This window comes from Oncorhynchus mykiss, chromosome 21 (assembly GCF_057628025.1).
Source record: "Oncorhynchus mykiss isolate SJ-2025 chromosome 21, ASM5762802v1, whole genome shotgun sequence".
NCBI lineage: Eukaryota > Metazoa > Chordata > Actinopteri > Salmoniformes > Salmonidae > Oncorhynchus > Oncorhynchus mykiss.
This window is the reverse complement of record NC_143042.1, coordinates 6,297,167-6,441,345: the sequence shown is the minus strand read 5'-3', so window position 1 is coordinate 6,441,345 and position 144,179 is coordinate 6,297,167. Positions and strand designations below refer to the sequence as shown.

At 45.2% G+C, this 144,179-nt stretch overlaps 2 protein-coding genes across 5 annotated transcripts in view; one reads left to right on the top strand and one right to left on the bottom strand.

Moving 5' to 3' along the window:
- Positions 1-24,210, bottom strand: part of LOC110499821 (exocyst complex component 4) — a 224,903-nt gene extending 200,693 nt beyond the window's left edge. Inside the window, exons 1-4 of the mRNA XM_090213619.1 lie at positions 23,900-24,210; positions 20,064-20,253; positions 15,742-15,936; positions 6,534-6,727 (exon numbers count right to left, since the gene is read on the bottom strand). Coding sequence (XP_090069745.1) covers positions 6,534-6,727; positions 15,742-15,936; positions 20,064-20,253; positions 23,900-23,979 — 659 coding nt within the window. The 5' untranslated portion in view covers positions 23,980-24,210. The remainder of the gene's footprint in view (positions 1-6,533; positions 6,728-15,741; positions 15,937-20,063; positions 20,254-23,899) is intronic.
- A 6,593-nt stretch (positions 24,211-30,803) lies between these two features.
- Positions 30,804-141,306, top strand: LOC110500993 (MICOS complex subunit MIC19). Of its 4 annotated transcripts, none has more exons than XM_036957069.2 (9): positions 30,820-31,070; positions 32,205-32,543; positions 33,243-33,366; positions 41,278-41,371; positions 61,168-61,348; positions 85,297-85,380; positions 107,596-107,666; positions 132,354-132,489; positions 138,578-141,306. In XM_036957069.2, the coding sequence occupies exons 1-9, from the start codon at positions 30,990-30,992 to the stop codon at positions 138,599-138,601; spliced, it is 1,134 nt and encodes a 377-aa protein (XP_036812964.2). In that variant the 5' UTR covers positions 30,820-30,989; the 3' UTR covers positions 138,602-141,306. The 4 variants fall into 4 exon arrangements, with proteins under 4 accessions (XP_090069743.1, XP_036812964.2, XP_090069742.1 ...); XM_090213616.1 differs by having other exon boundaries at positions 30,823-31,070; positions 32,205-32,444; XM_090213617.1 differs by lacking the exons at positions 61,168-61,348; positions 85,297-85,380; positions 107,596-107,666; positions 132,354-132,489; positions 138,578-141,306 and adding an exon at positions 51,562-54,237 and having other exon boundaries at positions 30,804-31,070.
- The last annotated feature ends 2,873 nt before the right edge of the window (positions 141,307-144,179 follow it).

Genomic DNA, 144,179 nt, shown 5'->3' with positions numbered 1-144,179 from the left:
TAGCCCTGTACCTCCACACAGTGTTGAGTGTAGCCCTGTACCTCCACACAGTGTTGAGTGTAGCCCTGTTCCTCCACACAGTGTTGAGTGTAGCCCTGTTCCTCCACAGTGTTGAGTGTAGCCCTGTACCTCCACACAGTGTTGAGTGTAGCCCTGTACCTCCACACAGTGTTGAGTGTAGCCCTGTTCCTCCACACAGTGTTGAGTGTAGCCCTGCTTAGTGAGTGTTGAGTGTAGCCCTGTTCCTCCACACAGTGTTGAGTGTAGCCCTGCTTAGTGAGTGTTGAGTGTAGCCCTGTTCCTCCACACAGTGTTGAGTGTAGCCCTGTACCTCCACACAGTGTTGAGTGTAGCCCTGCTTAGTGAGTGTTGAGTGTAGCCCTGCTTAGTGAGTGTTGAGTGTAGCATTGTTCCTCCACACAGTGTTGAGTGTAGCCCTGCTTAGTGAGTGTTGAGTGTAGCCCTGCTTAGTGAGTGTTGAGTGTAGCCCTGTTCCTCCACACAGTGTTGAGTGTAGCCCTGTACCTCCACACAGTGTTGAGTGTAGCCCTGTAACTCCAGTGTTGAGTGTAGCCCTGTACCTCCACACAGTGTTGAGTGTAGCCCTGTTCCTCCACACAGTGTTGAGTGTAGCCCTGCTTAGTGAGTGTTGAGTGTAGCCCTGCTTAGTGAGTGTTGAGTGTAGCCCTGCTTAGTGAGTGTTGAGTGTAGCCCTGTTCCTCCACACAGTGTTGAGTGTAGCCCTGTTCCTCCACACAGTGTTGAGTGTAGCCCTGCTTAGTGAGTGTTGAGTGTAGCCCTGCTTAGTGAGTGTTGAGTGTAGCCCTGTTCCTCCACACAGTGTTGAGTGTAGCCCTGTTCCTCCACACAGTGTTGAGTGTAGCCCTGTTCCTCCACACAGTGTTGAGTGTAGCCCTGTACCTCCAATCAGTGTTGAGTGTAGCCCTGTACCTCCACACAGTGTTGAGTGTAGCCCTGTTCCTCCACACAGTGTTGAGTGTAGCCCTGTACCTCCACACAGTGTTGAGTGTAGCCCTGTTCCTCCACACAGTGTTGAGTGTAGCCCTGTACCTCCAATCAGTGTTGAGTGTAGCCCTGTACCTCCACACAGTGTTGAGTGTAGCCCTGTACCTCCACACAGTGTTGAGTGTAGCCCTGTTCCTCCACACAGTGTTGAGTGTAGCCCTGTACCTCCAATCAGTGTTGAGTGTAGCCCTGTACCTCCACACAGTGTTGAGTGTAGCCCTGTACCTCCACAGTGTTGAGTGTAGCCCTGTACCTCCAATCAGTGTTGAGTGTAGCCCTGTACCTCCACAGTGTTGAGTGTAGCCCTGTACCTCCACACAGTGTTGAGTGTAGCCCTGTACCTCCAATCAGTGTTGAGTGTAGCCCTGTTCCTCCACACAGTGTTGAGTGTTGCCCTGTTCCTCCACACAGTGTTGAGTGTAGCCCTGTACCTCCAATCAGTGTTGAGTGTAGCCCTGTACCTCCACACAGTGTTGAGTGTAGCCCTGTACCTCCACAGTGTTGAGTGTAGCCCTGTACCTCCACACAGTGTTGAGTGTAGCCCTGTTCCTCCACACAGTGTTGAGTGTAGCCCTGTACCTCCAATCAGTGTTGAGTGTAGCCCTGTACCTCCACACAGTGTTGAGTGTAGCCCTGTACCTCCACAGTGTTGAGTGTAGCCCTGTACCTCCAATCAGTGTTGAGTGTAGCCCTGTACCTCCACAGTGTTGAGTGTAGCCCTGTACCTCCACACAGTGTTGAGTGTAGCCCTGTACCTCCAATCAGTGTTGAGTGTAGCCCTGTTCCTCCACACAGTGTTGAGTGTAGCCCTGTACCTCCACACAGTGTTGAGTGTAGCCCTGTACCTCCAATCAGTGTTGAGTGTAGCCCTGTTCCTCCACACAGTGTTGAGTGTAGCCCTGTACCTCCACACAGTGTTGAGTGTAGCCCTGTTCCTCCACACAGTGTTGAGTGTAGCCCTGCTTAGTGAGTGTTGAGTGTAGCCCTGCTTAGTGAGTGTTGAGTGTAGCCCTGTAACTCCAGTGTTGAGTGTAGCCCTGTAACTCCAGTGTTGAGTGTAGCCCTGCTTAGTGGGTGTTGAGTGTAGCCCTGCTTAGTGAGTGTTGAGTGTAGCCCTGTAACTCCAGTGTTGAGTGTAGCCCTGTACCTCCACACAGTGTTGAGTGTAGCCCTGTACCTCCACACAGTGTTGAGTGTAGCCCTGCTTAGTGAGTGTTGAGTGTAGCCCTGTACCTCCACACAGTGTTGAGTGTTGCCCTGTACCTCCACACAGTGTTGAGTGTAGCCCTGCTTAGTGAGTGTTGAGTGTAGCCCTGCTTAGTGAGTGTTGAGTGTAGCCCTGTACCTCCACACAGTGTTGAGTGTTGCCCTGTACCTCCACACAGTGTTGAGTGTAGCCCTGCTTAGTGAGTGTTGAGTGTAGCCCTGCTTAGTGAGTGTTGAGTGTAGCCCTGCTTAGTGAGTGTTGAGTGTTGCCCTGTACCTCCACAGTGTTGAGTGTAGCCCTGTACCTCCACACAGTGTTGAGTGTAGCCCTGTACCTCCACACAGTGTTGAGTGTAGCCCTGTACCTCCACAGTGTTGAGAGTAGCCCTGTACCTCCACACAGTGTTGAGTGTAGCCCTGTACCTCCACAGTGTTGAGAGTAGCCCTGTTCCTCCACACAGTGTTGAGAGTAGCCCTGTACCTCCACACAGTGTTGAGTGTAGCCCTGTACCTCCACAGTGTTGAGAGTAGCCCTGTACCTCCACACAGTGTTGAGTGTAGCCCTGTACCTCCACAGTGTTGAGAGTAGCCCTGTTCCTCCACACAGTGTTGAGAGTAGCCCTGTTCCTCCACACAGTGTTGAGTGTAGCCCTGTACCTCCACACAGTGTTGAGTGTTGCCCTGTACCTCCACACAGTGTTGAGTGTAGCCCTGTACCTCCACACAGTGTTGAGTGTTGCCCTGTACCTCCACAGTGTTGAGTGTTGCCCTGTACCTCCACACAGTGTTGAGTGTAGCCCTGTACCTCCACAGTGTTGAGAGTAGCCCTGTTCCTCCACACAATTTTGAGTGTTGCCCTGTACCTCCACACAGTGTTGAGTGTTGCCCTGTACCTCCACAGTGTTGAGTGTAGCCCTGTACCTCCACACAGTGTTGAGTGTAGCCCTGTACCTCCACACAGTGTTGAGTGTAGCCCTGTACCTCCACACAGTGTTGAGTGTAGCCCTGTACCTCCACACAGTGTTGAGTGTAGCCCTGTACCTCCACACAGTGTTGAGTGTAGCCCTGCTTAGTGAGTGTTGAGTGTTGCCCTGTACCTCCACAGTGTTGAGTGTAGCCCTGCTTAGTGAGTGTTGAGTGTTGCCCTGTACCTCCACACAGTGTTGAGTGTAGCCCTGTACCTCCACACAGTGTTGAGTGTAGCCCTGTACCTCCACAGTGTTGAGAGTAGCCCTGTTCCTCCACACAGTGTTGAGTGTTGCCCTGTACCTCCACACAGTGTTGAGTGTTGCCCTGTACCTCCACAGTGTTGAGTGTAGCCCTGTACCTCCACACAGTGTTGAGTGTAGCCCTGCTTAGTGAGTGTTGAGTGTTGCCCTGTACCTCCACAGTGTTGAGTGTAGCCCTGCTTAGTGAGTGTTGAGTGTTGCCCTGTACCTCCACACAGTGTTGAGTGTAGCCCTGTACCTCCACACAGTGTTGAGTGTAGCCCTGTACCTCCACACAGTGTTGAGTGTAGCCCTGTACCTCCACACAGTGTTGAGTGTAGCCCTGCTTAGTGAGTGTTGAGTGTTGCCCTGTACCTCCACAGTGTTGAGTGTAGCCCTGTACCTCCACACAGTGTTGAGTGTAGCCCTGTACCTCCACACAGTGTTGAGTGTAGCCCTGTACCTCCACACAGTGTTGAGTGTAGCCCTGTACCTCCACACAGTGTTGAGTGTAGCCCTGTACCTCCACACAGTGTTGAGTGTAGCCCTGTACCTCCACACAGTGTTGAGTGTAGCCCTGTACCTCCACACAGTGTTGAGTGTAGCCCTGTACCTCCACACAGTGTTGAGTGTAGCCCTGCTTAGTGAGTGTTGAGTGTTGCCCTGTACCTCCACACAGTGTTGAGTGTAGCCCTGTACCTCCACACAGTGTTGAGTGTAGCCCTGCTTAGTGAGTGTTGAGTGTAGCCCTGTTCCTCCACACAGTGTTGAGTGTTGCCCTGTACCTCCACACAGTGTTGAGTGTAGCCCTGTACCTCCACAGTGTTGAGTGTAGCCCTGTACCTCCACAGTGTTGAGTGTAGCCCTGTACCTCCACACAGTGTTGAGCGTAGCCCTGTACCTCCACACAGTGTTGAGAGTAGCCCTGTTCCTCCACACAGTGTTGAGAGTAGCCCTGTACCTCCACACAGTGTTGAGTGTTGCCCTGTACCTCCACACAGTGTTGAGTGTTGCCCTGTACCTACACAGTGTTGAGTGTAGCCCTGTACCTCCACAGTGTTGAGTGTAGCCCTGTACCTCCACACAGTGTTGAGTGTTGCCCTATACCTCCACACAGTGTTGAGAGTAGCCCTGTACCTCCACACAGTGTTGAGTGTAGCCCTGTACCTCCACACAGTGTTGAGTGTAGCCCTGTACCTCCACAGTGTTGAGAGTAGCCCTGTACCTCCACACAGTGTTGAGTGTTGCCCTGTACCTCCACACAGTGTTGAGTGTTGCCCTGTACCTCCACAGTGTTGAGTGTAGCCCTGTACCTCCACAGTGTTGAGTGTAGCCCTGCTTAGTGAGTGTTGAGTGGAGGTGGGTTGTTCTTACCAAACCTCCATTATACAGGAGCTTTAACCTGTCACTCTAAGACCCCAACTAATACATCACTCTACAGTACGTCACAGCCTAGACACCACACTGCTGTACACACAACAATCACACACACGCCAATGAAGATACACACACACACACACACCTAGCACGAATTAAACAAACATCAAAACAACAAGCTTCATTGCTGGAGAGGGTGGGTGACCTGCATCAGTCTAATGTGTTGTGATGCTGCATCTTGGTTTAGGAATTATCATGCAGGTGGCAGCCGTCGCCCCACACAGCATTCTAACATGTGTCCCAAATGGCAACTTATTCCCTGCATAGAGCACTACACAGTGTATTACTTTTTAAAGTAGTGCACTAAGTAGGGAATAGGGTGCCGTTTGGGACACGGCCGTTGGTGTTGGTATGATAATCCTCCCGATGCTAATGTAGGTTGTGACGCGGTCGTCGGCTAACCAAAACCCACATCATCATTCTACAGAGCGTCATCTTTGGTCTCCCATGAATGAATCAGATGTGTTTGCACTAAGTGGTGAGACAGGGGCGTTGTCTTGTCACTAGAAGTTTAGACTAGCTAATGTAAACACTGAGGGACAACACATGTAGTGTGGAACTGTACTGTGTGGGATTAGAGGAGGAGGTTGAACACTGTCTCATGTTATGGTATTTCATTTAATGATTTCAACTAGTTTCCCCCCAATTATACATTTACTTCCAACGCACAGTGAACACCCATACACTTCAGACTCCCAAAGCTTTTATTCTGAAGTGAAAACAACTACTTCCAACGCACAGTGAACACCCATACACTTCAGACTCCCAAAGCTTTTATTCTGAAGTGAAAACAACTACTTCCAACGCACAGTGAACACCCATACACTTCAGACTCCCAAAGCTTTTATTCTGAAGTGAAAACAACTACTTCCAACGCACAGTGAACACCCATACACTTCAGACTCCCAAAGCTTTTATTCTGAAGTGAAAACAACTACTTCCAACGCACAGTGAACACCCATACACTTCAGACTCCCAAAGCTACTACTTCCAATCTCTACTGAGATCTGGTGTTTGAGTCCTTGCCCTACTAGAATACTGCAAATTATAAACATTACATTCCCTCTGTTGACTGCACTTGAAGTGGGATTGACCCCCACTCTGATCTCCCTGACCAAACGTCACAGCATGTTCCTAACAACTCACACCTCTGCCCCACTCCCAGTCCCCCCCCCCCCTCTCTCCAGGCCACTCACCCCCCTCTCCCTCCCCTGCTCCAGGCCACTCACCCCCCCCTCTCCCTCCCCTTTTCCAGGCCACTCACCCCCCCTCTCCCTCCCCTTCTCCAGGCCACTCACCCCCTCTCCCTCCCCTTCTCCAGGCCACTCACCCCCTCTCCCTCCCCTTCTCCAGGCCACTCACCCCCTCTCCCTCCCCTTCTCCAGGCCACTCACACCCTCTCCCCCCCTTCTCAAGGCCACTCACCCCCCCCCTCTCCCTCCCCTTCTCCAGGCCACTCACCCCCCCTCTCCAGGCCACTCACCCCCCCCTCTCCCTTCCCTTCTCCAGGCCACTCCCCCCCCCTCTCCCTCCCCAGGCCACTCCCCCCCCCCCCCCCCCCTCCCTCCCCTTCTCCAGGCCACTCACCCCCTCTCCCTCCCCTTCACCAGGCCACTCACCCCCCCCCCTCACCCTCCCCTTCTCCAGGCCACTCACCCCCCGTGGCGTCCCTGGTTCTTGTCCTTGTTCTTGGTCCCCAGGCGGCTGGTAGACTTGATGTAGAGGTGCCGGTGCAGCTCGTCGATGAGGACCACGTGGATGTTGAGCTTCTTACTGTGGAGCTCCAGACGCAGGTCCCCCAGACCCTCCACCTGCAGCAGGGGGCCCTCCAGAGACTCCACCGCTGACACCTGCACAAGGGGGACCACAGGAGACACACCTGAATAGATCTAGACACCTTGGAATGTAGGGGAGACCTGAACACAGCTCCAGGTACCTGGTGTGTTATCCACTAGTACTCACTGTATATCTGAATACACCTGGCAACACTTCAGAAGACAGTATTTTGATGGGGACCACAGGGACATGTTTATTAGGACACGCAATGGAAAACTGTTTAAAATGTCATCAATAATGAATCTAAATCTTCACAGTCATAAACAAGATGTGGATATAATTGGCTAGTTTAATTGGTACCGAAGACTTGAGTATTTAGAGAAAGCTGTTTATTTGAACTGTAAATCTGAAGCATGGGTGTCTGTCCATACATTACACCTCACAGGTTGTTAGACAGGTTGTCAGACCGGTTACTAGACAGACAAATAATGCAACACCAACAACACTGCTGCTGTATGTAGAACGTTCTAAATGCTTTACATTGTAGTCATTTAACAGACACTCTTATTCAGACAGACTTACAGGAGCATTTAGGGTTCAGTGTCTGGCTCAAGGACACAGACAGATTCTTCACCTAGTCGGCTCTGTGTTTCAAACCAGCGACCTTTCAGTGACTGGCCCAACACAAGGCTACCAGCCACCCCAAGTGCCCACTGCCCAGCCCCCACTGCCCAGCCCCCACTGCCCAGCCCCCACTGCCCAGCCCTCACTGCCCAGCCCTCACTGCCCAGCCCTCACTGCCCAGCCCTCACTGCCCAGCCCTCACTGCCCAGCCCTCACTGCCCAGCCCTCACTGCCCAGTCCCCACTGCCCAGTCCCCACTGCCCAGTCCCCACTGCCCAGCCCTCACTGCCCAGCCCTCACTGCCCAGCCCCCACTGCCCAGCCCCCACTGCCCAGCCCCCACTGCCCAGCCCTCACTGCCCAGCCCCCACTGCCCAGCCCTCACTGCCCAGTCCCCACTGCCCAGTCCCCACTGCCCAGTCCCCACTGCCCAGTCCCCACTGCCCAACATAACAGCATTTTAGGGGAAAACTTAAGGAATGCAGACTATGCACCCAACACCAAACTACATCCAGGCTCTCCTCTCTCAAAGTTCCTGGCTTTCTCTCTCTCTCCACCCGTCTGTCCCTCTCTCTCCGTCCGTCCCCCTCTCTCCTCCCGTCTCATTTTTCATTAGCATTGTGGTTATGGCGTGTTTATATTGAATAAATCTTCATGGTGGTTAATGAGTGGTTTTTATTAGAGTGGGCTAATGGCTGGATGACAGCACTCCAGAGAGCCATCACAGACTGTGTGTGTATCACCGGGCAGGACGGACAGGAGGAAAGGAAGTGAGGGCCATAGGTCAAGTATGTGTTGATGCAAATCAGTGCAGCATTAGCCAAAAGATGTGCTAATGCTGTGCATGATCAGCCCCCGTCAGCTTAATAGAATAACTCTGCATGCCTCTGTGTTCCTCACTGTGTGGTGAAGGTATACGTTGGTGTGTGTGTCAGTATGCATATGCTGTAACTAACTGTGAGTGGGTGTGACCAATGTGTATGCGTCTGTGTGTATGTCTATAAGTACGTGTGTGTCAACAGTCCACAAGTGCATACGTGCGTGCATGTGTGTATGCCTTGTGTGTGTGTCCTTGAGTGTGTGTGACTCATTACCAGTGGTCCGGGATGACAGAAGAAGGCTGGTTAACATCGTTAGGGAGCCCAGGCTGTCAAGATAATCAACTATAAGAGGCTTCCTGAGAGTTAGCAGGATGGGGAGAGAGGGAGACTCACAGGAGGGGGAGGAGAGAAGGAGTACATGTGACAGCCCGTCACTGGCCTCTCTGGTGCACACTGGGCTCAGACGGGGTGTGTGTGTGTGTGTGTGTGTGTAGGATAGGAGTGGAGAAGAGAGACTTTTTTTGGAAAGTGAACCAGTCCTGTCCCTCACTAACCCCATGGGGTCTTGTAACACTGCCATTCAGCTGAGGCAGAAAGAGAGCAGTGGGAATACTAATAGTCAAGCAGAGAAAGAGAGACAGAGAGAGAGAGAGAGAGAGAGAGGAGAGAGAGAGAGAGAGAGAGAGGAGAGAGAGAGAGAGAGGAGAGAGAGAGAGAGAGGAGAGAGAGAGAGAGGAGAGAGAGAGAGAGGAGAGAGAGAGAGAGAGAAAGCTGAGGGAGGGCTAGAGGAGGAGGGGATGGAGAGAGAGAGACTGAGGAGAGAGGAGAGAGAAAGACAGAGAAAGAGAGAGAAAGCTGAGGGAGGGCTAGAGGAGGAGGGGATGGAGAGAGAGTGTGAAAGTGAGGGAGACGTTAATCTGACAGATGAGCGGGGTAATGAGTGACAGCATGTCTGGAATGAACACATCAGGGAGTCTCACAGGATTGACAGAGACAGTATGGACTTTCAACAGACCGGAGAGAGAGAGAGCGAAAGGGTGATGAGCAGAGAGAGCTGAGAGAGCTGAGAGAGAGAGAGAGCTGAGAGAGGGGGGAGAGAGCTGAGAGAGGGGGGAGAGAGCTGAGAGAGAGAGAAGAGAGCGGAGAGAGAGAGAAGAGAGCGGAGAGAGAGAGAAGAGAGCAGAGAGAGGGAGAGAGCAGAGAGAGGAGAGAGCTGAGAGAGGGGGGAGAGAGCGGAGAGAGGGGAGAGTGATGGGAAGAGAGGGAGATCTGAGACGGTGGAAAGGGAGAGCAAAACAAAAAGTTAACCAATAAAAAGGTAGAGAGACAGAGAGATAACTGTTGCAGCCGCTCTCCTACTGAGAGGCAAATTGAAACACCTAGCTTAAAATGGACACTGACAGTCTTCTGTGAAAGCAATGTAATGAGGCACAGACCTGACTCACTGAGTTTCCTTAGATTAGCCTCCGTCAGACTGTTCCAGGGACAGCTTCAACTTGAGTTAGGGTCAACATCAGCTCTTGTCTAGCACCTATCAAACAAGATAGGATCCTTCTTGCATAGAGTACAGTGGCCCAGTTCCAATACTGTTATAAATCCATCCTTCTTTCCTGGAGGTCACTGATCTAACACAGTTGGATATGTGAGAGCAAGGACTCCACACCATTACATAGGCTTGGGCCAGTGGAGGCTGGTGGGAAGAGCTATAGAAGGACGGGCTCCATAAATTTGATACCGTTCCATTTTTATTCCATTCCAGCCATTACAATGAGCCTGTCCTTCTATAGCTCCTCCCACCAGCGTAGATGTTCACGCAGGGATTTCTGGTATAACCGGAGTAGCACACAAGTGGCCGCTAAAAAACTAAAAACATTGCTTTCCCAGAATACTAAAAAGAAATTGCACAAGTAATAGCGAAATCATATAGAAGATGTTAGCTAAATGCTAACAAGCGAAAACTAACATAAAATAATTGTAGACAGGCAAATCCAGCTCATGAAGTTATACAAGCATGGCTCATTTTCGGTGAGTGTGGACATTTACAAGTGAAAGTCAATGAGAGCAAGTGCAAATAAAAAAAGTAGTGATGCATGTTGGAAGAGCAGCATGTGAACACGGAGCAGAGGGGAGAGAAAACGCTAGTCGGAAGCACAGGGACAAAATGGCAGCTGTACAGACAACCCATACAGAGCTCTGACTTACTCCTCAAACACGGCAGAAAGACGTTATAAGATATCTGATAGCAAATATTTAGCAGTGAATTACACACAAGTGGAACTTCCTCACCTCACATGCGCCACACAACAGACACTCAGTGACAGATATAGAACGCTCTGGACTGACCAGCTCCTGTTGTTTTCTCCTGTCGTGGACTGACCGGCTCCTGTTGTTTTCTCCTGTCGTGGACTGACCGGCTCCTGTTGTGGACTGACCGGCTCCTGTTGTGGACTGACCGGCTCCTGTTGTGGACTGACCGGCTCCTGTTGTGGACTGACCGGCTCCTGTTGTGGACTGACCGGCTCCTGTTGTGGACTGACCGGCTCCTGTTGTGGACTGACCGGCTCCCGTTGTGGACTGACCGGCTGCCGTTGTGGACTGACCGGCTCCCGTTGTGGACTGACCGGCTCCCGTTGTGCTGTTAGGGACTGACCGGCTCCCGTTGTGCTGTTAGGGACTGACCGGCTCCCGTTGTGCTGTTAGGGACTGACCGGCTCCCGTTGTGCTGTTAGGGACTGACCGGCTCCCGTTGTGCTGTTAGGGACTGACCGGCTCCCGTTGTGCTGTTAGGGACTGACCGGCTCCCGTTGTGCTGTTAGGGACTGACCGGCTCACGTTGTGCTGTTAGGGACTGACCGGCTCACGTTGTGCTGTTAGGGACTGACCGGCTCCCGTTGTGCTGTTAGGGACTGACCGGCTCCCGTTGTGCTGTTAGGGACTGACCGGCTCCCGTTGTGCTGTTAGGGACTGACCGGCTCCCGTTGTGCTGTTAGGGACTGACCGGCTCCCGTTGTGCTGTTAGGGACTGACCGGCTCCCGTTGTGCTGTTAGGGACTGACCGGCTCCCGTTGTGCTGTTAGGGACTGACCGGCTCCCGTTGTGCTGTTAGGGACTGACCGGCTCCCGTTGTGCTGTTAGGGACTGACCGGCTCACGTTGTGCTGTTAGGGACTGACCGGCTCACGTTGTGCTGTTAGGGACTGACCGGCTCACGTTGTGCTGTTAGGGACTGACCGGCTCACGTTGTGCTGTTAGGGACTGACCGGCTCACGTTGTGCTGTTAGGGACTGACCAGCTCCCGTTGTGCTGTTAGGGACTGACCAGCTCCCGTTGTGCTGTTAGGGACTGACCAGCTCCCGTTGTGCTGTTAGGGACTGACCAGCTCCCGTTGTGCTGTTAGGGACTTACTTTTTGGCATAAGCCATCCATGTCTAAATACAGTCAAGCATTTTAGATATAAAATTAAATAAAGGGTGCCTTGAATAATGAAACAATAAATAAACCACAACATGTCAGCTAATGTGATTCAATTCATAAATGGGAAAGGGGGAGTCCCTAGTCCGTTGTCCAATTGAATGTATTCAACTGAAATGTGTCTTCTGCATTTAACCCAACCCCTCAGAATCAGAAAGGTGCGGGGGGGCTGCCATAATCAAAACATCTTCAGCACCCGGGGAACAGTGGGTTAACTGCCTTGCTCAGGGGCAGAATGACAGATTTTTACCTTGTCAGCTCCATTCGATTACTGGCCCAACGCTATAACCACTAGGCTACCTACTGCCCCTATGCATTTGACTGTTTTTAATATTGGCTGTACTAGAGACTTAATGTTTTTTTAATAGAACAGACTATATGGGATTGATTATAATTATATTTTTAAATTATAGCACTTATTGTGCAGTTTATACTTTTAGAAATGTTATTAAATTGATTAATATTATGGTGTTTCTATTCCAAGAAAAAAGAAAATGCATTTTACAGTAGCCTCAGGGTTTCTGTTAGGAAAATATGGCGCTGTACAACGTGACAAGTTGGGAGTAGGCCTAGGCTACTAAGTCATTGCGAGTTGAGAGAAAAATAATCCTAACATTTCCTCACCCTAATTGTAGGCTGACCAATATCCAAACGGAAATTCAGTGAAAATAAAAATCTGATTGATTTATCAAGACCAGTCCCCATAGTTGTCTCAAAGCATCGCAAAACGGTGCTGAATAGTTAACCACACGCGGGTAGGCTATTGCTTCAAATCCTATTATAACAATTGGATGACTTTGGGTGTTTCAGTAAGCAACAATATGTTGCCTTCATTAGCCTACTTTATTCTAATATTTATGTCATTCAGTGATATTTATTCTCACAGTAACTCGTTATGGGTCCATCCAGAAGTGGTTAGAAAACAGTGCATTTGGTGGGCTATGCAAAGATATGGGAGTAGTGACATGCCTCGCAAACATTATAAGTCTCTAAACTCGGCAAGAGTCTATTGTCCTGTCTGATAGCCCATCAAGGGTGGCTGGCTTCTTTTGTATTCTTTAATCTCCAGCTCAGAGAAGTGTGTTTCTATTCCAACAAAAAAAACAGACTTGAATAATTAAACAGTAAATAAACTGGAAAATGTCAGCTGAAGCAACTGAATTCAGGAATTCATTCAAAATATGTTAAAGCTTTCTTTTGTTGAGAAACTGACGATACAACAATACATTGATTTTCTCAGCAAGGTTTTACCCATGGTTCTGGAGCTGGGGGGGAAGAGCAACTGTAGCTGAGATGTAGTTGAAATAAACATCCTTATTTTGAAAGTCTTTTTATCATTATTTTATTAACGAAAGTATAAAGATGTTGATGAACAAATCATATATGTGTGTCTATGTGCGCGTTACATTGTCTTCTTCTGACAAACTAGAAACAAAATGGTGTCTTTTTTTAGTGTGCACACGAGACAGAGGAAGAGCAATTCTTACACTATTGTTTTAAATTCAAATCACTCTCTTCTTCATCCTCATCATTCAGTTAATTTAAATTCAATTGTAATACATTTTGTCACTCCCACAGCAAAGTTTAAAAACAGACGGATTTGTGAAATTGTTTTATCCGTCATTTTTCGGTTGCATGAGGTTTGGTGATGACTGAATCCGTAGGATATTAAATAAACACTCAAATAGGCAAAATAAGCAGGAACAGCATTGGGCTGAGTGACTCACTCATTCCTGGCTTTCGTTCAAAATAAGTTATATTATAATGCAGGGTGAAAGACACATTATTTCATATTCTTTGATATTGAGTTAGAAATGTACAATTTAAGAGCAGTTAAACATCAAATAAATTGCAAGTTTGCCCCTTTTTGGCCATTAGGTTACACTTTACAATAGGACTCAACTCTGAATGACAACAGCAACTATCAGTAATTAAAACTGTGGCACAAATTTGGGGATTTTTCACACATAGCCGAGCTATTAGACTATCCTTTTGTAAATTAATGGAGGTGTGAATGTTTCAGTCAGTCTCTCTCCGGGACTAGAGTCCTGAATAAGGCAAAAAATTATTATAATAATCAGCTGCCAGCATTTGTGAAAGAATACTTTCGGATCTTGTTGATTTCTTCTGTCACTTCAAGAGGCCTACTGTCCACCTGGTCATTGTGTGGTTCCAAAGGATAAAGACTCACCTTCAGATGGATGTGTGGTTTCAGAGAGAAGTCAGCTGTTAGCCTGGGACCAGGCACGGTGGATAGACTCACCTTCAGATGGAGGTGTGGTTTCAGAGAGAAGTCAGCTGTTAGCCTGGGACCAGGCACGGTGGATAGACTCACCTTCAGATGGATGTGTGGTTTCAGAGAGAAGTCAGCTGTTAGCCTGCGACCAGGCACGGTGGATAGACTCACCTTCAGATGGAGGTGTGGTTTCAGAGAGAAGTCAGCTGTTAGCCTGGGACCAGGCACGGTGGATAGACTCACCTTCAGATGGAGGTGTGGTTTCAGAGAGAAGTCAGCTGTTAGCCTGGGACCAGGCACGGTGGATAGACTCACCTTCAGATGGATGTGTGGTTTCAGAGAGAAGTCAGCTGTTAGCCTGGGACCAGGCACGGTGGATAGACTCACCTTCAGATGGAGGTGTGGTTTCAGAGAGAAGCCAGCTGTTAGCCTGGGACCAGGCACGGTGGATAGACTCACCTTCAGATGGATGTGTGGTTTCAGAGAGAAGTCAGCTGTTAGCCTGGGACCAGGCACGGTGGATAGACTCACCTTCAGATGGATGTGTGGTTTCAGAGAGAAGTCAGCTGTTAGCCTGGGACCAGGCACAGTGGAAGACATCCTTTTCCTGCATAGCAATTTGAAGAAATCCTACTAAATAGGCCAAGTCTAAACTAATACATTAAATAAACAAGTATATTTCATAAATAAATGAAGGAGCTCAAGTCTTGAAAATATGGGCAACTCCCTATCCTCGCTGGACTCTCTTTCATTCAGTTTCTTCTTCGCATTAGCAAAGAAGGACTCCGTGTTTCACGAACGCACATTCTATAGAGGGGCTATCACTCTTTCATTCTGTGTTAAAAGACCATTTGTTATTTAGAATGATTTATTTCTGTTTTTAGAGGGAGAGAAACCAAAAGCCTACTGTGCCAATTTGAGAAAATCGTCAGTCCAGTAATTGTGCCATTGCATTTACCCAAGTTGTCTTCCAACTCCAGGACCACCCACCTGATGTAGGACTCTAGAGCCAGACCCTCTCGGACTAAAACATTCACACCTCCATTCATTTAGGAAAAGATAGTCAATTTGTGCCACAGTTTAGACTTAACTCCCTCTTGTGATATTGTGGTGCAATGACAGAATGACGCAATTTACCACAATCTGCCATGTTTAAAAGAAGAATGTTTAAAGGAAGAACCACTACATACATAACAGTTAATATATTTAGCTCAGATGTGAGTGATTTTCCTAAATAGTGTCACCAACTTCCATCAACCTGACCACACCATTTAAAAAGTGCTTTAATGTAGATTTTAGGTTTGCAGCCCCCACGAAGGACTGAGAGTGGGAGACAAAGAGACAGAAGGTCTTCAGGGTCCTCAGGGGGCCAGACATCCCTCGTCCTCCCTCTCAAATCTGCCTGTTCTGGAGCAGAGATGAACTGACTAGGCCCTAATTACCTGAGTTTGGAAGAAGAGTGTGTGAGTGGAGGAAGAAGGGAAAGGAGAGACCACAGAGTCGTACCAGCCATTTCGTGCTTTGGCCCCCGCTGAGCGCGCCACAAAACCCACATCAAAGTCAACCCACACACCTGTGGTGGCCCCTGGGCCGCTTTGATGAAGCTTACCAGCTGTAAGGGAGATGTACAATTGGGTCGTGTTCATTAGGCACCAAATGGAAGAAAACTGAGAGTCCAGCCAATTAGCTGAAATGCCAGTCCATTTCTGTAGCCAAGGAGGACAGCAATCACGTAATATGATAGTCAAGTGTCAGGTCAACGTCGGGTATTCAAAATCTAACTGGATGTCTGGATTGCCATATCCCAGTGATAATCATACGAATCCCATTCTCTCGCACGCACGCCCCACCATGGCCCCAAACTTAACACACTTTCATACAAACCTTACCACATCCTCACCTACCACCCCACCTCCACACGAAATCTCACTTACTCACCAGCATGTCGGTGGCGTGCAGGTAGTGCTTGCTGGCCATGCAGGCCTCCAGTCTCTGTGGGACCTGCTTGATACTCTCGATCTCGTCCAGCAGGTTGAGGACGTGTTTGTGCTCGATGCCTTCGATCCACAGCTTCCTCAGTTCATCCCTCTTGCAGTGGAGCAGCATCTTACAGGACAGCAGGTTCTCCTTCACCTGGGATACAATGGGATATCACACAAGTCAGACACCAGGGTGTTCATCAGGCGATAAAGGGAAAAAGACGAACTGAAACAGGGACAGAGTAGTTGGACTGTTGTAAAACATTTTGCTTCGGTGTGCATTAATGAATCAACCCCACCCCCAGGGTCAGACAGGTGAGGCTCCAGGGTTGTGTTCATTAGGCACCAAACTAAAGAAAGTTGACTGAAACAGGGCGGGACTACTAATCAATAAGAAACAATCCTTTTCATCTCTGCTGTAAAGCGTTATTTTCTGTTGTGTGCCCTAATGAACGTGACCCATGGGTCCGTTCAGAGACAAGAGAGGCAAGCGTTTAGAAAGTTCAGATAGAAATGTATTGCGCAGAACAGACGTGATTATTTGTCAGGTAGAAAAGGGAGTTATGTCAGCTCTATTCATTACATTTCTATCTGGAACGTTCTGAATAGTTTCAGGGACACATGAACACTCTCCTTTCAGTTTCAAAGCTCAGTATCCCGCCTGAATCATTGGGCACTTAACGTGGCACAAAAGCACCATCACACACAAGTCTTTGGAAACCTTTCTAGGTTCTCTTTGTAACAGTCTCATATACAGTTGAAGTCAGAAGTTTACATGCAGCTTAGCCAAATACAGTTAAACTCAGTTTTTCACAATTCCTGACATTTAATCCTAGTAAAAATTCCCTGTTTTAGGTCAGTTAAGATCACCACTTTATTTTAAGATTGTGAAATGTCAGAATAATAGCAGAGAGAATTATTTATTTCAGCTTTTATTTCTTTCATCACATTCCCAGTGGGTCAGAAGTTTACATACAGTACACTCAATTAGGCATTGCCTTTAAATGGTTTAACTTGGGTCAAACGTTTTGGGAGGCCTTCCACAACCTTTTTGGCCCATTCCTCCTGACAGAGCGGGTGTAACTGAGTCAGGCCTTTTCAGTTCTGCCCACACATTTTCTATAGGATTGAGGTCAGGGCTTTGTGATGGCCACTCCAATACCTTGACTTTGTTGTCCTTAAGCCATTTTGTCACAACTTTGGAAGTATGCTTGGGGTCATTGACCATTTGGAAGACCCATTTGCGACCAAGCATTAACTTCCTGACTGATGTCTTGAGATGTTGCTTCAATATATCCACATAATTTTCCTCCCTCATGATACCATCTCCTTTGTGAAGTGCACCAGTCCCTCCTGCAGCAAAGCACCCCCACAACATGATGCTGCCACCCATGTACTTCACGGTTGGGATGGTGTTCTTCAGCTTGCAAGCATCCCCCTTTTTCCTCCAAACATAACAATGGTCATTATGGCCAAACAGTTCTATTTTTGTTTCATCAGACCAGAGGACATTTCTCCAAAAAGTACAATCTTTGTCTCCATGCACAGTTGCAAACCGCAGTCTGGATTTTTTATGGTGGATTTGGAGCAGTGGCTTCTTCTTTGCCGAGCGGCCTTTCAGGTTATGTCGATATAGGGCTCGTTTTACTGTGGATATGGATACTTTTGTACCGGTTTCCTCCAGCATCTTCACAAGGTCCTTTGCTGCTGTTCTGGGATTGATTTGCACTTTTCGCACCAAAGTACGTTCATCTCTAGGAGACAGAACGTTTGTCCTTCCTGAGCGGTATGACGGCTAAGTGGTCCCATGGTGTTTATACTTTCATACTATCGTTTGTACAGATGAAAGTGGTACTTTCAGGCATTTGGAAATTGCTGCCAAGGATGAACCAGACTTGAGGTCTACAATTTATTTTAGACCCGTGTTCCTGAGGGTCTTGGCTGATTTCTTTTGATTTTCCCATGATGTCAAGCAACGAGGCACTGAGTTTGAAGTAAAGGCCTTGAAATATATCCACAGGTACAACTCCAATTGACTCAAATTATGTCAATTAGCCTATCGGACGCTTCTAAAGCCATGACATAATTTTCTGGAATTTTCCAAGCTGTTTAAAGGTACAGTCAACTTAGTGTATGTAAACTTCTGACCCACTGGAATTGTGATACAGTGAATTATAAGTGAAATAATATGTCTGTAAAAAATTGTTGGAAAAATGACTTGTGTCATGAACAAAGTAGATGTCTTAACAGACTTGCCAAAACTATAGTTTGTTAACAAGAAATGTGTGGAGTGATTGAAAAACTAGTTTTAATGACTCCAACCTAAGTGTATGTAAACTAGGGTGCACCTCAGCCACGCACAAGGTACTAAACGATATCATAATCGCCATCGATAAAAGACAGTATTGTGCAGTCATCTTCATCAACCTGGCCAAGGCTTTCAACTCTGTCAATCACCGTATCCTTATCGGTAGACTCAACAACCTTGGTTTCTCAAATGACTGCCTCGCCTGGTTCACCAGCTACTTCTCAAACAGAGTTCAGTGAGTCAAATTCGAGGTCTTGTTGTCCAGACCTCTGACAGTCTCTATGGGGGTACCACAGGGTTCAATTCTCGGGCCGACTCTTTTCTCTGTATATATCAACGATGTCGCTCTAGCGGATGATTCCCTGATCCACCTCTATGCAGACGACACCATTCTGTATACATCTGGCCCTTCTTTGGACACTGTGTTAACTAACCTCCAAACGAGCTTCAATGCCATTCAATACTGCTTCCGTAGCCTCCAACTGCTCTTAAACACTAGTAAAAACACAAATGCATGCTTTTCAACCGTTTGCTGCCCGCTCCCGCCCGCCTGACTAGCATCACTACTGGACGGTTCTGACCTAGAATATATGGACAACTACAAATACCTAGGTGGCTGGCTAGACTGTAAACTCTCCTTCCAGACTCACGTTAAGCATCTCCAATCCAAAATTAAATCTAGAATCAGCTTCCTATTTCGCAACAAATCCTCCATCACTCATGCTGCCAAACATACCCTTGTAAAACTGACCATCCTACCGATCCTCGACTTCGGCGATGTCATTTACAAAATAGCTTCCAATACTCTACTCAGCAAACTAGATGCAGTCCATCACAGTGCCATCCGTTTTGTCACCAAAGCCCCTTTTTCAACCCACCACTGCGACCTGTATGCTCTAGTCGGCTGGCTCTCGCTACATATTCGTCGCCAGACCCAGCTCCTCCTCATCTCAGCTCACTGGTCACGATAACAACACCCACCCGAAGCACGCGCTCCAGCAGGTAAATCTCACTGGTTGTCCCCAAAGCCAACACCTCCTTTAGCCGCCTTTCCTTCCAGTTCTCTGCTGCCAATGACTGGAACGAATTGCAAAAATCGCTGAAGCTGGAGACTTATATTTGCGTCACTAACTTTAAACATCAGCTATCTGAGCAGCTAACCAAAACGCTGCAGCTGTACATAAATAGCCCACACAACCTACCTACCTCAGCCCCATATTGTTTTTATTTACTTTTCCACACCAGTATTTCTACTTGCACATCATCATCTGCTCATCTATCACTCCAGTGTTCATTTGCTAAACTGTCATTACTTCGCTACTAAGGCCTATTCATTGCCTTACCTCCTCACGCCATTTGCACACACTGTATATAGACTTTCTTTTTTTCTATTGTGTTATTGACTGCACGCTTGTTAATTCCATGTGTAAATCTGTGTTGTTGTTTGTGTCGCACTGCTTTGCTTTATCTTGGCCAGGTCGCAGTTGTAATTGAGACCTTGTTCTAAACTAGCTTACCTGGTTAAATAAAAAAATAAAAACTGTACATCCAGACACACAGCCTGGAGAGATGGGAATGACATCACGCTGTTGTGGTACACTAGCGGGCTATCCCAGAGGCTCTAACAGTGACGCAGGTGTCAGAGCGAGCACGCACGCACATGCACACACACACACACACACACACACACACACACACACACACACACACACACACACACACACAAGAAATCAGCCAGGCCCTTACACTGCCTGCTGCTAATGTCCTTGATGTACAACTCCCTGGGACCATCACCTTCACACTGTTATTCACAGACCATGCACATGTTCTGAATGTTTTGTTGCAAATATTTTTGCGGGAAAGGGCTTGTAAAGTAAGCATTTCACAGTAAAGTCTACAATTGATGTATTTGGCACATCAGGTGACAAATTCAATTGGATTTGATTTGAAACATTGTGCGTGTTCCCTCTCACCCCTTTGATCTTGTTACGGGAGCTGGTGATTCTCTCAGTGATGCTCTGGTAGGTGCGGATGGCGGTGGTCAGCTCAGCGTAGTGTTGGACGATCTGCTCATCCAGGTCCCGGTCGCACTTCTCAAACGCCTCCTCCAGGCGGCCCTTCTCCGTCTCTCTGTCCTGCTTGTCATCGCTGCTGGACAGGGTCCTACACAGACACAGGCCAATGCTCATCAATTGTCTGTCAAGGTGTCACCTTGTGGTCCTTTTCGTAATCTTGTGTAGGCCTAACTTCTAGTTAATCATTTTTTCCTCATTACTAGATCTGGGTAAAATACAGGCAGCTAGTAGCCAAGCGGTTAGAGTGTTGGGTCAGTAAGCGAGAGGTCACTAGTTCAAATTCCTGAGCTGACAAGATGAAAAATATGATGATGTGCCTTTGAACAAGGCACTTAACCCTAATTTCTCCAGGGTCGCCGTTGATGTTCCTGAGATTCGTAGTGTACGTGTTCCTGAGAGTCGTAGTGTAGTTTACGTGTTCCTGAGAGTCGTAGTGTAGTGTACGTGTTTCTGAGAGTCGTAGTGTAGTTTACGTGTTCCTGAGAGTCGTAGTGTAGTGTACGTGTTCCTGAGAGTCGTAGTGTAGTGTACGTGTTCCTGAGATTCGTAGTGTACGTGTTCCTGAGAGTCGTAGTGTAGTGTACGTGTTCCTGAGAGTCGTAGTGTAGTGTACGTGTTCCTGAGAGTCGTAGTGTAGTGTACGTGTTCCTGAGAGTCGTAGTGTAGTGTACGTGTTCCTGAGAGTTGTAGTGTACGTGTTCCTGAGAGTCGTAGTGTAGTGTACGTGTTCCTGAGAGTCGTAGTGTAGTGTACGTGTTCCTGAGAGTCGTAGTGTAGTGTACGTGTTCCTGAGAGTCGTAGTGTAGTGTACGTGTTCCTGAGAGTTGTAGTGTACGTGTTCCTGAGAGTCGTAGTGTAGTGTACGTGTTCCTGAGAGTCGTAGTGTAGTGTACGTGTTCCTGAGAGTCGTAGTGTAGTGTACGTGTTCCTGAGAGTCGTAGTGTAGTGTACGTGTTCCTGAGAGTCGTAGTGTAGTGTACGTGTTCCTGAGAGTCGTAGTGTAGTGTACGTGTTCCTGAGAGTCGTAGTGTAGTGTACGTGTTCCTGAGAGTCGTAGTGTAGTGTACGTGTTCCTGAGAGTTGTAGTGTACGTGTTCCTGAGAGTCGTAGTGTAGTGTACGTGTTCCTGAGAGTCGTAGTGTAGTGTACGTGTTCCTGAGAGTCGTAGTGTACGCGTTCCTGAGAGTCGTAGTGTAGTGTACGTGTTCCTGAGAGTCGTAGTGTACGTGTTCCTGAGAGTCGTAGTGTAGTGTACGTGTTCCTGAGAGTCGTAGTGTACGCGTTCCTGAGAGTCGTAGTGTAGTGTACGTGTTCCTGAGAGTCGTAGTGTACGTGTTTCTGAGAGTCGTAGTGTAGTGTACGTGTTTCTGAGAGTCGTAGTGTACGTGTTCCTGAGAGTCGTAGTGTAGTGTACGTGTTCCTGAGAGTCGTAGTGTAGTGTACGTGTTCCTGAGAGTCGTAGTGTACGTGTTCCTGACAGTCGTAGTGTAGGTGTTCCTGAAGGTCATAGTGTACGTGTTCCTGAGAGTTGTAGTGTACGTGCTCCTGACAGTCGTAGTGTAGTGTACGTGTTCCTGAGAGTCGTAGTGTACGTGTTCCTGACAGTCGTAGTGTAGTGTACGTGTTCCTGAGAGTCGTAGTGTACGTGTTCCTGACAGTCGTAGTGTAGTGTATGTGTTCCTGAGAGTCGTAGTGTACGCGTTCCTGAGAGTCGTAGTGTACGTGTTCCTGAGAGTCGTAGTGTAGTGTATGTGTTCCTGAGAGTCGTAGTGTACGCGTTCCTGAGAGTTGTAGTGTACGCGTTCCTGAGAGTCGTAGTGTACGTGTTCCTGAGAGTCGTAGTGTAGTGTACGTGTTCCTGACAGTCGTAGTGTAGGTGTTCCTGAAGGTCATAGTGTACGTGTTCCTGAGAGTTGTAGTGTACGTGCTCCTGACAGTCGTAGTGTAGTGTATGTGTTCCTGAGAGTCGTAGTGTACGCGTTCCTGAGAGTCGTAGTGTACGTGTTCCTGAGAGTCGTAGTGTAGTGTATGTGTTCCTGAGAGTCGTAGTGTACGTGTTCCTGAGAGTCGTAGTGTACGTGTTCCTGAGAGTCATATGAATTACGGGTTCATAATATTTTGCAGCGTAAAACACTCAAACGTTGGAGTCAAATTAATATGAAGAAAAAAATGTAATAAAATCAACATCCCAAACAGGCTCAAGAAACCACACTAGACAACCACAATAGTGTTGGTCATTTTGGCTCTGAATGTTGGATTTTGGCAGAGATTTTGTTGCAGATATTTGATTAATGTTTAGGAATTGATGAAAGGGCCAGTCTTACATAATAAACGGGCTGGATCTGGCTGATGGGCGACCAGTTGAATAGCCCTGTCCTAAAGTAAAGAATGATCATACAAAATTGGCGTAACATAAAAGTGCCAGGTTTTATATCCTGAAAACCATGCCAGTTTTGTATGTCACAGACCCAGGGGATGGGACAATGTTGAGTAACAGACTTGACAACACTTGTTTTTGCCCTGTATTTCATCAAACTCCAAACCACATATAAAATAAGGGGAGAGGTAAAAGTCTCCCTCAAGAGCTCATTAAAGCCTCTTCGCTCTTCACACACAGCTGAAAGCTGGAAGGGGGAGAAGATTCTCAACGGCATCCCCCTAGAGTGTCTTGAGATGCCTACCTGACACAAGTCAGAGCTGAAACACAAAGCAAGTGATCTTATTCATTCTCTGTTAATGTAATATAACTAGTTATTTCCCTTTAACTAGTTATTTCCCATGCCGTCATGTCCAACCTAACTAGTTTACATACTTCATATAACCTCACCTAAACTTAGCGAACCTGAATCCTTAGCTCTGACATGCACCATCACCCTTGACTAATTCAAACACTAGACTGACAGTAGCCTAGTCCCTTTTAGAATCCGAAAGTGGCATGGGGTAACCATGGTAACAGTCTGGCGTTTTAGGCAAGCAGTAGCCATAAGTAAAGGTACATAAGAAAGCGCGTGCAGAATAGGATTTTGCCTCAAAGTGCTGCACCCTCGCCCCATGCACACTGACATCTGTCAAACCCAGTAGACGGCAGCTCCGTTTAATCTAGAGAAAAAAGGGGTAAAGAGAGCTACTCTACTAAGTTACGGCAATGGCTACTTTAAACGGCGTGGAAACACACAGTAAACGACATGTCATGACATAAACGACACTGTTCAAGCTAAGGCCAACCCATGATGATCAATGCACCCTGGCAGCAAAGCAGGCAATAAATGGGTGCTGATGCTGAATAACAAGTATGCATTGGATATTTCGTTTTAGTTAGCTAATAAGTTATCTTGTCTCTGTACCAAGTCGCGAGATTGTTGTATGAGCAGGGGAGGTCAGCTGTCAAAAGCGTGACAGCTAGCTAACTTTCAGCTAGCTAGCAAGTGGCTTCTTCCTCACGCTTTCCTTGTGACTATTGAAGAAGAGTGTTATTTGACTCACAATGATGATAAACACTGCTAAATTATGCGAACAGGTCGCGATGACAAACATTAGCTAGCGTAGCTGACTAACATTTCCTCAAAACTCGCTTGACATAAAACTAGCTAGCTAACAGATAGGAAGCTAACAACAGGAAGGATGTTTCTCCTTGTCCAGGACCTGAAATGACAGGCCTAGTTAATGAAAACAGTAGTGCCCACTGGCGTATTATGTCGATAGGATAATTCAACCGTCAATTTGAGTGAGCTTACCTTATAACGGAGATAAGTAAGCCTGAAGGGTCTTTGCTTTTGCTAACAGCACTCCGGTATCTCCCTGTATCAGCTGCCATTTTTTCAGCTACTGCACCCAAACAGAATGACAACCTACCAATGAGAGACGAGGAAAATTGTTCCAACTTCGGTAGTGTGGCTGAGAAAGCTGGGAGTTGTAGTCCAAAATCTGTCTAGACTTGTTGATATTGTTCTTAGTAGTTTTTTTTCATTCAAATCCTGTGTGCTTACAAAACGCCCATTGGCGATTTTAGCATGTAAATCTTGGTGGGGCAAACAAAAAACAAAAATGTTAGATGCATGCCATGAAAGCCACATTACTACATTAATTGCACTATAACTGTGACAAACTGTTAGGGCCTACATAAAGCTGTCCCAACAGCAGAGCGTTCTTTTCAGCACCACGGAGTGAATCCTGACCACTGATACACCTGGCTATCAGCGTAGCCTTGTCTGGCAGCGGAAAAATTTATTCAGCCTCATTTACTGCCTTTAAAAAAAACGTTGCTGACATGGCTGAGTTGCTTAAACAAATGTGGTTTCTAATGACAATTGAGATGTACAAACTATGGCATAAGGGGATGGCAAGCGGATAAGAGGCAATCTGTAATTTCGATTGAGACATTAATGAGAGAGCTAGGACGGATGTAGTCAACATAACAATTTGTTTAGCACTTTTGAAATTGAAATGTACAGTGACAGAATCCAGAACATGAGCAGTGTTCTCCCTGTACACCAAGACAAAATCGTAGGATAAATAAACAGGGCATATTAGCAGACAATGAAAGCTCTTAAAATATTCAATGATTACATTTCTCTAAAACCGGCTATAGGCTTCATGTGCACCACCAAGTCAGAACAGTAGGCTCAGTTATGAGGGGCAAAGGGACCAAATTATTAGGGTGAGGCACATGGGCTTACTTTCTTAGCTACAGTATACATATCTCCCTGGAATATTACATAATTTATGCAGCAGCATACAAGACATTTTTGGACTCACCTTGTTCTGCTGTACTCACTTGAACAGGAAGGTGGTGCGGTGGCCTTTCTTGTGGGAACATTTTGTCATCAAGCTTTGTCATCAAAGTATGGCATTCTCTGGATTTTTTGGTGCTTTCAAGGCAAGTGGGAACTCGGAAAAAAACGAGTTCGAATCATGACGTGAGTGATCTTCAGGTTGGAGCTCTAGAAAGAGGCCAAGTTCCTGACATGGAATTCTGAGTTGGATGATCGTTCAAATCGTATTTTCCCAGTCGGAGATCGTTTTATTCCGAGTTCCCAGTTGTCTTGATGTCACTGAAGTCTGAGATTTCCCAGTTCCGAATTCTCAGTTGTATAGAACGCGGCAGAAGTCATGCTGGATGGACAGCATGGCCAATGTATTCAACCTTTTCTGGCCCATGGAGTTGAATGTTAATCCTTTTAAGCTTGGAAAAGAGACCCTTAAACCCAGACTTGGACCACATACCCACTCCACTCAATAGCAGGCTAGTTATGGCTTTGCAACACTTGCAGTTAGTCACTGATTCCTTCCAAATCACTCATTGTTGAATTTGCGATTTCCAACTTGTTGTGTAATGTTTATGTCCAATGGCAAAGGATCACCGATACATTTTATCGATCATTTCTCTTCATATGACAAGGATTGAGAAGGATTTGCCAGTACATTGTCAACGTGATTCATGATGATGACTGCTTGTCTAGCTTTCTAGCTAAGATTTTGAAACTATGATGTTGACAAGATATAACGTCATTTTATCTGTGGCCAATGACCTTGAGGCTTCTTGGATGGGCACTTCTAATGTAACTCTATGGCAGCACCCAAGGGACTTGAATTTTCTAGCTCTCCCAGTAGATTTTGTGGTGATGTAGTGTCCCCATGAGTGACAGAACACTGAGCCAATCACGGCGCAACTAGAGAACATGACCAACTCCTATGCTCTGTATTTTCCGCTGGCTGCCCCACCACCACAGAAAGCACTGAGCTCGGCTGAAACACCTGCATTTTGGAGCCGCCTTCCTCAAGAAAGCAAAAAAGAGACCATGTTTGTATGCAGCTTTATTTTTTACATTGTTTGCAAACTGATATGTGACACATATTAATGCCAAAATATCATGCAAAACAGGCAACAATTATTACTTTTTTTTTGTTAAACATGTGGGGCTCAAATGACGGGTCGCCCCTGAAAACACCACTTCCATAGTAACCATTGTATGTTGCATTTATCATACTACTGTTCTATTGCAAATGTCTTTCATTGGTGTGCTTGTTTCTGCAAGAACACTTCTGATATCCCACAAGAACCCTTCTGTTGTGTTGCATACTGCTTGCTTCAGCAAGAACACTACTGATATCTTGCAAAATATCTTGAAGAAAATATAAATGCAATTACATTAAAAGTACTGAAGCACACCCTTTGATTTCCAGTCTAGCCCTCACGGTAGGCTACAGTGAACGAGAGAGCCAGGGGGACAGAAAAAGGAAGAGAGAGATAACGTGCGCATGCATGCGTGAGCACGTGCGCGAGCGTGAGAGAGAGATTGTGTGAGTGTGTATTAATGGCTTTCTGTTTTTAGGACATATAGCTCCGCGTTTTCCAGAACTGCTCCTCTGTATCTCTGACAATCTCGAAACAAACCGAATGGGAGAAGGCATTGATTTTGGTGGGGAAGGGGTCGATCCAACAGGCCCAGTGCTGATTGATGTGCCTGTGGACAGCAGAGATAACATTGTGGGAGATCTTGGCGTTCCCTCCAAAATAGAAACAATCACTGTGTCATGCAGGGCCACTTTCTCTTTGATGGGCGCATGCTTCTAACTTCCTTGGGCCAAGTTCAATTTCAAGTTCTTATCACCCTCCCCTCCCTGCAGCCAATGTCCCATTTTACGTGTCTCGGGCTAATCTACTGCCCTCTCTCCAATGACATGGCACCAAGGTCATTTGTCAGCAGATTCTGTAGATGTACACTAAATGATTGCTGTGTGACTGACATCTGTAGTTGTAAAGGACAACAGCAGTGAGCCTGGCTCCTGTTATTTCTGTATATTAACGTCTCACTGCTGTTAAAACTGGTGCATTTTTGGACAGTTCAGGGTTTAAGAATAATCTTTTTGTGTGATATTGCATTTAATATTTTAAACCAGTTTTCAGTTCTGAGTCCCCTCATTTCAGATTAAGGAGGAGGCACAGTAGCTGCAAATTGTATTTAAACTCACTAATACAGGACAGGTGAAACAGGTGAAAGGCGTGAAAAAATAGTTTTGTAATATCTCAATTCAATGTTTTCCCACACCATCTACAACTATCACTTCTGGAGATAATGTGTGAGATGTAGGTGTAGGATCACCCTGTTGCAGGATAACTTGTAGTGTATTTAAAAGGCTTCTGAAGTTTGTAATTTCCACTTTGAAATTTCTGTCTTGATTCTCCCTAATGAAAAATGTCAGTTAATTATAATCTGGTTAGGCGAGGTGCTGGCTAGTGGAGTATAGACAGCCAAGCTGTCTACTGTCTATACCCTGATGAAGACACCTTGGCTGTCAAAACGTTAGTATTACATTATTGCATCTGAACTCCAAGAGTGTGTGGCTCTCCTTTTGTTTTTCATTAATCATAATTCACATTTCCTGTTCCTGCTGTAGCACACTGGCTCAAATGAAGATCCTCCATCTGTATCTGTTTGTATAGAGGAGTAAACTGTTGTTTCCAAGGTAACAGCGTATGTGTGCGTATTACATAGCTGACCGTAGAATAGACCATGGGACTGTTTTTCTTTCTGTCACATCATTTCAATGTAAATCTGGTTATGTTCATTTTTAAATTAGGTTTAATCATCCACACACACAGCAAATAGGCCAGTGATACCTACAGTAGTGTAGATTTTTCAGTGTACCATTTCTAGTGTTGATTCAGGAGTTAAATTAGCTCTGTAAGTGTTCAATTGACACTCATTGGTGTAAATAAAGAACCCTAATATTGGTGTTAATAACCGCTGGCACGTTCAGCAGGATGCAACATTTTGTAACTTTCAGATAGAAATATGCTATGTAGAACAAACATGCCTCTCTTGACATGTAGGATAGGAAATCACGTCAGCTCTATTTATGGCATTTCTATCTGCAACGTTCAACAATATTTGGCAACTGACCATGGACCTGAGTTGAACCAAAACCACACCCATCAATGTAATATTTCCCAGCATGCTCTATTGCAGGTTGATTTTTTTGAATTGTTTGTTTCAATATGTATGTTTTTTGCATGTACATTGATTGACATGTGTTTTTCTAAACGAATCCAATCTGTTACTTGGATTTATTGCACCTGTTATTTAAATGGTTGTTCCAGTTTAGATTCTTTAGGTAGTCTCATCCCAAACTCTGGCAGGATTCCAATAGGAATTACAAATATGACTTGCAGGCCTGATGTGGCCTGTAAAACCATGAGTTTCAGCCCACTGTATTAGGGTAAAACTAGGCCCTGAAAATAAAGTGTATTGTCTTTGAGAATTGTATTTCAATGATAACATATTCTCTTAGGATCTCACTTGGTGAATACCATAGGACATAAAATGCAACAACCATGTCTCTGTCACTTACAAATTCAGTCTTGGGTGGTAACTCTATAATTCACTCGAAAGGCAAGGCGCACTGGGAAATATGCAAATAAGGCTTTACACTAAGAAGAGTGTTAATTTAACACTTAAAATTGTGGACCCGTATATACACTGGAACCGTGTTAAATTGAACACCCTCAGTGTTGATTTAACACTGGAGAATTTGCTGTGCACCAACCCCCCAACTGTACAACATTCCAGAAGAAAATCCCCACTTTCACCACAAGGACTGTAAGTAACCCAACCATGTATATCATTGCATCAGCAATACAGATAACTATACTGTTCATCCTCTTTATAATGAAGTTCTCACAAGGCCTATAGGATCATAGTTGCAGTCAGTTGTTCAATCCCATCTGCATACAATATGTCTCTTGGATGTCTAACCATGTGCCCCCAAGGGCATTGCTGCCCAGGGTAAATGTTTATTATGTTTATTATGTAATATGTTCACACAAAGCCACTGTCTGGAGATAATATAAATATAAACAGGGGAAATGTTTCTCCCACTGTTGGCTTCATTAAAAACATTTAAAAATGTATTATCCAGAGAAATAGAAACACATGGGTTGCTCTGTGTGTGTTTGGTTGTACCATCTTTGTGGAGACCAGAAGTCCTCACAAGGATAATAAAAACAAGGGATGTTCAGACAAGTGGGGATATTTCACTGGTCCACACAAGGAAAAATACTATTTTAGTGGTTAGGGTTCCAATTAGGGTTAGAATTAGAGTTAGGGGGTAAGTTTAGGGTTAGGCATGAAGGGTCAGGGTTAGGGGTGACTGGTTAGGGTTAGAATTAGAGTTAGGGGGTAGGTTTAGGTTAAAAATATATATTTGACCTTTATTTAGCTAGGCAAGTCAGTTAAGAACACATTTTTATTTTCAATGATGGCCTAGGAACAGTGGGTTAACTGCCTTGTTCAGGGGCAGAATGACAGATTTTTACCTTGTCAGCTCTGGGATTCAATCTTGCAACCTTTCGGTTACTTGTCCAACACTCTAACCACTAGGCTACCTGCCCGCGGCAGGTAGGTTTCGAATTAGAGTTAGGGGTTAGGTTTAGGGTGACGGGGTGACGGGTTAGGGTTAAAATAAGAGTTAGGGGTTAGGTTTAGGGTGATGGGTTAGGGTTAGAATAAGAGTTAGGGGTTAGGTTTAGGGTTAGGTATGAAGGGTTAGGGTTAGGTGTGAAGGGTTAGGGTCAGGGTTAGGGGTGACTGGTTAGGGTTAGAATCAGAGTTAGGGGTTAGGTTTAGGGTTAGGGTTAGGAGTGACGGGTTAAGGCTAGAATCAGAGTTAGGGGTTAGGTTTGGGGTTAAGTGTGAAGGGTTAGGGTTAGGGGTTAGGGAAAATAGGATTTTGAATGGGAATCAATTGTTTTGTCCCCACAGGAACAGTAAAACAAATGTGTGTGAGTGTGTGTGTGTCTGCCTCTAGATCACACAGCTGTGAAAGGTTGTGCTTTGCTTCTGTCTCCTTAACAAACAAAAAAAACGGATTTAATAAACAAAAAGTCCTGTGGAAATGTTATCCCCTATTGTTTCACTATCGGTTTAATACCCGACAAAACCACACGCTCCCAAGATTCTAAAAACGTTACTACGAACCCACATATGCACCGATTGCCTTGCTGCGCTCTCATTGAAAGCTATATGCATAGGCCTAGTAGTCTATATGGAATTCACCTCTGTGTTTTGCTAGGAAGCTGAGGGATGGAGAAATGTTACCAGTGTCAAATTCAAAGATGGACCTAGATTATAGGTGCAAGGACTGATTGTCCATGCATCATTGACAGTTTTCAACATATTTTAAATTTGTACATTGTTTGTTTACAAAGATTGAAATGACAACAAAAACATAGACCATTTAATAAAAGAACCTTAGCTTAGGTTTGATGGGGTTTGATAGAGTTTTAGCTGATGAACCTATTTATGCCTTTATTTTTCCCAAAATCACTAGGCCAATTGAAATTACCATTGAACAGCAGGGAATATGACAGATAGTCCAAACTCCTCTGTCTTTTGAAAGTATAATCCAAACTGATTAACAATTGTATGGTTTTAAAGACCTAATATGTATATATAGCTAACTATAAAGTGTTGTGTTTATTTTGAGTGGTTTACATCATGTCTTCTTTCTTCTCCCCACCAATTATCTATTTATTTGTTGGTTAATGTGTATGCATACACAATTGAAAGTGCACTATAATGATCCTTTTGGCTCTTAAAATATTCCCCAACCAATGGACACCTCTGTTGCACAAGACGTATTCTCACCTCCAATAAACGCAGCCTTTACTGGACAGCTGGCATGCTACGGAAGTGTTTCTGTGCGTGCGGCCCTGTAGCTCCCTGTCCCCGGTGTGCGACTTGACAATTTTGGCTAAAAACAGGTGGATGACAACAATTTCCATTGCATGCAGTTAGGTATTACTTTCGCTGATTGTAGTCAGAGATGGGAGCGAACAATAGCAGGCGCCGCGTCTCCTTTGAGTCGGATGAAAATGACAACATCACAGTTGTGAAGGGCATAAGGGTGAGTACTGAAAGGATGACAACAATGAGGTACTGCATAACCAAATGCTGCTCGGAAGTATTGAAGCGCGTTAAAAATGATAGGAACGACTGACTGCATTATTAAATCCTTATTACCAAACAAATAGGCAATGCTATGCCAGAGTAACGTTTGTTATGGTAGCTAGGCTAGCTAACTTGCTGTCAGTTTGACACCTGCTTATGCAATGGCCTCGCGTTGTCTAAATTATGAATGACTGGATACAGCTAGACCTAGTTCTTAGTAATGACGACATTTAGTTTATAATAGATAATACTTGTATTTTATGACCTTGTAATTAACATTAGTTTAGTCCATGTTGCACCATTAAATCCATGTCATGCAAAACACGTGTCGTGAATTTTCTGTCTGACGTGTAAGCTGATAAGTGTTTAACTGTTGTAATGGACCCTGCGTGCCAATTGAAGTTAAATATAGGTTGAGAGGCTTTAGTTTAGTTTCAAGTAAAGACTAGTTGGCACGAAAATGCCTATTGTGAAGCACCTTGTTGCTAGAAGACTCAGGACGATGTTTACATGGAATAATCTGCTGGTTGGTGTGTGGGGGTGTTTTCCTTCTGCATTCTTGCCACACGTGCTTGTACACATCAATAAACAAAACATACCTTACGGTTGTAGATTGTAACCCTATCAAGGTGTGTATCTATTGAACCTTTTTTGTTTTTTGAAATGATTTCAAAACTTCCAATACTTCCAAAACCATACCTCAAGCAACTCCTGTTCAGACCGATGCCTTCCTCTAGCAATCGTATGTGTTATGTAATGGAACAGGGGGTCATGATCAAGGCTAGCCTAGGCCTAACTAATTGGGGGGGGGGTGGACACATTTTAGCAGCGGTGTGTGCCACTGCTAAATGCATATTGGGATAACACTGCTCAGGCTGATGTACTAGAGCTAGTGCACCTAGAGTTGTAGCCTTGTGTGATTAAGTTGGCTGAGGCTTGGCAAGTAAATTGTGAGAACTTGCCTTTTAGACTTTGGAGTGTGGTGCAGTTGAAGTGTTTAGTGTTGCTCAGATCTGGTATCCTTGTTAGTTGTGCTTTTTTCTCTCCTGTTGGTATTCACTCACATATAGCTCTTCTCTCTCTTCTGCAGCTCTCTGAGAATGTCATCAACCGAATGAGGGAGCCCATAGCTCCCCTTCTTCCCCCCTCCCTTCCACAGGTCCCACCCCCTGTTGCTGCTCCCTCCTCCCTCCTCATTCCAGTGCCTCCCCTCAGACCCCCCTTCGATCCCATCACCTCGCTTCCACCCATAGAACCCATCGCACTACCACCTCAACCTCCTGCACCTGTCACTGAAGTAGTGGCTCCACCTCCACCCCCCATGGAACAGGTAGCAGCTCCGACCATCATTGACATGGTGATCCCGCCTCCTCCCCTAGCTGCTGTAAAGCCTGTGGCATCCCCTCCACCACCTGCATCTGTTGAGCAGGTAACCCTCCCACCGCAGGTTGAACCCCTGGCACCCATCCCTGTTCCCGCTCCTGTTGCTGTTGAACTCAATACCATCCCTGCACCTCCTCCTGTAATCAAACCTGTTGCTGATCCTCCTGTAATCAAACCTGTTGCTGATCCTCCTGTAATCAAACCTGTTGCTCTTCCTCCTGTAATCGAACCCGTTGCTCTTCCTCCTGTAATCGAACCCGTTGTTCATCCTCCTGTAATCGAACCCGTTGTTCATCCTCCTGTAATCGAATCCGTTGCTTCTCCTCCTGTAATTGAACCTGTTGCTTCTCCTCCTGTAATCAAACCCGTTGCTCTTCCCCCTTTAATCAAACCCGTTGCTCTTCCTCCTGTAATCAAACCTGTTGCTTCTCCTCCTGTAATCAAACCTGTTGCTGATCCTCCTGTAATCAAACCTGTTGCTGATCCTCCTGTAATCGAACCTGTTGCTTCTGCTCCTCCCATAGTTGAGCTTATTGCACCTCCTCCCCCTCCCGTAATTGAACCCATTGCTCCTCCTCCCCTTTCCTCTTCATTGGCATCAATCTCCTCCCCTGCTGTTGAGTCTGCTGCTCCTCCAATGGAAGCTTTCTCCCTGCAGCCTGCAGTCAAACCCATCACTCCGCCTCCTCCCCCAGCTGAATTCATTGCTCCTCCCCCTTGTGAACCCATTGCCCCTCCTCCTCAGCCCCCAGTGGAAGCTTTTGCTCCTCCTCCTGCCCCAGAACCAGTGGAAGTTGTTGGCACCCCTCTTCCTCCTCCCACCCCAGAGCCAGAACCAGTGGCTGCAGCTCCGCCAGCAGCACATGCAGGTGAGTTCTACTACGGCGTACAGACATAAGGGTCTCCTTTCTGTGTTTACAAACATTGCCGCACACAAGTTGGTGGCAGAACAAGGGGGGAGTTGTTAAAGAACGGCAGCAAAATAACTCAATACATGTTGCTTGAGTGCATTTCACACTACTTTTGGATTATAATTGGATTTTAAGGCTTATATGAATGTCCTGCTTACTATGTTTGTCATCATCACAAATCAACTGCATTATACTTAAAAAAACACTTCAACCAGTAAAATGGCTCCTTGGCTAGCTTTTGCTACATCCTATATCAATGAGTGTTAGCATTCTAGCTAACAACCGCTGCATCCAAAATAATTATTTTGTAAAGATCACAACCAAATATAATCTTAGTGACAGTTCAAGCAATAATCAAAACATCTTTGCTATTTCTTTTGGTTTAGAAGTAATAAAAATGTAAATCTAGGCTATGTTGAATGTGCGCAGATGTCGATGCTTTCTTACTGCTGCCAAGAGTTTCCACAAAACAGTGTGACGTCAGTGTGTCGTGTCTGATAAAGGGTCTATAGTGTACAGCCATAAGGCTCTCGGTGGAACCATGCTTATATGACATGCATGCATTCATTCACACCACTCAAACTGTCAATGAGACTGTCAGTTAATTTACTGGTTCAGTTGGATTATTGCACTGTGTGCTGGTATTTGACCACCTCGTAACTAATTCAGAGGTGGTCAATCGTACTGCTGCCTCCACTTCCTCTGAAATGAGCTAAAGCAATTTGGCTTAAATTGACATGTTCACACAGCAGGTCACAGTCATGACCCCAGGCATCACACTGTTCAGTGGGTTAGAAGTGCAGCTTTTGGGATCTGTACTCAGTGATCATTTGGGAATCTTGACCTTACTTTTAAGTCAGCCCACGCATACAGCACAAATGTTCTCTCCCCTCTGATTGTAATTAGTCTTCGTTCTCAGGATTCCGCTCACAGTGGCCTCTGGTATTATGATTCATTGGCATCGCCAAAGCGCTAATGAAACGATTAATTCTTACTTGTAATAAAGTTAATGAATTGATGCCGCTCTTAAGCCCATTTCCTATATTTTAGCCCACTAGGCAGCTGAAACCATTGCCCTTTTTTCCTCCTCTGTTTTGTGGAAATCCTCAAATTGTTGACTGTTTTTCACTGTTAAATATGATGCATTCTTTCCCTCCACTAGCCCATTTGCTTAGGGCTGCTTTGCATCTTGCGTGTCAAGGGTTTTCTTACACTGGTATCGTAGTGTATCAGGTTTTCACCATAGGGAAAGGACTGTTGAAGGTAAGGCAGGAAACGATGGGGACATGGGAGGTTCCATCACAGATGATGACAACGGTGGGCGAAGAGGTTTCCCCATCCTTGACGGCACACAATGGGTGTGATAATTAAAAAGTGGCCATCTTAAAGGCACGGCGCGCTGCCTCTGGTGATTAAAACGACACCTCCTCAGTTTCACACAACAAACCAGCCGGGCATCATTATGAAAAGGCTGTGGGCGTGCGTTTTCTGCTTAAGTGTTAATCTGGAATAGAAATCTCCCTAGGAAAACTCCCAAGCCACTTATCAACTGTCAGACATGCTGTACTGTAAGTTAACGCTATCAGGTCTTTCTTAATATGCTGTTTGGGCTCTCTACTTGAGGACATTGTTAATACAATTGGTCTTGTATTATGCTACTCACACGTTCTTAACAAAAACACTTTTGTATAAATCTGTTTTCATTAGCGCCCGGGCCATTCACGCAATCGCTCTCCGTTTTTCTGTCTGTCTAAAAATCACTCCCTATTGTACACGTTAATTGCTTTGCAGATTAAAAGATAAACACGGCAATGTCTCACTACATTTTTTTTATCAGGGATTTGTATGAACTGTTTTTTGGGGGATTGTGTATTATTGAAGGAAAAAATGTCAGCTAGTTCCACTTAAAAAGCAACATTTTAAGAATTGTCTTTAGTGTCTTCAAAAGGTAATACTTTATTTTTTTTTCTATTTAAATGTTTGCTCCTTTTCGGTTAGTAAAGGACCCTTGTTTATAGTACTAACAGATGAGGTCTATTATGCCTTGCGTGTCTTTTTCACCCTATTCATCATCATCATTAAGATCACTTTATTGGTTAATTGCACAGAAATCTGACTTCTGCTTTTTAAGACACACGCATGCATACCAATGCAGGTTTTGGAGAGGTGCGGTAGGATGCAACACTGGACACGCAGGGAGCTCTTGTTATGGGGGGTAAAGTGCCTTGCTCAAGGGCACAATGGCAGGAATGTAGGATTTGATACCAGCAACCCTCAGGTTGCCAGCTCAGTTCCTGCCAGATTTTTCCAGTTGGACCCGGGATTCTAATTTTCAAACTTTTGGTTGCTGGCTCGCCACCCTAACCACTAGACTACCTGCTGCCCCAGTACAGTATGTATACAGTATGTCCAGACTTGACATTTGAGATGAGGCAAAGGTCACTAAGGAGCTCTAGCGAAGCTAGCCTAATTGCAGCTCGTGTTTTTGTCAGTGTAGTTTTGTTTTTAACCGTTGATTGAGCTCCACATCATTCGATACGGGTCACGGCTGGACCGCGTGTCTTTTTGAATTTAGGTGAAAGTAACAGACCCCAGACGCATCAATAAGTCACTGTAACCAAGTACAAATCAAGTTGTACGTTTTGGTGCATGAGTGAGTCAGCTTCTCTCCTAACTTAGGTAATGCAGAGCTGCATATTCATTTCCACACAGGTGACCATTGCAATCAGAGTAAGCGTTGTGTTCTGTTCCTGCCCACGTCACCAGACAGTAATAACACTCACATCTGACTAATGAGCTTTGAGTTGGAGGAGAAAGATTTCTCTCTCTCCTCTTCCTTCCCTCAGTATGTGTGGTAGAAAGTTCTATATCTTTTTTTTGTCAGGTGCATGGTGGTTTGGTTACTAGATGACTGCAGGACACGTGGAGCTTTTCTATGGTGCTATAACCTTCATTCGTTGTGTTCTTGTGACGGCTTCAAATTCTTCTCTCAACATGGGTGGCCTACAAGCACAGTGATGTAAGTCGGCATTGAAAGAAAGGATACGTGTTTTCAAGGTTGTCCCATGTTCATTATACACTTAGTGCACAAAGCATTAGGAACACCTTCCTAATATTGATTTTGCCCTCAAATCTTTAGTCTTGACTATTCACCCACTGAATGGCACACATACACAATCCATGTTCTTTAACTTGTCTCCCCCCCTTTATCTACACTGATTGAAGTGGATTTAACAGGTGACATCAATAAGGTATCATAGCTTTCAACCGGTCTGTCATGGAAAGAGGTGTTCCTAATGTTTTATACTGTTTAAATGCACTCAACAGGAAAAAGTCAACTTGGCGTATCGATCGCGTCTTATCTTTTTGGAAAAACTCTGCTGTCTTGCAATTCTGCTGTCTTGTTAAACAGTCACCAAGGCTCGAGCCCAATACCACATTTTCATAAAGGTTGCAATTTAATGAGGGGAGGGTGGAGGGGTGTTGATTGTGTGCCCACGAGTGGTGGTATGGAGTTAGACCTCTTGCAGTCTCTAAATCTCGGCCTCGTCGCGTGCGTATGCTGATTACAGTATGGTCAAGGTTGAGCCTCCTACACTGCTCTATGCAGGTTATAAATATTCATACTCCTGCACCCACACACTGGCTAGCACGGCCTAATAGCCTGCTTAAAGATGACTAGAGAGAGAGAGAGGTAAGATGAGTGGAGTAGTATAAAACGCCTGCCATCGCATAATCCTCCCTCTAAAATGGCTTCCCTGGTCTTCATCATCAAATGGGAAGTGATAAGTTATTCTTGTGATTAAATTACAGGCGTAGGTGGAGGAGCGAGTCGGTGAAATGAATAGATGGACGTTTTGGCACGAGACAGCGGTTACGAGGGTAGTTTTGCCTTTTGAAGGTGTTGGAAACGTCTGCATCGTGGTGGTGAGTGTGAGGCGTGCAGAAGTGGTAATGTTGCAGATTACGCCCTCTACGCAGGTCACGGGGTTAATGAAACGACTGATGAGAAACACAATTTGCCTCCCGTCCATCTCCCTTCGTCTAGAAAGAGCTCCTTTCTAGTTGTGTTTTTCTCACCGGGGTGACGGGGGGAAAACATCTCAAAGATGAGTTTTTAATCTCTTTAACATTTCCATGTCCTACTCAGGAGTGACACGGGGGCTCTGTTGATCTGGAATTGTCTATGACCCCTGCCACGCCGATGGAGTGCCCGAAGGACCCGTGACATGTTTATCCTATCAGAACCCATTTTACGGCTGCCTCCCTTTTCCTCAGAGTAGGGAAGTACGGGAGGAACATGGAGTATAATGATGATGAGGAGGGTTGTAATTGCAGACCTACACAGTTTGGTCCATAGTCTTCACAAAATTGTGTCAGACCACCAGAACTGTTGAGTCAGGCCAAACGCTACATAACATCCAATGATAATGTAAGTGTAGTCTGGGGAGGCTGTAAAATGGATTCCAGTCTAGACCGATTACACAGGTTTATTTCTCTGTAGTCTTCCAACACTCTCTCAGCCTGCTTCAGATAATGTGTTTGTTGCTGTCAGCAGTTTGCTCGCAGGTAGTGTTTCTGATGTGTTCTTGGTGACAGGTGTGCTGGGCCTACTCTCTTTCAGGATCAATCGAAGTGATTGCAGACATTTGTTTACCATGTTATCAAACATTCTCGACTGATTACCGTCATCACAATCAAATTCTATTTTATTGGTCAGTAACATATTTAGCAGATGTTATTGCTGGTGTAGCGAAATGCTTGTGTTCCAAGCTACAACAATGCAGTAATATCTAACAATACACACATTTGAAAGAATGGAATTAAGAAATATATGAATATCAGATTGCGCAATGTCGGAGTGGCATTGACTAACATACAGTAGAATAGAATACAGTATATGCATATGAGATGATTAAAGCGGTATGTAAACAAGAGACCAGTGTTCCATTATTAAGTGACCAGTGATTCTATCTACATCGGGCAGCAGCCTCTAAGGTGCAGGGTTGAGTAACCGGGTGGTAGCTGGCTAGTGATGGCTATTTTGCAGTCTGAAGGCCTTGAGATTGGGAGACAGTTTCTGTCTCCCAGTCCCAGCTATGATGCACCTGTACTGACCTCGCCTTCTGGATGATAGCGGGGTGAACAGGCCATGGCTCGGGTGGTTGATGTCCTTGATGATCTTTTTTGCCTTCCTGTGACATTGGGTGCTGTAGGTGACCTGGAGGGCAGGTAGTTTGTCCCGGTGATGTGTTGGGAAGGTCACACCACCCTCTAGAGAGCCCTGCAGTTGACCATTTCAGATGGTCAGTGATGTGTTGGCCAGGTCACACCACCCTCTAGAGAGACCATTTCCGATTGTCAGTGATGTGTTGGGAAGGTCACACCACCCTCTAGAGAGACCATTTCAGATGGTCAGTGACGTGTTGGCCAGGTCACACCACCCTCTAGAGAGCCCTGAACACTGAGGAATACACTCTTTGCCGCATGTTTTTTGCACAACATGACAACATTCCCTTTGCATTCTCTCTCCAAGTTTCTACAGACGGTTCTCTGTCCACCCGCCTTTACACTCTCATTCTGTTCTCTGAAATTAGGTTGGAGGGAGAGGAAGGAAAAGAGATGGGAGGAGAGACAGAAAAGGGAAGGAGATGCAAAGAGAGGCAGGTGGTTAGACAGAGCGGGAGAAATAGGATTGACTTTACTTTCAGCAGGCTGGGACTTCAGAGGACCTGTGGAGCCCTTTTCTGTTTTAACATCCGTATCTTTAATTCACTTATCAAATATCAGCGTCCCGGAGAGATGATACATGGAGGGGCTCCTAACCCCGGCATCCATTACCCTCAACCCACTGTTTGATTAATGCCTTGCCCGCAGAGAAATATGGTATTGAGCCCGGGCATCGTCACGGTAACAAGAAGCTCTTCTTGGCCTTGATGAGAAGTGGCAGTATAAGGTACTTAGACCCTCCTTTTGACACTTTCTTTTGGGAGGATTCTAGCCGCTGTTTTTATGCATGTGACAATCAGCAGAGGGCACAGGAAAGACCGGAGGTGAGGCAGTAGACACCTCCGTTGATACTCAAAGGGAACATACAAGTTCCCATTGACTTAAGGCCCCGTTAGAATTATTGTAACAGAGCTGCAATAACATGCTCGTCTATTTTAATGTGTGGTCTGAGATAATGACTCACCTGAAGCAAGGAGGGGTCTTAGTGCATAATAGTCAACCTGACTCATTACTATTTAGCTAACACAGGGAAGGAGACCTGCTTGTGCCTGGGCTCTGTTAGCCTGAGAGTTTAATTAACTCAGTAGAGACTGAGGGGGGTACTCCGCATGCACACACACACACACACTGAAGCGCCATGCCAAGGACATCTCTCAAGTGAAGCTGACTGAACCACAGATCAGGGAATTGGAGAGAGGCTTCATGCCTCATTTTCCTCCCTCCTACACTCATCCTTCTATCCCTGTCTGTTCCTCTCCCTCTCTTTCCTCTATCCCCCCATTAGAGGGGATTTTTATTTGAGGTCCTATCCTTCTCAGGACCAAAGGGAGGGGTACCCAGCAGACGAGAAGCTGGGCGGTAACAAGCTCCAGTCACAAACAGTCTCCAAGGGCTTTTCCTGCTCTGCTCTACAGTGTGTTAGAGATTATAGGTGTTCCACTTGTTCAGCAAATGAGAGTTAGCCAGCCAGCCAATTTCGGTGTGTGTCCTTCACCGTTACACTGCGACCGGGTCTACCTGGTAATAACAGGCTCTCTGACGATGGCGATTATCCCATCTCTCTGTAATGCGCCAGTCTCACTTGAGTCATCTGTAAGCACACACCCCTCTCTCTCACTCTCTCTCTCCCAGCACTGCAGTGTTGCTGCTGCACCGGCACACTGCATGGCACTTCTGCCTTCAGAGCACGTCTTGGCCTCTTAGCTCGCCCCACGTCTCACTTTCATGCTTAATTACCTGCCAAGATAGGACCAAGAAGACACACGGTCAAACACGCCATGACGCCAGTAACATAAATACAAGGAGATTGGGGGAAAAGTAAAGCTATAAAAAAATGTGTGAGGAGGTTGTGTGATGAGGTTTTAATAGCGCAGGTGATTGGTGGTGCGTGGCAAATCTAACCCTCCCTTCTCTCTTCTGGCTGTATAGGCCTCCTCTCTTCTGGCTGTATAGCACTCCTCTCTTCTGGCTGTATAGCACTCCTCTCTTCTGGCTGTATAGCACTCCTCTCTTCTGGCTGTATAGCCCTCCTCTCTTCTGGCTGTATAGCCCTCCTCTCTTCTGGCTGTATAGCCCTCCTCTCTTCTGGCTGTATAGCCGTCCTCTCTTCTGGCTGTACTGGCCTCCTCTCTTCTGGCTGTACTGGCCTCCTCTCTTCTGGCTGTACTGGCCTCCTCTCTTCTGGCTGTACTGGCCTCCTCTCTTCTGGCTGTACTGGCCTCCTCTCTTCTGGCTGTACTGGCCTCCTCTCTTCTGGCTGTACTGGCCTCCTCTCTTCTGGCTGTACTGGCCTTTTCTCTTCTGGCTGTATTGGCCTCCTCTCTTCTGGCTGTATTGGCACTATATACTGCACTCAATACCATCTACTGTATCTTGCCTATGCCGCTCTGTACCATCACTCATTCATATATCTTTATGTACATATTCTTTATCCCCTTACACTTGTGTCTAAGGTAGTAGTTTTGGAATTGTTAGCTAGATTACTTGTTGGTTATTACTGCATTGTCGGAACTAGAAGCACAAGCATTTCGATACACTCGCATTAACATCTGCTAACCATGTGTATGTGACAAATAAAATACAATTTGAATTTGATTTGAGTGCCTCACCCTGGCCTATCTGTCTGTCCCTCTCCTATAGTTGATGAAGAGGAGCTGAGGAAGAAGATCACAGAGGATCTGCAGAAAGGCCTGTTGAAGGAGAGGGCGAAGGCTGAGCACGAGCTGCAAGCATGGTGAGACACACACACGTCCCTATGAACCACCATGGTTAAACACCACCACATCAGCCTTACCTGTCCACTGTAGTACAGTAACTGTCCTCGAACAGCCTCATTGAAAACAATGCAGTAGGTGTTGGAATGTATCCTGTCTAAGCCCCACCCCTGACCATAGCCCTTCCATTAACCTCTATGGGACTGAGCCACACCCTCTACTTCTCTGATTTGTCCTTTGATTTGTTGCTTTCTTTGAAGGGTTGTGAAGCCAATGGTATCGTAAATTACCAAAGTTACTGGAATCTTCAGTAATAGTGGTCATTAACAGAAAATCTATGGCAATCGCATCATCTTTTTGCTCATTTATACTTGAATAATACTTTAATTACAACTGCAACTCTTCCAACTATTGACGTTTTTCACAACTGCCACCAGTTTGACGCCAAAACATTGTCATTGAATACATATTGACTTAGTAAAATAAATGTGTAAAAATATACCAAGGGTATTTCATGCTTTATTCACAGTGCCTTCAGAAAGTATTCACACCCCCTGACTTTTTCCACATTTTGTTGTTAGAGCCTGAATTTAAAATTGATTAAATTGAGATTTGTTGTCACTGGCCTACACCCAATACCCCATTTCAAATTGGAATGATGTTTTTCGAGAATTTTACAAATGGAATAAGAAATGAAAAGCTGACATGTCTTGTGTCAATAAGTATTCAATACCTTTGTTATGGCAGGCCTAAATACGTTCAGTAGGAAACATTTGCTTAACAATTCACCTCATAAGTTGCATGGACTCACTCTGTGTGCAATAATATATATTGAATACATGATTTCTAATAGACTACCTCATCTCTGTACCCCACACATACAATTATCTCCAAGGTCCCTCAGTCGAGCAGTGAATTTCAAACACACATTCAGCCACAAAGACCAGGGAGGTTTTCCAATGACTTGCAAAGAAGGGCACCTGTTGGTAGAGGGGTAAAAATAAGCAAATTAGACATTGAATATCCCTTTGAGCATGGTGAAGTTATTAATTACACTTTGGATGGTGTATCAATACACACAGTCACTACAAAGATAGACTCCTTCCTAACTCAGAAAGGAAACCGCTCCGGGATTTTACCATGACGCCAATGGTGACTTTAAAACATTTGCAAAGTTTAATGGTTGTGATTAAAACTGGGGTTGGATCAACAACATTGTAGTTACTCCACAAGACAAACCTTATTGACAGAGTGAAAAGAAGGAAGCCTGTACAGAATAAAAATATTCCAAAACATGCATCTGAAGTAATACTGCAAAAACTGTGGCAAAGCAATTCAGTTTTCCTGAATAGAAAGTGTAATGTTTGAGGCAAATCTAATATAGCACATTACTGAGTACCACTCTCCATATTTTCAAGCATAGTGGTGGCTGCATCATGTTATGGGTATTATTTTTTAATCTTTTAGGACTGGAGAGTTTTTCAGGATAAAAAAAAAACGTAACTTAGTTCAGTCTGTTTTCCACCAGACACTGGGAGATTAATTCACCTTTCAGCAGGACAATAACCTGAAACACAAGGCCAAATCTGCACTGACGTTGCTTACCAAGAAGACAGTGAATGTTCCTGATTGGCTGAGTTTGTTTTTTACTTTTTTTTCCCAATTTGACAGAGCTTGAAGAATTTAGAAAATTATAATGGGAAAATGTTGCACATTCCAAGTGTGTAATGCTCTTAGACTTGCCCAGAAAGACTCACAGCTGTAATCGCTGCCAAAGGTGATTTGAACATGGTTGAGTACTTATATAATCAAGATGCAGTACATTAGTGTTTTACTTTTCATATAATTATTATTATTTTATACAAATGTGAGAATTTTTCTTTGACGACAAATGGCAATTAAATCCATTTTAATCTCACTTTGGAACACAACACACTGTGGAAAAAGTCATTGGGTGTGAATACTTTCTGAATGTACTATATAGTTTCCTGATTCCAGAAGAATGGGAGAGAAAGCACACTTCTGCAGAAACTCCCTGCCAGTTCTGTGTCCCATTAATAGTAAAAAAGGTCAGATTCATCCCTTCTCCCACATGTTCAATCTATTTATCTTCCGAAGCACATCAGCGTTTATTTCGTCCCCCTTAACTCCTTTTTTGGGGCTCAATTAATCATGCCTGGGAGAGGGCGCCATCGAGATGTAATTTCCTGGGTGCTGAGTGGGTGATCTATTAGCCAGCCTTGATGAGGCATCGTGACTTCCTTCCCAGTGCCTTCCCCACTTCTCGCCTGCATCCCAAATGGCTCCCTATTCACTATATAGTGCACTACTTTTGACCAGGGCCCACAGGTGTAGCTATTGCACTCTGGTCAAAAGTAGTGCACTATGTAGGAAATAGGGTGCCATTTGGGGTGTGAAACTCCCTTTTCCTCCCCTCTTCGCCACAATAGAGCAGGTGCATGTCCCATCAAGTCTGATAAACACATCATTCTCCTCTAATGGTACTGGATGGGCTCCAAAGACTTACCAGTGAATGACTAAGTCGTTTAGCCTAGCGCTTAATGTAGCTGCTATTACAGTATGGATGGGAAATGCCCCAAAAGAGTGAATGGGAGGCGCTAGCATTAGACTATGGCTATTAAGGTTTTTTGAGGTATGTTTAAGGGAGGCTATTCACAGGAACAAAGTTCATTGTTTAGTGTTTGAGTTGTTTTGTCTTTTATTGACCTAAATGTGTGTTGCGTATGGACCTCTATTCAGAGAAGTAAACCTACTGTACCAATTTGAGTGTAAATTGTGGCCTGCAATGAATTCTGTTCATGATGATGGTGATGTCGCTGTGGGCTCAGACTGCCTCAAGTCCTCCACTTATTTGGTTGACCTCTTCACTGTTTCAGGTGCTTTTTGTTACGTTTTATGAACAACAGTCATTCAAAATTAAAAAGCAATCATCTGGAAGCTGTTTGCCAGCATGCATGCTCTCCAATTGTGTGTGTGTGTGTGTGTGTGTGTGTGTCCCTCTTAATACCGTGGTGTAATCATTAGTAAAACAGCTTTACGGGTCATCGTTGTTGATCTGGCTGGTCTTTCCAGTCGGGCCCAGGCACTAACCTGGACAAATTGCTATTGATAAAGAAATGTATTTCCTGTCAGCCATCATAAAATAGAATTTAGAACGAGCATCTGTCTTGGTTTATATGGCATTGTTGGCTGAAGCAACAGGGTTTGGAAGAGGTAGTGCCTGTCGCATCTCCCAGGCCTGAGTCCCAAATGGCACCCTATTCCGTATATAGTGCACTACTTTTGACCAGTGCCCATAGGGTTCTGGTAACATTTAGTGCACTATATAGAGAATAGGGTGCCATTTGGGAAGCAACACCATTAAAGGAAAGTACGGGGCTTTATTGACCATGATGCTGTGCTGCTTGGATGGACAGAATCAATATTTCCCTTAATGTCTTGTCCCCACCAAGTTCTCTCCTCTCTGATGTTTTTTATGATGTTTGTGTTTTCATTTGGCTTTAGTAGAGCCAACGAGTCTTGGGAGTGAGACTTGGAGAAGATAATCCACTATAAGATGTTTAACTCCCTTTGCCGTGTGACTCACTCATGTTTAGGCCTGAAGACATTGTGTGAATGTTCACTTTTCAAAATGGTGGAGGGGGAAGAGGTGGTTGACACACATGGCCAGCATACAGTTTGGAACAGAGTGTCTCCAGGATGTTGGATGTGGATTTTCAGCAACTGTAGCTGTTAACAGATGGGCCTAACATGCTGACCACACCGCCTGCATTGCAAAATACATTTACACGTTACTCAATCATTTCATCCTAATTGTCTGCGAGTGCCAACGAGCGCCTGCGTAGCCAGGCACTAAAATAGAACTATTTTGGACGTGTGACACGCTGCAAGTCCCGCCTCTCCCATCTCCTCATTGGTTTTTAGGAGCATATATACATGAAAGATGGAGGTCCACACTCAGTCCATTTGGCGGTGGTAATGCACCTTAAAGTTGGTTGCCAAACACCATATAAAATCCATATAAGAAGAATTAATGAGGAGATTAACTAGGTTTCCCCTTTTTATCTGTGGATAATTGTCAGAGTAGAGAACACATGATTGTGTGACTCAACATGGGTCAGACTTCTTCAAAGATCCAGCAAAAACACAAAAGCACCATGTGCATTTTGGATAAAATAACAAGCCAATGTTTATCTCCCAGGACACATTATCTAGCAACAGCAACCTAGCTAAATGTCCATGAATGTTTCATGTGTGTTTCGACCTCTCCCCGAATTGATATTGTTGGTTTCTTAACTTGCGTATCCTGAAGGTGTCTGGTGGGGATAGACAAAATTAACACATGCGCGGTGGCACACGCAGACGCACGCGCAGAGCTGGTTTGGTCTGCATTTAAGGTCTTTGAGTTGGTAGGTGAATGGTACAGTAGACTGACTCTACTCTGAGGCATTGGCCTTCTCTCCTCTCCAGGATATCTTCCTTCTCTGCTAATTTTTCATCTTTAATATGTCATGTCTGTCTTTTTTTCTTCTGTTTTCTATTCATTTGAATTTTTTGGGGACAAGGTCCACCATTATCTTTTAATTGAAAGATGTCGGCACAGAAGGCTCTTTTGCAGCTTCGCCATCAAAGGTAATGGAACTACGATGGTGTTTAGCAGATGACTTGTGATCAGGAACCTGTGCTGGAATAGAGGTGTCATGACCAGCTAGCCTAAGATTGGATTGTTTTAAACTTAACTGGTAGTGTTGACTGTAGTAAAAACTGACAGAGTCAAGGTGTGGAGTTATGAATGAAACCCATAGTGTGAAGCTGTCACAGGCATTTAGTGACTTGTGAATTTACCTGGGTCTCACTTTGTAGTAGTTCACTCATTCCGTCCTCGATCATTCCTGGTGTGTGTGTTATCCAGATGTTCATACCATACCAGGGTATACAGTATTACCGGACGTGCACAAAACAATTTAGGCAACAAGGATCTTGATCCAGAAGGGGATTGAATGTCTGCTGTAACCAAGAAGCTTGATGTTGACATCTAGCCACTTAGCTAGCAAGTTAGCAAACTAAATCCATAGCTGGAGTCCTGAGCTGGACACCATTTATTTGACACCTCTAAGATATCTTATAGTTAGACCGCTGCACCACTAAATTAAGTATAAGGAACTGTGTCTCAGTGCAAGAGGCGTCACTACAGTCCCTGGTTCGAATCCAGGCTGTATCACATCCGTCTGTGATTGGGAGTCCCATAGGGCGGCACACAATTGGCCCAGCGCTGTTCAGGTTTAGCCGGGGTAGGCCGTCATAAGTCGTTGTTCTTAACTGACTTGTCTAGTTCATTTTTTAAATTGAACCTGAATTTAAATAAGCAGCGTAGCACGCACCCCCACAGCCCCTGTGAGTCGCCTCAACAACAACCAAAATATACTGTATTGAAGATCATGCCGTCATTATTTAGAAAGAAATACCACTGTATACGGTATATCGCCCAAGCCTAGTGTGTGTTTGGTGTTACAACTAAGCTGGCCAGTTGGTGCCATGCTTCATTACATTTAGAGATCTGCAGTGAAACTGCTGTTACTGCTTACAACCTCTGTTAGAACACACAACCAATACAGGATAACCCCCAAAATGGGCTTCAGGAATATCTCTCTCACACACACACACACACACACTCTCAGTCCCTCTCTCATTCTCACACGCAAATACACACACAGAATATGTGTGGAGTGTTAATTTGTGGGCGGCCCTCTCTTATTTAAGGCGGGGTGGCTGCAGGGAGCAGATTTTCTGAAGACTCCTCTGAGAGGCGTCAGAGCAGAAAGGCACCAGAGTGAAAGAAAAATGCAGTACTCTTCTCGCTCTCGACCTCATATTCTCTTTCTCTCTCTTGACTTTTATCCTCTATATTTACCTCTTCTATTCTCTCTTGACCTCTCTATATTTACCTCTCCTCTTCTCTCTCCCTCTTGACCTCTATCCTCTATATTTACCTCTTCTCTCTCTCGACCTCCTAGCCTCTCTATTTACCTCTACTCTCCTCTTCCTTTCAAATACCACACAGCTCTTCTCTCTGTCCCTCACTGCTTACTGCTGTGCCCTCTGATTGGGGTTGACCTGTGGTGGCCCCTAAGCACTGTGGGAGAAAAAAAGAGGCTCAGCATGGATGCCACTCAGACTGATACTCAGACAGGGACAGACAGACACAGGTCTCACTTCTCAGGTTGTTCCTGTCACCACCGGGCATGCCTGCGTTGAATTAAGTGGGACACAGTGGTGAGTCCAGGTGTCACTGTGATGTGTGGTGAATGTGGCAGTAGGTGTCTCTGAGTGCCACTGTGTTTAACACCAGAACCACTAGAGCAGTCATTTGGACTGCTTAATCAATGGCATTATAGTGAATATAAGTGTCGATATGACAGCAATCAAATAGTCAATTATTGTCAGCTCGTGCTTACATGGTATGAGTCTCCAGGCATTGGCATCAGTTGGGGCATGTCCATGTTACATAAACAATGAAAGCTGGTGAGTGGGTTGCAGATGTAAGGTCATCAAAAAAAGAAACGTCCCTTTTTCAGGACCCTGTCTTTTTAAAGATAATAAGTAAAAATCCAAATAACTTCACAGATCTTCATTGTAAAGATTTTAAACACTGTTTCCCATGCTTGTTCAATGAACCATAACCAATTAATGAACATGCACCTGTGGAACAGTCTTTAAGGCACTAACAGCTTACAGACGGTAGGCAATTAAGGTCACAGTTATGAAAACTTAGGACACTAAAGAGACCTTTCTACTCACTCTGAAGAACACCAAAAGAAAGATGCCCAGGGTCCCTGCTCATCTGCATGAACTTGCTTTAGGCATGCTGCAAGGAGGCATGAGGACTGCAGATATGTCCAGGGCAATAAATTGTAATGTCCATACTGTGATAACACCTAATACCGCGCTACAGGGAGACAGGACGGACAGCTGTAACAAAACCTGAACAGGATCGGTACATCCGAACATCACCCCTGCGGGACAGGTACAGGATGGCAACAACAACTGCCCGAGTTACACCAGGAACGCACAATCCCTCCATCAGTGCTCAGACTGTCCGCAATAGGCTGAGAGAGGCTGGATTGAGGGCTTGTAGGCCTGTTGTAAGGCAGGTCCTCACCAGACATCACCGGCAACAATGTTGCCTATGGGCACAAACCCACCGTCGCTGGACCAGACAGGACTGGCAAAAAGTGCTCTTCACTGACGAGTCGCAGTTTTGTCTTACATGGGGTGATGGTTGGATTTGCGTTTATCGTCGAAGGAATGAACGTTACACCGAGGCCTGTACTCTGAAGGGGGATCGAGGTGGAGGGTCCGTCATGGTCTTGGGCGGTGTGTCACAGCATCATCGGACTGAGCTTGTTGTCATTGCAGGAAATCTCAATGCTGTGCGTTACTGGGAAGACATCCTCCTCCCTCATGTGGTACCCTTCCTGCAGATTCATCCTGACATGGCCTCCAGCATGACAATGCCACCAGCCATACTGCTCGTTCTGTGTGGGATTTCCTGCAAGAAAGGAATGTCAGTGTTCTGCCATGGCCAGCGAAGAGCTCAGATCAATCCCATTGAGCACGTCTGGGACCTGTCCCCCCCCCCAGAAATAAATGTCCGTGAACTTGCAGGTGCCTTGGTGGAAGAGTGGGGTAACATCTAACAGCAAGAACGGGTAAATCTGGTGCAGTCCATGAGGAGGAGATGCACTGCAGTACTTAATGCAGCTGGTGGCCACACCAGATACTGACCGTTAGTTTTGATGTTCACCCCCCCTTTGTTCAAGGACACATTATTCAATTTCTGTTAGTCACATGTCTGTGGAACTTGTTCAGTTTATGTCTGTTGAATTTTATGTTCATAGAAATATTTACACATGTTAAGTTTGCTGAAAATAAATGCAGTTGACAGTGAGAGGACGTTTCTTTTGTTGCTGAGTTTATTATTCTGCCATTTTTAACGTCCTGACCCCCTCCGTCTTGACTTTTCCTAAATAAGTCTATCACACAGTCATTCTTAGAATGTTAATATTAATCAGTTTTAGGAGGGAATGTCATCCGTTGCCCCTCACGACAGTTGAATTGAAGGTGCTGTGGTCCGTTGATAATCATGCTGATTTCCACGAAACTGAACCGGTTAAACTATACCCACACTAATTTCACAGATACAACAACAGATGAAATAAATGAAGGAGAAGTATGATGAGGGAGAAAGGTTGAGTTGATGAGGAAGAGGATGCATCATTAGGCCTAGGTCATCACCCGTTAAGAATGAAGAACAGGGCGGGCCATTGTATTGATCTATTCTAATTATAATCTCTATATGGTATGTACTCTATCAGTCCACTGAATCCAAGCAGTTTTATCAGTCTACTTGTAGTACACAGTGTGAGCATCCATAACTTACAATGGCAAGAAGACCAAGACGAATGGGATGTACATGCTGCGTTAGCTCTGCTACGAGATCTGAATGAAAACGACTCGGATGGTGGGGAAGAAATGCATATCCTGGCATCTCTGCTGATTATTCTGATCCTCAGCCGTAACGGTACGCGCTGAGCAGGTGCCTGCGCCTCCACCAAATGAAACGGTGAGACAGGAGAGAGGAAATGATAGAACAAGCTAGTGACAATGCTACGGGCCGATTAGCAGCATAAAATGTCATCACTGAGAGAGCAGGCCCTACATCTCAGCAACACACACTTACCAGCGTTCCTTCTTTGTGACATGGACACGCTCCAACTGATGCCGTTACGTGAAGATGCACACCATGTAAGCACAAGCTGACAATAATTTACTGTTTTTGACTGCTGTCAAATCGACCCTTCTATTCATTGTAATATCAAATCCAATTTATTTATATAGCTCTTCGTACATCAGCTAATATCTCAAAGTATTGTACAAAAACCCAGCCTAAAACCCCAAACAGCAAGCAATGCAGGTGTAGAAGCACGGTGGCTAGGAAAAACTCCCTAGAAAGGCCAAAACCTAGGAAGAAACCTAGAGAGGAACCAGGCTATGTGGGGTGGCCAGTCCTCTTCTGGCTGTGCCGGGTGGAGATTATAACAGAACATGGCCAAGATGTTCAAATTGTCGAATTGTCGAATTTGTGCAGAATTTGTGCTTTATAATGTGGCTACTGATGTTTTCATCATTTGACCGTTGGTCTTGTTGACTGTGCATCTTGGTAGTTGGGGTATTTTTCTTTTGCCCTTGTAAAAATGATCTGTTAGGGTGTTCCAGCACTAGGGTTGCAAAGGTTCGGCAACTTTCCGGTACATTTCTAGAATTTTTCCCAAAATTTTCCATGGGAAGTTAAGCCTGGGAATTTGGGGAATTTTTTGCTTAAATTCATCAAAAAAAGTTAGCTTATAACAGTGAACCTTTTTTTGTGGGATACACAAGGCAATTCTAGGTCTTGTGGCATATTTTGGTAAAACTATTCCCAATTCAATGGAATTGAAACCCTCTGCATGCACAATGCATTCTTCCATCACATGTGCAGCTGATTCTCAAGATCTTGCACACTAATGAGATGCTATTGAACCCACAGTACTACACTGTCTGAGTCAAGGACTACATGCTTTCTGGTAAGTTTTGATTACAATACTGGGTGGGGTGAATATATTTTATGACATCATTTTTTGTTAACTAGTAAATAGTAGCCTACAGCGAAGTGTGTTTAAATAATTTCTAACTTGTTAACAGTTTCTGCTAGTTAGTTTTTGCTACCAGGTGGGTTTTAGCTTGCTTGAGCCTGCTGAGTGTTTTATTCACCTGTTTCCATACGTTTCATTTGAAAAACATTTCTTACAAAGGAGTTTGTTTTAATTTGACATTTTATTTAACTAGGCAAGTCAACTAAGAACAAATTCTTATTTATAATGACGGCCGAGGAACAGTGCCTTGTTCAGGGGCAGAACGACATCTTTTTACCATGTCAGCTCGGGGATTCGATCCAGCATCCTTTCAGTGACTGGCCCAACGCTCTAACCTCTTGGCCACCTGCCCGCGGCAGGTAGGGTTAGAATTAGAGTTAGGGGTTAGGTTTAGGGTTAGGTGTAATGTTTAATCTAACTGCTTAACTATTTATCTGTACATGGACTTATATTATTATTTATTTTTTTACAAATGTTTTTCCTTCTAATCTTTACAGGGAAACGCCACGGGCACTATCTGATGTGTGGAGACGTTTCACTGCAGCTAATGTAGAAGGAAAAGCTGTGTACATTTGCAAGTACTGTGCCAAATCATATGTGAAGAATGCAACAAAGATGCAGAATCATCTGGCCAAGTGCATAAAGTTCCCTCTGCGCTCACAACAAGCAACCTCTGACAAAAGTCCCTCTACTTCTATTAGAGGTGAAAATGATGAATCGGACACCTTATTGATAGCAACAGCTCATGGTCCTCCTGGAATCAGACACCTTATTGATAGCAACAGCTCGTGGTCCTCCTGGAATCAGACACCTTATTGATAGCAACAGCTCGTGGTCCTCCTGGAATCAGACACCTTATTGATAGCAACAGCTCGTGGTCTTCCTGGAATCAGACACCTTATCGATAGCAACAGCTCATGGTCCTCCTGGAATCAGACACCTTATCGACAGCAACAGCTCATGGTCCTCCTGGAATCAGACACCTTATCGACAGCAACAGCTCATGGTCCTCCTGGAATCAGACGTTTTTTTGACTCAATGGAGGAACGTAGATAGAGAGATGCTGATGAATGTCTTGCTCGAGCTGTGTATGGAACTGGTTCACCTCTGATTCTCACAGGAAATGTGTATTGGAAGAGATTGCTGAATGTTCTTCGCCCAGCATACACCCCTCCAACCAGACATGCTTCTACTCATTTGCTGGGTGCAGAGTTCAACAGAGTTCAAGTAAATCATAGAGAAAGCAGACTGTATTGCAATCATCTCTGATGGGTGGTCGAATGTTCGTGGGAAAGGAATAATTAACTACATCATCTCCACCCCTCAAACCAGTATTCTACAAGAGCACAGACACAAGGGACAATGGACACACCGGTCTCTACATTGTAGATGAGCTGAAGGCAGTCATCAATGACCTCGGACCACAGTCGGTATTTGCACTGGTGAGAGACAATGCTGCGAACATGAAGGCTGCTTGGTCTAAAGTGGAGGAGTCCAACCCTCACATCACACCCATTGGCTGTGCTGCTCATGCATTGAATCTGCTCCTCAAGGACATCATGGCACTGAAAACAATGTATACACTCGACAAGAGAGCCAAGGAAATGGTAATTATAGCAGCAATCTACCTCACCAAGCAAAGTGAGAAGAATAAGAGCACCACATTGGATCTGCCCAGCAACACCCAATGGGGTGGTGTTGTCATCATGTTTGACAGTCTCCTGGAGGGGAAGGCGTGTCTCCAAGAAATAGCCATATCACAGTCTGCTGACATGGACAAGCCCCATCAAGAGGATCTTCCTGCACAATGTATTTTGGGAGAGTGTGTTAAACAGCCTGAAACCTATTGCAGTAGCCATTGCACTGATTGAGGGAGACAATGCCATCCTGTCTGATGTTCAGACTCTGCTTGCAGATGTCAGAGAAGAAATCCGTAGTGCCCTGCCCACTTCGCTGTTGCTCCAAGCAGAGGAAACTGCTGTTCTGAAATACATCAAAAAGTGTGAAGACTTCTGCCTGAAACCCATACACGCCACAGTGTACATGTTGGACTCCAAGTATACTGGTAAGAGCATCCTGTCTGGTGCAGAGATCAACAACGCCTATGGTGTCATCACTACCGTGTTCGCCACCTAGGCCTGGATGAGGGCAAGGTTCTTGGCAGTCTGGCGAAGTACACTTCCAAGCAAGGGCTTTATGTCTACTTATGATAAGGTTAAAGGTTTGTGTTTCTGTCTCCATATGATATGGTAAATATATACAATGCATTTTAAATGATATTAATATTAATTTGCATATATTCCCGTTAATTCCCACGGAAAGTTTCCACCTCCTGATTATTCCCCAAAATGTGAAACCCAATCCAGCACACATGCTTTCTGTTTAATAGTTGTAACACAGCCTCCAAAAATACAATTGATTGAACCCTTGATTCATTATTTTTTGTTTTATTATTGACATGTTTTACATATAGTCTACAGCAACATAAACTAATGAAAATGCTTTTGTTCTCATGTTACCTGAGACCATCATAAACACAACCAAATTAACATTTTTGTGATCGCCTATATGAAATGTATTAATTAGTGTTAGAATGTTGCAGTCAGAATGACTACTCACTAGCTGGAAGAGGAGGCCCAGCGGTTCTAGTGTTAGTACATACACACTTCACTATCACAGACGCCACATGAGGAACTTCAGAAAGCAGAACTTCCCCTCAAATAAAAACACACCTTATGGAACAGCGGAGACTGTGAAGCAACACAAACATAGACACATGCATGTGTACACACACACACGCACGATAACAAGGCAAGTCAGTTAAGAGCCAATGACAATGACGGCCTTCCGGGGAACAGTGTGTAAACTGCCTTGTCAGGGGCAGAACGACAGATTTTTACCTTGTCAGCTCTGGGATTCGATCCAGCAGCCTTTCGGTTACTGGCACAGTGCTCTAACCACTAGGCTACCTGCCGCACTATGTACACATTTTGTACTGTAGATATGTGGTAGTGGTGAAGAAGGGTCCTGAGGGCACACAGTGTGTTGTGAAATCTGTGAATGTATTGTTTTCAAATAGTGTAAACTGCCTTAATGTTGCTGGACCCCAGGAAGAGTAGCTGCTGGCACAGCTAATGGGGATCCATAATAAATACAAATAATTGTTCTACCATGACCCTGTTGGCTAGGCTCCCTCTCCTTGTTTGGCTAGTAATTGGTGCGTGTTGCTACGGCAGAGGTTCATATTTCTACTGTTCCTTGATAATACAGCGATAGCATTAACCTTCTCCCAGCATCTGTCTCTCCTCTTTAACCAGTCTGACATTTGGACTTCTTTCTCTATTTTAGATCACTCTTAATGACTGAGGACATATCTGTTTTGTTCGCTTACTCCTCTCTCTCTCCATTTACATTTTAGTCATTTAGCTTATGCTCTTATCCGACTGACAGCAGTGAGTGCCTACATTTTTCATGCTGTTTCGCTGTGGGAATCGAACCCACAACCCTGGCGTTGCAAGCGCCATGTTCTACCAACTGAGCCTCTCACTCACTCTCTCACACCTCCTTCTATTAATTTCCTTTGCTCCCTCCCACAAAAACGGGAAAATAAACCTAATTTTCCACCACCATGCTAGAGTGGCTACTGCTACTTCCTGATGTTGTGCCTGTGCTCAGCCAGGGGTAAACAAGAGACTGCTACAGTGTGCGTCTTCCGGAATATATCTGAACATTTTGTTTTATTAAGGAAGACAGTACGCATACCCCCCCCCCCCCCCCCCCCCCCCCCCCCCCTCCAGCAGCACGCTATTAAAACTACTTAAGGAGGAAACGGATGCCTTTGCAGTCTGAATGGAGGATGTTTTATGTACGAACCGGTCCCAGAGGGATACCAGTGTTTTACCGGCTGGGTACATTACGCCAAGACGAAAGTGAAGATGTATCACACACTAGCAGCTGTCTAGGCCTTTTCTCTCCCTTCTTTTCAGTACTACCCTTTTATCAGAGGTGAGATGCATTCACGCCATTAACTTAGTAGCCTTATCAACATGTGGATGACTTGACACATGGCTGGTTGTGTGATTAAATGTCTTGCACTTATGGAGTGCGTCACCCTAGAAATGGAATCCATTCATCATAGAATGTTGACTTTGAATGGGTATGTCCACTCTAGTAAATATATTTCTTTACTTACACATAATCTCTAGAGCAGCTCACCATTAGGATGAGGCAGCACAGGTCCTATATGCCCTCACACCTGATACATTTCCTCATGTTGTCTGCCTCTCTCTGGGGAGTGTGTTTTCCCCTCAAGTTAATTGTCATTTCTGTAAACAACAATACAAATGAGTTAAGATTTCCCTCTCCCGCTAACACAGTCCATTAATAGCATTTTCTGCTTGTACCTTGTGTTTGCTTCTTTAGCGGAAAACAAAGGTATAATTAGAATTCACATTTGCTTTTTTCCTGTCTGCATAGTGAGAGAAGCAGCTTAGCTTTAGTACAGTGCAGGTCACACCAGGCGGCCTCATTGGCCAGGTGTAAGAGGGGCTCAACTCCTATAGAAAGGTGTTACTACTTCACTGACTTAGTACAGTGCAGGTCACACCAGGCGGCCTCATTGGCCAGGTGTAAGAGGGGCTCAACTCCTATAGAAAGGTGTTACTACTTCACTGACTTAGTACAGTGCAGGTCACACCAGGCGTTCTCATTGGCCAGGTGTAAGAGGGGCTCCACTCCTATAGAAAGGTGTTACTACTTCACTGACTTAGTACAGTGCAGGTCACACCAGGCATCCTCATTGGCCAGGTGTAAGAGGGGCTCAACTCCTATAGACAGGTGGTACTACTTCACTGACTTAGTACAGTACAGGTCACACCAGGCGTCCTCATTGGCCAGGTGTAAGAGGGGCTCAACTCCTATAGAAAGGTGGTACTACTTCACTGACTGACTGAAAGGTATAAGGTATCTGGAGCCACCCTCCATCACCTGGTTATACCAGCCTCTACCCTCCCCCCTCCATCACCTGATTATACCAGCCTCTACCCTCCCCCCTCCATCACCTGGTTATACCAGCCTCTACCCTCCCCCTCCATCACCTGGTTATACCAGCCTCTACCCTCCCCCCTCCATCACCTGGTTATACCAGCCTCTACCCTCCCCCCTCCATCACCTGATTATACCAGCCTCTACCCTCCCCCTCCATCACCTGGTTATACCAGCCTCTACCCTCCACCCTCCATCACCTGGTTATACCAGCCTCTACCCTCCCCCTTCCATCACCTGGTTATACCAGCCTCCACCCTCCATCACCTGGTTATACCAGCCTCCACCCTCCATCACCTGGTTATACCAGTCTCCACCCTCCATCACCTGGTTATACCAGCCTCTACCCTCCATCACCTGGTTATACCAGCCTCTACCCTCCATCACCTGGTTATACCAGCCTCTACCCTCCATCACCTGGTTATACCAGCCTCTACCCTCCATCACCTGGTTATACCCCACCCCATAGCCTCCTTTACCCCTAGGAGTTGGGGTGGGGGGGGCTAACCCATCAATGATTCATCCCCAGCATTCAACAACATTATTCCCACATTAAAATTGCATGGTGCCTTTAAACCTCTTTGTTCAGAGGCGTTTGGTTTGGGCCCTGGGCACACCTCAGCACCGTTACACAAGACTGCCACAATCCATATCTACAACTCTGCGAGCGGGGAGACTTTGAGATTTTAAGGGGGAGGGGTCTTTGAGTAGATCTGACGTACAGTATTTTGGAATTCAACAGTTTGTTGACCCATATGTTATTTGATAGAGGTGTGTGTCTTTAACCAGAGAAGTGGGTTAATATGGGTGGGTTAATTGACCTTACCATATAGTGGTGACCTTAGTACATGTTGACCTAACATGATCACTGTTTGCCTGGCCTTAACCTCAACACCTACTGTATGTTCATGCCCTCAACCTTCAGACTGACTGAACATCTGTCAATTGTTTTTTTTAAGGACTCGTTAAGGACTCGCCATAACATTTGTGACGACAATTTATTTTTCCTACTTTTTACTCTGTCACCAAAAGTGAAGTACTTCTTATTCAAGGTCACTTTCATCGTGCTGAAAGCAGAGTGTTGTGTTTTGGGTGCCTCTCTGGAGTGGCTGAGGAGCACATGCAGTCCTCTCCAAAGTGATGATACCCCTCAATAACCTTCTTTTACACACCCTCGCCCTATTTCAAGTATCAAACCACTGAGCCATCAAAAAACACATCCAGCCCCAAACAGCCAATCTCCCAGTTCTTTAACCAAAGATTATAGTCTCTCTATCTCCACATGTGGAGGGGGGAAGGCATCCACCTATTCCCGGGAAGATGATTCCTTCCCCCTGGTAGGTACACACACGCACACACTTTCTCTCTTGCCAGTCTTCCACAGCGAATGAAAAATGTGTCCAATATCCCTAGACGGACAATAATGATCAGAAAGCAATAGAGGTGAGGTGGATAGATGCAGCACCTTGCCCTGCGATAGCCGTTTTGCTTGGGTTTGCACTTGTTAAGGGTATGTGCGTGGGTTTTAAAGGTTTTGCTTTGATGCTGTTTCTCAGCAAGGCCCTCCCATTACTTCTCATTGTTACGGTGTGGACTTTTTGTCTTTTGTCTGAGTTGCTCTGTTGTTGGCCAGGGCTAATGGCCGCTCCTTTAGCTGCTTTCAACCCGATCTCCTCTGACTCCCTGGGCTCCTTCAGTGTCTTCAAAGGTCTGTAGGACCCGGTGGAGGGAAGGGGCCATTATAGATGATCTCAGAGCACACACACACCTGACACTAACACGCGGGCAGACAGGCATGTAAACACACACACAGAAGACCTGCACGCTCACTCACTATTCCACTGGAGAGATGGAATACAGAATGTTTTTATCTTTTGAAAAGGAATGTTATTCTACTGTGTGTGTGTGTGTGTGTGTGTGAGAGAGAGAGCCCATGATGGATGGAGAGTGCTGACGTGCAGCTCAGTGGACTGCGAGACTGGACATGGCTAGACTCTCTCTTCTTCCCCCTCTCGCTCTGCTTCACTCTGAAAAACATTGCACGTCACCCCTGCTCCCCTCTGCTCTCTGACATCAGAGGTAGCAGACCAAACATCAGCTGTATATTGGGCCATTTCACCCAGGGCCAGTCAACCTATAGAAGGTCTTAGTGGTGGATGATGAACTGTTTGATTCGTCTATCAGTTTAATGATGGGTTGTTGTGGACTGGTGGTCATAGGAATGTTATTTTAATTTTGGTTGATCACTATCGGACCACCCATCTAGCTGTGATTTCTAGCCTTCCTGTTACTGTTTCAGCCATAGAATAGTTTAAGTTCTATTTTAGAGCGTAGGTTAACGTAGTTGATTTGATATATTTCCTCAGACAGTATTGTAGGCTAATTACACCCACATTTCTCCTCAGTGGTTCAGTGTGTCTTTACTTCACTTCCAGTGCCTTCGGAAGTATTCAGACCCTTTGTTCCACATTTTGTTACGTTACAGCCTTATTCTAAAATTGATGAGAAAAAATTATGTAATCAATCTACACACAATCCCCCATAATGACAAAGTGAAAACCGTATTAACATTTTTTTGCAAATGTATTGGAACAGAAATACCTTATTTATATAAGTATTCAGACCCTTTGGTATGAGACTTGAAATTGAGCTCAGGTGCATCCTGTTTCCATTGAGCATCCTTGATGTTTCTACAACTTGATTGGAGTCTGTGGTAAATTAACTTGATTTGGAAAGGCACACACCTGTCTATATAAGGTCCCACAGTTGACTGTACATGTCAGAGCAAAGACCATGCCATGAGGTCAAAGGAATTGTCCGTAGAGCTCCGAGACAGGATTGTGTTGAGGAACAGATCTGGGGAAGGGTACTGCATTATTGAAGGTCACCAAGAACACAGGGGCCTCCATCATTCGTAAGTGGAAGAAGTTTGGAACCACCAAGACTCTTCCTAGATCTGTCCGCCCGGCCAAACTGAGCAATCAGGGGAGAAGGGCCTTGGTCAGGGAGGAGACCAACAACCCAATGGTCACTCTGACCGAGCTCCAGAGTTCCTCTGTGGAGATGGCAGAACCTTCCAGAAAGACAACCATCTCTGCAGCACTCCATCAATCAGGCCTTTATGGTAGAGTTGCCAGACGGACGCCCCTCCTCAGTAAAAGGAACATGACAGCCCACTCCAGAGTGCTCAGGACCTTAGACTTGGGCAAAGGTTCACCTTCCAACCGGACAATGACCTTAAGCACACAGCCAACACAACTCAGGAGTGGCTTTAGGACAAGTCTCTGAATGTCCTTGAGTGGCCCAGCCAGAACCCGGACTTGAACACGATCGAACATCTCTGGAGAGACCTGAAAATATCTGTGCAGCAACACTCCCCATCCAATCTGACAGAGCTTGAGAGGATCTGCAGAGAAGAATGGGAGAAACTCCCCAAATACAGATGTCCCAAGCTTGTAGCGTCATACCCAAGAAGACTCGGGCTGTAATCGCTGCCAAAGGTGCTTCAAAAAGTACTGACTAAAGGGTCTGAATACTTGTGTAAATTATTTATTTTTGAATACATTTGCATAAATGTCCCCCAAAAAGGTTTTACTTTGTCATTATGAGGTATTGTGTGTAGATTGATGAGGGGGAAACAAATCTATGTAATACATTTTAGAATAAGGCTGTTACCTAACAAAATGTGGAAAAAGTCAAGGGGTCTGAATACTTTATGAATGCACTGTATATTAGGCTGGCGTGTTTGATTCTAAACAGAGGAACAGTTTGGATCTCACTGTTCAGGGACCTTCCTTCACCAATCACACCAGCGCAGTGTAGCGATGAACGTGTTGCCAGGCAACTATAAGAATCTAATGCCTAGTGACGCTTCAAAAAGTTGCATCGTTCCAACTGCCTGGTGGGAAGTGTGTGCAGGTTTACCATCTCAAAATAACACTACACTCTTCCTATGTAAATATGTCCGGGGGGGTTTTCGCAGGAAAGTGTCACGTCTAAATTAATCTCCAAACTTAGGGCTTTGAGGCATTTCAAAGCAAAGCCAGACTTGGTTAGAAAAACCTACTGCGTCATAGCTTTCAAACTTCAATTGATCATCTTCTGACATTAACCTGTCTTTTTACCCTTTGTCATTTTCAAGTCTTCAATGTCGCCCTCTTTCTGCCAGCTGGCGAACCACAAGACCAGCTTGTGGATTTAAAGGGGAATAACGGCAAAATGTGCCTGTTCCTAAACCCCTCTGACTCATTGGACTGGAGAGTGAGGTAGAGCTGCGTCACGTGGTTATACAGCCCCCTCCCACTCACTGCAGCACCTGATAGAACTTTGTGGAATAACGCAAATCTACAAGAAAACATGTACGTTCTGTCACAGCTAAAATACTACATTCGGGAAGTACAATTGATTATTTGATATGGTATATACAGTACATTTTATGTTATGAAGTTGCCTTCTTTTCTGAGATCTCTGCCAAGCAAGGAGGACAGGAGACAACCTAATCCCGCCTCCCACTTTTACCTTGTAACCCCTTTGGACAGTTCACCTGCCTATCAACACTGTCCATTTTCCCTCTCTGACTGTCGGCTACATCCCTCGTTGCATGGTGTGATCTGATCATTACGGCAAAGTACATCTACTAAAATGAGAGGGAAAGACTAGTGAGTGTTCACCATAACGTCCAAGTCATAGAGGACACGTATGGGCTAAAAGGCTCATTTATGGAACTAATGTTTCATTTAGGTGAATAACATAGTTATGGCATCTGGGTGGTCACTACAGAGGACATTTCCTGATGAGCTCTTATTTAATGTGATACCAGTTATTATAGTCCTGACAACTCGTTTAACTATTCCTGAGATATTCACTTACAAGAAACAATGTGACTATCAAACTCAGCAAAATTATAATTAATAATTACACACACTACTTTTCAGTTTTCATAAACTTGAGGTTTGTGTGTATATCGTGTGTGTGTGTGTACGTGTCTGCTTGCGTATGCTTATGTGCATCTGTCCTTTGTCTGTCTAGTGTTGTAAATGTTAACTGTCTGTCTCTGTCAGGCTGGAGGAGGAGAAGGTCCATGCTGCATCCTTTGCTGAGGCTGAGGCCCAGGCCAGTGTGAAGGATGAGGTGGGTCGTATCCTTGAGCTGGAGAGAGCCACGACCCATAATACCCTGACGCAAGCTGTCATGAGAGAGAAGGTCAGCGCTGAGGACGAGAGGCTACGCACCCAGCTTTACGTAAGTCCCTAACCCCCTCCAACCGTTTCTCAACCCCGCCCTTCGTCAATTGGTTTTGTTCCAGTCTCAGCCCAGCACGAACACTGACTTTCACAGTCATCAAGACCAGATGTTGATTAGGTGAATTACGTGTTTTAGTGCTGGGCTGGAACAAATGCCTGTACACCCACTAGCTAGGGGTTGATGACTGTAATGTCCCTGATGGCAGCTCATTTCCCTCTGTAACCAGGGTGATGATCACTGTGCTCCTCATAGGTGGGACCATCCCATAACCAAAACAGAGGACTATATAGTATTATCTTAGTATCTGTAAAACATCTTGTTCTGCTGGGCATCCTAATGCTATACCGTACTCCACTGAAACATGAGGACTATATAGTATTATCTTAGTATCTGTAAAACATCTTGTTCTAATGCTATACCGTACTCCACTGAAACATGAGGACTATATAGTATTATCTTAGTATCTGTAAAACATCTTGTTCTAATGCTATACCGTACTCCACTGAAACATGAGGACTATATAGTATTATCTTAGTATCTGTAATACATCTTGTTCTAATGCTATACCGTACTCCACTGAAACATGAGGACTATATAGTATTATCTTAGTATCTGTAATACATCTTGTTCTAATGCTATACTGTACTCCACTGAAACATGAGGACTATATAGTATTTTCTTAGTATCTGTAAAACATCTTGTTCTGCTGGGCATCCTAATGCTATACCGTACTCCACTGAAACATGAGGACAATATATAGTATTATCTTAGTATCTGTAAAACCTCTTGTTCTAATGCTATACCGTACTCCACTGAAACATGAGGACTATATAGTATTATCTTAGTATCTGTAATACATCTTGTTCTAATGCTATACCGTACTCCACTGAAACATGAGGACTATATAGTATTATCTTAGTATCTGTAAAACATCTTGTTCTAATGCTATACCGTACTCCACTGAAACATGAGGACTATATAGTATTATCTTAGTATCTGTAAAACATCTTGTTCTAATGCTATACCGTACTCCACTGAAACATGAGGACTATATAGTATTATCTTAGTATCTGTAAAACATCTTGTTCTAATGCTATACCGTACTCCACTGAAACATGAGGACTATATAGTATTATCTTAGTATCTGTAAAACATCTTGTTCTAATGCTATACCGTACTCCACTGAAACATGAGGACTATATAGTATTATCTTAGTATCTGTAAAACATCTTGTTCTAATGCTATACCGTACTCCACTGAAACATGAGGACTATATAGTATTATCTTAGTATCTGTAAAACATCTTGTTCTAATGCTATACCGTACTCCACTGAAACATGAGGACTATATAGTATTATCTTAGTATCTGTAAAACATCTTGTTCTAATGCTATACCGTACTCCACTGAAACATGAGGACTATATAGTATTATCTTAGTATCTGTAAAACATCTTGTTCTGATGCTATACCGTACTCCACTGAAACATGAGGACTATATAGTATTATCTTAGTATCTGTAAAACATCTTGTTCTAATGCTATACCGTACTCCACTGAAACATGAGGACTATATAGTATTATCTTAGTATCTGTAAAACATCTTGTTCTAATGCTATACCGTACTCCACTGAAACATGAGGACTATATAGTATTATCTTAGTATCTGTAAAACATCTTGTTCTAATGCTATACCGTACTCCACTGAAACATGAGGACTATATAGTATTATCTTAGTATCTGTAAAACATCTTGTTCTAATGCTATACCGTACTCCACTGAAACATGAGGACTATATAGTATTATCTTAGTATCTGTAAAACATCTTGTTCTAATGCTATACTGTACTCCACTGAAACATGAGGACTATATAGTATTATCTTAGTATCTGTAATACATCTTGTTCTGATGCTATACCGTACTCCACTGAAACATGAGGACTATATAGTATTATCTTAGTATCTGTAAAACATCTTGTTCTAATGCTATACCGTACTCCACTGAAACATGAGGACTATATAGTATTATCTTAGTATCTGTAAAACATCTTGTTCTAATGCTATACCGTACTCCACTGAAACATGAGGACTATATAGTATTATCTTAGTATCTGTAAAACATCTTGTTCTAATGCTATACCGTACTCCACTGAAACATGAGGACTATATAGTATTATCTTAGTATCTGTAAAACATCTTGTTCTAATGCTATACCGTACTCCACTGAAACATGAGGACTATATAGTATTATCTTAGTATCTGTAAAACATCTTGTTCTAATGCTATACCGTACTCCACTGAAACATGAGGACTATATAGTATTATCTTAGTATCTGTAAAACATCTTGTTCTAATGCTATACCGTACTCCACTGAAACATGAGGACTATATAGTATTATCTTAGTATCTGTAAAACATCTTGTTCTGATGCTATACCGTACTCCACTGAAACATGAGGACTATATAGTATTATCTTAGTATCTGTAAAACATCTTGTTCTAATGCTATACCGTACTCCACTGAAACATGAGGACTATATAGTATTATCTTAGTATCTGTAAAACATCTTGTTCTGATGCTATACCGTACTCCACTGAAACATGAGGACTATATAGTATTATCTTAGTATCTGTAAAACATCTTGTTCTAATGCTATACCGTACTCCACTGAAACATGAGGACTATATAGTATTATCTTAGTATCTGTAAAACATCTTGTTCTAATGCTATACCGTACTCCACTGAAACATGACCCGTCGGCTACATTTCAACATTTCCCAGTTTTACCACTTTTTAGCTTTTCATCTGCAGATGATATTCACATTTTGTCTGGATCTTGGAGCTGTGCCCTTCATATAACTTCTGTTGAAACTACTAGCAAATGTCTTGCAGTGCTGTTAATACTCTTCTGAGGACAGGAAGAGGTACAGGAGGTTAGAATTTAAATGGCTGCACTGTTAATTGGGCAGTTTAGCAGGAACCAGTCATGTATTTTTGTATTCTAGCTTGAATGCATAGAAATGACACTTCTTTCATATGAAATATTGCTCCCTTCCATCATTGGTTAAACACACACACACACACACACACACACATCCATATGTGGTAATTGACAGGTCACGACTGGAGCGGTGACACATGTCTCGGGTGTGTGAGCATAGCCGTGAACTGAAGTCTATAGAGCCGTCTGACCTGTGTGACCCCTTACACACACACACACGCAATAAGAGCATTTGCATTACACACTAATACAAATGTGTAACAGGACAAATATAAGCACCCGCCAAATGATTGATTATTCTTAGACACACATGAACGAACATACACACACGCGCTAGCCCCTCAGAGACCTGAGAAATGAGGGGTTTCACTTCCACCATATCATTGTGATGATCACCACTATATGATTAGGTTAAACTGAAATTGATCTTCCTACAGGGCCCTCTTATATTTCACTGTCCCCTTATTTCCTTTATGATGTTGTCTGAGAAAGCCACCCTCATTTTAGAGAGTTATGGCTTTATTTGCTGTAAATAGCCCTTGTAAACATATAGCAAGACCAGCGTCATCCCTGCATTGCCTTGACAGCCAACAGATTCTCTCACAACCAGCGCACACACACACACATGCACAACACGCTCCCCGGAGAACGGGCCCTGTTTACAAACCTACGCTATTGATTATATAGCTCATTTCACACGCTCATTGCTGTAATAGAAAAATGAATCATTTTGGGGGGCCGAGACGCCATGGCGTGCCGCGATTCCACCACGCCGCAGGATGAGTGTATCAGGGATCCCTCGCTCGGAACGACGATCCAATCGAAAAAATTTAAAAGTGAGGGAGGTGGGGAGGAAGAGCGGGGACTCTATACGCCTTCAGCATCTGTGAAGAGAGCTGTTTTGTTCTTTGTCATCTTTAATTTAATGATTTTTTTGGAGGGAAGGAGGGAGGGATAGGACCAGCCATGTATCTCCATGTAAGTGTCTGTCCTCTCTAGCTCTCTAATGTCCGGATAGTCCTCTCTAGCTCTCTAATGTCCGGATAGCTCAGATCAGTCATATGGACTGTAGCCCTGCCAACAACAAGTTGGCATGTGTTTACAACAACAAGTTGGCATGTGTTTACAACAACAAGTTGGCAGGGCTCCAGTTCTGGGGGCCAACGTGTTCCAAAAGATACTACAATGGGGAACGGAAGCAGGGCGGTAGCTCCACCTCCCTCTCTTTGCGAGTTCTGGGCAAGTCTGTGGGCCAAATGTCCCCTCCCCTTCTGAAATTCGCAAGATGTGAACACCTGTGAAATGGTGATTTGTCCAGATGATCAGTGAGGAAAAACCTGCGCTCTGGGTTAAGGTTCAAGGTGAGACATGACATCTGACAGATGTTAAGTTACCAGTACTGTTACATGCTTCTGTCCACCAGAGAGAACTATCAGTATACAGCAGTACTGTACTGTAGAACGGGTCACAGCAGCGGCAGTCCTTGTAGTACAGGTCACAGCAGTGGCAGTCCTTGTAGTACAGGTCACAGCAGCGGCAGTCCTTGTAGTACAGGTCACAGCAGCGGCAGTCCTTGTAGTACAGGTCACAGCAGTGGCAGTCCTTGTAGTACAGGTCACAGCAGCGGCAGTCCTTGTAGTACAGGTCACAGCAGCGGCAGTCCTTGTAGTACAGGTCACAGCAGCGGCAGTCCTTGTAGTACAGGTCACAGCAGTGGCAGTCCTTGTAGTACAGGTCACAGCAGTGGCAGTCCTTGTAGTACAGGTCACAGCAGTGGCAGTCCTTGTAGTACAGGTCACAGCAGTGGCAGTCCTTGTAGTACAGGTCACAGCAGCGGCAGTCCTTGTAGTACAGGTCACAGCAGTGGCAGTCCTTGTAGTACAGGTCACAGCAGTGGCAGTCCTTGTAGTACAGGTCACAGCAGCGGCAGTCCTTGTAGTACAGGTCACAGCAGTGGCAGTCCTTGTAGTACAGGTCACAGCAGTGGCAGTCCTTGTAGTACAGGTCACACCAGTGGCAGTCCTTGTAGTACAGGTCACAGCAGCGGCAGTCCTTGTAGTACAGGTCACAGCAGCGGCAGTCCTTGTAGTACAGGTCACAGCAGTGGCAGTCCTTGTAGTACAGGTCACAGCAGTGGCAGTCCTTGTAGTACAGGTCACACCAGTGGCAGTCCTTGTAGTACAGGTCACAGCAGCGGCAGTCCTTGTAGTACAGGTCACAGCAGCGGCAGTCCTTGTAGTACAGGTCACAGCAGCGGCAGTCCTTGTAGTACAGGTCACAGCAGCGGCAGTCCTTGTAGTACAGGTCACACCAGTGGCAGTCCTTGTAGTACAGGTCACAGCAGCGGCAGTCCTTGTAGTACAGGTCACAGCAGTGGCAGTCCTTGTAGTACAGGTCACAGCAGCGGCAGTCCTTGTAGTACAGGTCACAGCAGTGGCAGTCCTTGTAGTACAGGTCACAGCAGTGGCAGTCCTTGTAGTACAGGTCACAGCAGCGGCAGTCCTTGTAGTACAGGTCACAGCGGCGGCAGTCCTTGTAGTACAGGTCACAGCGGTGGCAGTCCTTGTAGTACAGGTCACAGCGGCGGCAGTCCTTGTAGTACAGGTCACAGCGGCGGCAGTCCTTGTAGTACAGGTCACAGCGGTGGCAGTCCTTGTAGTACAGGTCACACCGGTGGCAGTCCTTGTAGTACAGGTCACACCAGTGGCAGTCCTTGTAGTACAGGTCACAGCAGTGGCAGTCCTTGTAGTACAGGTCACAGCAGCGGCAGTCCTTGTAGTACAGGTCACAGCAGCGGCAGTCCTTGTAGTACAGGTCACAGCAGCGGCAGTCCTTGTAGTACAGGTCACAGCAGTGGCAGTCCTTGTAGTACAGGTCACAGCAGTGGCAGTCCTTGTAGTACAGGTCACAGCAGTGGCAGTCCTTGTAGTACAGGTCACAGCAGCGGCAGTCCTTGTAGTACAGGTCACAGCAGTGGCAGTCCTTGTAGTACAGGTCACAGCAGTGGCAGTCCTTGTAGTACAGGTCACATCAGCGGCAGTCCTTGTAGTACAGGTCACAGCAGTGGCAGTCCTTGTAGTACAGGTCACAGCAGTGGCAGTCCTTGTAGTACAGGTCACACCAGTGGCAGTCCTTGTAGTACAGGTCACAGCAGCGGCAGTCCTTGTAGTACAGGTCACAGCAGCGGCAGTCCTTGTAGTACAGGTCACAGCAGTGGCAGTCCTTGTAGTACAGGTCACAGCAGTGGCAGTCCTTGTAGTACAGGTCACACCAGTGGCAGTCCTTGTAGTACAGGTCACAGCAGCGGCAGTCCTTGTAGTACAGGTCACAGCAGCGGCAGTCCTTGTAGTACAGGTCACAGCAGCGGCAGTCCTTGTAGTACAGGTCACAGCAGCGGCAGTCCTTGTAGTACAGGTCACACCAGTGGCAGTCCTTGTAGTACAGGTCACAGCAGCGGCAGTCCTTGTAGTACAGGTCACAGCAGTGGCAGTCCTTGTAGTACAGGTCACAGCAGCGGCAGTCCTTGTAGTACAGGTCACAGCAGTGGCAGTCCTTGTAGTACAGGTCACAGCAGCGGCAGTCCTTGTAGTACAGGTCACAGCAGCGGCAGTCCTTGTAGTACAGGTCACAGCAGCGGCAGTCCTTGTAGTACAGGTCACAGCGGCGGCAGTCCTTGTAGTACAGGTCACAGCGGCGGCAGTCCTTGTAGTACAGGTCACAGCAGTGGCAGTCCTTGTAGTACAGGTCACAGCAGCGGCAGTCCTTGTAGTACAGGTCACAGCAGTGGCAGTCATACAGAGAGACAGTTTAAAACTATTTTACTGGCTCCAAGGTTAACCCTGGGCCTTTACCATCTTTTACACACTCCCCCCAAGAGACTGGAGCTGGGTGTCCCAGGAGACTGGAGCTGGGTGTCCCAGGAGACTGGAGCTGGGTGTCCCAGGAGACTGGAGCTGGGTGTCCCAGGAGACTGGAGCTGGGTGTTAAAATGAGTGAATGAGTGGGTACATGCAAATTGAGCACACACACACACACAGACACACACACACACACAGACACTCGCAGATATTTGCACACAGACAACATTATTTTTTACACTTCTGTTTCTGTCTCTCTCTCACACTGGAGTAAAGAGCAGAAGAGGAGGGAAAGTCTGTTCTTTTAGCAGAAAGCGTGTGATGATTTCCCTGTTTGAGAATTCATTTAGAGTTCTGGAGTTTAATAGAATCCGAGGGGTTATCACCGAGTCTGCGCCTATTTTACTCATGTAATTGTCAAGGCTGTCAGTCCTCTCATATGCCCGCTGTTCTTTTCAACTGGAAATGGACTTTTCCCTTTAAAAGACAGCCTAGGCGCCCGCCTTCTTCCCTCATTGTCATTTTTCGGTGTTAACTCTGGGACGGCTGTCTCTCTCTCCTCATTGGCTACGTCCCAATTGGCACCATATTCCCTTTCTAGTGCCCTGCTTTTGTCACAAGTAGTGCAGTATAAAGGGAATAGGGTGTCATTTGGGAATCTACCAGTCTCTCTTCAGCCGCCAAGACACTTCCCCAACTGTCTTTGAAGTAGCACAGTGCTTTAAAATGGGGAAAAAATAAGCAGTTTCATTACAGAAGTATGTTCACTCTGACTTCATGATTGATATTCAGAATAATGTACAGACACTCTGAATAATGTATTTCTCTGTAGACATTTTAAATATGAGGTTGGCATAGATACAAGCTACATTTACACATGGAGCACGTGAAACGCTTTGGTGATGACCCCTAACTGTGTATATGTATTGTTCCAACATGGGTCAATCAGTGTGTCACCTTTACATCGCACGACACGGACACTACGTAACGCGTTTGTAATGGGAAATGTAAAATTGTCGCAAAGGATTTGAAAACGGGCCCTTGGGAGCAGCATGGTTGCTGTACTAAGCCCACGTTGCAGCCTAAATGGTGCTTTCAGAGATGATTTGTGAAGTCATTTGCCGTACCACCGCCCTGCACTTAGCAGAGCACATTTATCAAATCAATGCTCTCTGGTCATTGATAAAGCCCAGCTTGATCATTCATGGTGTTCCTATGGAGCCACCATTTTTACATTCAGCCAGAGCAGTGGTTTTCAGCCTGTTATAAACAGTTTTACATTACTTTTCCCAATACAAACATCCATCTGTAATATATTTCATCTGCTACATTCACCGATAACATGAGGTCTAAATTTGACCGCTAAGATGTTTAATGTGAAACAATTCTGCCACTATGTGAATGGTGGTCCTCGAGCTTTTGATGGTGATTTGGGGGTCCCTAGAAAGGACAAGGTTGGGAGCCACTGAGCTAGAGGATCCTGTGCTACATTACCGGATAGAGAAGCTTTAAATGTCTTCTCTATAAGCCCACACCACTGCAAGGCTGCAACCCCGTACGCTGTTGTGGGATTTGGTTCTTAGCAAGCCTGTCCCTGGATCTACAAAAAGTGATGCTTTGCTATTACAGAAAGTGTATTTTCTTCCCAATTATAAAGAAACACCTTGGTCTTATTGTTAAGTCTTGGGAAGAAAATACTGTGCTACAGCGTCACAGCATATAACCAGAGACAGGCTGGATTTATTCCATGGAGGAATGTCAGTGAAACTGGTTGTAAGGGGAGTGATTGGAATACTAGGTGATAGAGGATGAAGAGGGGATGGGAAGAGGAGAGCAGGTGAATAAGATAGAGGATGAAGAGAAACAGAGTGTAGGAAGAGGAGAGCAGGTGAATAAGATAGTGGATGAAGAGAAACAGAGTGTAGGAAGAGGAGAGCAGGTGAATAAGATAGAGGATGAAGAGAAACAGAGTGTAGGAAGAGGGGAGCAGGTGAATAAGAGAGGATGAAGAGAAACAGAGTGTAGGAAGAGGGGAGCAGGTGAATAAGAGAGGATGAAGAGAAACAGAGTGTAGGAAGAGGAGTGCAGGTGAAGAAGATAGTGGTTGAAGAGAAACAGAGTGTAGGAAGAGGGGAGCAGGTGAATAAGAGAGGATGAAGAGAAACAGAGTGTAGGAAGAGGAGAGCAGGTGAATAAGATAAGAGGATGAAGAGAAACAGAGTGGAGGAAGAGGAGTGCAGGTGAAAAAGAGAGGATGAAGAGAAACAGAGTGGAGGAAGAGGGGAGCAGGTGAATAAGATAGAGGATGAAGAGAAACAGAGTGTAGGAAGAGGGGAGCAGGTGAATAAGATAGAGGATGAAGAGAAACAGAGTGTAGGAAGAGGGGAGCAGGTGAATAAGATAGAGGATGAAGAGAAACAGAGTGTAGGAAGAGGGGAGCAGGTGAATAAGAGAGGATGAAGAGAAACAGAGTGTAGGAAGAGGAGAGCAGGTGAATAAGATAAGAGGATGAAGAGAAACAGAGTGGAGGAAGAGGAGTGCAGGTGAAGAAGATAGAGGATGAAGAGAAACAGAGTGTAGGAAGAGGAGTGCAGGTGAATAAGAGAGGATGAAGAGAAACAGAGTGGAGGAAGAGGGGAGCAGGTGAATAAGAGAGGATGAAGAGAAACAGAGTGTAGGAAGAGGAGAGCAGGTGAAGAAGATAGAGGATGAAGAGAAACAGAGTGTAGGAAGAGGAGTGCAGGTGAAGAAGATAGAGGATGAAGAGAAACAGAGTGGAGGAAGAGGAGTGCAGGTGAATAAGATAGAGGATGAAGAGAAACAGAGTGTAGGAAGAGGAGTGCAGGTGAAGAAGATAGAGGATGAAGAGAAACAGAGTGGAGGAAGAGGAGTGCAGGTGAATAAGAGAGGATGAAGAGAAACAGAGTGGAGGAAGAGGAGAGCAGGTGAATAAGATAGAGGATGAAGAGAAACAGAGTGGAGGAAGAGGAGAGCAGGTGAATAAGATAGTGGTTGAAGAGAAACAGAGTGGAGGAAGAGGAGAGCAGGTGAAGAAGATAGTGGTTGAAGAGAAACAGAGTGGAGGAAGAGGAGTGCAGGTGAAGAAGATAGAGGATGAAGAGAAACAGAGTGGAGGAAGAGGAGAGCAGGTGAATAAGATAGTGGTTGAAGAGAAACAGAGTGGAGGAAGAGGAGAGCAGGTGAATAAGAGAGGATGAAGAGAAACAGAGTGTAGGAAGAGGAGTGCAGGTGAAGAAGATAGTGGTTGAAGAGAAACAGAGTCTAGGAAGAGGAGAGCAGGTGAATAAGATAGAGGATGAAGAGAAACAGAGTCTAGGAAGAGGAGTGCAGGTGAATAAGATAGAGGATGAAGAGAAACAGAGTGTAGGAAGAGGAGTGCAGGTGAAGAAGTAAGGCCCGGGTATAGAGGCTAGCCTACATAAGCTCTACATAAGTCAGGCTGGAGCGGTAGAAGAAAGCGCTAGTTGTTGTGTTTTCTCTCCTCAGTCTCCTGATTCTACGAGGTATTGATTGGTCTTCTCATCAGGATGCATGTCACGTCGCCACGGCAGCAGGGCCCTATAGAACCCCCGGTACATCACACACAGTGGTAGAGGTGTACTGTGCTCGCATGCTCCCCACGCCATCCTGTAATGGCAACACCGCCATGGCATTAGCCACCAATTACGCGGCCTTCCAGGGGAATTGTCTCGATGGCCATTTAAGCCTGAGTGGACACACACATACACACACACAAGGCTGTATAGGCTAGTAGCCTGGATGTTCCTGTTTTATTTCTAACATTGATAGCCATACGCCTTGTGACTAAGAATAATTTATGACTATAGAGTTGTGTGATTTGGAGGTTGACTGGATGTTAACTTCCAAACTCAAAGTATTTGTTGTGTTTTTCTTTAGACCTCTGTGCTGCCTGTATCATATGTTCAACCCACAGTATCTCTACGTAGTCCAGTACACAGACTTGAGGATCTGCGTCAGCGCATTATCACACACCTATACTATTCCCCTAGTCTATACTATTCCCACCAGTCTATACTATTCCCACTAGTCTATACTATTCCCACTAGTCTATACTATTCCCACTAGTCTATACTATTCCCACTAGTCTATACTATTCCCCTAGTCTATACTATTCCCACTAGTCTATACTATTCCCACTAGTCTATACTATTCCCACTAGTCTATACTATTCCCCTAGTCTATACTATTCCCCTAGTCTATACTATTCCCACTAGTCTATACTATTCCCCCTACGACGTTAATAAAGCCCGTTCCCCCTCTTCTACGACGTTAATAAACCCCGTTCCCCCTACGACGTTAATAAAGCCCATTCACCCTCTTCTACGACGTTAATAAACCCCGTTCCGCCTACGACGTTATTAAAGCCCATTCACCCTCTTCTACGACGTTAATAAAGCCCATTCCCCCTACGACGTTAATAAAGCCCATTCCCCCTCTTCTACGACGTTAATAAACCCCGTTCCCCCTACGACGTTAATAAAGCCCATTCCCCCTCTTCTACGACGTTATTAAAGCCCGTTCCCCCTCTTCTACGACGTTAATAAAGCCCATTCCCCCCTGCGACGTTAATAAAGCCCATTCCCCCTACGACGTTAATAAAGCCCATTCCCCCTCTTCTACGACGTTAATAAACCCTGTTCCCCCTACGACGTTAATAAAGCCCATTCCCCCTCTTCTACGACGTTATTAAAGCCCGTTCCCCCTCTTCTACGACGTTAATAAAGCCCATTCCCCCCTGCGACGTTAATAAAGCCCATTGCCCCTCTTCTACGACGTTAATAAAGCCCATTCCCCCTCTTCTACGACATTAATAAAGCCTGTTCCCCCTCTTCTACGACGTTAATAAAGCCCATTCCCCCTCTTCTACGACATTAATAAAGCCTGTTCCCCCTCTTCTACGACGTTAATAAAGCCCATTCCCCCTCTTCTACGACATTAATAAAGCCTGTTCCCCCCTGCGACGTTAATAAAACCCGTTCCCCCCTGCGACGTTAATAAAACCCATTCCTCCTGCTCCTACGACGTTAATAAGACGTTCCCCCCTGCGACGTTAATAAAACCCGTTCCTCCTACTCCTACGACGTTAATAAGACGTTCCCCCCTGCGACGTTAATAAAGCCCGTTCCCCCTGCTCCTGCGACGTTAATAAGACGTTTCCCCCTGACTTCCCACTTCTCTCTGCTTCCCTTGTGTAACTGTATTCCCCTAAGGCACAGGTGTCAAACTCATTCCACGGAGAGCCGAGTGTCTGCATGTTTTTACTCCTCTCTTGTCTTTGATTGATCTGTTAAGGTCACTGATTAGTTAGGAAGCCCTCTCGCCTGGTTGTCTGGGTCTTTAATTGGACACAAATTTAAAGGAAAAAACTAAAAGCAGCAGATACTCCCCTATGGAAGGAGTTTGACACCCCTGCCCTAAGGTGCTGCCACGGTCATTTAAACTAGGAAGCGCTAAGCATTGTTTATTGTTCTCTCAGCAGGCAGCAGCCGTGTGTACCAGTCCTATAGCTGGGGAACATGCCACTGTGTGAAGGCTCACGTGTGTTCTGCCACTCAGGCAGATGTGTGTGTAAAGGTTGGAGGCAACATGGATAGAAGGGGTTTCATTATAGAAAAAACACTTAAACTGTAGTACAGGCTTCTATAACCGGACGTAATGGAGGGGTCCAAAGGACGTGCGTTTCTTGATGGGATGTTTTTCTCTCGACAGAAATGAATATTTCATAACAAAAGCACTTCAAAACAGTCCCGTTTGTTGTTGTTGATGAGTTACCGGTATGTTATTCAAGTGGAGAATGTTGCAGCCATTGGATGGTTCGTATCTCAGTCCTGAAGGAATGATGGGTTAAGTTCCACACAAAAAACACATCATTATTAATCTCGCTGATTTGAATATGAATAATGCCTGTGTAAGCTTTAAGCAAAGCAGCACAGTACTTCCTGACCAGTAGCAGTGTGAATGTTAGGCTAATCCACTTCAGTCTAGTCTAATCATGCTGTGAATGGTAACCAATGAGGAAGAGAAAAGGACATTGACGTATGACATAGGCCACCAGACACAGTCACAGTCTGCATGTCCGTCCGTGTGTCTGCTCTACAATGAAATCATAGACTTCTCCATCCCTTTTTGCTTTTCAACGATTCTTGCCCTCCGGAGTCGAAAACTCTCAGAACAGCCAATCAATCACGAGCCACACCATTCCAGTCCAGACACAGGCTCAACCCCAAGGCAGACATTTCAATCAAACCCAGAGTCATCCATCTTGAGCTCCACGGTCCACAGTGGCGGATTTGTCAGAGTCCCCCTCAAAAAAGTCCTCCTTTTAAAATATACGCTTAGAGTGTAAAATGGCCGCCCTTTCTTCACTTCTGTTAAGAAGTCGGTGGAATAGCAGCAGGTGTTTTGTTTTTTTCATAACTCCGTTACCGGTCGCATTGCTTTTTGTGACGTGAAGAACAAACGGTTGTTGATTTCTAGACTGTTATTTGAAGGCTCCTCTGAACAGAAACAGAATGGACCTCCAAGCCTGTGGATTGTTATCCCATCTCATATGTTGCATCCAATTATACACTCCTGTTGTTTATCCTCCCACTTTAACTGAATGGACCACAATTACTGTTGTCATAGTTATCTATATCTTATTATCTTGATGATGGCAGTCTGATGATATAATGGCAGTCTGAAGCGGTAGCCAGGTTAAATCTCTGTCTTTGTTTGTCTGCCCTATCAATATAACCAGGCTTTAATGTGAGTTGGCATGAAGTCCTTTCTTTCTAGTTAACAGTGGGGTTTAATGTAACGCGTGACGACTGCTCTCCCTCAGTCTCCCTCAAGCCCATCTTCTCTCTCTGCCAGCGTAAAATCTACCTATGCTCCAGTTAAACTGTCTTCATTTGATGCTCGGCTGGCCTGAAAATGACTTCCGTTAAGCTTACACAACCACCACCCCTCTCCCACTCTTCTCTCTTCCCCTTCCTCTTTCTCTCCTTCCCTCTCTTCCTTAGAAAAAGTGCCGTCTCCAGCAAATGTCCCCTTTGCACAAACGTGTACTTCAAATGCTGTTGCGTTGTACATACAGCCTACTGGGCCCTGCTGATAATGCACCACAATTTAATTTCCCAGGTATTAGAGGAGACTTGCTGGGTTTTGAATTGGATGGATTTGTAGGTGGCATTTGAAAAACAGCCTCCCCTTTTTTCAACAAAATAAAAAGATTCCACCAGGGAGCAAGAGAAATCCATGAAGCGAATCCTCCTCTGTGTCTTTAGTTTGGAGTCAGATAAACAGGGGAAGAATCCAGCTCAGTGTCTTTAGTTTGGAGTCAGATAAACAGGGGAAGAATCCAGCTCCGTGTCTTTAGTTTGGAGTCAGATAAACAGGGGAAGAATCCTCCTCCGTGTCTTTAGTTTGGAGTCAGATAAACAGGGGAAGAATCGACCTCCGTGTCTTTAGTTTGGAGTCAGATAAACAGGGGAAGAATCCTCCTTCGTGTCTTTAGTTTGGAGTCAGATAAACAGGGGAAGAATCCTCCTTCGTGTCTTTAGTTTGGAGTCAGATAAACAGGGGAAGAATCCTCCTCCGTTCCGTGTCTTTAGTTTGGAGTCAGATAAACAGGGGAAGAATCCTCCTCCGTTCCGTGTCTTTAGTTTGGAGTCAGATAAACAGGGGAAGAATCCTCCTCCGTGCCTTTAGTTTGGAGTCAGATAAACAGGGGAAGAATCCTCCTCCGTTCCGTGTCTTTAGTTTGGAGTCAGATAAACAGGGGAAGAATCCTCCTCCGTGCCTTTAGTTTGGAGTCAGATAAACAGGGGAAGAATCCTCCTCCGTTCCGTGTCTTTAGTTTGGAGTCAGATAAACAGAGGAAGAATCCTCCTCCGTGCCTTTAGTTTGGAGTCAGATAAACAGGGGAAGAATCCTCCTTCGTGTCTTTAGTTTGGAGTCAGATAAACAGGGGAAGAATCCTCCTCCGTGCCTTTAGTTTGGAGTCAGATAAACAGGGGAAGAAGACTACTACTACATGGTGTAATACGAGAGGCAAGTCTGCTCGGCATCCAATAGAATATAGTCTGTCTTGAGACACTGTCATCATAAATGGAAAGGGGTGTGCTATATTTGGTTCTATGCTAGTTAGTTCTGTGTCCCTAGATGAGAATATATGTCTCTTTCAGAAACCTCTTCAACTGAATATTCCTTAACCTTGTGAGCTAACATCTGGAGTTAGGTTTAGTCAGTCATGTTAGCAGTGTGTCCTTGGCTTTAGGGGTCAGTCATGTTAGCCGTGTGTTCTTGGTTTTAGGGGTCAGTCATGTTAGCAGTGTGTCCTTGGTTTTCGCTGTCAGTCATGTTAGCAGTGTGTCCTTGGTTTTCGCTGTCAGTCATGTTAGCAGTGTGTCCTTGGCTTTAGGGGTCAGTCATGTTAGCCGTGTGTCCTTGGCTTTAGGGGTCAGTCATGTTAGCAGTGTGTCCTTGGCTTTAGGGGTCAGTCATGTTAGCAGTGTGTCCTTCAGAAGCCAGTCAGTCTGTCTCATTCCCCTGCCACTGGAGGTGCTGCTCATCTGCAAACCTGCCTCTCTTTATCTGGGGGACTCACCAAGGCTTTATGTGTTGGAGTCCGAAAGTGTGTGTGTGTGTGTGTGGTAGCGCTAATAGGCAACTGACATCCAATCAAAGGATATGAATCCCTGCTGTGTGTGTGCCACATTCTCTCTATGGGAGTGCCTGTTGACTAGCCATTACTTACTGCCCACTCTGCCCTGGTCCATCCAGACATCCAGACTGTGATGCCCACACGCAGTGCCAATGTGTCAGCGCCAGTATTTGGTCAGACAGAGGTCAGGCCTAATTGGCAGGACCTGTGGCTGGCACGGGCAGTGGCGGGCGCGGTTGTCTCACCCCAGCAGCTAATTGGCATGGCTGGCTGCCAGAAGCGGGCAGCTGATCTATGGCTGGCTTGGATTGATGGATGAATGCAGGTGTCAGGAAAGCTGCTTTCTGACAGAGTGCTTGTAAAGTCAATTTCCAGCCTCTGAAGCAACGGGCAGCTGCGGTGCGGGTGATGTTGGAGTATTTTTGAAACGCTAGTTATTGTAAAAGTTTCTGAAGCTGAGATGGAATCGGAATCAGCCTTGCTCAAGAGGGATCTGGAAACAGATGGTGTATGAATATTTTTCCTCACCTTTTTTGTTTTGTCATACGTTGTCTTTTTTTATAGTTTTACATTAGAAGAATCTAAAATTCTCTTGGCAGAGTAATGGCACAGAGTAACAGCATGGTTATTAAACTGCTCTGATAATTGCTGCAAGCCCCATGAGACATTGCCCGCCGCTCCTTAATTGTCTAGCTGTTGAGTGTCCGAAGGTCAGGGAAGCGAGCAGGAGTGAGAAGTCTAGTGGGCCAGATGGGTCACTGTTCTGTTAGTGTTAAGTGTGTGTGTATTGCGCAGTGAGCTCCCTCGTACACCCAGGCGACCAGCGTTCACTCCGCACTCTCCGGGCTTGTTTGTTAGCTTGTTTTTTTCCTTCTCTCTTCTCCCTCATGGTTTAACTGCAGGATAAATCATATTAATGAGTCTGTTTTGGAAGTGAACAGTTGGTCTAGCTAATGACACTAGATCTTTTTAAGGGGAGAGAGTTGTGTGGAGGTTGCAGGGTGTACACCAGAGGTATTGGAACCATATGGAGAGGGTGAAGAAGTGCTGAGGTATTGAGTGATGGATGGGAGAAGAATGGACTGATGTAGAAGGGAGGGAAACCAGAGGAGGTGAGTAAGTAACGTGGATGAACACACAGCAAGCGAGTAAGAAGAAAGTGAAGGTCTATTGAAGCGGTCAGCCAGCCAGTGGAGGTCTATTGAAGCGGTCAGCCAGCCAGTGGAGGTCTATTGAAGCGGTCAGCCAGCCAGTGGAGGTCTATTGAAGCGGACAGCCAGCCAGTGGAGGTCTATTGAAGCGGTCAGCCAGCCAGTGGAGGTCTATTGAAGCGGTCAGCCAGCCAGTGGAGGTCTATTGAAGCAGTCAGCCAGCCAGTGGAGGTCTATTGAAGCGGACAGCCAGCCAGTGGAGGTCTATTGAAGCGGACAGCCAGCCAGTGGAGGTCTATTGAAGCAGTCAGCCAGCCAGTGGAGGTCTATTGAAGCGGACAGCCAGCCAGTGGAGGTCTATTGAAGCGGACAGCCAGCCAGTGGAGGTCTATTGAAGCAGTCAGCCAGCCAGTGGAGGTCTATTGAAGCGGACAGCCAGCCAGTGGAGGTCTATTGAAGCAGTCAGCCAGCCAGTGGAGGTCTATTGAAGCGGTCAGCCAGCCAGTGGAGGTCTATTGAAGCAGTCAGCCAGCCAGTGGAGGTCTATTGAAGCAGTCAGTCAGTATGATGATTTTTCAGTAGCATATTGTGAAATAATGATGTAATGAAACAGAATCATTAAAAGCTTTAAAGGAACCTGTAACCACACCTGTATAGCATAAAAAAAGCCAATATACAAAAGAAATAGACACCCATTGTAATCCAGATGCATGCCTGGATAAGAAATGTCATAATAAAAAAATGAATGTACTTATGACTATAGCCTGGTGGGTGCTGATATAATCTATATAATGAATTTACTTGTGACTGCAACCTGGTAGAGGCCCCTATAATTTTTAAAACCAAACTGTCAGTTGCGCCACAAATATAATTGGTTCAGTGATTTGTTGAGGCGGGAAAAAGCCTGCCTCAAAGAAGAATTTAGGGTGTGGGAACAATAGTGTCGCGAAGCAAAAAATAATTGATCATTAACATAAAGAGGAGTAACTATGTGATTTAAGGATGAAAACTGTATAAAAGGAGTGTGCTGAGGCTGGGAAGACAGTTGATCCATGGACCAGCTCGGCTTGTTACTTTGTAATAAAGTCTCTTTTGAATTCACAAGTTCCGGTATCTGAGAAATATTATTGGACCAATATTTCTACGACATCAGCCAGTGGAGGTCTGTTGTAGGGGCCGGCCAGCCAGTGGAGGTCTATTGAAGCAGTCAGCCAGCCAGCGGAGGTCTGTTGTAGGGGCCGGCCGGCCAGCGGAGGTCTGTTGTAGGGGCCGGCCGGCCAGCGGAGGTCTGTTGTAGGGGTCACACTGGTGCTGCCGATGCAGCAGCCGGCCGCGACGACAGACGTCAGCGGAGGTCTGTTGTAGCGGCCGGCCGGCCAGCGGAGGTCTGTTGTCGCGGCCGCCCGGCTGCTGCATCGGCAGCACCAGTGTGAGGTCCCAATGTCACCAGCACATTCTCCACATCCATCTCTTTTGCCATTTGCTTTTCTCTTTCTCTCTTTTTTTCTTTCTCTGTCAACTCCTTCCATTGTCTTCCCTCCCTGCATCACTTTGACCCTCTCCGGATTGTTTTCCCCTCTTTCTTTCTGTTGTTCCCAGTCCCCCAGGGGAGTCTGTCCTCTGAAGGCAGTAAACCTGTTCCTTCACGTCACACAGTGTGTCCTCTACACTCAGGTCAAGGCCTGCGTCCCAAATGGCACCCTATTCCCTACATTTTCCACGAGGGCTCAGGTCCAAAGTAGTGTACTTTTTAGTGAATGTGCTGCCATTTGAGACGTAACCGGGGAGTTTTCTGCCTCCCACCACTCTGTTTCCCTCGTGTCTTTTTCTCCCCATTGTTGTGGATGGCTCCATAGAGCCCTGGCTCTAGTTTGGTCTTTGTGTGGTTGTTGTCCACACTTCAGGACCATGGAGGTAATGAACGACCAGGGCCTCCTCAGATACTAGCGCCTGCTGAAAGTGACAGATGGGTAGGATCCTCCTGAGGTCCCCCCCCCCTACCCTTTCCACAAGCCCCAGGGGAGCCGAGACGGAGATGAAGGCAACTCAAACGCAGGATTATCAATCAGCCAGGATTATCAATCAGTCGGTTTACAACACGAGCTGCTGATCAGCTAATGAATCAATGTAATATTGATCATTTTACCAAGCATGAGCAGTTCAGTGATATTCCTTAAATGATTCCAAATGGATGGAAATGAATTGAGTCATGTTCCTAACTAGACGTTTTAGTGGAATGTTTTAGTTATGGTGTTCAGTAGGAACACGGCACCTTGCTGAAAAGCAGTCCTCTGTCAATACCAAGGCACATATTTCTCTTTAAAAATGTCTTTATTTTTACTAGTTTTTTGCATTGTGGAATAATAGTGAAGACATCAACACTATCAAATAACACTAATAGTGTTAAAATAAGTGTTAAACAAATCCAAATATGTTTTAATACTTCAAAGTAGCCACCCTTTGCCTTGACAGCTTTGTCTTAAAAGTAAAGACAAACCCTTGAGAGTGTGTCCAAAATGTTGTCTGTTACTGTGTGTCAAACACATTCCATTTGCTCCATTGCTATCTTTTATTATGATCCGTTCTCCCCTCCGCAGCCTCCTGTGGTCTGTATTGATCTTAATGTCACATAGACACTAGGGGCAGCAGGGTCCAGGTGAGAGACATCTTTCTATCAGCCCCCATCAGTGATTTAAGGACAGCTGCTGTAGACCAGGCCTAATGTGAGCTCTACTCACAGCCATTGAGCTAGGGACTTATGAGTGATGAGCGTCTTTAAACAAGCACACACACAAAAGCACACACGCCCTCTGTCCTGCCCAGGTCTGCCCTTTGACCTCCAGAGGCATCCTTATCCATTACTCACTGCTCCAGACAGACACACACGGTGGAACAGACACTTAGGCCTGTAGGTCTCTGCCACACCTCTGTGTGTGTGTGTGTGTGTGTGTGTGTGTGTGTGTGTGTGTGTGTGCGTGCGTGCCTGGCATCCGTGGCGTGCTTGCATATATCGAGAAAGTTGAATGAATTAAATGTAACTCCTTTGTGTGTGTGAGGGGAAAAGGGAGTGCCCGTTGATTACAGGCCATCGTATATCTGCCATCATTATAGGTGTCCTATATAACCTGTCCTAGAGAGAGTAATAGCTGGTGATGAACTTCACTGCTCCTCTGTAGAACTCTGCCTCTTAAGTCTAATTAGCAAGGTGGTAGAATGACTAGTGGGGAGAGCCAATGGACTCCTAACAGAAGGGCTGCTCTCTCCTGATGTTTAAGAGCCACTCAGTGTAATATGTTGCTGTAATGCTGCCAGTAAGAGAGACATCGTATCCTCTGCCATCATTTTGATTTGATCTGTGGATGATACCATTAAAGATAGTGGTGGGTGATGTGGCGTATTGGGTTTAGGAGGTGGTTTGTGTGTGTGTGGGTGGGTGGATTTATGTCTAGTGAATGGCTGTGTGTGTGTGTGTGTATGTCTGCATGGTGAATGAAGTGTGTGTGTGTATGCATGTCTGTGCATGGTGAATGAAGTGTGTGTGTGTGCATGGTGAATTAAGTGTGTGTGTGTGTGTGTGTATGCATGTCTGTGCATGGTGAATGAAGTGTGTGTGCACTGGACACCCTCTCTCTCCCTTAATCTCTCTCTGTCCCTCTCCTCCCTCCATCCCTCACTTCCCTCACACCACCTCTGTTCCTCAGCCATTTGACACCAGCCAGCGGTCACATTGGCCTGACCCCTGACCCTTTGCCTGCTGGAGCGGACAGTGCACCGCATCAGAATTAGTTTGTCACCTGGCCCTGTCAAGCAGCTCTGTGATGTATGGGCCCCACCGTGCAACTCTGACCTGTGTGTTGTACCGGTCATTTAGATGGGCTGCCTGAGTGAGAGAGCATTGATTATGATGTAGTGAGGGATGGGGCCAGTCATAGACAGGCTCAGGTTGGGTCAAATACTGAGAGAAGGTTGTGGAAGAAGTGGTTCCAATTTTAGTGTGCTTTGTTTGCAATGCCATCATATGCAAGGATGTCGTCAAAGCGATATGTTAATTAGTTCTGTAATTGTAGCTAAACCGAGTGAGTCATCTTTCAGGGTGTGCAAAAGTTGGGAGAGCGTGTGAATCCTGACTAGAAATTGTGTGTGCATGCTTATGAGGTAATGCAGTTCTCCTTCATCACGTTCCCCAACACTCTGAGCTCTCTCAATGCTGCAGTTATTTCTATTCCTGCTCTTTACCTTCCTTTAGAAGTCTTTAAAGAGTGAGGGAGTTGGAATGAAAGTCGGCTCCTGACACAGCACATTGTGCTTGTGCCACACACACACACACACACACACACACACACACACACTGTTTGCAGCTTTGCTCCCTTCACACAGCAGCCAAACTGCAGCACTCTGCTAATTAAAAAACATGGCTGCCGCTTATTTATTCGCCGGCAGCTAATTGATATTCAGCGAGACGTTCAGCCCCCTAAACGATGTGTTTAATCTGACGATAGGGTCTCTAAGGCCTGCTCTGTCAGCCAGATGCAGACAGTATGAAAAAAGTTTGTGTAACTACAGTACTTTTACTTTGGTGTCCAGGGCTGGTTTCCCAAACGCATCGTAGCACCTAGATCACCCTTCATCCATTTAGATTAGTAATTAAGAGGATCTTAGTGCAACGAGGCTTTTGGGAAACCAGCCCTGGACATGGTCCCAAACATGAGAGGATTTGTCTATTTTAGTGCCTCTTGGTCTTTACTTTTCTCTCTCTTTATTTCTTTCTCTCTCTTGCTCTCTTTGTTCTCACAACTTCCGCTCTTTCTCTGTCCCTCCTGAGGGCCACATGTCAGAGGAACGGTGGCCAGCCTGACGGCTCACTATGATGGTCACATGTCAGAGGAACGGTGGCCAGCCTGACGGCTCACTATGATAAATCACCTTTTATCCACCCTTTTCATTCTCTCTCTCTTCCCTTTTTCAAGTTCGCTTCCCTTTTCTTTCTTTCTCCACTTTCACCCCACCTCTCTCCCCCCTACAGCCTCTTCATTAGGGGAACAAAAGTGGATCGGTGGTCATGGAAGGCTGTCCCATTGTTTGGGCTTTAGTATGATTAGATTATCTTTAGGGCCACTGAATGGGGTTAATCAGTGGGAAGAAATCCTGACAGCGTGCAGTGTGTGTGTGTGTGTGTGTGTGTTGTCTGAATTAGACCATATGAACTACTGTAGTCCAAAGAGAAACTCTTAACACCTGCTACCGTATCAGACACAGGGAGAAGAAAAACAAAATCCCTGGACACATTTGTGTCACTGCCTCCCTTTTTTAATGTCCCTTTAGTTTCCCTTTTACTACACAGTTCTGTCTCCCCACTCTGTGAGTACAGCTGCTCTGCTGTGTGTATGTTTGGGATCAGTGTGTGTGTTGACGTGTCTGAGCCATGTTTGTGTCTGGGCGTGTGTTTCTTTTGTCTGTAATCATGGTGATACAAAGTCCTACCCGCCCCTCTCAGAGATGTTCTGTTTCAAGCTTGATTGAGCTGTGGAAGGGAGACAGATTTTTGGCACACAGGGTCACCGTTTGGGCTGCCCAGTACACTATTAGATTTCATGGAGCCCGTCTTCTAACAGTCACGCATAGCACAGCTCAGTCAATTTAGTTCAGTCTTTCTGTCAGTCAATTTAGTTCCGTTCAGTTAGTCCGTATGTCTTTCAATGCGTACATAGATGTAGGATCTTAATTGAATCACTATTTTGTTGCTGAGAATTTGCAGGAAATGCAGATGAGTTTCGTGATTTCCATAAATTAAAGATGCTCTATGCAGAAATTGTTCCGCCATTTCCTGGTGTCTAAAATTCTCATAGTACGTCCAAGTTCAGTTTATGTGACAAAACGAGCAAGTATAGTATACAGGCCTCAAACTCAACTCTGGAAGTCAGTTCCATTGCATGTTTTAATGTTTTAGACCTGGGACACCAGTAGTGTGGAGTTAGTGACCAGATAGAATAGAAAACCAGCAGGCTCCAACTCTCCTAGGGTGAGTTGAATACCCCTGGTGAAGACAGGAACAGTTACTTATTGCAGCTTTAACACTAACACACGGTTGGTTATATTAACAGTATTGCACTTTTCATGTAGCCTACTTTTGTCCAGCTAATAGCCTAACCACGTTATGGACTAAACGTTAACAGGGATTATTTTAGCTGTGACTATAGATCAAATGAAGATCCTACATCTATGTGTGAAAGATGGAGAGTGAGTGAGTAAACATGAGTTTGTGTTTGCTCAAGCATAAAGCGTTGTGGCGGTCAGTCACTCCCAGCGTTTGAATACTTAACCAGTTCAAATGTCATTTTGAAGATGTTCAACGTTTTATCAGCACTCTGCTCTGTCTTTCTCTCTTCCTCTCGTTCTCTTTAAATGCTTTCTGTCTTCAGGAGATTACACGGAAGGTAAGACTGGAGCGCTCTCGCTCTATCTCTCTCGCTCTCTCTCTCTCTCTCTCTCTCGCACCCCATTTCTCTCTCTCTCGCTCGCACCCCATCTCTCTCTCTCTCTCTCTCTCTCTCTCTCTCTTATATTTATATATATATATTCCTCTGGCAGTTTAGTGTATAGGGCCTTGTGTAGGCACTGAAGTTGATTTCCTCAGAGCTGACAGTCTTGTATCATAGGGGAGATCAGCTGGAGTCAGATGGGTGTTTATTGAAGGTCACTGTAGAAAAGTGCAGTACTGGTATCACAGGGTCATAAATAAAGAGAGCAGGCCTTCCATTGTCCTGGTCTGATGCTATCTCCCCTGTCAGACTGCAGTGTGGCTACACACACGCGCGCACAAATTTCTGCAGATACACACATTTCTGCAGATACACACACATTTCTGCAAATACACACACACACATTTCTGCAGATGCACATACACACACACCGATGTCCTTGAAAGTAGCAGAAGGCAATGAGTGAGAGGGCTGTCTCTTGGCATCCCCCATCACTTCCCAATAACCCATGCCCCAATACCCCACGTCCACATCCACTCATGGCTCTGGTAATGGAAAGTGTGTTGTCCATTTTTTGTGTTGTCTATCCCCTGTAACTGCTGTTGACTGAGTTATCCCGAGTGTGTCCTGTGTCTCTTCTGTGTCCATGGTTGACTGAATGCTCTAGTAATGTCTCCTCTCTTCTCTCCTCCTCTCTCCTCTCTCTCCTTTCTCTCCTCCTCTCTCCTCTGATCTCTCTTCTCTCCCCTCTCCTCTCTCTTTCGTGTGTGTAGGCCAAGCAGCTGGAGCTCAGAGACCAGGAACTGAAGAAACAGGACGCATTCTACAGGGAACAGGTTGCCAGGCTGGAGGACAGGGTAAGGGAACACTATCAACCAGCATACTACTTAGTACACTACACAGCATCCAGTAGTGCTCTATACAGCCCACTACACAGCACATTATCCAGTAGTGCTCTATACAGCCCACTACACAGCACATTATCCAGTAGTGCTCTATACAGCCCACCACACAGCACGTTATCCAGTAGTGCTCTATACAGCCCACTACACAGCACATTATCCAGTAGTGCTCTATACAGCCCACTACACAGCACATTATCCAGTAGTGCTCTATACAGCCCACTACACAGCACATTATCCAGTAGTGCTCTATACAGCCCACTACACAGCACATTATCCAGTAGTGCTCTATACAGCCCACTACACAGCACATTATCCAGTAGGGCTCTATACAGCCTACTACACAGCACATTATCCAGTAGTGCTCTATACAGCCCACTACACAGCACATTATCCAGTAGTTCTCTATACAGCCCACTACACAGCACATTATCCAGTAGGGCTCTATACAGCCCACTACACAGCACATTATCCAGTAGTGCTCTATACAGCCCACTACACAGCACATTATCCAGTAGGGCTCTATACAGCCCACTACACAGCACATTATCCAGTAGTGCTCTATACAGCCCACTACACAGCACATTATCCAGTAGGGCTCTATACAGCCCACTACACAGCACATTATCCAGTAGTGCTCTATACAGCCCACTACACAGCACGTTATCCAGTAGGGCTCTATACAGCCCACTACACAGCACATTATCCAGCAGTGCTCTATACAGCCCACTACACAGCACATTATCCAGTAGTGCTCTATACAGCCCACTACACAGCACATTATCCAGTAGTGCTCTATACAGCCTACTACACAGCACATTATCCAGTAGGGCTCTATACAGCCTACTACACAGCACATTATCCAGTAGTGCTCTATACAGCACACTACACAGCACATTATCCAGTAGGGCTCTATACAGCCTACTACACAGCACATTATCCAGTAGTGCTCTATACAGCACACTACACAGCACATTATCCAGTAGTGCTCTATACAGCCCACCACACAGCACATTATCCAGTAGGGCTCTATACAGCCTACTACACAGCACATTATCCAGTAGGGCTCTATACAGCCTACTACACAGCACGTTATCCAGTAGTGCTCTATACAGCCCACTACACAGCACGTTATCCAGTAGGGCTCTATACAGCCTACTACACAGCACATTATCCAGTAGGGCTCTATACAGCCTACTACACAGCACATTATCCAGCAGTGCTCTATACAGCCCACTACACAGCACATTATCCAGTAGTGCTCTATACAGCCCACTACACAGCACGTTATCCAGTAGTGCTCTATACAGCCCACTACACAGCACATTATCCAGTAGGGCTCTATACAGCACACTACACAGCACATTATCCAGTAGTGCTCTATACAGCCTACTACACAGCACATTATCCAGTAGTGCTCTATACAGCCCACTACACAGCACATTATCCAGTAGGGCTCTATACAGCCCACTACACAGCACATTATCCAGTAGGGCTCTATACAGCCCACTACACAGCACATTATCCAGTAGGGCTCTATACAGCCCACTACACAGCACATTATCCAGTAGGGCTCTATACAGCCCACTACACAGCACATTATCCAGTAGGGCTCTATACAGCCCACTACACAGCACATTATCCAGTAGGGCTCTATACAGCCTACTACACAGCACATTATCCAGTAGGGCTCTATACAGCCCACTACACAGCACATTATCCAGTAGGGCTCTATACAGCCCACTACACAGCACATTATATCTCATCAGCATACACCCTACTTAAAACAGCTTGTTTCACTCCACTCAGCCTTACACTGTAACACACTACACCATACGGAGTCTGCATCACACCTCACACCATCTCTGCTGCCTGAGGGAACTTTTGATAGAGAAACAGTTTTCTCTGCAGCTCTGCGTCCTCGCTTCCTCCCTCGCTCCCTCCCTCCCTCCCTCCCTCCCCCCTCTCGCTCTACGCCATAAGCCCCTACGGTGTTATCAGACTAAAGATGAGGGGAAACATCTTAACACTTTCTCTCCCTTTTTCTCTGCCACTGCTGTCAAACTGGCCTTGGTATCCATCCTCCAAGTGGAAACCTCACGCTGCTGCCAGTGTGATCTCTTGCACTCTTTTTTCCCCTCCTCCTGCTAAAGATGAGAGGTCAAATCACACACACAGAGAGAGAGAGACACACCGTACACACAGTGTGAGATCTGGCCTGTACAGACAGACCATGCTGCTGTTCTCAGTCAGATATGTCCCCTAGGGAGGGTACGAGGGGTCAAATACCTTGTTTAGTCCACTTAAACTGACACCCCCAAGCTGTTTCCCAATGTGTTGTCCCCTCTAGATAGGGAGGGGAGGTTTAATACTTTGCTTTGTAGAAGTTTGTCCCCTAAAATCGATCTGACAATTAGTCTTCACACTTTTCCCAGTTGGGTTAGTGTCTTTAATGAAGGGAATAGGGGTCCAACCGGTTTGGCTCCTTCTGTACAATGTCATAGTGGAATAAGTCAGATATGCACTCTAATGAATAAGAAAGCCCACACATGCACACACACACACAATCTGCATCGTAGTGGTGGGAACAGGGGTCAAACACTTTGTCTGCTAAAAGATTTGCCTCCCTACCGACAAGCTCACTCAACTCCATAAGACATCTCTTCAAGCTGGGAAAGAATAGAGCAACAATTTGGATGTACCAACACCTTCACAGCAGCCAAAGACGACCCTAAAGGAGTTGGTGGTCAAACTATTAGTTTACCAAATGCTAGAGCCAGGTGTTGTTCCTGGTCCTATGGACAGTTGGGACAGTTGACAGTTACTTGGAGTATGGTAGTGTCTCTGTGAAGTCGTGAAGTGGAGAGGTCTTCTTTAATGACGCTTGACTAGTCTGGTCATCAATAAATCATTAAAGAAGAATAGCAGATCAATATCAACACTGTTTTCACCTGCAACCTCTCTCCCTTGGAAACACTGTAGCAACAGAATAATACACCACTAGTTAGACATACTGTAGTAACAGAATAATACACCACTAGTTAGATATACTGTAGTAACAACATAATAAACCACTAGTTAGACATACTGTAGTAACAGAATAATAAACCACTAGTTAGATATACTATAGTAACAGAATAATACACCACTAGTTAGATATACTATAGTAACAGAATAATAAACCACTAGTTAGATATACTGTAGTAACAACATAATAAACCACTAGTTAGACATACTGTAGTAACAGAATAATAAACCACTAGTTAGATATACTATAGTAACAGAATAATACACCACTAGTTAGATATACTATAGTAACAGAATAATAAACCACTAGTTAGATATACTGTAGTAACAACATAATAAACCACTAGTTAGATATACTATAGTAACAGAATAATACACCACTAGTTAGATATACTATAGTAACAGAATAATAAACCACTAGTTAGATATACTGTAGTAACAACATAATAAACCACTAGTTAGATATACTATAGTAACAGAATAATACACCACTAGTTAGATATATTATAGTAACAGAATAATAAACCACTAGTTAGATATACTATAGTAACAGAATAATAAACCACTAGTTAGATATACTGTAGTAACAACATAATAAACCACTAGTTAGAAATACTGTAGTAACAGAATAATAAACCACTAGTTAGATATACTATAGTAACAGAATAATACACCACTAGTTAGACATACTATAGTAACAGAATAATACACCACTAGTTAGAAATACTGTAGTAACAGAATAATAAACCACTAGTTAGAAATACTGTAGTAACAGAATAATAAACCACTAGTTAGAAATACTGTAGTAACAGAATAATAAACCACTAGTTAGATATACTATAGTAACAGAATAATACACCACTAGTTAGACATACTATAGTAACAGAATAATAAACCACTAGTTAGAAATACTGTAGTAACAGAATAATACACCACTAGTTAGATATATTATAGTAACAGAATAATAAACCACTAGTTAGATATACTATAGTAACAGAATAATAAACCACTAGTTAGATATACTGTAGTAACAACATAATAAACCACTAGTTAGAAATACTGTAGTAACAGAATAATACACCACTAGTTAGAAACACTGTAGTAACAACATAATAAACCACTAGTTAGAAATACTGTAGTAACAGAATAATAAACCACTAGTTAGAAATACTGTAGTAACAACATAATAAACCACTAGTTAGAAATACTGTAGTAGCAGAATAATACACCACTAGTTAGAAATACTATAGTAACAGAATAATAAACCACTAGTTAGAAATACTGTAGTAACAGAATAATACACCACTAGTTAGAAATACTGTAGTAACAGAATAATAAACCACTAGTTAGATATATTATAGTAACAGAATAATAAACCACTAGTTAGATATACTGTAGTAACAACATAATAAACCACTAGTTAGAAATACTGTAGTAACAACATAATAAACCACTAGTTAGATATATTATAGTAACAGAATAATAAACCACTAGTTAGATATACTATAGTAACAGAATAATAAACCACTAGTTAGAAATACTGTAGTAACAACATAATAAACCACTAGTTAGACATACTGTAGTAACAGAATAATACACCACTAGTTAGATATACTATAGTAACATAATAATAAACCTGTAGTTAGATATATTATAGCAACAACATAATAAACCTGTAGTTACAGTGCCTTGCGAAAGTATTCGGCCCCCTTGAACTTTGCGATCTTTTGCCACATTTCAGGCTTCAAACATAAAGATATAAAACTGTATTTTTTTGTGAAGAATCAACAACAAGTGGGACACAATCAGGAAGTGGAACAACATTTATTGGATATTTCAAACTTTTTTACCAAATCAAAAACTGAAAAATTGGGCGTGCAAAATTATTCAGCCCCTTTACTTTCAGTGCAGCAAACTCTCTCCAGAAGTTCAGTGAGGATCTCTGAATGATCCAATGTTGACCTAAATGACTAATGATGATAAATACAATCCACCTGTGTGTAATCAAGTCTCCGTATAAATGCACCTGCACTGTGATAGTCTCAGAGGCCCGTTAAAAGCGCAGAGAGCATCATGAAGAACAAGGAACACACCAGGCAGGTCCCAGATACTGTAGTGAAGAAGTTTAAAGCTGGATTTGGATACAACAAATATTTCCCAAGCTTTAAACATCCCAAGGAGCACTGTGCAAGCGATAATATTGAAATTGAAGGAGTATCAGACCACTGCAAATCTACCAAGACCTGGCCGTCCCTCTAAACTTTCAGCTCATACAAGGAGAAGACTGATCAGAGATGCAGCCAAGAGGCCCATGATCACTCTGGATGAACTGCAGAGATCTACAGCTGAGGTGGGAGACTCTGTCCATATGACAACAATCAGTCGTATATTGCACAAATCTGGCCTTTATGGACGAGTGGCAAGAAGAAAGCCATTTCTTAAAGATATCCATAAAAAGTGTTGTTTAAAGTTTGCCACAAGCCACCTGGGAGACACACCAAACATGTGGAAGAAGGTGCTCTGGTCAGATGAAACCAAAATTGAAGTTTTTGGCAACAATGCAAAACGTTATGTTTGGCGTAAAAGCAACACAGCTCATCACCCTGAACACACCATCCCCACTGTAAAACATGGTGGTGGCAGCATCATGGTTTGGGCCTGCTTTTCTTCAGCTGGGACAGGGAAGATGGTTAAAATTGATGGGAAGATGGATGAGCCAAATACAGGACCAACCTGATGGAGTCTGCAAAAGACCTGAGACTGGGACGGAGATTTGTCTTCCAACAAGACAATGATCCAAAACATAAAGCAACATCTACAATGGAATGGTTCAAAAATAAACATATCCAGGTGTTAGAATGGCCAAGTCAAAGTCCAGACCTGAATCCAATCGAGAATCTGTGGAAAGAACTGAAAACTGCTGTTCACAAATGCTCTCCATCCAACCTCACTGAGCTCGAGCTGTTTTGCAAGGAGGAATCTCTCGATGTGCAAAACTGATAGAGACATACCCCAAGCGACTTACAGCTGTAATCGCAGCAAAAGGTGGCGCTACAAAGTATTAACTTAAGGGGGCTGAATAATTTTGCACGCCCAATTTTTCAGTTTTTGATTTGTTAAAAAAGTTTGAAATATCCAATAAATGTCGTTCCACTTCATGATTGTGTCCCACTTGTTGTTGATTCTTCACAGAAAAAATACAGTTTTATATCTTTATGTTTGAAGCCTGAAATGTGGCAAAAGGTCGCAAAGTTCAAGGGGGCCGAATACTTTCGCAAGCCACTGTAGATATACTATAGCAACAACATAATAAACCTGTAGTTAGATATACTATAGCAACAACATAATAAACCTGTAGTTAGATATACTATAGCAACAACATAATAAACCTGTAGTTAGATATACTATAGGCCCATGTCCATGTGATGATACTCGTAGGAATAAGAGAAAACAGAATTAAACTGTTAGGGGGGAGACATTTTCTCACAGTGACTACAGAATAATTGGTTTTAGCTTTATTTTAAGGCCATTGTGGACTATCCTTATCTGGTACAATGTTTGATTGAAAACATTGGAATAATGTTGGTTAGATTGGTTGTTAGATTACTACAAGACTAGTACACAGTAAAGGCTGCAATGCTGATGGCACGAAGACATGAGCAGAGATGAGTTGATGAAAGTCATGAGAAATCCAGCTGACTGGAGAACAGTTGGTGCCATGCTGCTGTGTGTGGGATCCAGTGGGAACTGTGATCATAGAACTGATCTGAGTCTAGTGCTACTACTAACGTAAGCTCTTATTGACCCGACAGGTGGTCATCCATCAGCTATATGGTCCCAGCTCAATATCCCCACGCTGTGACAACAAATCACCTTCACACATCATGAGGAGAGGGAGACAGAGAGGGATGAGGGGGGGAGAGGGGAAAAGAGAGGTAGGGAGAGGGTGGATAGAGGGTTGAGAGGGAGGGAGGGATAGGCAGTGAAAGGGGGCTGGAGGGAGAAGAGGGGACAGGGGACTGGAGGGAGAAGAGGGGACAGGGGACTGGATGTGCTGAACACCAGTGAGCTTCAGTCCTATACATTTATAGAACGGTATAAATATGATCAATGCCACCGGCCCCAAATGCTTGTTCCATTTCACGGACCTGTCACACACAGAGCCTTCAGAAAGTCTTCTCACTCCTTGACTTATTATGTTTTGTTGTTTCAAATTGGGATTTAATTGTCATTTTCTTTTCAACATTTTACAAAAAATACTCTGCAATGTCGAAGTGGAAGAATAATTCTAACATTTATAAAACATTTATGAAAAATGAAACACCATCTTCATTAGATAAGTATTCAACCCACTGAGTCGATGCATGTTAGCATCACCTTTGGCAGTGATTACAGCTGTGAGTCTTGCTGGGTCTGTCAAAGAGCTTTGCACACCTTGATTGTACAATATTTACACATTCATTCTTTAAAACATTCTTGAAGCTCTGTCACGTTAGTTGTTGATTTGAGTCATTTTAGCAGACAGTCTGTCCCAGAGAGACTTACAGTAGTGAGTGCAGACATTTCCTTCCTTTTTCATACTGGTCCCCCGTGGGAATCAAACCCACAGCTGGCGTTGTCAGTGCCATGCTCTACCAGCTGAGCCATGTTCATGTCTTGCCATAGATTTTCAAGCTGGGTTAAGCTACAACTGTAACTAGGCCACTCAGGAACATTCAATGTCGTCTTGGTAAGCAACTCCAGTGTATATTTGGCCTTGTGTTTTAGGTTATTGTCCTGCTGAAAGGTGAATTTGTCTCCCAGTGTCTGTTGGAAAACTCCCTAGTTCTTGCCGATGACGAGCATACCCATAATATGAAGCAGTCACCACCATGCTTGAAAATATGAAGAGTGGTACTCAGTGATGTGTTGGATTTGCCCCAAACGTAACACTTTGTATTCAGCACATAAAGTTAATTACTTTAGTTTTACTTTAGTGCCTTATTGCAAACAGGATGCATGTTTTGGAGTATTTCTATTCTGTACAGGCTGCCTTCTTTTCACTCTCATTTAGGTTAGTATTGTGGAGTAACTACAATGTTGTTGACCCATCCTCAGTTTTCTCCTAGCACAGCCGTTTAACTGTTTTAAAGTCACCATTGGCTTCGTGGTGAAATCCCTGAGCGGTTTCCTTCCTTTCCTGAAGGGTGTATTGATACACCATCCAAAGTGTAATTAATAACTTCACCATGCTCAAAGGGATATTCAATGTCTCATTATTATTCCATTTTTTTTTTACCCATCTACCAATAGGTGCCCTTCTTTGCGAGGCATTGGAAAACCTCCCTGGTGTTTGTGGTTGAATCTGTGTTTGAAATTCACTGCTCCACTGAGGTACAGAGATGAGGAAGTCCTTCAAATATTATGTTCAACACTGTTTTTGCACACGCAGTGATTCCATGCAACTTATTATATGACTTGTTAAGCAAATCTTTACTCCTGAATTTATTTAGTCTTTCCATAACAAAGGGGTTGAATACTTCTCAAGACTCAAGACATTTCACCTTTTTTTTATTAATTTATAAAACATTTAAAAAGCATGTTTCTACTTTGACATTATGGGGTACTGTGAGGAAAAAAATCTAAATGAAATCATTTTTAAATTCGGGCTGTAACACAGCAGAATGTTGTCAAGTCAAACACAAGTCAAGGGGTGTGAATACTTCCTGAAGGCACTGCACAAGCAGCATACATGCTTGTTTTGGGTCATTTATTGGATAGCTTCATTGGGGGGGTATTTTATTTCAAGGTCATTGAGATGGTGGCACACTAGACTAGAACTGTCAGGAAAACAAAGGTGAGTGTATTATGTGTTTGTGTGTGTGTGTCGTTATGAGAGTTTGTGTTATTCTGTGTGTGACTTGTGGATCAATGGCGGGCGTATTGCATGTTGTCTTGCTGTGAATCGCTCAGGGAAACTGCTGGAGTTGCTGTTGGTTAGAATCTTCTTAACAGCCTCTCTATTCTTCCTTTCCCATCTCTGTCCAGCTCTGTCTTGGTCTCCTACCTCTTTCATCTCCCTCTCTCCTGCTGTCTCTGTCACTCGCTCATATTCTTCTGTCATAACCTTTAGCCCTCTCTCTCTCGCTCTCTCGCTCTCTCTTCTCCTCACAACATCTCTCTCTCTCTCTCTCCCGTACACACACACACACACACACACACACCCTCCGAACCAAACGCACACAGAGAGAATAAAAGTCTGATATATATTACATGTCTCTTTCAATTCAACACAGCCATTCATCAGAGGGTTCCTAGTGACAGGCCATCACCAGGGCCTGGACAGCTCAGCGCACCATGGCTGTGCTCATTGGCCACAGCGGCCAAATTGACTCTGAAAACAATATATATATAGATTACATTTTCACTCAATATCTGCTGTAAAACAATCTCATATTTAACAATCTGCACTCTGTTTTTTTCTCTTTGTCTTTCCCTGTTTTTCAGTTCCCCGTGTTGAGAATGAGCCTCTCATTCGTTTTTCCTTTTCCTTTGTCTCTCTCTTGCTCATCTCACGTTTTTCTTCTTCATTTTCATCTCTTTTGCTCGCTCTAGTCCATGTCTATTGATGGAATTGGATTTTCCTCTCGCCCCGCGTTGGGGGGGACAATCACCGTTACAATTGCCACCTCACAGTCCTTGAAGTAAAGTAAAACTCCTGTATGAAAGCGAGATGGAGTGTTTCGTCTCAGTAATAGCTCCTATTCACCACCTGATCAATACTTTTTCTAACTGGGAACAGAAGCATCTGCAGTCGTGGCATGACAATGTGTCTTTTACTTTTCACCCCAGCCTTCTGTGAGTCTGCATCATACTGAGACTCAGAACGACAACAGAGCAACAAGGTGTGTTACCTGCTGGAATCGGTGGTGTGGTCTTAAACGTTGGCTGGTCTGGTCCGTTGGCTGGTCCTTCTCAGCAACAGGAGCTCTAGTTACTTTTTACCCTCCAAAGCCAAATGTATGATCTCCCCATTCCCCTAACTAAACCATTTTAGATGTGAACACATTGCATATTAGTTAAATAGCAGCTGCTCTGATCCAGAACTCAAGTGGATCTGAATAACTTGTCTAAAACCATCACATAATAGGAACTTCTTCAAAACAAGTTTGTATCAATCCCAGTTCCCTTAACCGGTCAAGTCAACAAGATCACACAGTAGGCCAGGACGTTCCCTTAACCGGTCAAGTCAACAAGATCACACAGTAGGCCAGGATGTTCCCTTAACCGGTCAAGTCAACAAGATCACACAGTAGGCCAGGATGTTCCCTTAACCGGTCAAGTCAGCAAGATCACACAGTAGGCCAGGATGTTCCCTTAACCGGTCAAGTCAACAAGATCACACAGTAGGCCAGGACGTTCCCTTAACCGGTCAAGTCAACAAGTTCACACAGTAGGCCAGGACGTTCCCTTAACCGGTCAAGTCAACAAGTTCACACAGTAGGCCAGGACGTTCCCTTAACCGGTCAAGTCAACAAGATCACACAGTAGGCCAGGATGTTCCCTTAACCGGTCAAGTCAACAAGATCACACAGTAGGCCAGGATGTTCCCTTAACCGGTCAAGTCAGCAAGATCACACAGTAGGCCAGGACGTTCCCTTAACCGGTCAAGTCAACAAGATCACACAGTAGGCCAGGATGTTCCCTTAACTGGTCAAGTCAGCAAGATCACACAGTAGGCCAGGACGTTCCCTTAACCGGTCAAGTCAACAAGATAACACAGTAGGCCAGGATGTTCCCTTAACCGGTCAAGTCAGCAAGATCACACAGTATGCCAGGATGTTCCCTTAACCGGTCAAGTCAACAAGATCACACAGTAGTCCAGGATGTTCCCTTAACCGGTCAAGTCAACAAGATCACACAGTAGGCCAGGATGTTCCCTTAACCGGTCAAGTCAACAAGATCACACAGTAGGCCAGCTCCAGTTGATGGGGTGTTGGCAGCCATAAGTCACAGAGAGAGAAGTGACATTATTGGGGGACTGCAGTAGAAGTGCAGTGAGGACATTATCAGTCAGGTCCTTCAGTCACGGTGTGTAGCAGCGGGAGCCAGGTGTGTGTGTGTGTGTGTGTTTCTCTCTCTCGCTCTCCTTTCTCTCTCATTTAATTACTGTTGCATTATCAGCAGATAGGACGACGCAGCAGGAGCTGTCCCCACTCTCTCTCTTTCTCTCACACACACACACACACACACACACACACACACACACACACACACACACACACACACACACACACACACTGACCCTCAGAGAGTGTGAGAGATACAAGCATTGTAGTCTAACACATGCATGCCTACACACACACATGCAAAGGGCCTAACCTGACATAGAGAAAAGTTCTGCATTCAGATCAACCTGGGAGCCAACTTCCATACACATGTCCCTGATGTATCCCTTTTGATGTGAAATGGCTGACAATCAGTCAATCAATCTAATGTGCTTATACAGAAACCCTGCCAAAACCCCAAACAGCAAGCAATGCAGATGTAGAAGCACGTGGCTAAGAAAAGTTACAGCGGCTGGCGGTGTTACAGAGGCTGGCGGTGTTACAGAGGCTGGCGGTGTTACAGAGGCTGGCGGTGTTACAGCGGCTGGCGGTGTTACAGAGGCTGGCGGCGTTACAGCGGCTGGCGGTGTTACAGAGGCTGGCGGTGTTACAGCGGCTGGCGGTGTTACAGAGGCTGGCGGTGTTACAGCGGCTGGCGGTGTTACAGAGGCTGGCGGTGTTACAGAGGCTGGCGGTGTTACAGAGGCTGGCGGTGTTACAGAGGCTGGCGGTGTTACAGAGGCTGGCGGTGTTACAGAGGCTGGCGGTGTTACAGAGGCTGGCGGTGTTACAGCGGCTGGCGGTGTTACAGAGGCTGGCGGTGTTACAGCGGCTGGCGGTGTTACAGAGGCTGGCGGTGTTACAGCGGCTGGCGGTGTTACAGCGGCTGGCGGTGTTACAGCGGCTGGCGGTGTTACAGAGGCTGGCGGTGTTACAGAGGCTGGCGGTGTTACAGAGGCTGGCGGTGTTACAGAGGCTGGCGGTGTTACAGAGGCTGGCGGTGTTACAGAGGCTGGCGGTGTTACAGAGGCTGGCGGTGTTACAGAGGCTGGCGGTGTTACAGAGGCTGGCGGTGTTACAGAGGCTGGCGGTGTTACAGAGGCTGGCGGTGTTACAGAGGCTGGCGGTGTTACAGAGGCTGGCGGTGTTACAGAGGCTGGCGGTGTTACAGAGGCTGGCGGTGTTACAGAGGCTGGCGGTGTTACAGAGGCTGGCGGTGTTACAGAGGCTGGCGGTGTTACAGAGGCTGGCGGTGTTACAGCGGCTGGCGGTGTTACAGCGGCTGGCGGTGTTACAGAGGCTGGCGGTGTTACAGAGGCTGGCGGCGTTACAGCGGCTGATGGCGTTACAGAGGCTGGCGGCGTTACAGCGGCTGATGGTGTTACGGAGGCTGGCGGCGTCACGGCGGCTGGCGGCGTCACGGCGGCTGGCGGCGTCACGGCGGCTGGCGGCGGCTGGCGGCGTCACGGGGGCTGACGGCGTCACGGGGGCTGGCGGCGTCACGGGGGCTGGCGGCGTTACGGGGGCTGGCGGCGTTACGGGGGCTGGCGGCGTTACAGCGGCTGGCGGCGTTACAGAGGCTGGTGGTGTTACAGCGGCTGATGGCGTTACAGAGGCTGGCGGCGTTACAGCGGCTGATGGCGTTACGGAGGCTGGCGGCGTCACGGCGGCTGGCGGCGTCACGGCGGCTGGCGGCGTCACGGCGGCTGGCGGCGGCTGGCGGCGTCACGGGGGCTGACGGCGTCACGGGGGCTGGCGGCGTCACGGGGGCTGGCGGCGTTACGGGGGCTGGCGGCGTTACGGGGGCTGGCGGCGTTACGGGGGCTGGCGGCGTTACGGGGGCTGACGGCGTTACGGGGGCTGACGGCGTTACAGGGGCTGGCGGCGTTACAGCGGCTGGCGGTAGCGCTCTGAGTCCTTAATTCACCGTAGCAGAGCTAGCCGTCTATCATGTCTCCGCGGTGCCTCCCGCCGTCCCTAGGATGTTAGAGGGATGGACTCAACAGGCCGCCGTCCCCCTGTTTCCCCATGTCAGTCCCCATGTTTGCCAGTCTCAGGGTTTTATATGGTGGCGCTCCCTCTAGTCATTCCTTTAGTAACAAGCCGCTGGGCCGTCCAACGCAGCGGGTCTTCCCCTCGCCTCCCTGCCAGGGAACAGATAGCCATTAACGAAGCTCTTTTTGTTTTGCTCATTAAAAATGGTGGAGAGGGCTTTTTAATTGGACACGCCAGTTCTGTTCCTTACTCTTCTCTATCCTCTCTGTATCACCCGAGTGCATTAGCCATAATGACTTCATTTGTCTCTGACACCCCCACCGGCCTTATTTACCACCAGACAAGGTAAAGCTCTCCCAGGCATGTAAATAGAAATCAAAAGGATGAGGGTGCTCTGTGAACAGTCCAGGAAGTCTGTTTTGCAGACCAAAAAGGACCGATTTATAGCTTAGAAAACCACGAGAAGCAGGCTGTTCTAAAATAGACTGCTTATTTCTGTTTAGTGTTACACCAATCAAGCCCAATTGGCCCTGAATCATAATAGAAGTATTTTTCTCCCAAAATAGTAGATTTTGGGGTTGGTGAAGTGTTGCACCCAAATCAACCCGGGGGTGGTCAGGTCCTATCGTTCCTACTGATTGAGGGGCTCTGCTGCACTCTAAATCAGTTAGGAGGACAGCAGGAAATCACAATTTGAGCCCCACTCGTTAATCACACACAACAGCCTCACAAATTACACTGTCTCCCACTCTGTCTCCCACTCTGTCTCCCACTCTGTCTCCCTGCACAGGCTGTAGGCGTGTAGGTGCTTTTTTTTCTGTCTTTCCTAGTGTGTGTGTGTGTGTGTGTGTGTGTGTGTGTGCACCCGCTGGCCCTGCAATCACTGGCCGTTTGTGCTTCCTGATGGATTAGGGTTCTGATTAGTGGCAGCGCTGTGATTTATTTAGTTGTTAGTATTATTATTTATTTATTAATTATTATTATTATTAGTCACTTAGTATTCAACACAGTGACCAACACCACATTCTAGCAACCACTGTTACACACACACACAGACAAACACACTGGTTAAATCCTAGTCTCAATGTCAGTGACATTGAGGAAACTGCCACTGATGGTTCCCTGACTGGATAGTCTGCACTAACGTTGGTTAAATCTCAAACACACTGGTTAAGTTCTAGTCATGCCATTCATATTGAACTCTTAGCCGGTCTGACACAACTCAGTTGGTTACTTTAATTGGAAGATTTGCTAGTAGAGATTATTGGTGAGAGATGGTTGGACGGGGCGTCAGTAAAGGGAGAGGTGGTTGGACGGGGCGTCAGTAAAGGGAGAGGTGGTTGGACGGGGCGTCAGTAAAGGGAGAGGTGGTTGGACGGGGCGTCAGTAAAGGGAGAGGTGGTTGGACGGGGCGTCAGTAAAGGGAGAGGTGGTTGGACGGGACGTCAGTAAAGGGAGAGGTGGTTGGACGGGGCGTCAGTAAAGGGAGAGGTGGTTGGACGTATCTAGTTTGAGAAACGCACGCCTCACATGTCCTCAACTGGCAGCTTCATTAAATAGTACCCGCAAAACACCAGTCTAAACGTCAAAAGTAAAGAGGATACTCCGGGATGCTGGCCTTCTAGGCAGAGTTTCAAAGAAAGAGACATATCACTGACTAGCCAATAAAAATAAATGATTAAAGTGGGCAAAAGAACAGACACTGGACAGAGGAAGATTGGAAAAAAGTGTTATGGACAGGTGAATCTAAGTTTGAGGTGTTCCGATCGCAAAGAATAACATTTGTGGGATGCAGAAAAAATGAAAAGATGCTGGAGGAGTGCTTGACGCCATCTGTCAAGCAAGGTGGAGGCAATGTGATGGTCTGGAGGTGCTTTGGTGGTGGTAAAGTGGGAGATTTGTACAGGGTAAAAGGGATCTTGAAGAAGGAAGGCTATCACTCTATTTTGCAAAGCCATACCATACCCTGTGGACGGCGCTTAATTGGAGCCAATTTCCTCCTACAACAAGATAATGACCGAAAGCACAGCTCCAAACTATGCAAGAACTATTTAGGGAAAAAGCAGTCAGCTGGTATTCTGTCTATAATTGGGTGGCCAGCACAGTCACCGGATTTCAACCCTATTGAGATGTTGTGGGAGCAGCTTGACCATATGGGACGGCAGGTAGCCTAGTGGTTAGAGGCAGGTAGCCTAGTGGTTAGAGGCAGGTAGCCTAGTGGTTAGAGGCAGGTAGCCTAGTGGTTAGAGGCAGGTAGCCTAGTGGTTAGAGGCAGGTAGCCTAGTGGTTAGAGGCAGGTAGCCTAGTAGTTAGAGGCAGGTAGCCTAGTGGTTAGAGGCAGGTAGCCTAGTGGTTAGTGTTGGGCCAGTAACCAACAGGTAGCCTAGTGGTTAGAGCGTTGGGCCAGTAACCAGCAGGTAGCCTAGTGGTTAGAGTGTTGGGCCAGTAACCAGCAGGTAGCCTAGTGGTTAGTGTTGGGCCAGTAACCAACAGGTAGCCTAGTGGTTAGAGTGTTGGGCCAGTAACCAGCAGGTAGCCTAGTGGTTAGAGTGTTGGGCCAGTAACCAGCAGGTAGCCTAGTGGTTAGAGTGTTGGGCCAGTAACCAGCAGGTAGCCTAGTGCTTAGAGTGTTGGGCCAGTAACCAGCAGGTAGCCTAGTGGTTAGAGTGTTGGGCCAGTAACCAGCAGGTAGCCTAGTGAGTAGAGTGTTGGGCCAGTAACCAGCAGGTAGCCTAGTGGTTAGAGTGTTAGGCCAGTAACCAGCAGGAGCCTATTGGTTAGTGTTGGGCCAGTAACCAGCAGGTAGCCTAGTGGTTAGAGTGTTGGGCCAGTAACCAACAGGTAGCCTAGTGGTTAGTGTTGGGCCAGTAACCAGCAGGTAGCCTAGTGGTTAGAGTGTTGGGCCAGTAACCAGCAGGTAGCCTAGTGAGTAGAGTGTTGGGCCAGTAACCAGCAGGTAGCCTAGTGGTTAGAGTGTTAGGCCAGTAACCAGCAGGAGCCTATTGGTTAGTGTTGGGCCAGTAACCAGCAGGTACAGTGCCTTGCGAAAGTATTCGGCCCCCTTGAACTTTGCGACCTTTTGCCACATTTCAGTCTTCAAACATAAAGATATAAAGCTGTATTTTTTTGTGAAGAATCAACAACAAGTGGGACACAATCATGAAGTGGAACGACATTTATTGGATATTTCTAACTTTTTTAACAAATCAAAAACTGAAAAATTGGGCGTGCAAAATTATTCAGCCCCCTTAAGTTAATACTTTGTAGCGCCACCTTTTGCTGCGATTACAGCTGTAAGTCGCTTGGGGTATGTCTCTATCAGTTTTGCACATCGAGAGACTGAAATTTTTTCCCATTCCTCCTTGCAAAACAGCTCGAGCTCAGTAAGGTTGGATGGAGAACATTTGTGAACAGCAGTGTTCAGTTCTTTCCACAGATTCTCGATTGGATTCAGGTCTGGACTTTGACTTGGCCATTCTAACACCTGGATATGTTTATTTTTGAACCATTCCATTGTAGATTTTGCTTTATGTTTTGGATCATTGTCTCCATCAGGTTTTCTTCCAGAATGGTCCTGTATTTGGCACCATCCATCTTCCCATCAATTTTAACCATCTTCCCTGTCCCTGCTGAAGAAAAGCAGGCCCAAACCATGATGCTGCCACCACCATGTTTGACAGTGGGGATGGTGTGTTCAGCTGTGTTGCTTTTACGCCAAACATAACGTTTTGCATTATTGCCAAAAAGTACAATTTTGGTTTCATCTGACCAGAGCACCTTCTTCCACATGTTTGGTGGGTCTCCCAGGTGGCTTGTGGCAAACTTTAAACAACACTTTTTATGGATATCTTTAAGAAATGGCTTTCTTCTTGCCACTCTTCCATAAAGGCCAGATTTGTGCAATATACGACTGATTGTTGTCCTATGGACAGAGTCTCCCACCTCAGCTGTAGATCTCTGCAGTTCATCCAGAGTGATCATGGGCCTCTTGGCTGCATCTCTGATCAGTCTTCTCCTTGTATGAGCTGAAAGTTTAGAGGGACGGCCAGGTCTTGGTAGATTTGCAGTGGCCTGATACTCCTTCCATTTCAATATTATCGCTTGCACAGTGCTCCTTGGGATGTTTAAAGCTTGGGAAATCTTTTTGTATCCAAATCCGGCTTTAAACTTCTTCACAACAGTATCTCGGACCTGCCTGGTGTGTTCCTTGTTCTTCATGATGCTCTCTGCGCTTTTAACGGACCTCTGAGACTATCACAGTGCAGGTGCATTTATACGGAGACTTGATTACACACAGGTGGATTGTATTTATCATCATTAGTCATTTAGGTCAACATTGGATCATTCAGAGATCCTCACTGAACTTCTGGAGAGAGTTTGCTGCACTGAAAGTAAAGGGGCTGAATAGTTTTGCACGCCCAATTTTTCAGTTTTTGATTTGTTAAAAAAGTTTGAAATATCCAATAAATGTTGTTCCACTTCATGATTGTGTCCCACTTGTTGTTGATTGTTCACAAAAACATACAGTTTTATATCTTTATGTTTGAAGCCTGAAATGTGGCAAAAGGTCGCAAAGTTCAAGGGGGCCGAATACTTTCGCAAGGCACTGTAGCCTAGTGGTTAGAGTGTTGGGCCAGTAACCAACAGGTAGCCTAGTGGTTAGAGTGTTGGGCCAGTAACCAGCAGGTAGCCTAGTGGTTAGTGTTGGGCCAGTAACCAACAGGTAGCCTAGTGGTTAGAGTGTTGGGCCAGTAACTGAAAGGTTGCTAGAATCCCCAGCTGACAAGGTCAAATCTGTCGTTCTGCCCCTGAACAAGGCAGTTAACCCCACTGTTCCTAAGCCGTCATTGTAATTAAGAATTTGTTCTTAACTGACTTGCCTTGTTAAATAAAAAACATGGTACGTAAGAAGTGATTATCAACCTTGTGGGAGGTGCTTCAGGAAGCATGGGGGTAAATCTCTTCAGATTACTTCAACAAATTGACAACTAGAATGCCAAAGGTCTGCAAGGCTGTAATTGCTGCAAATGTAGGATTCTTTGATGAAAGCAAAGTTTGAAGGACACAATTATTATTTCAATTAAAAATCATTATTTATATCCTTATCATCATCTTGACTATATTTCCTATTCATTTTGCAACTCATTTCACGTATGTTTTAATGGAAAATAAGGACATTTCTAAGTGACCCCAAACTTTTGAATGGTAGTGTATATTAGAGAAAAATATTTGTTTTATGATAAGAATACATTTTTTCTTTCAATTATTTTACTTTAATACTTTAGGTTACGTTTTTGTGAATATTTTTAATAAAAGACCAAGAGGATAAACAGACATTTTTTTTCACAGCCGTTTTGCTCATATTTACTAAGTTTGCCAATATTAGTGGAGGGCACTTTACAAATCAAATCTAATGTTATTTGTCACATACACATGGTTAGCAGATGTTAATGCGAGTGTAGCGAAATGCTTGTGCTTCTAGTTCCAACCATGCAGTAATATCCAACGAGTAATCTAACCTAACAATTTCACAACAATTACCTTATACACACAAGTGTAAAGGAATGAATAAGAATATGTACATAAAGATATATGAATGAGTGATGGTACAGAACGGCATAGGCAAGATGCAGTAGATGGTATAGAGTACAGTATATACATATGAGATGAGTAATGTAGGGTATGTAAACATTATATGAAGTGTCATTGTTTAAAGTGGCTAGTGATACATTTATTACATACATTTTTCCATTATTAAAGTGGCTGGAGTTGAGTCGGTATGTTGGCAGCAGCCACTCAATGTTAGGCTGTTACAGTCTGATGTTTTTCAGTCTCCCGGTCCCTGCTTTGATGCACCTGTACTGACCTCGCCTTCTGGATGATAGCGGGGTGAACAGGCCGTGGCTCGGGTGGTTGTTGTCCTTGATTATCTTTTTGGCCTTCCTGTGACATCGGGTGGTGTAGGTGTCCTGGAGGGCAGGTAGTTTGCCCCCGGTGATGCGTTGTGCAGACCTCACTACCCTCTGGAGAGCCTTATGGTTGTGGGCAGAGCAGTTAACGTACCAGGCGGTGATACAGCCTGACGGGATGCTCTCGATTGTGCATCTGTAAAAGTTTGTGTGTTTTTGGTGACAAGCCAAATTTCTTCAGCCTCCTGAGGTTGAAGAGGCGCTGCTGTGCCTTCTTCACCACACTATCTGTGTGGGTGGACTATTTCAGTTTGTCCGTGATGTGTACGCCGAGGAACTTGAAACTTACTACCCTCTCCACTACTGTCCCGTCGATGTGGATAGGGGTGTGCTCCCTCTGCAGTACCAGTCAAAAGTTTGCACACACCTAATTCAAGGGTTTTCTTTGTGTTTACTATTGTAGAATAATAGTGAAAACATCAAAACTCTGAAATAACACACATTGGGAATTATGTAGTAACCCAAAAAATGGTTTAACAAATCTAAATATATTTTAGATTCTTCAAAGTAGCCCACCTTTGCCTTGATGACAGCTTTACGCACTCTTGGTATTCTCTCCTCCAGCTTCACCTGGAATGCTTTTCTAACAGTTTTGAAGGACTTCCCACATATGCTGAGCACTTGTTGGCTGCTTTTCCAACTCATCCCAAACCACCTCAATTGGGATGAGGTTGGGTGATCTGATGCAGCAGTCCATCACTCTCCATCTTGGGAAAATAGCCCTTACACAGCCTGGAGGTGTGTTGTGTCATTGTCCTGTTGAAAAAAAAATGATCGTCTCACTAAGCGCCTACCAGATGTGATGGTGTATCGCTGCAGCCATGCTGGTTAAGTGTGCCTTAAATTCTAAATAAATGACTGCCAGTGTCACCAGCAAAGCACCATCACACCATCTCCATGCTTCACGGTGGGAACCCCACATGCAGAGATCATCCATTCACCTACTCTGTGTCTCACAAAGACACGCCCGTTTCCACCAGTCTAATATCCATTGCTTGTGTTTCTTGGACCAAGCATGTCTCTTTTATTGGTTTATTGGTTTAAGCACCAGCTGTCAGAGTAGTGTACAGATCACTGCACCTGTACGTAGCCCATCTGTAAACAGCCCATCTATCTACCTACCTCATCCCCATACTGGTATTTATTTATTTATCTTGGTCCTTTGCACCCCAGTATCTCTACCTGCATATTCATCTTCTGCCGATCTACCATTCCAGTGTTTAATCGCTATATTGTAATTACTTCGCCACCATGGCCTATTTATTTCCTTAACTTACCTCATTTGCACTCACTGTATACAGTCTTTTTGTTTTATTTTTGTTCTACTGTATTATTGACTGTATGTTTGTTTATTCCATGTGTAACTCTGTGTTGTTGTTTGTGTCGAATTGCTACGCTTTATCTTGGCCAGGTCGCAGTTGTAAATGAGAACGTGTTCTCAACTAGCCTACCTGGTTAAATAAAGGTGTTCTCTACTAGCCTACCTGGTTAAATAAAGGTGTTCTCTACTAGCCTACCTGGTTAAATAAAGGTGTTCTCTACTAGCCTACCTGGTTAAATAAAGGTGTTCTCTACTGGCCTACCTGGTTAAATAAAGGTGTTCTCTACTAGCCTACCTGGTTAAATAAAGGTGTTCTCTACTGGCCTACCTGGTTAAATAAAGGTGTTCTCTACTAGCCTACCTGGTTAAATAAAGGTGTTCTCTACTAGCCTACCTGGTTAAATAAAGGTGTTCTCTACTGGCCTACCTGGTTAAATAAAGGTGTTCTCTACTGGCCTACCTGGTTAAATAAAGGTGTTCTCTACTAGCCTACCTGGTTAAATAAAGGTGTTCTCTACTGGCCTACCTGGTTAAATAAAGGTGTTCTCTACTAGCCTACCTGGTTAAATAAAGGTGTTCTCTACTAGCCTACCTGGTTAAATAAAGGTGAAATAAAAATAAATCAAATAGTAATGGTTTCTTTGCCGAAATTCGACCATATAGGTTTCCTCTGAACAGTTGATGTTGAGAAGTCTGTTACTTGAACTCTGAAGTGTTTATTTGGGCTGCAGTTTCTGAGGCTGGTAACTAATGAACTTATCCTCTGCAGCAGAGGTAACTCTGGGTCTTCCTCTCCTGTGGCGGTCCTCATGAGAGCCAGTTTCATCATAGCGCTTGATGGTTTTTGCGACTGCACTTGAAGAAACTTTCACAGTTCCTAAAATGTTCCGTATTGACTGACCTTCATGTCTTAAAGTAATGGACTCTTTGCTTATTTGAGCTGTTCTTGCCATAATATGGACTTGGTCTTTTAGGGCTGTCTTCTGTATACCCCCCTACCTTGTCACAACACAACTGATTGAATATAATGCATTAAGAAGGAAAGAAATTCCACAAATGAACTTTTAACAAGGCACACCTGTTAATTGAAATGCATTCCAGGTGACTACCTCATGAAGCTGGTTGAGAGAATGCCAGGAGTGTGCCAAGCTGTCATCAAGGCGAAGGGTGGCTACTTTTGAAGAATTTGTTTAACACTTTTTACAATGTAGAAAATAGTAAAAATAAAGGAACTCTCAAATGAGTAGATGTGTCCAGACTTTTGACTGGTACTGTACAGACACATTCTCGAACACACACGTCAAACTGAACGATCACACCGCTCACTCCCTCAGATTATAAAAATAAACCCCTGCACAACTACTTAATGGTGTTGCTCCCTCAATATCCCCATCCATCAAGTTTTAATGGGCTATTGTAGTAGTGGAGGGTACATGCCTGTCAGATGTGTGTCACAAATACCACCCTATTTCCTATATAGTGCGCTAAATTTTACCAGGGCGTATCGGCGGCACTATATGTGGAATAGGGTGCCGTTTGGTGTGTGTGTGTGAGGGGGAAAAGGCTTGTCTCAGCTGGAGTGTTTCCTTTTGGCAAATAAAGGCCACCTGAAAGGCCCAGGGACGCTGGGAATAAACTGTTTTATGTAAGAGGCCCAATCTGATTCTAACTTGGCATTTATCTGTCTTTCTCTCATTCTCTCTCTTCCCATCTCTCTCTTCCTCACATTTTCTCTTTATATCTCTATCTCTCCCCCTCTCCCTCCCTCCAGAGTGCTCAGTTCTACAAGATGACCACAGAGAACTACCACAAGGCTGCCGACGGAATCAACGCAAAGTTCAAGTAAGTTAAAATCACGTCATTGTGTTTAATTACCAGAAGTGTATCAGGTTTTCCTGGATAAATGAATATAGACACCCCCCCCCATCGACAATATCTCCATTCACTGCAGCATGAACAGGCTTTCATCTCAAATGCTTCCTCCTCGAGGCCAATGTTGGCAATGAAGAGCTCAATTCCTGATGTTGGCTGTTAAGGTTTTAACAGTGGACCGCTTTTCTTCCAAGATCTCCAAGGTTACTCTGTCAGTTTTAAAGTAGGCCACACTGCAGGCACATGTAACCAACTTCAAAGGGGGTCCAAAGAACACCACAGAATTCTAAGAATTGTATTTGTGATGTGTCCAGAGGATGTTGGTCATCCTTGTGTCCAGTTTCGATATTAGGGTCCTGTTCATTAGAGCATGCTGTGACGGAACATTTTGCATCAGAAAATTACAATGAGCCGTTCCAATTGGATAAGTCCAGGTTGTCCCTCCCTGTTTTGTTTTTTTCTCCGTTTGGTGCGTACACGACCCTTCAGTGTTGTTAGTGACCATTAAAAACCCCGTCAGTCCACTGAGAGTACTGCCGTTAGCCACATGCTAACTAACCCATGTCTTTCAATCAGCTCCAGATTGCCTACCCTATTAGCTCATGTTGATGAATCGGCTCACTGATAGCTACAGGTCAAATGGAGCCGTCTCTGGTGTACACTGATGTGTCAGGGCTGCAGTGATGGCCATGGTGTGTGTCTGTGTGTGCGCGTGTGTCTGTTACAGAGTATGTGTTGTCCCTGTGAACCAATCATTGGTAGTTTACCTGATTTATCAGACTATAACCAGTTTACAGTCATTCCAACAACAGAGGTGTCACAGCACCCTGAGGCAGGCACTGTGTGATGAAACGTGGGTTAAATACCCATTCAATGTTTGGGAGTATAATTAGTGTGCGACTGTCTTTTTATCGTTTGTTAGTCAGCACCTCTACAACATATTTTGGGGGTGCGTCAGCTTATGCTTTTTGCTAGCATCTAATCTTTTAAAATATTTCAACAAACATGCCTTGGTATTCGTCAGACAACTTTGTTCATCAATGCTGTTAGCAATTTTCCCTCCTGTATGTTAGGTTGTCCGTGAGATTCACAGAGACCCTATTAACCATCACGTACATGTAACTAAAGAACATCTCATTTCCAGTCCATCGTTGTTCCATAACTCTTAATAAGGGACCATTAGGCTCCATAGTAATGTAACAAAGTGGATGAGGAGTCCACAGGAGGTGGGGCGAACGGGGCCCAGAGTCCATGGCTCTGTCTGGGAAGGGGGCGCTAATCGTGTTAGCCTGTCATTAGCCGGCGCTAACGCCAGGATCATTGTCTCCCTGCAAAATGCTAGAAACTGATTAGCCATCCGCTGGGGTTAGCTTAGGGTAGAGCTGGGGTTGAGGCTTCCCAAATCGCATTAAGGAAATGCATTGCTGGAATATCATTAGAGCGACACAACGCGCTAACTGCTAACACATGTCTAGCGAGGTCACGTGATGGTGGAGTCTCAGTGGCAAGCGCCCTGATTGGTTGATCGGATTACGGGAGGTGCATTACCAGGGCTGTGATTGGATTAGAGGGGCTGGGGAGGGAGGATGTGAGTGTGTGTGTGTGGTTTAATGAAATGGTGGGAGGGTCTGGTGTTACAGGAGGACAGGGAGAGGGAGGACAGGGTTACTGCTAGTATACACTAATCACGTTTCATTGGGTGTGTTTGGTGCCATCGTGTGTGTGTGTGTGTGTGTGTGTGTGTACATGATCTGTATTAGTGTGAAAAGACCTTGTTTAGTATTGTGCAACGCAGCGTACAGAGGTCTCTATGAGTTGTCCCTATGGACGTTATTGCGATTCGACAGAGAGAGTGCATGAACGAGGGAGATAAGATGGTATCTGGCGTTCAGTGGAATAATAAGGCAAGATGTTTAGTCTCAGAGCCTTTTGATTTCCTGAAAGTTGAAACTGCCCTGGAGATAAATGGGAAAGAGTAGGAATATACATAATTGATTGAATTAACATGGGTTTGATATGATAATCGGGCTTATGAAGTTAAAAATGTCTTTCTGCCCAACGTCTTAATTTCCCCACTGGTCCCACAGACTGTATTAATAGAATGTTTGATAACATTTGAGGCTCTGGTCAACAGTAGCTTGATATCCTGCTAATACTGTAGTAATGTATTTCCCTATAGATACTCTACTGATAGCCTAGCACTGTTGCCTCCTGCATGAAAGCATTTGGCCTCTATTGGTATCAAATTAATTGACAATAGTGCCTGAAGGTTTGGATGTCACTTTTGGGGTATTTGAACCCTGCTGGAGGAGTAGAAAGAGTAGGAGTAGAAACAGTAATAAGAGTAGACTGGTACTAGTAGAAACATTAGTAGTAGTAGAAACATTAGTAATAGTAGGCTAGTAGTAGTAGTAGTAGTAGTAGTTGTTACATTAGTAATAGTAGGCTAGTAGTAGAAACATTAGTAAAAGTAGGCTAGTAGTAGTAGTAGTAGTAGTAGTAGTAGTAGTAGAAGGCTAGTAGTAGAAACATTAGTTACAGTAGGCTAGTAGTAGTAGTAGTAGTAGTAGTAGTAGTAGTAGTAGTAGTAGTAGTAGAAACATTAGTAACAGTGGGCTAGTAGTAGTAGTAGTAGTAGAAACATTAGTAACAGTAGGCTAGTAGTAGTAGTAGTAGTAGAAACATTAGTAATAGAAGGCTAGTAGTAGAAACATTAGTAATAGAAGGCTAGTAGTAGAAACATTAGTAATAGAAGGCTAGTAGTAGAAACATTAGTAATAGAAGGCTAGTAGTAGAAACATTAGTAATAGAAGGCTAGTAGTAGTAGTAGTAGTAGTAGTAGTAGTAGTAGAAACATTAGTAATAGTAGGCTAGTAGTAGTAGAAACAGTAGTAGTAGTAGTAGTAGTAGTAGTAGTAGTAGTAGAAACATTAGTAATAGTAGGCTAGTAGTAGTAGAAGCATTAGTAATAGAAGGCTAGTAGTAGAAACATTAGTTACAGTAGGCTAGTAGTAGTAGTAGTAGTAGTAGTAGTAGAAACATTAGTAACAGTGGGCTAGTAGTAGTAGTAGTAGAAACATTAGTAACAGTAGACTAGTAGTAGTAGTAGTAGTAGTAGAAACATTAGTAACAGTAGGCTAGTAGTAGTAGTAGAAACATTAGTAACAGTAGGCTAGTAGTAGTAGTAGAAACATTAGTAACAGTAGGCTAGTAGTAGTAGTAGAAACATTAGTAACAGTAGGCTAGTAGTAGTAGTAGAAACATTAGTAACAGTAGGCTAGTAGTAGTAGTAGAAACATTAGTAACAGTAGGCTAGTAGTAGTAGTAGAAACATTAGTAACAGTAGGCTAGTAGTAGTAGTAGTAGAAACATTAGTAACAGTAGGCTAGTAGTAGTAGTAGAAACATTAGTAACAGTAGGCTAGTAGTAGTAGTAGTAGAAACATTAGTAACAGTAGGCTAGTAGTAGTAGTAGAAACATTAGTAATACTAGGCTAGTGGTAGTAGAAACATTAGTAATACTAGGCTAGTGGTAGTAGAAACATTAGTAATACTAGGCTAGTGGTAGTAGAAACATTAGTAATACTAGGCTAGTAGTAGTAGAAACATTAGAATTACTAGGCTAGTAGTCGTGGAAACATTAGTACATTGGTAATCGTAGGCTAATAGTAGTAGAAAAATTAGTAACAGTAGACTTGTAGTAGAAACATTACTAATAGTAGACTAGTAGAATAAGTAGTACGAGTAGACTAGTAGAAGCAGTAATCCTAGTAGGCTAGTAGAATAGGTAGTACTAGTAGGCTAGTAGAATAGGTAATACTAGTAGGCTAGTAGAAGAAGTAGTTATAGTAGGCTAGTAGAAGATGTAGTAGTAGTAGAAACATGAGTAACAGTAGGCTAGTAGTAGTAGTAGTAGAAACATTAGTAACAGTAGGCTAGTAGTAGTAGTAGTAGAAAAATTAGTAACAGTAGACTTGTAGTAGAAACATTAGTAACAGTAGACTTGTAGTAGAAACATTACTAATAGTAGGCTAGTAGAATAAGTAGTACGAGTAGACTAGTAGAAGCAGTAGTCCTAGTAGGCTAGTAGAATAGGTAGTACTAGTAGGCTAGTAGAATAGGTAATACTAGTAGGCTAGTAGAATAAGTAGTTATAGTAGGCTAGTAGAAGATGTAGTAGTAGTAGACACATTAGTAACAGTAGGCTAGTAGTAGTAGTAGTAGAAACATTAGTAACAGTAGGCTAGTAGTAGTAGTAGTAGAAACATTAGTAACAGTAGGCTAGAAGTAGTAGAAACATTAGTAACAGTAGGCTAGTAGTAGTAGAAACATTAGTAATAGAAGACTAGTAGTAGAAACATTAGTAATACTAGGCTAGTAGTAGAAACATTAATATTACTAGGCTAGTGGTAGTAGAAACATTAGTAATACTAGGCTAGTGGTAGTAGAAACATTAGTAATACTAGGGTAGTAGTAGTAGTAGAAACATTAGTAATTCCAGAGTAGTATTAATAGTAGAAACATTAGAATTACTAGGCTAGTAGTCGTGGAAACATTAGTATATTGGTTATCGTAGGCTAATAGTAGTAGAAAAATTTGTAACAGTAGACTTGTAGTAGAAACATTACTAATAGTAGGCTAGTAGAAGCAGTAGTCCTAGTAGACTAGTAGAAGCAGTAGTCCTAGTAGGCTAGTAGAATAGGTAGTACTAGTAGGCTAGTAGAAGCAGTAGTCCTAGTAGACTAGTAGAAGCAATAGTCCTAGTAGGCTAGTAGATGTAGTAATAGTAGGCTAATAGAAGATGTAGTTATAGTTAGCTAGTAGAAAAAGTAGTACTAGTAGTAATAGTAGTCAAGTAGTAATAGTAGGCTAGTAGAAGATGTGGTAATCGTAGGCTAGTAAAATATGTAGTTATAGTAGGCTAGTAGAAGTAGTAATAGTAGGCTAGTAGAAGATGTAGTTATAGTAGGCTAGTAGAAGATGTAGTTATAGTAGGCTAGTAGAAGATGTAGTTATAGTAGGCTAGTAGAAGATGTAGTTATAGTAGGCTAGTAGATGTAGTAATAGTAGTCTAGTAGAAGTAGTAATAGTAGGGTAGTAGAAGTAGTAATAGTAGGCTAGTAGAAGATGTAAAAATAGTAGGCTAGTAGAAGATGTGGTAATAGTAGGCTAGTAGAAGTAGTAATAGTAGGCTAGTAGAAGATGTAGTTATAGTAGGCTAGTAGAAGATGTAGTAATAGTAGGCTAGTAGAAGTAGTAATAGTAGGCTAGTAGAAGTAGTAATAGTAGGCTAGTAGAAGATGTAAAAATAGTAGGCTAGTAGAAGATGTAGTAATAGTAGGCTAGTAGAAGTAGTAATAGTAGGCTAGTAGAAGTAGTAATAGTAGGCTAGTAGAAGTAGTAATAGTAGGCTAGTAGAATATGTAGTTATAGTAGGCTAGTAGAATATGTAGTTATAGTAGGCTAGTAGAATATGTAGTAATAGTAGGCTAGTAGAAGTAGTAATAGTAGGCTAGTAGAAGATGTAGTTATAGTAGGCTAGTAGAAGATGTAGTAATAGTAGGCTAGTAGAAGATGTAGTTATAGTAGGCTAGTAGAAGATGTAGTTATAGTAGGCTAGTAGAAGATGTAGTTATAGTAGGCTAGTAGAAGATGTAGTTATAGTAGGCTAGTAGAAGATGTAGTTATAGTAGGCTAGTAGAAGATGTAGTTATAGTAGGCTAGTAGAAGTAGTAATAGTAGGCTAGTAGAAGATGTAGTTATAGTAGGCTAGTAGAAGTAGTAATAGTAGGCTAGTAGAAGTAGTAATAGTAGGCTAGTAGAAGATGTAGTTATAGTAGGCTAGTAGAAGTAGTAATAGTAGGCTAGTAGAAGTAGTAATAGTAGGCTAGTAGAAGATGTGGTAATAGTAGGCTAGTAGAATATGTAGTTATAGTAGGCTAGTAGAAGATGTGGTAATAGTAGGCTAGTAGAAGATGTAGTAATAGTAGGCTAGTAGAAGATGTAGTAATAGTAGGCTAGTAGAAGATGTAGTTATAGTAGGCTAGTAGAAGATGTATTTATAGTAGGCTAGTAGAAGTAGTAATAGTAGGCTAGTAGAAGATGTAGTTATAGTAGGCTAGTAGAAGATGTAGTAATAGTAGGCTAGTAGAAGATGTGGTAATAGTAGGCTAGTAGAATATGTAGTTATAGTAGGCTAGTAGAAGATTTGGTAATAGTAGGCTAGTAGAAGATGTAGTAATAGTAGGCTAGTAGAAGATGTAGTAATAGTAGGCTAGTAGAAGATGTAGTTATAGTAGGCTAGTAGAAGATGTAGTAATAATAGGCTAGTAGAAGATGTAGTTATAGTAGGCTAGTAGATGTAGTAATAGTAGGCTAGTAGAAGTAGTAATAGTAGGCTAGTAGAAGATGTAGTAATAGTAGGCTAGTAGAAGATTTAGTAATAGTAGGCTAGTAGAAGATGTAGTTATAGTAGGCTAGTAGAAGATGTAGTTATAGTAGGCTAGTAGAAGTAGTAATAGTAGGCTAGTAGAAGTAGTAATAGTAGGCTAGTAGAAGATGTAGTTATAGTAGGCTAGTAGAAGATGTAGTTATAGTAGGCTAGTAGAAGAAGTAGTGCTAGTAGAAGTAGTTATAGTAGGCTAGTAGAAGATGTAGTAATAGTAGGCTAGTAGAAGATGTAGTTATAGTAGGCTAGTAAAAGTAGTAATAGTAGGCTAGTAGAATATGTGGTTATAGTAGGCTAGTAGAATATGTGGTAATAGTAGGCTAGTAGAATATGTGGTAATAGTAGGCTAGTAGAAGATGTGGTAATAGTAGGCTAGTAGAATATGTGGTTATAGTAGGCTAGTAGAAGATGTGGTAATAGTAGGCTAGTAGAAGATGTGGTTATAGTAGGCTAGTAGAAGATGTAGTTATAGTAGGCTAGTAGAAGATGTGGTTATAGTAGGCTAGTAGAAGATGTGGTAATAGTAGGCTAGTAGAAGATGTGGTTATAGTAGGCTAGTAGAAGATGTAGTTATAGTAGGCTAGTAGAAGATGTGGTTATAGTAGGCTAGTAGAAGATGTAGTAATAGTAGGCTAGTAGAATATGTAGTAATAGTAGGCTAGTAGAATATGTGGTTATAGTTGGCTAGTAGTAGTAGACGAGTAGTATTCGTGGTGATAATAATAGTATTTGTGGTAGTAGGGTAGTAGTAGTTGTTGGCTGGAAGTAGTAGTAGGCTAGTAGAAGAAGTAGTACTAGAAGAAGTAGTAGTAGTAGTAGTAGTAGAAGTAGTTATAGTAGGCTTGTAGTAGTAGGCTAGTAGAAGTAGTTATAGTAGGCTAGTAGAAGTAGTAGTAATAGTAGTAGTAGTAGTTGTTGGCTGGAAGTAGTAGTAGGCTAGTAGAAGTAGTTATAGTAGGCTAGTAGTTTAAGTAGTGCTAGTAGAAGTAGTAGTAGTAGGAGTAGGCTAGTAGAAGAAGTAGTAATAGTAGGCTAGTAGAAGTAGTAATCGTTAGCTAGTATATAAAGTATTGCTAGTAGTAGTACTAGTAGTTTAGTAGAATACGTAGTACTAGTAGAAGAAGTAGTAATGGTAGGCTAGTATATAAAGTATTGCTAGTAGTAGTACTAGTAGGCTAGTATATAAAGTATTGCTAGTAGTAGTACTAGTAGTTTAGTAGAATAAGTAGTACTAGTAGAAGAAGTAGTAATGGTAGGCTAGTATATAAAGTATTGCTAGTAGTAGTACTAGTAGGCTAGTATATAAAGTATTGCTAGTAGTAGTACTAGTAGTTTAGTAGAATAAGTAGTACTAGTAGAAGAAGTAGTAATGGTAGGCTAGTAGTAGTAGTAAGTCTAGTGACACTGCATGGGTAAATATTTTTGTTTGTGTGGTTCATGCCCACATGATGCCTGTAGAGAGGTGTGTGTTTGCAGTGTGTAGGGGTAGTGCAGCTGTTTCCTGCAGTTCCAGCGGTATTCCTGGCAGAGCATGATGGAGCTCTCCCAACCGGAACGCCGCTACCTAAGAGTGACCTCATTTTGCACACACACACACACACCTGGCTCCCACTAATACTTTCTCAGTTTTCATCATCCTCTCCCCAGCTTCTATGAATCTGCCCTGAGGTCCTGACACACATCATCACAATTCATGTTAATAGCCCTTGCCTGTGGTAAACACATAATGAATCACACACACACAAGTATCATACCAATCAAAAAACTAATCAAATGTATTTATAAATCCATTTTTTTTACATCAGAAGATGTCACCAGGTCCTATACAGAAACCAGCCTAAAACCCCAAACTGTAAGCAATGTAGAAGCACGGTGGCAAGGAAAAACTCCCTCGAAAGGCAGGAACCTAGGAAGAAACCTAGAGAGGAACCAGGCTCTGAGGGGTGGCCAGTCCTCTTCTGGCTGTGCCGGTAGAGATGAGAGTACATGGCCTTAAGGCCAGATCGTTCGTCAAGATGTTCAATCGTTCATAGATGACCAGCAGGGTCAAATAATAATCACAGTGGTTGTAGAGGGTGCAACAGGTCAGTACCTCAGGAGTAAATGTCAGTTGGCTTTTCATAGTAGAGCATTCAGAGGTTGAGAAGAAACACCAACCTTTAGGGTATTGCAGGTTGAGATAGCAATACCCTAAAGTGTGTTATCTACAGGTTGAGATGACACCCCTTAGGGTATTGCTATCTACAGGTTGAGATAACACACTTTAGGGTATTGCTATCTACAGGTTGAGATGACACCCTTTAGGGTATTGCTATCTACAGGTTGAGATGACACCCTTTAGGGTATTGCTATCTACAGGTTGAGATAACACCCTTTAGGGTATTGCTATCTACAGGTTGAGATAACACCCTTTAGGGTATTGCTATCTACAGGTTGAGATAACACCCTTTAGGGTATTGCTATCTACAGGTTGAGATAACACCCTTTAGGGTATTGCTATCTACAGGTTGAGATAACACCCTTTAGGGTATTGCTATCTACAGGTTGAGATAACACCCTTTAGGGTATTGCTATCTACAGGTTGAGATAACACACTTTAGGGTATTGCTATCTACAGGTTGAGATAACACCCTTTAGGGTATTGCTATCTACAGGTTGAGATAACACCCTTTAGGGTATTGCTATCTACAGGTTGAGATGACACCCTTTAGGGTATTGCTATCTACAGGTTGAGATGACACCCTTTAGGGTATTGCAATCTACAGGTTGAATGACAACAATAATACTGAGTATGTATTTGAATGAATTCTGATGAGCTTTCCTTGTTGTCATTCAGCCTGTAATTATCAACACCCTAGAGGACTGTGTCTTCTCTACCTGTAGTTATCAATACCCTAGAGGACTGTGTCTTCTCTACCTGTAGTTATTAATACCCCAGAGGACTGTGTCTTCTCTACCCGTAGTTATCAATACCCTAGAAGACTGTGTCTTCTCCTAACTGCTCTGTATGCCGTCCTTCTAACCACTTATCCAACACAGTCTATATGGACTGTCATACGGTCCGGTCCAGATGGACTGTCATGCGGTCCGGTCCAGCCCAGATGGACTGTCATACGGTCCGGTCCAGTCCAGTCCAGATGGACTGTCATACAGTCCGGTCCAGTCCAGATGGACTGTCATATGATCCGGTCCAGTCCAGATGGACTGTCATACGGTCCGGTCCAGCCCAGATGGACTGTCATACGGTCCGGTCCAGCCCAGATGGACTGTCATACGGTCCGGTCCAGTCCAGATGGACTGTCAAACGGTCCGGTCCAGTCCAGATGGACTGTCAAATGGTCCGGTCCAGTCCAGATGGACTGTCAAATGGTCCGGTCCAGTCCAGATGGACTGTCATATGGTCCGGTCCAGTCCAGATAGACTGTCATATGGTCCAGTCCAGATGGACTGTCATATGGTCCAGTCCAGATGGACTGTCAAATGGTCCGGTCCAGTCCAGATGGACTGTCATATGGTCCAGTCCAGATGGACTGTCAAATGGTCCGGTCCAGTCCAGATGGACTGTCATATGGTCCAGTCCAGATGGACTGTCATATGGTCCAGTCCAGATGGACTGTCATACGGTCCGGTCCAGTCCAGATGGACTGTCAAACGGTCCGGTCCAGTCTAGATGGACTGTCAAATGGTCCGGTCCAGTCCAGATGGACTGTCAAATGGTCCGGTTCAGTCCAGATGGACTGTCATATGGTCCAGTCCAGATGGACTGTCAAATGGTCCGGTCCAGTCCAGATGGACTGTCATATGGTCCGGTCCAGTCCAGATGGACTGTCATACGGTCCGGTCCAGTCCAGATGGACTGTCATATGGTCCAGTCCAGATGGACTGTCATATGGTCCGGTCCAGTCCAGATGGACTGTCATATGGTCCTGTCCAGTCCAGATGGACTGTCATATGGTCCAGTCCAGATGGACTGTCATATGGTCCAGTCCAGATGGACTGTCATATGGTCCAGTCCAGCCCAGATGGACTGTCATACGGTCCGGTCCAGTCCAGTCCAGATGGACTGTCATACAGTCCGGTCCAGTCCAGATGGACTGTCATATGATCCGGTCCAGCCCAGATGGACTGTCATACGGTCCGGTCCAGCCCAGATGGACTGTCATACGGTCCGGTCCATTCCAGATGGACTGTCAAATGGTCCGGTCCAGTCCAGATGGACTGTCATATGGTCCGGTCCAGTCCAGATAGACTGTCATATGGTCCAGTCCAGATGGACTGTCATATGGTCCAGTCCAGATGGACTGTCATACGGTCCGGTCCAGTCCAGATGGACTGTCAAACGGTCCGGTCCAGTCCAGATGGACTGTCAAATGGTCGGGTCCAGTCCAGATGGACTGTCAAATGGTCCGGTCCAGTCCAGATGGACTGTCAAACGGTCCGGTCCAGTCCAGATGGACTGTCAAATGGTCCGGTCCAGTCCAGATGGACTGTCAAATGGTCCGGTTCAGTCCAGATGGACTGTCATATGGTCCAGTCCAGATGGACTGTCAAATGGTCCGGTCCAGTCCAGATGGACTGTCATATGGTCCGGTCCAGTCCAGATGGACTGTCATACGGTCCGGTCCAGTCCAGATGGACTGTCATATGGTCCAGTCCAGATGGACTGTCATATGGTCCGGTCCAGTCCAGATGGACTGTCATATGGTCCTGTCCAGTCCAGATGGACTGTCATATGGTCCAGTCCAGATGGACTGTCATATGGTCCAGTCCAGATGGACTGTCATATGGTCCAGTCCAGCCCAGATGGACTGTCATACGGTCCGGTCCAGTCCAGTCCAGATGGACTGTCATACAGTCCGGTCCAGTCCAGATGGACTGTCATATGATCCGGTCCAGCCCAGATGGACTGTCATACGGTCCGGTCCAGCCCAGATGGACTGTCATACGGTCCGGTCCATTCCAGATGGACTGTCAAATGGTCCGGTCCAGTCCAGATGGACTGTCATATGGTCCGGTCCAGTCCAGATAGACTGTCATATGGTCCAGTCCAGATAGACTGTCATATGGTCCAGTCCAGATGGACTGTCATATGGTCCAGTCCAGATGGACTGTCAAATGGTCCGGTCCAGTCCAGATGGACTGTCAAATGGTCCAGTCCAGATGGACTGTCATATGGTCCAGTCCAGATGGACTGTCATGCGGTCTTGTGCGGTCTCCAGTACGTGAAACCTTTACCAACACACTGGCTCTTAGTGTCTGGGCACAATGTTGCAGTGTGCAGGTTACAGCTGAATGACAGGTGTGTGTGTAAAACAGGTTTTTATTTAAAGCTATGTGTATACTGTTTATAATGTTCAGCTCCTTGCAGTCAGGTCAACAGGTTGATTTTCACCTCTCCGTCTACTCCTCCCATCCCTGCTGGAGAAAGAGAAACACTCATCCCTCCCTCCATCCCTCTATCCCCACATACATATTCAACAGCCAGACAGTCCTAGAGCAGAGTTTTGGCCTGGGTGATTAAAGCCTAACACAACTCTGCATTTTGATAGTCATTAAATGAGGAAATGGGAACAGAACAAACCTGAGAGTCTATTGAATATTCTTCCAGCCACCCCTAACAATACATATGTGGGATGTGGAGAGAAAGCTAACCTGTCTGTATTTAAAGGCTCTGTTATCTGTGAGGCACAGAGGGGTGTGTGTGTGTGTGTGTAAGCGTGTGTGCGGTCTCGCTGAGGTAAGACTTGACCCGCCTGACGAGTGCACATCAACCCGCTGCCATTACAGGAGACCGTAGGTCCGTAACTAGGCAACTTGGACCCCCAGTACAAGATGGTGGTCAATGCAGTCAGACATCAGTCAATAACCTTAGCTTAAACCCCCCCCCCCCCCCCCTCCACACACACACACACACTTAAAAGCCTTTATGTACTGGCTGTAAAATGGTCCTTGCTCGGACACACACACACTCTCATATAAACACATTTAAAAGCCTAAGTACTGGCTGTAAAGCCTCCCTCTCTGCTCTCTGATCTCACACACCTTTTAGTGACTGAATAACTGACGAGAACACATTGTAAAAGGACTGTTGGGCAGACTGTGGCACATCATCAAATCTGTAGATTTCTGTGTGGACTACAAATTATGCTTTAACAGTAAATTCTCTTAGGAATACAATAGTTCTACTTTAACAGTAATGTCTCTTAGGAATTATAGCAGTTCTACTTTAACAGTAATGTCTCTTAGGAATTATAGCAGTTCTACTTTAACAGTAATGTCTCTTAGGAATTATAGCAGTTCTACTTTAACAGTAATGTCTCTTAGGAATTATAGCAGTTCTACTTTAACAGTAATGTCTCTTAGGAATTATAGCAGTTCTACTTTAACAGTAATGTCTCTTAGGAATTATAGCAGTTCTACTTTAACAGTAATGTCTCTTAGGAATTATAGCAGTTCTACTTTAACAGTAATGTCTCTTAGGAATTATAGCAGTTCTACTTTAACAGTAATGTCTCTTAGGAATACAATAGTTCTACTTTAACAGTAAATTCTCTTAGGAATTATAGCAGTTCTACTTTAACAGTAATGTCTCTTAGGAATTATAGCAGTTCTACTTTAACAGTAATGTCTCTTAGGAATTATAGCAGTTCTACTTTAACAGTAATGTCTCTTAGGAATTATAGCAGTTCTACTTTAACAGTAATGTCTCTTAGGAATTATAGCAGTTCTACTTTAACAGTAATGTATCATAGGAATACAATAGTTCTACTTTAACAGTAATGTCTCTTAGGAATTATAGCAGTTCTACTTTAACAGTAATGTCTCTTAGGAATTATAGCAGTTCTACTTTAACAGTAATGTCTCTTAGGAATTATAGCAGTTCTACTTTAACAGTAATGTCTCTTAGGAATTATAGCAGTTCTACTTTAACAGTAATGTCTCTTAGGAATACAATAGTTCTACTTTAACAGTAATGTATCATAGGAATTATAGCAGTTCTACTTTAACAGTAATGTCTCTTAGGAATTATAGCAGTTCTACTTTAACAGTAATGTCTCTTAGGAATACAATAGTTCTACTTTAACAGTAAATTCTCTTAGGAATTATAGCAGTTCTACTTTAACAGTAATGTCTCTTAGGAATTATAGCAGTTCTACTTTAACAGTAATGTCTCTTAGGAATTATAGCAGTTCTACTTTAACAGTAATGTCTCTTAGGAATACAATAGTTCTACTTTAAGTTGTTCTTCGATGCCATGGTTAAGAGTTCTGTTTTGTTGCTGATGTTCTGTACAGTTTCATCTTCACTGGTTTGGACAGGGCTGGACATCTTGACTAAGTTTCAGTTTTCCCAAAACCTTTTTGTAGTTTTCCCTCAACAACCCATCCCCTGAACAGCGAGAGAGTAAGAACAATTGTAAACTCTATTTTTTGACAGTTAATCTTCTGTGCGTAAAGTGAATGAAATTCACATGACATGAAGCCCTTTCCTGTGCTATGAGTGGTCTGAGGAGTCGAGAGAACTAAACTACAATGCAGTCTTCTCTGTTGTGTTGATTGTCATACCGAACATTAGTGTGTGTTGGCAAGGGATGACGAAGGTAGAGCCATAGTATGGAAGTGATAGTGAATGGTGAGAACAGAGCAAAACTCCATTCCAAGAGCTCTCAGGAGATTCAGTGGGGGGGCCCAGCCCTCAGGAGATGACTGCCGGGTTGAGTGTCAGTGGAGGGGCCCAGCCCTCAGGAGATGACTGCCGGGTTGAGTGTCAGTGGGGGGGCCCAGCCCTCAGGAGATGACTGCCGGGTTGAGTGTCAGTGGGGGGGCCCAGCCCTCAGGAGATGACTGCCGGGTTGAGTGTCAGTGGAGGGGCCCAGCCCTCAGGAGATGACTGCCGGGTTGAGTGTCAGTGGGGGGGCCCAGCCCTCAGGAGATGACTGCCGGGTTGAGTGTCAGTGGAGGGGCCCAGCCCTCAGGAGATGACTGCCGGGTTGAGTGTCAGTGGGGGGGCCCAGCCCTCAGGAGATGACTGCCGGGTTGAGTGTCAGTGGGGGGGCCCAGTCCTCAGGAGATGACTGCCGGGTTGAGTGTCAGTGGGGGGGCCCAGCCCTCAGGAGATGACTGCCGGGTTGAGTGTCAGTGGGGGGGCCCAGCCCTCAGGAGATGACTGCCGGGTTGAGTGTCAGTGGGGGGGCCCAGCCCTCAGGAGATGACTGCCGGGTTGAGTGTCAGTGGGGGGGACCAGCCTTCAGGAGATGACTGCCGGGTTGAGTGTCAGTGGGGGGGCCCAGCCCTCAGGAAATGCCCACCGGGTTGAGTGTCAGTGGGGGGGCCCAGTCCTCAGGAGATGACTGCCGGGTTGAGTGTCACTGGGGGGACCCAGCCCTCAGGAAATGCCCACCGGGTTGAGTGTCAGTGGGGGGGCCCAGCCCTCAGGAGATGCCTGCCGGGTTGAGTGTCAGTGGGGGGGCCCAGCCCTCAGGAGATGTCCCCCGGGACCAGTGTCAGTGGGGGGGCCCAGCCCTCAGGAGATGTCCCCCGGGACCAGTGTCAGTGGGGGGGCCCAGCCCTCCTTTCTTCTGTTCCTTCTCATTATCTCACTCTTATTTATTTCTCTCTGGTGCTCATTTATTTATCTTTTTCTCTCCTTTCTTTGTCTCACTCTTTCTCAATCTCTACTTTTTGTATCTCTCTCTTCCCCCCTCTCCCTGATGGATATCACCATGGGGGGTCAGTCAGGTCTTCTTTAAAAAGCGATGAGAGTTAAGTGTGTCATTTTTCTCTCTAAATGGATCATTTGTATTTATTTGCCTGACTGTCACAGAGCCTGTCTTAACCAGAGAGAACATGAAGGCTTTTTAAGAGGCCCCAGCTTCACCTCCTAACCCTATTATAGCCCAAGTGCTTGTAAATGATGATAAATGGACCTTGTACCTTTTGAGAACTCAATCTGGGCCCTGTAATCCATACTCATGGACATAGGGAAGATAGATCCTACTGTGGGTGTCAGTTTAGGGTCAACATATGGTTTTGGATAAATGGATGGAGAAATATTGCACCCATACGTGTAACATATGTGTGACACAATACTGTACAGTGAAAGTCACTTAGATATCAGTATGCCTCTGGGTTTTATTTTCTTGACAAAATTAAGCAATGATTTGCTATAACTGCTGTCCATGCATATTTAGGGAAGACATTAGTACGATTTGGTCAAGATAGTTTTTGTCTGGCTAGAGAGACTACCGTACTCATAGTACAGTGGAATAGCTATGCCTTTTCAATGAGCTGACTGGTGTAGGGGAAGGAGAGAGGAAAGGATGGTTTTCTATGAACTGACTGTTTCTATTTCTATGCCCTATAGAGGGACGGATCTAGTTAGTATTTTTCTACGCCCTATAGGAGGAACAGATCTAGTTAGTCTGTTTCTAGAAGTAACACAGTATAGCTAACCAACTAGTCTCTTAGTATAGAATCTCTTGCCCTCTTCCTCTTTTTCCTTCTCTCTTTCCTTCACCTTTCTGTTCATCCCTCAAACCTACGTGATTCATTATCCTTTTATCTCCCTCCTCCTCCACCCTCTTTCCCATGCTACATCTTTCTCCTACTGGCTTTATTTAGTGTATCTCTCTGCCCTGTCCCCTCCTCCTTCACCCTCTTCCCCATGCTACATCTTTCTCCTACTGGCTTTATTTAGTGTATCTCTCTGCCCTGTCCCCTCCTCCTTCACCCTCTTTCCCATGCTACATCTTTCTCCTACTGGCTTTATTTAGTGTATCTCTCTGCCCTGTCCCCTCCTCTCCTTCACCCTCTTCCCCATGCTACATCTTTCTCCTATTGGCTTTATTTAGTGTATCTCTCTGCCCTGTCCCCTCCTCTCCTTCACCCTCTTCCCCATGCTACATCTTTCTCCTACTGGCTTTATTTAGTGTATCTCTCTGCCCTGTCCCCTCCTCCTTCACCCTCTTCCCCATGCTACATCTTTCTTCTACTGGCTTTATTTAGTGTATCTCTCTGCCCTGTCCCCTCCTCCTTCACCCTCTTCCCCATGCTACATCTTTCTCCTACTGGCTTTATTTAGTGTATCTCTCTGCCCTGTCCCCTCCTCTCCTTCACCCTCTTCCCCATGCTACATCTTTCTTCTACTGGCTTTATTTAGTGTATCTCTCTGCCCTGTCCCCTCCTCTCCTTCACCCTCTTCCCCATGCTACATCTTTCTTCTACTGGCTTTATTTAGTGTATCTCTCTGCCCTGTCCCCTCCTCTCCTTCAACCTCTTCCCCATGCTACATCTTTCTCCTACTGGCTTTATTTAGTGTATCTCTCTGCCCTGTCCCCTCCTCCTTCACCCTCTTCCCCATGCTACATCTTTCTTCTACTGGCTTTATTTAGTGTATCTCTCTGCCCTGTCCCCTCCTCTCCTTCACCCTCTTCCCCATGCTACATCTTTCTTCTACTGGCTTTATTTAGTGTATCTCTCTGCCCTGTCCCCTCCTCTCCTTCACCCTCTTTCCCATGCTACATCTTTCTTCTACTGGCTTTATTTAGTGTATCTCTCTGCCCTGTCCCCTCCTCTCCTTCACCCTCTTTCCCATGCTACATCTTTCTCCTACTGGCTTTATTTAGTGTATCTCTCTGCCCTGTCCCCTCCTCCTTCACCCTCTTCCCCATGCTACATCTTTCTTCTACTGGCTTTATTTAGTGTATCTCTCTGCCCTGTCCCCTCCTCTCCTTCACCCTCTTCCCCATGCTACATCTTTCTCCTACTGGCTTTATTTAGTGTATCTCTCTGCCCTGTCCCCTCCTCTCCTTCACCCTCTTCCCCATGCTACATCTTTCTCCTACTGGCTTTATTTAGTGTATCTCTCTGCCCTGTCCCCTCCTCTCCTTCACCCTCTTCCCCATGCTACATCTTTCTCCTACTGGCTTTATTTAGTGTATCTCTCTGCCCTGTCCCCTCCTCCTTCACCCTCTTCCCCATGCTACATCTTTCTTCTACTGGCTTTATTTAGTGTATCTCTCTGCCCTGTCCCCTCCTCCTTCACCCTCTTCCCCATGCTACATCTTTCTCCTACTGGCTTTATTTAGTGTATCTCTCTGCCCTGTCCCCTCCTCCTCCACCCTCTTCCCCATGCTACATCTTTCTCCTACTGGCTTTATTTAGTGTATCTCTCTGCCCTGTCCCCTCCTCTCCTTCACCCTCTTCCCCATGCTACATCTTTCTCCTACTGGCTTTATTTAGTGTATCTCTCTGCCCTGTCCCCTCCTCTCCTTCACCCTCTTCCCCATGCTACATCTTTCTCCTACTGGCTTTATTTAGTGTATCTCTCTGCCCTGTCCCCTCCTCTCCTTCACCCTCTTTCCCATGCTACATCTTTCTCCTACTGGCTTTATTTAGTGTATCTCTCTGCCCTGTCCCCTCCTCTCCTTCACCCTCTTCCCCATGCTACATCTTTCTTCTACTGGCTTTATTTAGTGTATCTCTCTGCCCTGTCCCCTCCTCTCCTTCACCCTCTTTCCCATGCTACATCTTTCTCCTACTGGCTTTATTTAGTGTATCTCTCTGCCCTGTCCCCTCCTCTCCTTCAACCTCTTCCCCATGCAACATCTTTCTCCTACTGGCTTTATTTAGTGTATCTCTCTGCCCTGTCCCCTCCTCCTTCACCCTCTTCCCCATGCTACATCTTTCTTCTACTGGCTTTATTTAGTGTATCTCTCTGCCCTGTCCCCTCCTCTCCTTCACCCTCTTCCCCATGCTACATCTTTCTCCTACTGGCTTTATTTAGTGTATCTCTCTGCCCTGTCCCCTCCTCTCCTTCACCCTCTTTCCCATGCTACATCTTTCTCCTACTGGCTTTATTTAGTGTATCTCTCTGCCCTGTCCCCTCCTCCTCCACCCTCTTTCCCATGCTACATCTTTCTCCTACTGGCTTTATTTAGTGTATCTCTCTGCCCTGTCCCCTCCTCCTTCACCCTCTTTCCCATGCTACATCTTTCTCCTACTGGCTTTATTTAGTGTATCTCTCTGCCCTGTCCCCTCCTCTCCTTCACCCTCTTCCCCATGCTACATCTTTCTCCTACTGGCTTTATTTAGTGTATCTCTCTGCCCTGTCCCCTCATCCTTCACCCTCTTCCCCATGCTACATCTTTCTCCTACTGGCTTTATTTAGTGTATCTCTCTGCCCTGTCCCCTCCTCCTTCACCCTCTTTCCCATGCTACATCTTTCTCCTACTGGCTTTATTTAGTGTATCTCTCTGCCCTGTCCCCTCCTCTCCTTCACCCTCTTCCCCATGCTACATCTTTCTTCTACTGGCTTTATTTAGTGTATCTCTCTGCCCTGTCCCCTCCTCTCCTTCACCCTCTTTCCCATGCTACATCTTTCTTCTACTGGCTTTATTTAGTGTATCTCTCTGCCCTGTCCCCTCCTCTCCTTCACCCTCTTTCCCATGCTACATCTTTCTCCTACTGGCTTTATTTAGTGTATCTATCTGCCTGTCCCCTCCTCTCCTTCACCCTCTTCCCCATGCTACATCTTTCTCCTACTGGCTTTATTTAGTGTATCTCTCTGCCCTGTCCCCTTCTCCTTCACCCTCTTCCCCATGCTACATCTTTCTTCTACTGGCTTTATTTAGTGTATCTCTCTGCCCTGTCCCCTCCTCTCCTTCACCCTCTTCCCCATGCTACATCTTTCTCCTACTGGCTTTATTTAGTGTATCTCTCTGCCCTGTCCCCTCCTCTCCTTCACCCTCTTCCCCATGCTACATCTTTCTTCTACTGGCTTTATTTAGTGTATCTCTCTGCCCTGTCCCCTCCTCTCCTTCACCCTCTTTCCCATGCTACATCTTTCTTCTACTGGCTTTATTTAGTGTATCTCTCTGCCCTGTCCCCTCCTCTCCTTCACCCTCTTTCCCATGCTACATCTTTCTCCTACTGGCTTTATTTAGTGTATCTATCTGCCTGTCCCCTCCTCTCCTTCACCCTCTTCCCCATGCTACATCTTTCTCCTACTGGCTTTATTTAGTGTATCTCTCTGCCCTGTCCCCTCCTCCTTCACCCTCTTCCCCATGCTACATCTTTCTTCTACTGGCTTTATTTAGTGTATCTCTCTGCCCTGTCCCCTCCTCTCCTTCACCCTCTTCCCCATGCTACATCTTTCTCCTACTGGCTTTATTTAGTGTATCTCTCTGCCCTGTCCCCTCCTCTCCTTCACCCTCTTCCCCATGCTACATCTTTCTCCTACTGGCTTTATTTAGTGTATCTCTCTGCCCTGTCCCCTCCTCTCCTTCACCCTCTTCCCCATGCTACATCTTTCTCCTACTGGCTTTATTTAGTGTATCTCTCTGCCCTGTCCCCTCCTCCTTCACCCTCTTCCCCATGCTACATCTTTCTTTTACTGGCTTTATTTAGTGTATCTCTCTGCCTGTCCCCTCCTCTCCAGCCACCCTCTCCTGTGTGCTTTCGCTTTTTACATGTTCATATGCTTCAGCCTCTCTCTCTCTCTCTCTCTCTTGCCCACCCCTCTCTCTCTCTCTCTCTCTCTCTCTCTCTCTTGCCCACCCCTCTCTCTCTCTCTCTTGCCCACCCCTCTCTCTCTCTCTCTCTTGCCCACTCCCCTCTCTCTCTCTCTTGCCCACTCCTCTCTCTCTCTCTCTTGCCCACTCCCCTCTCTCTCTCTCTCTCTCTCTTGCCCACCCCTCTCTCTCTTGCCCACTCCCCTCTCTCTCTCTCTTGCCCACCCCTCTCTCTCTCTCTCTTGCCCATCCCTCTCTCTCTCTCTCTTGCCCACTCCCCTCTCTCTCTCTCGCTTGCCCACTCCCCTCTCTCTCTCTCTCTTGCCCACTCCCCTCTCTCTCTCTTGCCCACCCCTCTCTCTCTCTCTCTTGCCCACTCCCCTCTCTCTCTCTCTCTCTCTTGCCCACCCCTCTCTCTCTCTCTCTCTTGCCCACCCCTCTCTCTCTCTCTTGCCCACCCCTCTCTCTCTCTCTCTTGCCCACCCCTCTCTCTCTCTCTCTTGCCCACCCCTCTCTCTCTCTCTCTCTTGCCCACCCCTCTCTCTCTCTCTCTTGCCCACCCCTCTCTCTCTCTCTCTTGCCCACCCCTCTCTCTCTCTCTTGCCCACCCCTCTCTCTCTCTCTCTTGCCCACCCCTCTCTCTCTCTCTCTTGCCCACCCCTCTCTCTCTCTCTCTTGCCCACCCCTCTCTCTCTCTCTCTCTTGCCCACCCCTCTCTCTCTCTCTTGCCCACCCCTCTCTCTCTCTCTCTTGCCCACCCCTCTCTCTCTCTCTCTCTTGCCCACCCCTCTCTCTCTCTCTTGCCCACCCCTCTCTCGTTCTTTCTCCCCATCTCTGATAAAGCATCTCATCTCAATGCGGCTCCCTGCGGTCTGTCATATGTCTCCCTTCTCCAGCTTGATTTATGTGGCTGTGGTGTATAAACCATAGTGTAGCTATATGAAACAAACCCTAAGCGTGCCCTCTCTCCTGCTCTATCTATGGATCAAGGGGGGGAGAGAGGGAGGAAAGGAGGGAGAGGAGGATGGAGGGGAAACGTATCTCGTATCAATAGAGCTATGTTGGCATGGAGACCTTTACTGATGGCCTCCTATATAAGCAGAGAGATGTATTGTCCCCCCACTCCGTAGGTACAGTACACACACCTCCCTCTCTCGCCCCGCTCAGCTTCACGTCTCCATTTGTTTCAATCTCTCCCCCTCTGAAGTTTTATTAAATATCCCAGGCTCCTCGGAGGGGGATGGCCATGCAGTGAGAGGAGATTTTTGATTGACATCAGATGCATTTGACCTGCGAATGAATCTTCTGGTTGTCTGTGTTAGAGAAGGGGAATGAGAGGGAGGAAGAGGGATAGGAACTGCGAGACAAAGAGAGAAAAACGGAAAGGGAGAGAGAAACCATGAGGGAGAGAAACCGAGAAGGAGAGAGGCAGAGATCAGACAAATCTATATGTCTGACAGTTCAGAGGAGCCATTCGGTCTCTTCCCAACCCTGAACAAAGAGCATTGTAAAAACAAATATGAACCATGGTCCCCCTCAGATTTCTGACCCATTACGTCAGAACATATTAGCTACAAGTCTGATCTTAGACCACAACCAACTGTTTCCTCCTCAAAGGTCACAGCATTGAAAGGTTTTTGTGCTTTTGATTCCTGTGGGGTCGAGAAACCGATAGAGGGGGGAGAAGGGGGATGTTTACGGATGCCCCAGTGTTCAGGTTTCATGGGAACAGGATGAATCACTGCTGTTTCTGACTACATGTAAATATATCATAGACAGTTCCCTGGGAATGGTATTCACTATGTGGTGCTACAGTACCTTCCCCTTGACTACTCCACTAACAAAACTACAAAACCTTTCTCTGTGGTTGTATTGGGATGGCTATGCAGCACACAGGCCGACTGTATTACAGGTGATAGTAACTGATGAGGGAGAGCCTAATGTAATATTGAGAGGGCAGAAATGCTCTTTCCCGGTCTCTTTCTCTTCACTCTCCTCTACCCGTGGCTGTGAGAATGAGTTAATATTCATCTTAATGATGGATGATGAATGACCCTGCGTGAGCCAGAGTGTGTGTGTGTGACATTGTTATTGTCCTGATTAACTAAACACTGTCTCAGGTCTCTCTATGGAGTAGGGAAAGAGAAGGAAGGAATGAGAACTGTGGTTTATCTCTCATTTCCTCTCTCTCTTACCATTTTCCTCTCTCTCTCTCTTTCTTTCGCTCTCTCTCTGTCATCTGTAATGGTTTCTAAGAGAAACAAACACTTGTGTTGTATCAGCAGGCTGCACCTGGCATTAACGCAAACGCTTAAGAAAATAATTAGCGGGTGTGTGTGGCTGCCTGGTCCCTGAAGATGCCCAAAGGCAGTGGAATGAATGCTACGGTATAGGAGCTGCAGGAGGAGAATTCTGCTGTCTGTGTATGTGAGAGACACTGTCATCCTTCACCGCAGAGACTTGGAGAAATGGGCATGTCACTCCGAAGGCAATGAGTGGATTCTCTCGGTGCTTGAAGAGCTTCTATGTATATGAGATGGCGCGTTATGTTCGATCACTGCTCAAATGTGAAGAATAGAGACAGCCTACAGTACCATCAGAAATATCCATTAAATGGAAAGTTAACAATGTTAAGAATATATTTCTGATCATCCAGTACTTTGCTGCTTCGTATCAATAGGTGCCTTACTCGCCTACTTGCTGTTAAATGCAGTGGCGGCTGGTGACATCCCTTTGGCCATAATACTGTGGCCATGTATTGGCGGCCATACTCAGAGGTCCCATGCAACCAGCCCTCCTGCATTGCATCCTGGGTAATGAACCATGTGGCCGTTGTGTCCTTTCAATCCCAACAGGAGGGTGAATTCTCACTACAGGCAGTAAATCCAACACCTGATTGGAACTGGAGGGGCTCAGCTGTGCCCCTAATGCCCCTCCAAGGATCAGAAAGGTGCTGACAGGCGAAATCAGCACTTTTGTGTGCTAACTGCTAAAGGATGATGCCAACATTAGCATAATGGCCCTAACATGTGCAGGTGTATCTTTTATGTATGGGTGGTTTATGGGGTGTGCTAACTGTCAAGAGACAGATCCTGCTAGCTGTTAGCATGAGATCATTGGTGCAGTTGATAGTCATTGCTGCTGAGATTAGCGAAAAGGCACTAACACTTTGGGACCCATATGGCATTGCAGTGGTGATGAAAGACCATTTGTGAACTGAAGCTAGTCTTTAGCTTAAGATAAGCATTGTGATGTACAACTAGCACGAAAGTGGAACAATTTGGTGGCTCAACAGTACTGAACTATGCAGACAGTTTTGGTTAGCATTAGCGCACTTGTGACGTTTGATACACTGACACCTCAGTGTCAATAGTTGTTTCCGCGGTGTCAGTAGTTGTTTCCGCGGTGTCAGTAGTTGTTTCCGCGGTGTCAGTAGCTGTTTCCGCGGTGTCAGTAGCTGTTTCCGCGGTGTCAGTAGCTGTTTCCGCGGTGTCAGTAGCTGTTTCCGCGGTGTCAGTAGCTGTTTCCGCGGTGTCAGTAGCTGTTGCCGCGGTGTCAGTAGCTGTTGCCGCGGTGTCAGTAGCTGTTTCCGCGGTGTCAGTAGTTGTTGCCGCGGTGTCAGTAGCTGTTGCCGCGGTGTCAGTAGCTGTTTCCGCGGTGTCAGTAGCTGTTGCCGCGGTGTCAGTAGTTGTTTCCGCGGTGTCAGTAGCTGTTGCCGCGGTGTCAGTAGTTGTTGCCGCGGTGTCAGTAGTTGTTGCCGCGGTGTCAGTAGCTGTTGCCGCGGTGTCAGTAGCTATTTCCGCGGTGTGAATGGCTATTTGGTGTCAGAAGTAAGGACTAGCCATTTGGGTGCTGTATTCCTCAAATAAATGTTTATTTGTGAAGTACACGGTTTACAGGTGTAAAAGGTGCAGTGAAAATGCTTGTGTGCCATTTCCCTTTAACATTGCAGTACAATAATCAATCATCAGTCAATAAATGTCCAGTTAGCACGACCACGGGGACAGCTAGCTATAGGACAGGGTGTGTCAATGCAATCAGAAACCTATAGTCATGCAGGCTCTATCAATCAAATAAACCCACGAGAGTCATCATCTTCATCACTATGATGAAGGGTTTCCTATCTCAGTACTTGTTGTTGTTGATTTTCTTTATCCTTTTTGTCCTCCTGTTTATTTTCTGGGTGTGTCCGTATTAGAAATTGTTTGGCCAGTGTGTTTTCTGAGGAGAAAAGAGAGCACAATTAGCCATAGAAAATAAACCCTGCATAGATCTCCTGTTTCCAGAGGGACAGGTATAGAACCTTTCTCCTGGTGACAGGATGGCACGGCTCGCCAATATTCACACGTCCTCTGGCCCTTCCATTGACGTGGGGAGCCTCTAATGAATGGATTGGCATGCCCGTCACTGTTGCGCTGACGGTTGCTTCCATTGGCTGGATCAACCTTTGGCCCCGTCTCTTCTACAGTCTGACTGATCCCAGATGAACCACTGCTGTGGGATGGGGAATGGGCCGAATGGGCAGGACAATTTAATGTTTTGTGTGTCTCTCGCTCTCTTCTCTCTCCTGCTGTCAGTAAATGGGGAATGTTAGTAGTTGTTTTTTAGGTGTGTATGTGTGGGCTGATGTGATTGATTTGAATGTGTAATGTGTGTAGTGTATGATATTGATTGTAAATACTAAAGTCTGTCTCCTCCAGGCGGTTTGAGGTGAGTCCAGTGTGTGCTGATCTGCAGGGTCAGATCCTGAAGTGCTACCAGGAACACAGTGGGAAGACGCTGCTCTGCTCCACCATCGCCTCCCGCTACCTGCAGTGTGTCAACCAAGCTAAACAGGTGGGCCCACGTGGTGGGGGGGTGTGTGTGTGTGTGTGTACCTTGGGATACGTATGAATAACTTGTTGGTGTCTATCCCCATCTACTGTAATTTATAAGACATGTTGTTTTGTTTACAAATCTCTACTGTCTGAAAAGTAAAACATGAATGAGTTCTACATCTAATGAAAGCATCTGTTTATTCCCATATTGCTGCATGATTTTGTTGTCTGAAAAGAATGGCAATAATGATCTTGCCCCCCTACGGGCAACTGCTACAGACATTAGAAAGTAAGTTGTACTGTTCCAGGATCTGTCTCTCCCAGTAGAGTAGCTATGGGCAACTGCTACAGACATTAGAAAGTAAGTTGTACTGTTCCAGGATCTGTCTCTCCCAGTAGAGGAGCTACGGGCAACTGCTACAGACATTAGAAAGTAAGTTGTACTGTTCCGGGATCTGTCTCTCCCAGTAGAGTAGCTACGGGCAACTGCTACAGACATTAGAAAGTAAGTTGTACTGTTCCAGGATCTGTCTCTCCCAGTAGAGTAGCTATGGGCAACTGCTACAGACATTAGAAAGTAAGTTGTACTGTTCCAGGATCTGTCTCTCCCAGTAGAGTAGCTACGGGCAACTGCTACAGACATTAGAAAGTAAGTTGTACTGTTCCGGGATCTGTCTCTCCCAGTAGTTGTCATGTAGCTTCATCAAACCCCAGATGTACTTAGGTCACTGTGTGTAGTACCACTAGTACAGTTAATTTCCTTCCTACATGACTTCATGGTTGTTGCCGACCAAACAGACACGTCTTTCTCTCTACATCCGTCTCATTGAAAAATGTGCATCTTAGAGCACTGTCAATAAACACACACTCGCATAGCTTGACTGGTCACACACACACACACACACACACACACACACACACACACACATACATACATACATACACTAACAAAGACTCTTGGTTGCCCCTGCGTTTGAGACCATAGTGTTTCTCGCTTGCTAAAACTCACTCTAAACTGTAGGTTCAGAGGAAAGGTCTATTTCCATAATACCTGCTGACGCTGGCTGCTTTCTTTCACTGCTTAAGTGTGTGTTTAATTTAATAAGGTCCAGGCCAGACGACCAGGTCAGACGGTGCCGTTCTGATACCATTGTCCTCTCGTTCTTTCTTTATTTCTCTCAAGTCATTGGAAAGTGGACGTGTTTTAGGCCCTCTAAGAAACGCATATGGTAATGGTATTGTCTCAACGTTGATATTAATGGCACACACACACACACACAAGGATAGACGTAAACACACACACACACGCACACACACACACACACACACACACACAAGGACAGACGTAAACACACACACACACACACACACACACACAAGGATAGACGTAAACACACACACACGCACACACACACACACACACAAAACACACAAGGATAGACGTAAACACACACTCTCCTCTGGCACTTGTCGATATACAGTGGTAGAGTCAGACAAAACCCACTGTATATTCAGATAGGTTTTCTGTTAGATTTTTTCTTTTACAATTTGCCAGTTTCTAGAGAGCTGTGTTCCGCCGCTGTCCCTCGGGTATTAGTAATACATCTAGGCCCGCGGGGGGCGGCTAGCTTTTAAGCTATACATCATGTAAATAACACTATGTATTATTCATTTGTACGAGTGCTCCCTACCTGTAGCCTCTTTGGAATCCCACAAGGCTGTGTGTTCCCTGCCGCACACATTCACTGCTCTGATCTTGTAAATGTGGAAATCAGCCTGGAATATTATGGGAAGCCACAGAGTTGATCAGCTTCCCGCAATCAAAATACACTCGTAGTAGAGTTATCTGTGTAAGAAAGCGGTTACAATCATCAGGTGAGAGATGAAACAGAGCCCTGATAGAGCTCTACAGCAGGGGATACAGCCCACTGCAGAGGGACAATATAACCTAGTTAAAATAATAGGAGAAGAGGTAATACAGCCCACTGCAGAGGGACAATATAACCTAGTTAAAAGAATAGGAGAAGAGGTGATACAGCCCACTGCAGAGGGACAATATAACCTAGTTAAAAGAATAGGAGAAGAGGTGATACAGCCCACTGCAGAGGGACAATATAACCTAGTTAAAAGAATAGGAGAAGACGTAATACAGCCCACTGCAGGGGGACAATATAACCTAGTTAAAAGAATAGTAGAAGAGGTGATACAGCCCACTGCAGAGGGACAATATAACCTAGTTAAAAGAATAGGAGAAGAGGTGATACAGCCCACTGCAGAGGGACAATATAACCTAGTTAAAAGAATAGGAGAAGAGGTGATACAGCCCACTGCAGGGGGACAATATAACCTAGTTAAAAGAATAGTAGAAGAGGTGATACAGCCCACTGCAGGGGGACAATATAACCTAGTTAAAAGAATAGTAGAAGAGGTAATACAGCCCACTGCAGGGGGACAATATAACCTAGTTAAAATAATAGGAGAAGAGGTGATACAGCCCACTGCAGAGGGACAATATAACCTAGTTAAAAGAATAGGAGAAGAGGTGATACAGCCCACTGCAGAGGGACAATATAACCTAGTTAAAAGAATAGTAGAAGAGGTAATACAGCCCACTGCAGGGGGACAATATAACCTAGTTAAAAGAATAGTAGAAGAGGTGATACAGCCCACTGCAGGGGGACAATATAACCTAGTTAAAAGAATAGGAGAAGAGGTGATACAGCCCACTGCAGAGGGACAATATAACCTAGTTAAAAGAATAGGAGAAGAGGTAATACAGCCCACTGCAGAGGGACAATATAACCTAGTTAAAAGAATAGGAGAAGAGGTGATACAGCCCACTGCAGAGGGACAATATAACCTAGTTAAAAGAATAGGAGAAGAGGTGATACAGCCCACTGCAGAGGGACAATATAACCTAGTTAAAATAATAGGAGAAGAGGTGATACAGCCCACTGCAGAGGGACAATATAACATAGTTAAAAGAATAGGAGAAGAGGTAATACAGCCCACTGCAGAGGGACAATATAACCTAGTTAAAAGAATAGGAGAAGAGGTGATACAGCCCACTGCAGAGGGACAATATAACCTAGTTAAAAGAATAGGAGAAGAGGTGATACAGCCCACTGCAGAGGGACAATATAACCTAGTTAAAATAATAGGAGAAGAGGTGATACAGCCCACTGCAGAGGGACAATATAACCTAGTTAAAAGAATAGGAGAAGAGGTGATACAGCCCACTGCAGAGGGACAATATAACCTAGTTAAAAGAATAGGAGAAGAGGTGATACAGCCCACTGCAGAGGGACAATATAACCTAGTTAAAAGAATAGGAGAAGAGGTGATACAGCCCACTGCAGGGGGACAATATAACCTAGTTAAAAGAATAGGAGAAGAGGTGATACAGCCCACTGCAGAGGGACAATATAACCTAGTTAAAATAATAGGAGAAGAGGTGATACAGCCCACTGCAGAGGGACAATATAACCTAGTTAAAAGAATAGGAGAAGAGGTGATACAGCCCACTGCAGAGGGACAATATAACCTAGTTAAAATAATAGGAGAAGAGGTAATGAAAGTGGGGTCGTAATGGTTTATTATTGTTATTTTTTTGCAGATGCGGTAGAGTAGCTACACAGTAACCAAGCAGGAAGCTATGTGGAGGGGTCAAAAGGTCAAATTTATCAAGCACCAGATAAGACCTAGATGGGGTCAAATCTCTGCCTTTCAACCTACTCTTATCTGTGTCTCAATTCATCTTTCTGTGATTCATTGCATCCTTCTCAATCTTCTTGAAGGAGAAAGTCCAATGTCCCTCCCCTTTGACCTTCTCCAACGTGTTTTGGGAAGGAGGCAAGGAGAGGGACTAGGCTAATCGACGAAAGATGATGAATTGAGAAATAGCCCCAGTTGCTATAAAAGACACTTACACTTCACACTCCACACAAAACCCCAACCTCCTTCAAGGTTCAAACGGCCCACTAAACCACTAAACAAGCCCGTAATGAATTACCCCTAGATAGGATTGTCCACTCCATCACCATTGAACACATAATAAAAATAATAATAATAATAATAATAATAATAATAATAATAATAATAATATGACATCATCTGTCTTAGTATTGACTGGGCCAAGAGAGGGGAAAGACTACAGGGTTGTCATCAGACAGGCCTTTGTGACTGATAATTACTAGTATTCCTTATCATCACCCCGCGATAATATTTAGACCTTGATGGCCTCTTGCACGCGCGTGCACACACACACACACACACACACACACACACACACTCCCTGTCACTTTATAATACACACAATGCTAAACGGATCCAGATAGCGACTGACTGGGGTTATTATATAGAAAGAGGGGGAATAGAGCGACTGGAAGGACTGATAAAGAGGAAGAAGAGTCTTTTGAGAGGCCCATGAATAGAACGTTTATCACGGGGCCCGATCTCTCTCGCTCTCTCTCTTCATTGCATATTCTCGTCGCATGACCACTTCTTGCCTGGTTGCCTCCCCCAGTCATCTTGGATCTCGGAGGTCTTACTAGCTGCTACAGCTTTTTTGGGATGTAAAAATCTCAAATAAATCTTCCTTGTTGACGGTCTTTGCACAGAGTTGAAACAAGGTTTAAAACAGCTTGTTCTATGTTTGACGTGATCCTGCTGTAAACCAGTTAGCATGCTCTCTGACCATATCTATTCAGTTTGGCTACCTCCGTTCTGTCACATCACAGCATTAGATAAGGTCCCAGCCTTCAGAAATGTGTCTGTTAGGTTGGGTAGAGTAAATGTTGTTCATCTGTAATGACTGGTGTCATGGTAGTATAGAGTGTGTTGTCTGTTAGGTTGGACAGAGTAAATGTTGTTCATCTGTAATGACTGGTATCATGGTAGTATAGAGTGTGTTGTCTGTTAGGTTGGACAGAGTAAATGTTGTTCATCTGTAATGACTGGTATCATGGTAGTATAGAGTGTATCGTCTGTTAGGTTGGGCAGAGTAAATGTTGTTCATCTGTAATGACTGGTATCATGGTAGTATAGAGTGTAGTTTAGTGTGTAGAATGAATTGATCCGCTTGCTGTTGGACAGCTATAGGGAGGCACCGACATGGATGAATCTAATCTAGAACACAAATCAATCTACTGCCCCTCCCTCTCTCCCTCTCTCCCTCCCTCCCTCCCTCCCTCCCTCCCTCCCTCCCTCCCTCCCTCCCTCCCTCCCTCCCTCCCTCCCTCCCTCCCTCCCTCTCTCCCTATCTGTATTCAATCACTTTGGCTTTTTCTCCTTTGTTCTCCCTCTTAAGTAAAACATTTTTGGGGCCACTTTTCTGTGTTCCCAACCCCCACATTGTTTTCCTCTCCCCTCCCCATCTCCTCTAATTGTTCTCACCACACTTCTCCTGGAATGTTTCATTGTGAGGCAGCAAATGCTATAGCCTGTATCAAATGGGGATTGACAGGGAGGGTGATGTGTTGGGGATTGACAGGGAGGGTGATGTGTTGGGGATTGACAGGGAGGGTGATGTGTTGGGGATTGACAGGGAGGGTGATGTGTTGGGGATTGACAGGGAGGCTGATGTGTTGGGGATTGACAGGGAGGGTGATGTGTTGGGGATTGACAGGGAGGCTGATGTGTTGGGGATTGACAGGGAGGGTGATGTGTTGGGGATTGACAGGGAGGGTGATGTGTTGGGGATTGACAGGGAGGGTGATGTGTTGGGGATTGACAGGGAGGGTGATGTGTTGGGGATTGACAGGGAGGGTGATGTGTTGGGGATTGACAGGGAGGGTGATGTGTTGGGGATTGACAGGGAGGCTGATGTGTTGGGGATTGACAGGGAGGCTGATGTGTTGGGGATTGACAGGGAGGCTGATGTGTTGGGGATTGACAGGGAGGGTGATGTGTTGGGGATTGACAGGGAGGGTGATGTGTTGGGGATTGACAGGGAGGGTGATGTGTTGGGGATTGACAGGGAGGGTGATGTGTTGGGGATTTGTGGCAAGAGTTATCGCTAATATGAAATCCCCTCCTTCCCTCCCTCTCTCTACGTCCCTCCTCCCCTCTCTCACATTCTCTCTTTTTTTTTGATCCTGTTGTTCCAGAACAAGTTGAGGACTGGGGGCTAAGAGTGAGGTGCTGTGGCATTACGGTTTATAAACCCTTTATCGACTGCAAATGAGTGGAGAGGAGAGGAAGCACCAGAGATCGCAACCCCGACTCGAGGTAGAAACAGAACCGCACCCTGACCAGAACCAGGAACCCAAGACAACCAGACAACCCTGAGAGAGATGGACACCCCTTAGCCCAACACCCTTCTCCCACAGACCCCCAAACCCTTTACTCCTTCGTAAGATCCCACGTACAGTACCTACACCCCTTCTCCCCCACCCCACTCCACTGCATGTCTATCTCTACTACCAAGAGGGAGGAGGACAACGGTAGCACTTCCTAAAGAGTACAGTGCAGTAGCTCCATCACGCAGCAGCTCCATCACGCAGCAGCAGTAGGAGAAGTGCAACTGTCCGCCATGTTGGAGACGCATGAATACATGCAGAGACGGAGAGTTTAAGCCTAGGCGGAGTCCACCAGAACCAATGCAGGCCCAGAGCTGAAGATATCCTCACGGACTGAACCACTATCATTACCAACACGCATCACCAACCAATCAGCTCACCTCTCTTACAAAGCCACTAGTCCGCCCCATCACCACCCAACCAGCTCACCCCTCTTACAAAGCCACTAGTCTGCCCCATCACCACCCAACCAGCTCACCCCTCTTACAAAGCCACTAGTCTGCCCCATCACCACCCAACCAGCTCACCCCTCTTACAAAGCCACTAGTCCGCCCCATCACCACCCAATCAGCTCACCTCTCTTACAAAGCTACTAGTCCGCCCCATCACCACCCAACCAGCTCACCTCCCTTACAAAGCCACTAGTCCGCCCCATCACCACCCAACCAGCTCACCTCCCTTACAAAGCCACTAGTCCGCCCCATCACTACCCAACCAGCTCACCCCTCTTACAAAGCCACTAGTCCGCCCCATCACCACCCAACCAGCTCACCTCCCTTACAAAGCCACTAGTCTGCCCCATCACCACCCAACCAGCTCACCCATCTTACAAAGCCACTAGTCCGCCCCATCACCACCCAACCAGCTCACCTCCCTTACAAAGCCACTAGTCCGCCCCATCACCACCCAACCAGCTCACCCATCTTACAAAGCCACTAGTCCGCCCCATCACCACCCAACCAGCTCACCTCCCTTACAAAGCCACTAGTCTGCCCCATCACCACCCAACCAGCTCACCCATCTTACAAAGCCACTAGTCCGCCCCATCACCACCCAACCAGCTCACCTCCCTTACAAAGCCACTAGTCTGCCCCATCACCACCCAACCAGCTCACCTCCCTTACAAAGCCACCAGTCCGCCCCATCACCACCCAACCAGCTCACCTCCCTTACAAAGCCACCAGTCCGCCCCATCACCACCCAACCAGCTCACCTCCCTTACAAAGCCACTAGTCCGCCCCATCACCACCCAACCAGCTCACCCATCTTACAAAGCCACTAGTCCGCCCCATCACCACCCAACCAGCTCACCCATCTTACAAAGCCACTAGTCCGCCCCATCACCACCCAACCAGCTCACCTCCCTTACAAAGCCACTAGTCCGCCCCATCACCACCCAACCAGCTCACCCATCTTACAAAGCCACTAGTCCGCCCCATCACCACCCAACCAGCTCACCTCCCTTACAAAGCCACTAGTCCGCCCCATCACCACCCAACCAGCTCACCCATCTTACAAAGCCACTAGTCCGCCCCATCACCACCCAACCAGCTCACCCATCTTACAAAGCCACTAGTCCGCCCCATCACCACCCAACCAGCTCACCTCCCTTACAAAGCCACTAGTCCGCCCCATCACCACCCAACCAGCTCACCCATCTTACAAAGCCACTAGTCCGCCCCATCACCACCCAACCAGCTCACCTCCCTTACAAAGCCACCAGTCCGCCCCATCACCACCCAACCAGCTCACCCATCTTACAAAGCCACTAGTCCGCCCCATCACCACCCAACCAGCTCACCCCTCTTACAAAGCCACTAGTCCGCCCCATCACCACCCAACCAGCTCACCTCCCTTACAAAGCCACTAGTCCGCCCCATCACTACCTAACCAGCTCACCCCTCTTACAAAGCCACTAGTCCGCCCCATCACCACCCAACCAGCTCACCTCTCTTACAAAGCCACTAGTCTGCCCCATCACCACCCAACCAGCTCACCCATCTTACAAAGCCACTAGTCCGCCCCATCACCACCCAACCAGCTCACCTCCCTTACAAAGCCACTAGTCTGCCCCATCACCACCCAACCAGCTCACCTCCCTTACAAAGCCACTAGTCCGCCCCATCACCACCCAACCAGCTCACCTCCCTTACAAAGCCACTAGTCCGCCCCATCACCACACCCTCTATCATAAACCTACATGATCACATGACTTCTATCCACCAGGCTTCACCCTGCTGTATCCCTCTATCCACTATATAAACCTACATGATCACATGACTTCTATCCACCCTACTGTATCCCTCTATCCACTATATAAACCTACATGATCACATGACTTCTATCCACCAGGCTTCACCCTCTGTATCCCTCTATCCCTGTGCACTGTCCTGCACACACACCATTGTGTCTGAACGTTGCGTGTGTTCCAGTGTGTTAGTAATGCATCTATTTGTTTTGTTTTCATCCCAACCGTGTCACAATCACTTCTGACACACGTCTGATCAGAGGAAATTAAAGAATGAATCTGGAATTTACCTTGTTGTCGTTGAATGTGTCTCTCAATATTAAATGTGAAATAGTGTGTGTGTGTGTGTGTGTGTGTGAAAGAGACTCTATTGTGTAGTCTCTGTGTTGTGTATTCCTATGTAAGTGACATCAGAAGGACGACTGTTCTTCAGTGACGGAGCCACAGTCATCTTGTCTCCCTGGCGACAACGCACCTGGCAGACGAAGAGATGGCGAAACCCACCCAGAGAGAGATGGAAAGGAAGAGAGGGAACACTCCTCACACTTGTATCCTCCTCTCTTCCCTTCCTCTCAGACATGTCATCAGTCCTCTGTGCTGCTCCAGTTCAGTGGAGGACTACAAATCTAATACTACCAGCAACAAGACTGCTTCACAATGCCGTCTGCACTCTATACCAGACTGTGTGTGTGTGTGTGTGTGTGTGTGTGTGTGTGTGTGTGTGTGTGGGTCTGTTGGGATGTCAGGTTCATCATCCCAGCTGGAGATGTTGAGAAGAAACCTGATGTTGAGAAGAAACCTGATCTCAACTCCGTGTCAGACACACAGACCTACACACACAGTCTACAGAATGGAGTGTGCGCGCATTAGTAAGTCTCTGTGTCTGATCCCTCCATGTCAGTCACTGTTTGACTTGGTGGTTAGGGCTGAGTGACCTTTGGGGTGGGGGTGACTGGGGTTCAGATGTGGTGGGAGTTCAGGCCAGAGCAGGTGTTACCCGGCGTCTAGACCTCTAGGCTTCTGTCTCCTCACTCTCCCGGTCTTACCCGGGAGCGTTGTAACCTACTACCAGTCCCCGTTCAAAGGCAGTCATCCTCTGAATGGCACACATACACAATCCATGTCTCAATTGTCTCCGGGCTTAAAAATCATCTACACAAGTGACATCAATAAGGGATCATAGCTTTCACCTGGTCAGTCTATGTCATGGAAAGAGTAGGTGTTAATATTTTATTTACTCAGTGTATATCTGTGGACCAACTCCTCTCGGTCTTCACTGCTCCTTAGTACAGTTCTGTGCCACTATTCCTCACTAACATACAGGCTCAGTCTATTTTCTTTCTGTCCACGGTCAATTGTTCTATCTGGCTCTCTTTCTCGTTCTATCTGGCTCTCTCTCTCGTTCTCTTTTTCTCTCCCTTTCTATCTCTCCCAACTGTCTTTCTCTCTTGTTCTATCTGGCTCTCTCTCTTGTTCCATCAGGCTCTCTTTCTTGTTCTATCAGGCTCTCTCTTGTTCTATCAGGCTCTCTCTCTTGTTCTATCTGGCTCTCTCTCTTGTTCTATCTGGCTCTCTCTCTTGTTCTATCTGGCTCTCTCTCTTGTTCTATCAGGCTCTCTCTCTTGTTCTATCAGGCTCTCTCTCTTGTTCTATCAGGCTCTCTCTCTTGTTCTATCAGGCTCTCTCTCTTGTTCTATCAGGCTCTCTCTCTTGTTCTATCAGGCTCTCTCTCTTGTTCTATCTGGCTCTCTCTCTTGTTCTATCTGGCTCTCTCTCTTGTTCTATCTGGCTCTCTCTCTTGCTCTATCTGGCTCTCTCTCTTGTTCTATCAGGCTCTCTTTCTGGTTCTTTCTCTTCATCACTCTCTCGTTCTAACACATCAGTCACTGGCTTCATCAAAAAGTGCATCGATGACGTGGTCCCCACAGTGACCGTATGTTCATTACCCAACCAGAAGCCATGGAACATCCACACTGAGCTAAATGGTACAGCTGCCACTTTCAAGGAGTGGGACTCTAACCCGGAAGCTTATAAGAAGTCCTGCTATGCCCCACGACGAACCATCAAACAGGCAAAGCGTCAATAGAGGGCTAAGATTGAATCGTACTACACCGGCTACAACGCTCGTCAGATGTGGTAGGACTTGCAGACTACAAAGTGAAGCAAAGCCACGTGACACGAACATACCAGATTAGCTAAATTACGAGGCAAGTAACACTGAAACATGCATGAGAGCACCAGTTGTACCCGCACGACTGTGTTATCATGCTCTCCGTAGCCTTTAAAACCTTAAAAACAGGTCAACATTCACAAGGCCGCTGGGCCAGACGGATTACCAGGACGTGTACTCCGAGCATGCACTGACCAACTGGCAAGTGTCTTCACTGACATTTTCAACCTGTCCCTGACTTAAGTCTGTAATACCAACATATTTTAAGCAGACCACCATAGTCCCTATGCCCAAGAACACTAAGGTTACCTGCCTAAATGACTACCGACCCGTAGCACTCATGTGCCTCTGATTGGGAACCATACCAGTCAAAACACCTAGAAATACAAACATAGAACAAAACAAAATGCCCACCCAAACTCACGCCCTGACCAACCTAAAATAGAGACATAAAAAAAGGAACTAAGGTCTGGATGTGACGGTTGTATTCAACGCATGTGACATACAATTTGATTAGATTATTTTTTGGGGCTCTCTTTCTCTCTCTCTCGCTCTCTCCCATCTGTCTTTCTCTCTCTTGTTCTATCTGGCTCTCTAAGTTTCTCCCTCTTTCTCTTCGTCTCTCACTCTCACTCCATTTCTCTCACTCCATTTCTCTCTCTCTGTGTAGCTTTTTCCATCAATCAATCTTGAGGCTTTTATTCTGTGATCAAATGGGAAGCTGGCAGCTTTTGAGAGTCAGTGGACTCTTGGTCATGTTATATCTTTCTTTCCCTCATTTTTAGTTTGGCCACCTCTCTTCTGTGTGGTTGCTGTCTTTCCCTACACTTAGCTGTATGTTCACTGCCCTACGATCTGCCACACACTTTAGCTCAATAGCTGTGGCATTAGCCTATTGCCGTTTGACACTAACCTGTGCCTGGCCAACTTCAGTGCTAGTTTAAGTTGGTTCAGATCCAGAGCAGCACTTTGCAGAGCCTCCAAACAGAAAG

Coding starts and splice junctions, on each gene's coding strand:
- LOC110500993 (XM_036957069.2), top strand. CDS start 30,990: ATGGGAGCGAACAATAGCAGGCGCCGCGTCTCCTTTGAGTCGGATGAA. Junction 32,544..33,242: donor CACCTGCATCTGTTGAGCAG/GTAACCCTCCCA, acceptor CCTCCTCCTCAG/CCCCCAGTGGAAGCTTTTGC. Junction 41,372..61,167: donor GAGCACGAGCTGCAAGCATG/GTGAGACACACA, acceptor TGTCTCTGTCAG/GCTGGAGGAGGAGAAGGTCC.